The following is a 110050-nucleotide window of genomic DNA, read 5'->3' on the forward strand; positions in this document are numbered from 1 at the left end:
TCCTTGCCCACCACTGTGTACCCGTCTGGCTGAACCGGCCGCTTGCGGGACGTGCCAAGCACCCCTCAGCTTTCGGGGGTCTGTGTAAGGGTATGCGCCCTCACGGTGGTCCTCAGCACGGTCACACACAGGCGCACCGTTTCCCCTGCTTAATTCGGTTAATTTCTAGTTCCTCCTCCTCCAGGCCTCTGATGCCACTGCTGTTGGAAAGCCACCGCTGACCTCCGCAAGACGGCCTGGCCCGCTCCGTCCTCACAGCCCCCTGAGCTCCCCTGGCGTGTATGACACACCTGACATTGACCCCCGTCCTTTATGACTCCGCTCTCTGCTCCCAACTCTCATCACTTCGCCAGGGGAGGCCCTGTCTTGCTGGCTGGCATATGTCCTAGGCCCGTGGTCGGCAAACTCCTTAGTCAACAGAGCCAAATATCAACAGGACAACGATTGAAATGTCTTTTGAGAGACAAATTTTTTAAGCTTAAACTTCTTCTAACGCCACTTCTTCCAAATAGACTCGCCCAGGCCGTGGTATTTTGTGGAAGAGCCACACTCAAGGGGCCAAAGAGCCGCATGTGGCTCGCGAGCCGCAGTTTGCCGACCACGGGCCTAGCATATGCTTTCCGATCGGGAGCTGTAAGTATAGGCGAGGCCAAGGGGTTGTCTCGTGGGAGCAGAAGAAGCCGAAGGAAATGGTTGGTGCCTCCGCATTCAAAGGACACCAGTTTTTGTGCAATTGCATCTGAGGCCACTGAGCGGGGGTCGCTGGCTCCCTTCCCCCTCTCCCTCCCTCTCTCCCCTCCTCCTTCCCTCTCTCCCTATCTCCCTTCCTCCTTTTATAGATTCCACAAATGAGTGCTGTCACAGAACAAGCGTATTCAGATACACTCCCTGCCTCACAGAGTTCATGTTCCAAGGAAAACACATTTTCCTGAGTTTCCTTGTGGCAGTAACTGAAGTGTGCTAGTTCCCTGAGGGACACTTTGCGAATGCTGCGGGGTCCTCTCTGCATACCAAGAGGGCTGCCAGGCCCAGAGGTTGGAGGGAAATGAGACGTTCATTCTCACTGCGCCCCCCCCCCCCCCGTCTGCCAGCAAAGGCCCAGCCAGAGGGAGGCGCCTCCTCTGTCTGCATCACTCACACCGGGCTTGGGGAAGTCCTTGAAGTGCGTCTTCTGGATTTGCAGGGCCCTCATCACACCATGTTGTGAGCATTGTCATCCTTTTCCTGGCCCAGCCTGAGAGCTTCTAGGAAACAGAACGGAGCCCAGTCGTGTTCGTTCTTTTCCTCGCCCCGCCCAGGGCCCGGCACACGGTCTGACACATGCCCGCCAGGCGTGCTGCGTGGTCCCACACGGCTCTCTCTGACAAACGCAGCCCCGGCCGAGCGCCAGCTCCCGCGGAAGCTGCCCCAGTCAGTCCCTGAAACCAGACGGGATCTCTCACTGTGCGTGTTGTTTCCGCTCGCTCGTCTCCAGAAGCTCACAGCCCGGCAGGGGTTTACAAAAGCAAACAAGTGAGGACAGTCCACTGTGGCGCCAGAACAGAGAGGGAAAGACGCTAAGACGACGGGTGGAGGATGACTGGGCGTCCTTTCGGGGGGGGGAGTGCTGTGTCCGTCCCGGGCTCAGGGGACCGGATTCCGTATGGTCTGCACATTGGATGGCCTTTTGCTGGGTTATCTGATAACTGCAGAGATGGACCGTAACTTGTGGGGCCGCTGATGTGCGATGCAAATTGTTCCTGTTCATGGCAGGGCCAATGCATTTTGGCCAGTAGAGAATGCGTCTCCGAAAGTCAGCTTCTCACCTGAAATAGTTGTCAATCTTCCCGATTCCCTCCTTAACTAATGAGTTATATAAACATGTTGATCTTATCTATTTGAGTTATGATTTTACCATTTTGAAAGTTATTCTTTAATAGTATAAGAGCTATCCATGGCAGAGGTAGTGATAATACTGTACATTTATTCTGTGTCAGGTACTCTACTAGGGGTTTTATAGACTTTGCTTAATTTAATTCTCATGGCAATGCTATAAGATGTCCTTTTTTAAAAGGTTTCTTTTAAAAGTATGTTTTTATTGATTTTAGAGAGAGAGGAAGGGAAAGGGAGAGGGAAACATCAATGTGAGAGAGAAACATCCATCAGCTGCCTCCTGCATGTCCCCGACTGGGGATCAAACCTGAAACCTGGGCATGTGCCCTGACCAGGAACCAAACCAGAGACCTTTTGGTACATGGGACGATGCTCAACCAACTGAGCCACACCGGCCAGGGCAAGGTGTTCCATTACTAGCCCCGTCTTACCTGTGTGGAAACTGATGCCTGGAGGTGAAGGAACTTCCCTGACTCAGAGTTAGTCATTGATATGGAGTTTGTGCCCAGCGACCTGGATTTACCATTCAGTTGGGCTGGAGAGCAGGGTGTGGGCTGAGGACCGCCCAGATAAGACCGAAGGGCTGTACTTGAGCTGATCCAGAGGGTGCCGTGGGTCAAGCTAAGGAGTTCGGACTTTATCCTCACACTGTAGGATTTTAAGGAGAGGAGTGACATGATTAGGTGAGCTTTATTGTTTTTATTGCTTTCATTAAAGTTATAAAAGCAGCCGAGAGATTTGGCCTTTTGAGAAATCATTTTGGCAGCACTGTTGAGGTGAGATTGGAGGTGTGAGAACTGAGGTGGGGAGGCTGATACAAACAAAGCCCGTGGCAGGGAGAAGAACAGGAGCGGATGGAAAGGACAAACAGTCAGGCCGTTTCATCTACACATTTGGACAACTGATGAAGTTCATGGGGAAGGGCTGGGGCCAGGTGGACGTTCAGGAGCCCTCCAAAGTGCCTAGCTCAGGCCTGTTGTTGCTCATTCTTAGCATTTGAGAAACAAGACAGTACTTGGAATTTAAAAGGAAAAAAGTTATCAAAAAGCCTCTACAGCTCCCATTCTGAAGAGCATCTATCCTATATGATAAAAGGGTAATTCGTAAATCGACCAAACGGCGGAACAACCAGTCGCTATGATGTGCACTGACCACCAGGGGGCAGACGCTCAATGCAGGAGCTGCCCCCTCGTGGTCAGTGCGCTCCCACAGGGGGAGCGTGGCTCAGCTAGAAGTCAGGCTCACAGCTGGCGAGCGCAGCGGCGGTGGCAGGAGCCTCTCCCAACTCTGCGGCAGCACCACCGAGTGGTAGCAGCAGGTGCAGCGGGCTGCGAGCACAGCGGGGCGGCGCCTGCCCCTTGGTGCACTGCTACATCCCCGAGGGGTCCCGGACTGCGAGAGGGCGCAGGCCAGGCTGAAGGCCCCTCCCCCCGCCCTCCAGTGCACCAATGTTGTGCACCGGGCCTCTAGCATATAAATAGGGCCTGACACAGAAGCATCCGGACCCTTTTCTTTTGGCCTCAGGGGGAAAAAGCAACGTGGAGAAAGGAAAAAATAACCCACCGTGACAACCACCATTAAACCTTCTCTCGATCCTTGTGCCCGTACAGATTGCAAGCACACCAGGTGATTTTTAAATCCCAACCCAGTTCTCCTCCTGGCTTCTTAATGGCTGCTGGCCACTTCCTCTTGGGACCTGGCCAGAGTAAGCTCAGGGAATGCAAATTTTAATTCTAGAATCAGTAAAGCATAAATCAGTAAAGCATATTAGGAGAGGAAATCCACAAGTGAGGAAAGCACATTGTGAATTCCAGAGCCAAGGAAAAGGATTGTAAGGTTATGCGTTTGTTGGGGACAAGACCGTTTTACTCATTTTGGTGTGGGGCCCGCCCTGTGGATTAGTTTGGTCATTATTCACCCTTCAAGATCACCCAGGATTCGGTCTCTTCCATTCTTGTGTTTCCACCTTCCAACCACTACACCTTCAGCTCCACCACTGAGCTGACAGCAGTCTTGCTTTGCATTCTTCTGATAGCAGGGGAGATGGCCTGCTAGGATGCAGGCCCAGCTCGAGGGTCAGTACTTCTCATCATACCCACCCACCTGGGATTTTGCGTGAACACTTGAAAGGCTTTTGTAAACTCTGATGAGCTATCCAAATATTGCCATCTCTTCTTCTTTGTTGTTCTGGTTGATGATTTAACTGATACTTGCTTGACTGCATTGCAGAATATTCAAGCAGGTTCAGATTTTATTTTTAATACTACTGTGTGCTCAATATACTACTACTGTGCAGTGTATAGCATGCTGCGTACTTTCATGCTTAGTCCTCACAATAATTTTGTTTATTTTACCAAAGAGGCTCACAGAAATTAACTTGCTCAAGAATATATATTTTTGGTTCTTTTTAGGCCCTCCTGAAATTGGGTTAGAGCCCTAGCCAGTTTTGCTCAGTGGTTAGAGTGTCGGCCCGTGGACCAAAGGGTTGCAGGTTCGATTCCCGGCCTAGGGAACATGCCTTGGTTGCAGACTCCCCATCCCTGGTCTGGGTCAAGGTGCTTGCGGAAGGCAACCAATTGATGTCTCTCACATTGATGTTTCTCTTTCTTCCCCGTCCTCCCCTCCCTCTCTCCTACTCTCTAAAAAAATCAATGGAAAAATGTCTTCACATGAGGATTAGAAGTATCTATTATAAAGAAAAAAAGAAATTGTGTTAGAGACTTCCTCATGTACTGTCCATCACGACACCTACTATGCATACTGTTCCCCACTAGACTGGAAGCCTTGGGTGCTAGGAACTGGATTTTGTTCACTGCTATGTCCTCTGTCCAGCACGTAGTCTGGCACATCAAAGATGCTCCAAGAAATACTGTTTAGATGAATGAATGGAGGCTGCTCTTATAGTCAGTGCTTTAGCCTGAAAACTGTTTCCCTCGTAACTGACCGTTCTGTCTTCCCCTACCAGTGTGTGAGATGCATGGTGTTAAAACACAAAATTCAGTGAAGTAGATTTAAAGGTCTAATGGGCTTTACCTATTGATCCTATCTAACAACTGGAAGGGTGCTCAGATGAGCTGTACAAAATGGAAGGTTTCATTCGCAGAAAGCGGGTGGGACTGAGAAGTTAAAAGACTGGCTTTCAGGCAAGGACAACCTCTCAGGACAGGAGTGGGGAACCTTTTTTCTGCCAAGGGCCATTTGAATATTTATTACTACATCATTCTTGGGCCATACAGAATTATCAACTTCAAAATTAGCCTGCTCTATTTGGTCAAACATTTAATTAACTCACCCCTAATGCCTTGACAAGGCCAGACCCAATGATTTCCCAGGCCTTACAGGGCCTGACCCAGATGTTCCCCACACCTGGTTAGGGAAGGCCATGGGTCTTATCAGGCAGATCACCTCAAAAGCAGTGATCAGGAAATTCCAGATGGATTTGGATGAAACTCCACTCCTGGGCCCTATTCGGTTTGGCTCAGTGGATAGAGCGTCGGCCTGCTGACTCAAGGGTTCCAGGTTCGATTCCAGTCAAGGGCATGTACCTGGGTTGCGGGCACATCCCCAGTAGGAGGTGTGCAGGAGGCAGCTAGCTGATCAATGTTTCTATCTCTCTATCCCTCTCCCTTCTTCTTTGTAAAAAATCAATAGTTTTTTTTAAAAAAGTGACTACAATTTGGCTTTTTTTAACAATGGGGAGACATACTGTGTTTCTTTCATGGCTGGATTCTCAAAGCCAAGAACAATGCTTAGGACATAGTAAGGGTCCAATAAATGCTGGTTGGTAAATAAAGAAGTGATAGCTGGGGAGATAGCAAATCTGTCTCCTGCTTTTTGTGTGTGTGACATCAGTATATATTTTTCTGATGCTGATTTCAGTAAGATAATGTTTCAGACTACAACTCCGACTTGGGTAACTGCTGAATACTCTGGTTTCCTGAGTTAAACATTCACTTGCGGCTGAATGATGAAATCCTAACTTGAGACCATGTCACAATCACTTCCCTTTCATCAGAGGCAACTCTTAAGAAGCAGGAAAAAGTAACCTGCTTGTAACAATCCTCAGCTCCATTTTCTAGACCAAGTGTAGTGTTGTAGTGTCTCTTCCCTCTGTAAACCAGCAGTATGTGCCACATTAAGTGTTGTTTTTTAGCATAAAAGTAACCATCATATTAACACAAGTTAGAATATGGAGAAAATATAGAAAAAAACTATGCTATATTTGTCTGTCTTTTTTAGATCATGGTAATTTGTGTTCTCCATTTTTCTTCTGTTAACCCTCACCTAAGGATATATTTTTTTCTATTGATTTTTTACAGAGAATGGAAGGGAGGTGGGGGGAGAGAAACATCGATGTGAGACACATCCATTGATTGCCTTCTGCACGCGCCCCAACCAGGGTTGGGGATTGAGCTTACAACCCTCTAGTGCACAGTCTGACACTCTAACCACTGAACGACACTGGCCAGAGATCATTTTTCATTTAACATTGTGCCATGTTTACCTCATAGGGATCCATTTATGTAATCTATATCTGTATATATCTATATATATCTATAAGCCTAAGCGATCATCCGACCATTCGCTATGACATGCAATGACCACCAGGGGGAAGACGCTCCAACCGGTAGCTATGATGTGCACTGACCACCGGGGGGCAGACACTCAACATAGGAGCTGCCGAGCTGTGGTGACTTGGCAGCTGCGGTTCTCAGGTGACGCACCCGGAACCAGAAAGGAGGGAGCCTGATTCTGGGGTGCTTCACCTGAGAACCGCCTTCTCACAATCTGGGACCCCTCAGGGGATGTTAGAGAACTGGTTTCGGCCCGATCCTGCAGGCTAGGCCAAGGGACCCCACCAGTGCATGAGTCCGTGCACCAGGCCTCTAGTTTTATTATAAGGATCCATTTAAATAGTTATTGATACACATTTGAAGATTTTTCAAGTAAGTTGATAATTTCAAAGACATAATTTTTTTTTTTTTAAATCCTCACCCAAGATTTTTTCCCAATGGTTTCTAAAGAGCATGGAAGGGAGGGAGAAGTGGGGAGAAACATCAACATGAGATAAGCACATCAACTGTTTGCCTCCTGCATGTGCCCCTACTGGGCTGGGGAACCTGCAACCGAGATAAGTGCCCTCGACTAGGAATCGAACCATTCAGTCCCCAGGCTGATGCTCTAACCACTTTGCCAAACCAGCCAGGTGACATAATCTGCTTATATAAATTCCTAATCTGGAGTTCTTTTTGTTTTAATTTATTGATTTGAGAAAGAAACATCAATCAAACCTGAAACATAGTTATGTGCCCTGATCAGGAACCGAACCTGCAACCTTTTTGGTGTATAGGACGATGCTTCAACCAACTGAGCTGCAGGCGAGGCCCAAATCTGGAATTCTAAGGAAAAGATATGAGTTCGTGGTACTTGACACAGATTATGAAACTGCTTTGCCAATATGTTATACCAACTTATTCAACCACCAAACGATGATACTTTATCATTTAAATCATATTATCAATGTAGTAGGGAGAAGAAAAACCTCATAAGTCTTTCAATTTGCATTTAAGAACACTGCTAGGGGAAAAGGACTTGAATTAAGACCTGTTACTAGTTATGTGTCTTCTCTTTTAGAGTCATCACAAATATTGAGGGGGAAAGTTTACCTGCTAGTCGGGCACCTATCTCTTCCCTGTGGAGGCAGCGTACTATTAGAGTAGAAAGAACAAGGCCTTTGGGATGCGAATCCACCTTCCTAAAGAACTGGACATACATGCACCAGCCGTGTGAGTTAGTTTCATCCATTCATTTAGACGAAAGGGAGCATCTGATCTGATCAAAAGGGAGAATTTGACCCTTTAGCTAATACTCTTTTTTTTTTTTTAAAAAGAATAGTTTATTGGTTTTTAGAGAGGAAGGGAGAGGGAGAAACATCGATGTGAGAGTGAAAAAAATCAATCAGCTGCCTCCTGCATGCCCCCTACCAGGGATCGTGCCTCCAACTGGGCATGTGCCTGACTGGAAAATGGTAACCTTTCTGTGCCCAAGCTAACGCCTGACCAGCTGAGCCACACCAGGGCTATTCTTATAGTCACTCGCACACTATCCTCTGCAAGTAAGGATCCATTTTGGGAATTAGAAGAGCTCATTTTTTCTCAAGTATCAATTTTCTTTGATTTTTTAAAAAATAGTAAGATGCTTACACTTATTAAGCCCTTGCTTAACATGAGATGTCACATATCAACTAACCTTCATGACAATCCGAGGGAGGTTAATACTCATTATTACCAACACCTCACAGAAGAAAAATCGTGATGTGTAGGGAGACCAAGTAACTTGTTTGAACCTTGGTAGCCTATGTTGTTAAGCAGCCAATAGACTATCCCAGCCTCCTCTAGCAAGTCAGAGGCAAGTCAGCAAAAAGTAAGCAAACCACTGCTGTTGCACTAAGGAGAAAGATACTCTGCCAGTCACTCTCATATGAATGCCTTTGTCCCTAGAGCCCAGACTGAATGGAGGGAAGGGCGGCCGAATCTAAAACTCTAAAAGCTCAAACACATTTCAGGAGTGTGTACTTGCAACCCCTTTAGATGCTTCTAAACTCTGAAGCAGCTAGGCTCAACTGCTCACATTTGGGCAAGTGAGGTGGGCTGTGCCTTCCTGTCCGGTGTTGAAGGAATTTTCAGTGACACAGTCTATCCCGAACCTCTTTCTCCACGTCTTCTAGGCAGGTGCATGACCTGATTATTAAAACAAGCCATGTTGCAAAGGTGGAAATTTTCTGTTAACCTTTCCTCATCTTTCCACCCCAAAAGTGGGGGTGGGGGTGTGTGATACAGGGGAAGGGGACACAACTGACTGTTAAGTTTATTATACTGTGAACCATTTGTTAGGGAAGGTAAAACCCAGACATTTATATTTTTCAGACAAACCGATACAGGCAGTCCTCGGGTTACGTGGGACTCAACGTACGTTGTTCGTCGTTACGTCGCCATCTCCCATTTATTTATATATATAAAAAAAAGTTGTGTCATTTCGACATATGTACATATGTGCTTTATGTTTTTTATTATTTATTTACCACAAGTAAAGGTCAGGAATTGTTACCTTTCTTTTAAAATTTTTGTACTGTTTCACTTCATTACTGCTGTGTGTGCGCTCCATGTGAGTGATGTAGGTGGGTTCCAACTTACAGCGAAAATCGCGTTAAGTCGTGCCGTAGGAACGGATCTCCGAGGTAACCCAAGGACTGCCTGTACCCAGTTTATCCATCTGAAATTCAATACAATAATATCTATGGTACAAACACAACATTCTAAGTTCAGACAATCCAAGAATCCAGAGGCTTATTCACCAGTGTGATTAAATCAGGGATAAAATACCTCTCAGAATTTTCCATAATTTGTTTTACATCATCCTTTCTTGGATACTTTTTGTATAAATTATTCATTTGTCTTAGCTAGTTAAGATTATTCAAGTTCTCAGGGGATTTGAGTATAAGATGCTAATAGTCTTGTTTGGTACCAGATCATCTGCAACGATCTAACCATCAGTTTCAGTTTCTTAAATAATTTTTTAAGCTTTGACTTGGGAGCCTGCTTCAGCACGGACTTTTGCAGCTTTTTTGGGCACTACCACTGTGCAAGAGGTGCACATGTTCCCTCTGTGACTTTCGGAGAGTGTGGGGCAGAGAAAAGAAAGATAGGCAGGTACTCTATGTGTACGTCTATTTCCCCAAAGCAGCCGTTGAAACTGTGTGAACTGAAATAAACTTAGTTCCCACATAGGGCAATTGGCAACAGACTGGATCAGAAAGCCTAGCCGCCTCATTGTTTAAGGCAACATTGTAACAGAGGATTAGCTGCTTGTTAACAAGAATAGATGGCACAGAGTAGGCCCAGTTGGGTTTTAGTGTTGGCTCTGTTACCAAAGCCGATCTTAATCCCATCCCTTAAGCCTGTATCTTCAGTGGGAGAAAGGCAGCGTTGGACCGGGTTAAGAAAGCTTTAGGTCCAGCTTTGAGCCAGTGTTTAGCCCTTGCTTCTGAATACAGCAGCTTCAGAACCCGACCTGCTAATAAGTGCTGGTTAATCTGCATGGTAAACCCTTCCCTTCACTAACAAGATTCAGATAATGACCAGACCAACAGCAGGGGCTTATGTGAGGGTGTAGCTCAGCAATTGGGATGGGGAAATAATCCTGTACATCTGCTTCAGCCATCTTTCCTCCCCTCCCCTCCGCTCCCGACATTTCCTTTACCATCCCCTCACTGACAGCGGTCCTCGTTATTACCGAGGGAAGAGGCACACAGAAGTTATGGGAAATGGCAGAGTCCAAACGAGAGCCCAGCCTGCCAGCAGGCACAGGCTTCTCCCGTAAGCGCCACCTCCATCTGCCATGACACTCGGGAGGATTGGGGTTTTCATTATGTCCTTAAGGCTAACTCCTCTGGATGCTTTCAGAGAGGTTGTTTCAAAATCCCTCTCCTGCTAGCCTTTAAGTAAAGAGGAGGAAAGGAGAAAAATTAAAATACAATAAGCCATATGCACAAAGCTCAAAGCACATAAGCCAAATGATTTAATTTAATATTAGCAAGGGCCAAATGGTATCTTAATAATGAAAACAAAGACTAATGTTTTCCTCAAATAAAACATTTGGAGGAAGAAATATTTCTAAAAAAATGGGGGAAAAAGTTTATTTGGAAAAGCCAGCCTCTAATACAAGGCTTTTATCTATTCTTTCACTCTGTCAATTACAACAATATTTTAAAATACATTTAATACAATATATAAGTCACTGAATGTCTGTCATTGTTCTACCTCAATTTTAAGGATATTAGGTTAAAAATATTTCATTTTCATTCTGGTCCGTCTTCCCTTCTATCCTTATGCTAAATCCATTTCTTTACTTTTCAAATAAGTGAAATGAGTCACAAAATTTTTAGGTTTATGTGGAGAAAATGTGTCTTACGAATGTGTCCAATAATTCTAACCAAAACGTAATTTTCTTTAAGAAACTTCTCAGAAAAAAAGGAGTTATTTATTGAATTAAAAACACTCAGCAACATCCCTCCCAATCTTATCCTTATATGTTTGCCTGGGGCCAAATCTCTTTGGCTCTTTTTAACCAGCAAACATGAAAAAAAAAAACACAACCAACAAAAAACAACTAAGCACACGAAGAACGAGAATCGCCCACACAGCTTAAGCCAGACAGAGATATGAATGGAACCACTATGACTCAAAGGGGGGAAAACAATAACAAAAAGATTCTAAGTCTCATGGTTTAACTGAGGTTTTAGAAAAACCTAAGCTGAGATCAGCTGCTGTTTGAAATATCTGTCTACATTTCATTAGAGATGTTGGATTTACTTAGGAGGCACAAACATATAGTCTTGCATATTTTAATACTAACTTTTACAGTGAAAAAAATACTAAGTGATCTCAAAAGGGACAATGATCTATAAGTACTCAAAATATATCTTTGAAAAGGAATAATAAACATCCTAAGGAAAGAAACCAGATGGGGTGTTGATGAGTACAATGTGTCTAGAATAGACAAGGTATTTCCAAAATTTTATGCCTTAAGTTTCCTATATATATAGCAGGCAGGCACACATGCCAGGCAAATATTGATGCTAGGAAAATATTTCAGTCAGGATTTTAGAAAACCCCCAACTTTCAGCCAAGATTTCTACTCAGTCTTTCAGTGATAATGTATGATAATGTATGACAAATAACACTGAAGCAAGATTAGTTTTAAATTTTAGATTTGCTTCGATCAAGTTATTTTTCTTTTTAACGGAACACTTAAAATAGATGAATTCAGCAGAGTGGTTTGAAAAGTTAAGGCTCCTTAAAGATTCTAAAGACTAAAACTTAAGGCACATATTATAATCTTCATGACACTGTTAAAAGCTAAGATTTAAAAAAAAAACAAAAAACATACCCGACTTCTTCCCTTCATTCTTTGCCAACCACTCCCTCCCCAAAGGATGGCATTTTAAATTTGGACTAATGGTAAGGAGTGAAACAAAAATTCCATCAGGAACACCTGGTAGGGTTTCCACACAAATGTCCACTATTTGCGTTGAGCACCACTGGGAGATGACAGGCCAGGAGAACGTTTTCAGAGATCTTGGGTCACAAGCTGCTCCATTTACCCTTCAGCCCACAGGCTCAGACGGGACTCTCCTCCTCCGTGGGGCTTCCTTCGGTGCCTTTTTGCTCTGGCGATTCTGCTTTGCTGGTAACTGCTTTTGGCGTCTCACCCTCTATACTGGCCTCTTCCTCTTTACTCTCCTTTTTCTGCTGCCTCGCTTTCTTTTTTCTTTCAATAATTCGATAATTGATGCCCATGCCAATGAAGAGATAGATGCCTGCGAAAATGAGAACTATGCCACAGGCCCAGTACGTGTATTTGTAGTCTCCGTAAATGTCATGGAGACGACCTAAAGATGTCAAAAGAGAAAAACACACTGAAAACGCCAACCAGTAAACAGTTATGTGGATAAAAGTCATACCCTTTTCTAGATAAAATTCAAGGACCTACTCAGAAAGATGTCAACCCAATTCTCAAATAGCCCACAGGTGACAAATTAGTTTAAAAAGAAACTACTAAAAGTGGTCTGACCTTTTGTTATGGATGTCATACTTGATTTTGGCTGGCCCTGCATACTGTCATTTTTAACAACTTGAAAATAATTAAATCTTGGCACATTTGAGTTGGGAAGGAACTAGAGATCACCTGGAGTCAGTTTTCTCAATACATATTGGGAGGGGATTGTTGCAGTAGAGGTTTAAGAGCCTGGCCAGGTAGCTCTGCTGGTCTGAGTGTTGTCCCAATACGCCAAGGTTGCAGGTTTGGTCCCTGGTCAGGGCACACACAAGAGTCAACCAATGAATGTACAAATAAGTGGGACCACAAATTGATGTCTCTCACTCTCTAAAATCAAATAAACCTAAAAAAAAAAAAAAAAAAAAAGGAATCTTGCCCAAGGTCACAGAGCTAATTTCAGTCTCCCAGACTCCTGCTCTTTCTCTGACATCAGCACTTCCCAAAAAGCATTCCTGTGAAGACTTGTCCTATGCTAAAAAAATGACCAAATGCTAATAATACCTTTGCATCATTCTGAGTGCTTCTTCCTCGCAACAGGCAGATGCTACTATCACTCTCATTGTATAATGTAAAAACTGAAGCACAGAAACCTTAAGTAACTTGTCCAAGGTCACAAAGTTAGGAACAGTTGGCTTTAAACCCAGGAAGTGTGACTGAAGCTGCAACTGTAACCTCTGAGCTGCAGGATACCTCCTGGTGTCTCCAAAGTCAAATAGTTTTGGGAAATGGCCTATCGTATTCTCTCTTATTAAAGCCGCACAATGAAAGTTAGCATGGCAAAGGCTTTGCAAGGTCCTGTTGTAAAGAAATCTATTTAACTTGGTGTTTCCAAACTATTTTTTGGCCATGAAATCCTTGTTATAGTAAAATTCATTAGCATCTCATCTAATTGGCATCTCAAGGAATAAACTCTGGAAAACCCTTCTCCACACCTAGGAAGGACTTCATGTAACCAATTCATTTATAGGATTTGATATGGCAGGGGCGGGGAACGTCCAGCTGCAGGCGGGCCGTATAAGGCTGGTGCAATCATTGGGTCTGGCCTGCCATTAGGGGTGAGTTAATTAAATGTTTGACTAAATATAGCAGGCTAATTTTTAAGTTGATAATTTTGTATGGCCCACAAATGATGCTATAAATATCCAAATGGGTCTTGGCAGAAAGAAGGTTCCCCACCCCTGCCACATGGTTTTCTAACTCAGGGCATTATTCACTCAGAGTATTTACTGAGCCTTTCCATACACCAGTCACTGGGTCTCTTAGGCCCTGAGGAGAAAGGTGGGCAAAGGAAATAATATCTAGTTTAGTGGAGGAGAGAGATATTAATCAAGTAAACATATAAACTGACCAGTGCTACCAGGAGGGCTGAAAGCAGCAAATAGGGGGGAGGACCAGTAAGTAGGGTCAGGAAGGCTTCTCTTAAAGAGTAACTAATAAGCCTAGTCTGACAGGAAGAAGGGGCTATCTGGCAGAGAGGGGGTGGGGTAGGGATCCAGGCAAAGAGTTCAAAAGCAGTGGTGGGAGGAAGGACAGGGGCAAGAGGGGAAGGGAGAAGGGCCAGGCTGCTGGAGGAGAGCACAGGCCAGCAGGTGGGAAATGAGGCTGAAGAGAAAGGTGGGCGGGCCCTGTGGGCCATATAAGGGAATTTGATCTTCACCCTAAGGAGATGGAAGCAACTGGAGAGTTCTAATTAGCTGAAATATCCGATTTGCATTTGTCTGTCGAGTAGAAAACAGATTGAAGGCTAGCTAGAGTGGATATAGATAGACCAGTTAGGAGGCTACTGGAGCAGCTCAAATAGGAACTATGGATAAGAGATATCTAGAGACGGAGAAAGTATATTGATTAGAGATTTAGGAAGTGAAAACTGACAAGATTGGTCAACTCATTGGATATGGTGGAAGGAAGTAGGAGTTACATCTTTTCAGAAAGCCAAAATTTTTTTTTACTGTCTTATGTATTGACTTAAAAGTTGAAACATTTAATAACTTTAGGAAATAGTTTCCCAACTATATACTCAATTACTAGCTGTGTGATACAAGGCAAATTGTTTCACTTTTCAAAGCCCCTTTCTTCACTAACAAAGTGGGAACTCTAACAGTCTCTACCTCATAGGCTGGTGAGATATAAGATACAGGACGGTGCACTATGAGCTTACATGGTAGCTATTATCATTATTACTACTATTACTTTAATCATTACTATTAAAATAAACTCCCTTATTAAAATGAAATTACCACCAGTGCTTTAGAGGTGGCGTTGTATTTACATGTTTTCTTACAATAAGCATGGAAGTTTTACAAAGAGAAAACATTTTAAGAGACAGCATCATTTAAAAAATATTTCACGCCCCTTTCAGCTTGATGGTTCATTTTAACTCAAGTCTGTGTTTGAGCAATTACGCTGCTCGAAGCATTGTGCCAGCAACGAGGACACAGAAATGAGCAAGACCTGCTCTCCCCCAGCAAAAGGCTCAGTGATCTCTGCTTTCTATCCCCTTCTCAATTTCTGTGCCTGTTTTATGTTAACAGAACCGTGGAGGTAGGGAGACATACTGTACCTAAAAGTGGTGGCCCGAGGAGGACAGGACCGCATTCCACAATGGTCACCAACCCCACGGCGCTGGAGAACTTCTGGGGTCCAACGAGGTCCATCAGTGTTTCAAACAATACCGAGCTGAGCCACCCAAATGCAAACCCAAAAACTCCAGCATAAATACAGAGCCCGATATAGCTGTTAGTCAACGGTGCTACCATATGACACAGTCCATTTGCAATAATAGAAGCAGCAAAAAAATATTGAACTCGAGGTCTTATCCACCTTGTGTTGGCTAAAAGTCCCATAGATGGTCTGGCAAACATATCAACAAAAGCCAGAATGGAAAGGAGGAGGGCAGACTTCTCATTAGAGTAATGCTGACTCTTGCCATAATTACTAAGAAAGACCAAAGGAGCAAACAGTCCAAAAAACATGATCACGTTTCCGGAGAGGTATAGCAAAAAGCCTCTGTGAGTGAACAAGGAAAAGTCCAGGAACTGATTAATTGTTTGCAATACTGACTTTTTCTCCTTTTTGGGGTTTTCTCCAATGAGATCTGTATTTGCATCACCTGCCACTTTTGAACCAGACTTTCCAGCTTCCTGAATGGTTTCTGTAGGCTGATATTTCTCCGCTCTGGCTGGGGGGGGCCCTATTGGTCGCATCAGGGATCCAGCCACACAGCAGTTTAGTAGTAAGCCTCCAAGAATTAGGAAACTTCCTCTCCAGCCAAAGATACCGAAGAAAGCCTGATTGAGGGGGGCCAGAGTAGAGAGGAACACAGGACTGCCTGCCATGGCCAGTCCATTTGCCAACGGCCGCTTCTTGTAGAAATACTTGCCAATCATGGTCAGAGCTGGATTCAAGTTGAAGGCAAGCCCAAGACCTGAGAAAGAGGGGAAAAAGAATCACATACTATAATAAATGTCAGAGAGAGATTTGGAGTTACTTAACCAGACAAATAAATTAAAATAAAGGTATAAGTAATGGAAGGAGACAAAGATCCTCGTTATTGGAGGACATACTGTATTGTGGTTAAAGTGTGAGCTCTAAAACCAGACTATGTGCTTTCAAACCTCAGCAACATTACTTACTGTCTATGTAAGAGAGAGAGATATTGACGTGAGAAAGACACATTGATCGATTGCCTCCCATATGCACCCCTACTGGGGCTGGAGAACCTGCAACCAAGGTACCTGCCTTGACTGGGAATCGAACACTCAACCATTTGGTCTGAGGGGCTGATGCCCTAGCCACTTAGCAAACCAGCCAGGGCTCATGCATTATTCTTAAGTCAAAAGTGGTCAATACAAAAGTGGTCAATAAGCATTTTCTTTAAAAGAAAAACAAAACACACAGACACAAAGATATAAAAATACTTTTCTAGTAAAGAGATGAAAATTAAAGACCCATTTACTACTACTGACTATTCTTAGGACAAGGGATGCAATAATCTCTTTCAACTCATTTATTCATTCAACAATTAACACCTATTATCACAGGAATTTAAAAATGAATCAACAGCAACTCACCTCCAATGACTCCAATACAAAAGTAAAGCCCCTGTACACTGTTAGAGAACGAAGCTGCAATCAGGCCACTTCCTGACAAGCATCCACCAACAATCATGACTGGACGACTGCCATATTTATTCACGAGGATACTGCTGACAGGACCTAAGAAAGGACCAAACATTTAGTGGCAAGAGGAGAGGAACCTGCCCCCCACATCTACACAAGGCATTAATGACACTAAGTGACAAGTCCTCCAAAATGAACATACAACAAAAGGTAATGGTAAGAACATTGCTTTCTTTTATATCTGGATATTCTGGATGGAATTTTACTAAAATATAAACGACTAGATCCTTAATCTTTCCCTTATAAGGCAGAACAGGCTGGAAATAACTTGGTAATGGGTGTTCATAGGCTTCTTGATGTATCTAGGATACGACCAACATATATTTTGTAAGTTTACTTTGTTTTAAATTTTGGACAGACACACGGATATGATGATATGATTTCAGAGCATTATTTACATATTATAAATGTGGCTTATTTCATACTTTTTATAAAGAAAAAGACTAAATACATAATTATTTTTTCCAAGTTTAAAGTTTTGTAATTAGGACATCTAAAATGTAAAGCAAAATTAAAACTGTTCACAGTGACATCTAGATGTCTCAGGTATTGAACTGATTATGACTTTTAGAGAGATAACCTGGTTCCATGCCTATATTACTGTTTTGTGTTATTAGCCAATACTGTGAGGAAAAAAAAAATGCTTGTAGGAGAAAATTAACTCAGATAATGGTCAAAATATTCTTGGGTGTAATGCCTGAAAAAGATAGGAAATGGAGTGTTATCTGAAAAAACCCTGTTGATTCTGTGAAGTATAAGTTAATGCTATAAAGTTTCCAGTATTTTATTTAAAAAAAATTATTTTTATTCATTTCAGAGAGGAAGGGAGAGGGAGAGAGACAGAAACATCAATGAGAGAGAATCATATATCAGCCGCCTCCTGCATGCCCCCCACTGGGGATGGAGCCTGCAACCCGGGCATGTGCCCTTGACCGGAATTGAACCCGGGATCCTTCAGTCTGCAGGCCAACGCTCTATCCACTGAGCCAAACCGGCCAGTGCAGAGTCCAGTATTTTAGATGGAAAATGTTAACATGACATCACCAAAAAACTGAAAACATGTAAATTTACACTTTTCATTTTAGAAAAAAAGAAAAAGGAACTCAAGGAAATAAAACAATAGTAGGCAACTAAGATCTCCTCCCCTAAAAAACATACTCCAACAAGCATCATGAACCAAAGCATTAAAAAAAAGGAAGAAAAGCAAACTAAACCACTCACAGCTCAAAACATATTAGGGTGGGTGTGGCCCAAATGCACAAGTTAAAGGATTATGGCCCTTGTAAAAGTTATGATAATTCTTAGGGGATATACTACTTAGGAGCCAATCTAAACAAAATAACCCATTTAGTAAAAATTCTGCCACAAGACTCATGATAGGCAATTTGTCTTTCGAGCTATTTTAGGAAGGATGGCCCCAATTAGCTATAATTAGAAAAAGAGAGGGGTACAGTTCATAGGCCTATTATAACAAAATTCAGGGAAATGTGCTAGTTATCTCTGGATGAGGACAAAGAAGGAACTGTTTTCCCAAAAGAAAGTGTCATGTGCAATTAGGAGAACTGACATGACTTACTTTTGATGCAAAATGCAAGTGGCTTTCAAGCTCTTTGGCAGCTCAGAATTACAACAGCAAACCGCTGGTCTGTAGTCAGCTTAAAGATACACTGAGCAACTGGAGGACCTCTTGAGAATATTTATACCAATTTTTCAAGCCATCATAATCAAAACCTGATTAGAAATCCTGGCAGATAGAGTCCAAGGTTCCTTTTCATTTCTTTAAACTTATATTTTTAAAAAGTGGCTCAAGTGGTTGAGCATTGACCTATGAACCAGGAGGTCACGGTTCAATTCCCGAACTGGACACATGCCCGGGTTGCGGGCTTGATCCCCAGTGTGGGCTGTGCAGGAGGCAGCGGATCAATGATTCTCTCATCATTGGTGTTTCTATCTCTCCCTTCCTCTCTGAAATCAATAAAAACATATATAAAAAAGTACTACAATTTAGCATTTATGTTCTCTTAAAAAGTACTTTAATAGACAAAACAGGTTTAGGTTCAAAATTTAAAAGATATACAGCAGAAAAAAAATGTATTCCCACACCCATTCCCTGTCACTCAATTTATCTTTCTCTAAGGCAATCAGGTTACCTGTTTTCTCTGAGCACTGAAATTAGGCACTTAATCCAATTATGACTCTAACTTACTTCTGTTTCGTGAGTTTATGTTATTGTCTCAACAGGATTATAAACAGGATCACAACACCTAACCTAGTGTGTAATATGTAATACTCAACCAAGTACACATAATACTAGACGCCCGATGCACGAAGATTCGTGCAGAATGGGCCTTCCTTACCCTGGCTGCCAGCACAGCCTTTGCTCCGGCCCAGAGCCACCCTTCTACCTTCCCATGCTGCCCAGAGTCCCAGAGCGGCTGGGGCGGTGCAAAATGCCTGCATCATCGCCATGGCGACAACGCAAGTGTCCCGCCCGGGCCGCTGGGAGCCTGTGTATGCAAATTAACCCACCATGGTTGTTGGGTTGATTTGCATACTCACTCCTGATTGGCTGGTGGGCGTTGCAAAGGTACAGTCAATTTGCATCTTTCTCTTTTATTAGTGTAGATAGTATGTAATACCAAGCATAATGCTTAATAAAAATGGGTTGAAGCTGACACCAGGTTAGAAGCCTAAGGCTCAGGTTTAACAGTTAAAATGTAGAATATTTATATTGGCTATTATAGAGCTACAGATTCAAATGATAAAAAGAGAGAACCAAGATGGTGGCATAGGTAAATGCTGGTCGCAGCCTCCCACAACCACATCAAAAAATACAACTGAAATACAGAACGGTCATCATTTAGAATCGCCTGAAATCTGGATGAATAAAAGTCCTATAACTAGAGAAGTAAAGAAGGCCTGGGGTGGGGCAGGAACCATGATTTGCATATAATAAAAGGCTAATATGCAAATCGACCAAACGGTGGAATGACCAGTTGCTATGATGAACACTGACCTCCAGGGGGCACATGGTCAATGCAGAAGCTGCCCCCTGGTGGTCAGTGTGCTCCCACAGAGGGAGCACCTCTCAGCCAGAAGCTAGGCTCATGGCTGGTGAGTGCAGTGGCAGTGACCTCTCTCACCTCCACAACAATGCTAAGGATGTTTGCCTGCAGGGAGTGGGCCTAAGCCCTCAGTCGGGCATCCCCCCAGCGCTCCCCGACTGCAAGCGGGCACAGGCTGGGCTGAGGGACCCTCCCCCCCAGTGCACAAATTCCATGCACCAGGGCTCTAGTACTTTCAATAATTAAGATTAAAAATAAAATAAAAGAGCTACATATGAAAATAATCTGAGGTACTAAATAGCCACCAAAAATAAGATTATCAAAAGTGAAAACTTGCCTAAATAAGCAACTTGAGACACTGTCAATCCCAGTAAATAAGTATAGTTGGCTTTATAGAATCTGCTTACTAAGTAACTATATTTTCAGTACTATGGTAGGTTTTGACTTGTACATGTTAAATTGTGATTTGGTGTTCCAAAGTGAAACAAACAGTATTTTAAATGACGTTATTAAGTAAGCAATAATTTACTCTTCACATTTCCTTCACATGTCAAAGACAGAAGCGGGGGGGATAATAAAACTTAAGCTTAAGGTGCAGCTGAAAATGCTTTTAGGACTACTGTACTTTCCAGCATATAAGACGACTGGGCGTATAAGATTTTCCTGGGTTAAAAAGTCGTTTTATATGCCGGAAAATATGGTATATTGGACTCTATTGATGGGATTAGATATAATGGATTAGGTATATTGGACTACCGTATTTTCTGGTGTATAAAACAACTTTTTAACCCAGGAAAATCTTATATGCCCAGTCGTCTTATACGCCGGAAAATACGGTATATTATCACAAGGAACTGGAGGGAGTTTTTATTCATTTCTTTAATTCTAACACCATGAAAAGTGTTTTTTCAAAGACTTTGCATTAGCTATTCAAGTCAACTGGATTTATTTTAATTCTCCTGACATCAATTTAAAAAAATCTTTGTTTACATTTTAAGAGTCTAGCGGAGAACAACAAGAAAAATCAGTTATGCATGTGTCATTTTTCTGAGAGCTTTTTAAAGCTCAATGATACTGAGGAGGAGCAAATCACAGTCTCTCTTTTGTTTCATTCTACTATGGAACTAACAGAGCAAAAGTTGTCATTGCTAATAGGAATGAAAATGTGACTCTAAACATAAAACTTCAAGCAATAACATTTTAAAACACGTCACTGAATGAGACATAAAAAAGTGACCTAATATAGAGCCTCTGGCTGCTTTATGAATATTAAAACAGCAGGCCTTTGTGGGTACTTACCTCCACCATACATGACAGCCAGCATGATGGAGGATATCCATGACACTTCACTGCTGGTGGCATGGAATATTTCTTCAATTTCTTTGAAGAACACAGTAATAGACTTGGGAAATGCATAAGAGAAGCCGATGGAAATGAAAGCTCCAAATACCACTGCCCACCCCCAGCCTCCATCTGGGGGGGTGTATCCCACTGGACCTCCAACTGCTGGTGGCATTTTAAGGGTAGATGAATTCCGAAAGGCAGTTCAAATCTGAGTATCTGAAGGATATAAAATTAAAACAGTATGTCAGTTATGTCAGCAAGAAAGCACTCCAGCCCACCACTGCCAACAACAAACACTCCCACCCTTTACACCAAGCTTTCAGATAACCGTATTGCTTTTCAATGTTACTTGTCCAATGGACATTATCTTCTCAGGACATTATCACAAAAAGTCTCAGGGCCATTGTATTACAGGCTTGTGTGAGCTTATGCGTGGCAGGGCAATGTCTGTGGGAAACCTCTGTTCTTCCATAGATATATTATGTTTGATCTTGCTAGCAAAGATTTCCCATAGGCAAAGTCCTGCCAAATATAAAGTGACAATCTACAATTTCAAAACACATCAAGAATCAATTAACCGTAAGTGAAGCCAAGCCAATTCAACATAGATTAGATACTCAAGAACTACAGATATTGGATATGGATATTTAAATGGCTAAAAGCAGTTGATTTGAAACAGAACTTCCAGAAATGAAAAGTATACTCAATGAAATTAATAATAGGTTAACCAACATACTGAACACAGCTGGAAAGAGACAGTAAACCTGCAGGATAGGGTTGAAAAGGGAGAATTCAGCGGAGAGCTTTATTCTGAAGCTATGAGAGAAAGGTTTAGAAACACGGAGTTTAGAATGGGAGGACCAAGCACACATCTAATGGGACTTTGAAAAGATAAGAATGGGAAAGAGGCAACTTTAAAAGGTTAATAGCTAAGGATATAGACTTGATGAATACGAACCTACATGAGGAAACCCAACAAGATAGAGAAAAATCTTTAAAAAAAACTATTGAGAAAATACAGATTACATAGATAATCAGTGACAAAACAGAATTCTCATCAATTTTGAAAAACTAAGCCACTGTGTCTTTAAATATTGGTTTTCCCTATTCTCTCTTTCCTTTCTTTTGAGACTAACTGGATGTGGTCAGGGCCTTCCCATGGTATCCACTCCTTTTCTTCTGTGTTTTCCATCCTTTTGTTTCTCTGTACTAAGAATTTGAGGCCTAGGATATTATCTTTCTCCAGAGATATATTTCTAGGATCAAGATGTTTTAGGTTGCAGTTCATTTGAGGACTGCTTTGCCTCCAGTTCATCCTTCGTCCTACAGCACAGCCCTTTAGCATCCCAACCCAAAAGAACAGGATTTTGATACCAGAGCTCTCACTCTTGATGGGCCCTTGACTCCAAACATTTTTTCCTTTGGGCCCATGAAGCTTTCCAAAGCACTACTCAGGCCACTGGAAACTGATCCTCTTTCTATAACCTGAAAGCCTTTGACTCCATATCACTATTGCCACAAATAGAAAGCTAGTAAGATTAAGTTGCCAAAATCAGATAATCATCAAAATCAGGAAGTCACCAATCAGAGGCTGTCAACATCTGCTGTTAGCTCTAAATCCACATTTGCCTCCTATGACAGCACCATAAAAATGGATCCCACATATCCTGCTTGTCAAATCTCAAAGCCAGTATCTAGACTTAGAGATATCTGTTCTGATTCTGCCTTGCAAATGTCACAAAAATGCATCTGACTAGCAGAATTCAAATCAAATTCAGAAACATAGTTGCAAGGAAACCTGGGAAATGTAGTTTTTAGCTTTAAAGCCAGGACAATATAGCAAAGAACACTAGGAAAAAAGATGTAATGGATGCCAAACACTATTTCCACAGACACATGTAGTATGATACCATTTAATAAATTTTAATTATGCAAAACAATAATATATTGTTTACAGACATACATAGGTAATAACAGTCATGATTGCTTTGCTTAATGATGGGTATACATTCTGAGAAATGAAACCTTAGGTGATATTGTTGTATACACATCATAGAATGCACCAACACAAACATACATGGTATAGCCTACTACACTCCTAGGCTATATTGTATAGACTATTGCCTCTAGGCTATAAACCTATATAGCATGTTACTGAACTCAATACTGTAGGCAACTGTAACACAATGGTATTTGTGTACTAAAGCATATCTAAATAGAAAAGGTACAGTAAAAATGTTATGAAGATAGTGGTACACCTGTATGGGGCACTTACCATAAATGAAACTTGCAGAGCTAGAAGTTGCTCTTGGGTGAGTCAGTGAGTGAAAAGTGAGGAAATGCGAAGGCCCAGGAGTTCCACAAGGCTGTGGTTGAGATGGCAAACCACTTTAACCTTACATGACTGTAGACTTTATAAACACTGTACACTTAGGTTACACTAAATTTATTAAGTTTTTCTTTTCTCAATAAATTAACCTTAGCTTACTGTAACTTTTTTACTTTATAAACTTTGAAATTTTTTATTATTTTGTAACACTTCGTTTAAAACACATTATGCAGCTATACAAAAATATTTTCTTTCTTTATATCCTTATTCTATAAGATTTTTCCTGTTTTTAAATTGTTTAAATTTTTTTTGCTTTTTAAACTTTTTTTTCTCTTTTTTTTTGTAAAAAAGAAGACACATACATATTAGCCTAGATCTACACAGGTCAGGATCATAAATATCATTTACTGTCTTCCACCTCCACATCGTGTCCCGCTGGAAGATCTTACATGCATAGAATCGTCATCTATGATAATGCTTTCTTTTGAAATATTTCCTGGAAGACCTGCCTGAGGCTCTTCTTAAGCAGGTGTCACTCTTTTCAGAAATATGTCCATGGTGGTTTGCTTGTTTCTTTTTTTAAATCACAGATTTGCTTGTAAGCAGATAATGTACCATGAACATTCCTCTGTATTAACGAAAGCCTTTCAGTGTGGGTTTATGTCTTCAAACTTTTAAAAGAGCTTGCTGAGGTCTGCAAAAGTTTCTGCTAAACCCTTCACTGTGAATTTTCTTTCTTCTTTTTCTTCTGCAGCTTTCTTTTCTCTTGCTTCTTCTTTACCTATACATTCATGTCCCAGTTCTAATAATCCCTCAATCAATTCCCAGAACCACCGCTAGGTCATCCTCCTTCACACCAGGGTTAAAGGTGTTTGTCATCCCAACCACAGCCTTGTGGAATTTTTGCAACCTCTTCATCCTTGGCAATTCCTTTTAAGTTATGAATGAACCTCCTGAGTGTTTTCTTACATATGTCATTCATACATTCCTTGGCGACATCACCCCCCACCCTGAAGCAAGGTTCTTGATGCAGTTATAGATGTAATCCTTCCAGCATTGCTGTCTTCCTCAGTTGCAGCAATAGCCTGAGCAAATAGTCTTCAGGTAGTCGACTTTAAACACTGCTGTAACTCCTTGGTCCACTGGTTGGATCAAAGGGATGGTGTTCAGAGGAAGAAATATCACTTGATATTGGGGATGAAGATTACCAATAGAAGGAGGATGCGTGGGAGCATTCTCAACAATAAGCAAAATCTTGAAAAGTATTTTATTCTCCAAACAGTACTTCTTCATTTCCATGGTATAGCAATTCAAAAAAGGGCATCTTGGAAGAGAAGCTGTGTCTCCCATGATTTCTTACTGCTCCTGTAGTATGCTGGCAGTGTGCACTTACTGATATGCTTGAAGGCCTTGGGTTCTCAATGTGCCAGATGACAAAGGGTTTCAATGTGTAACCTGAAACATTGCCCCCAAGCAAGACTGCTATCCTACCCTTGAACGCCTTCAAATCTGGCACTGACTTGGGTTCCTTATGGATGAAAGCCCTTTTAGGCATCCGTTTCCAGAACAGGGAGGTTTCAGCCATATTGAATATTTGTTCTGGCAAGTAATTTTCCTCCACAATCAGCTTAACTCAAGTTTCCAAAGATTCCTCGGCTACTTTCACATCAACAGTCACTGTCACATTATGGAAGGAATAACGATTTGTGAATTGTCTAAACCACCCAGAGCTAGCAGTAAATTCAACACTGTAGTCCAGCCTTTTTTCCAACATCGCAAACAAAATTTTTGCTTTGGCCATAACTGTCATGGTACTGAGAGGAACACATTTCTGTGTCTGGTCTTCAATCCAGGTTATTAGAAGTTTCTCCTTTTCTGATATAGGTCCTTCTCGAATTTTCTTAGTCTTATTGCCTTTGATGAAGCAGATCCTTCAACTGTTTCTATCACTTTGTTGTCTTTCTTCAAGATTGTAGCTATGCTGAAATGGGACATGCCTGACTGGTGAGCAAAAACCATCACTGATTTCACACCTTCTAGTCCTTAATTACTTGACCTCTTACTGGCAACATTAGCAGTGGATTCCATACACTTAGGGGCCATGATGAACAAAATAACATGAGATTAAATAACACAAGATAAGATACAATTAAGAAATGCAGGAAACTAGATGTATCATGCTGCTGCAGACTAAACATGCATACTGGTTTACAGCAAACTTTATATATTTTTTTAAGTAGAAAGAGAATGCTCAAAAATAACATTATGAAGTAGTCTAGTATAGTAAATACAGTTGACCCTTGAACTGAGCAGGTCCACTTATAAACAGATATTTTTCAATTGACCCGTGTAGTTCAAACCCAAGTTGTTCAAGAATCAACTCCGCAGTTGAAAATCTGTATGTGCAGGGCTAACTGTAGTTATACGTAGATTTTTCGACTATGTGGGAGGTTGGTGCCTCTAATGCGTTGTTCAAGAGTAAACTGTACATAAATCATAACATAGCTGTTTATTATCAAGTACTATGCATAACTAACTTTATGTGGTATACTTTTATACGACTGGCAGAGCAGATTTGTTAACACCAGTTCACCAAACATATGCGCAATGTACTACAACCTTATGATGACTATGATGTTACTAGGTAATAGGAATTTTTCAGCTCCATTATAATCTTACTAGAGGCCCGGTGCACAAGGGAGGGGGGTCCCTCAGCCTGGCCTGTGCCCTCTTGCAGTCTGGGACCCCTCGGGGGATGTCCGACTGCTGGCTTAGGCCCGCTCCCTGCAGTCAGGAGAGGCTCCTGCCACCACCGCTGCGCTCACCAGCCATGAGCCCAACTTCTGGCTGAGTGGTGCTCCCCCTGTGGGAGCACAATGACCACCAGGGGGCAGCTCCTGCATTGAATGTCTACCCCCTGATGGTCAGTGCATGTCATAGTGACCAGTCATTCCACCATTCAGTCTATTTGCATATTAGGGTTTTATTATATAGGATGGGACCACTGTCATATCTGCAGTCTGTCGTTGACTGAAATGTCTTTATGCGGCACATGACCATATCCTACCTAATAAAGGGGTAATAAACAAATGGACCGTCACTCCAACACACAAGATGGCCGCCCCCATGTGGACACAAGATGGCCAGCAGGGGAGGGACATTTGAGAGGGACCAGGCCTGAAAGGGAGGGCAGTTGGGGGGGGGAACCCAGGCCTGCAGGGGAGGGCAGTTAGGGGCAATCGGGCCAGCAGGGGAGCAGTTAAGCATCGATCAGGCTGGCAGGGGAATGGTTAGGGGGTGATCAGGTTGGCAGGCAGAAATGGTTAGGGGCAATCAGGCAGGCAGGAGGCAAGCGATTGGGAGCCAGCAGTCCTGGATTGTGAGAGGGATGTCCCAGATTGGAGAGGATGCAGGCTGGGCTGAGGGACACCACCCCCCCGCCCCGGTGCAGGGATTTCATGCACCGGGCCTCTAATACAAACATAAGATGGCTGATGAAAAGCTGAAGTCCCTAGGGGAGCAGGGGATATAGAACAAATTTATTTACTCTTAGAAGAAGTTTAATCAGTATGAGTAGACATTTCCAAGTAATTGCTAACCTCACTAGAAATGCAGATCGATTGTCAAAAAAGTACTGTTTGCATAGTCAGAATTGCTGGCTTGTCCTGATTTCAGGCACTTCAGAGTATCCTTAAGCTTGTTCCCTATGTGACAACAATGTCACAACCTAAAATAATATTCTTTCCCTTGGAACTGTAGTCTTGATGAGTAAGCTTTACTCCTAGTATGTATATCAGTATATTATACATCATTACCAAGAGTTCATAATTTACCTTAGGTTTTCACTATTGGTATTGTACATTACAGGTTTGGATAAATTTATAATGGTATGGATCCACCCGTATAGTATCATAATGAGTGATTTAGAGAGAAAGGAAGGGAGAGGGAGAAAGAGAATCATCAATGTGAGAGAACATGGATCGGCTGCCTCTTGCAGGATGGAGCATGCAACCCAAGCTTGTGGCCTGACCAGAAGTGAACCAATGACCTTTTGGTGCACAGGTGAACACCCAACCAACTTATCCATACCAGCCAGCACATTTTTAAACCAATCAAACAAAATTTATTTCTGTCAAGGCCACATCTCATTTTCATTGAAATAAATGTGTTGATAAACATTCCTGTGATAACTATCTCACTTTCTAAACCTAATTCTAACGTAGAAAATAGATTCCTATTCAGGGCACATCCCGGGTTGCAGGCTTACTTCCCAGTGGGGGCCATGCAGGAAGTAGCTGATCGATAATTCTCTCTCATCATTGATGTTTCTCTCTCACAAATCAATAATAAAAATGTATATATAATAAAAAAAAGAGAAAAGGATAAGCAGAAAACCTCAGCCATTTATTTTTAGAAGAGATGATTTTTAGGTATGGGTACATCTAAATCTGAAAATCTGGAGAATATTCCCTTAAAAATATTACCCAGTTTAAAGATTAAAGATCTTTGTCCTTGGATTCAGGTGGGATAAAAATATTTATATGTTGAAACTTCCTAAAATTTCTCTTATAATAAAAAAGGTAACAGCTCAGTTCTGCTAAGGGAGATAGTCTGGATTCTAAAATTATATTAAATAGAACTATTCCAGGCATCAATTTTATGAGTTTTCCCTTCATCTAAGTATGAATAAAGAGAAAAGCACTTGAAATTTTTCAATCAAAGAGCCACTAAAAAGATTAATTCACTTCAGAATGTTTACACAGAGGGAGACACCCACACACAGACGGTAGAGCTATTTAACACGTCAAACTGACTCAATCAGCTAATACGTGCTGGACATGATTAAACCTTGAGCTTAGCTGCCAGCTATGATTTGTCCCAGTTAGTTAAAGCAGTAACAGTTTTTAGTCACTAAGACTTGCCTCATCAAGTTCATAATACCTTATTCCATAGTGTCAAAATTAGATTTAAAACTTCAAACAGCTTTAAAGATTCAGAAGCAAACAAGAAGAAATAAGAGCATCTGAATTTTGAAAAAAACAAAACACACACACACACACCAAAAAAAAAAACACCACTTCAAAAAACCAGACATGGATTCAACACAATTCTGCTACCATCTGACAAATGGCTGTCCTTAATAACTTCAAAATTCTGAGGGTATGTAATAGGAAAAAAAAAATGTGTAATATCATTATCTAAACATATTTTCTTTTAAAGTTGACCAAATCTCAGCTATAAACAAAAGGGTCATTCAAGAAGTAAATTATGACAGCAGGTCCCTTTGTACAGTATTCAAAGTCCAATGAGAAGAGGCAGTCCTCAAGTCCAGAGGCTAAGAGATTAAACTTTAAGATTTTAATCCTCACAATGTGCACAGTAGCCTTTCTATTAGATTAGCTATGTATTTTATGGGGACATTAAAAAAACAACAACTGATGACATAGTTCATCAATTTGCCTCATAAAAGTACAATGGGAAACAATAACCCTAACTTTCCTTGGCAATGATGGTGGTGACAAGAACCATCTTTAGAGAATCTAATTTTTCTCTATTTCTCATAACTCAGGAATTGTCCAAATAAACTAATCCAGAAAGTCAAAGTTGTGCTCCCTCCCCACCACCCCCATGCTCTGCCCATTCAGGGACAAGGCCCTGTGAACATGAGGACAGATCTGGGCGATGCTTCTACAAGCCAAGGAATGCCAAGACTGCCAGCAAACGACCAGAAACTAGGAAAGAGGCATGGGACAGATCTTTATCCAGCCTCAGAAGGAACAAACCCTGCTGAAACCTTATCTCAGGTTTCTAGCCTCCAGAACTGTGAGATAATAAATATCTGTGGTTTAGGCAGTGAAGAGGGGGGAGGCAAAAAGTATCTAAAATCAATAATCTTAAAAGAATTTGTTGCTAAGTATATACCAGTTTTTGGTTTGAAATTCACTTGGAAACATTTAAATCCAGAAAGACCCATTTACTAAAGCTATTTCTGCTAAAGTAGCAAGTCTACTGTGCTTTATAACTGGCAGCTTCATGGCTTACAGAACCACCGCCCCAAGGTAGATTCCTAGATTCAAGGTCCAAGGAACCTTACTTTCTTTCATTTTGAAACTGATTAGAGTGAATAAAAAAAAAATGTTTTTAAACCAAACAAACAAACAAACCAGAAAACACCAGTGAAAGAAATAGAACTACTGTAGCTGGCTAGCCAATCAGCAGTTATGAAATGTATAGTTTGATCAAACTGTATATAAACAACCTAAAAATATGTAAACCTGGCTCTACAAACTTCCAACTGTTTGTATCTCCCTTATCATTCTGATCAAATCCAACACACATAATAAGAATTCAAATATACTGTATTATCCTTGAACTTAACAGTTTGCTTACCAGAATGATTAAAACAGGATTTTGGGTCTATCTTTTAGACTATATGAAAATTGATTCTGGATCTTATTTTTATTTAGCTGATATTTATAATCCTTAAAGACATCATTATTTTAGTTACTAATAATTTCCAGATTTTTTTTTATTATTTACATGGGCAGACCATCCTACCAGTAAATTATAAAGTATATTTCTTTTTAAGACAACAGATCTCAAAGTTTTTGGTCTACAGTTACCTTAAGCAGATATGTAGTTGGAAAAGGACGTGTTTTAATAGTTTTTTTCAGATAATTGTGGATATTCTTCTTTGATACTGCACTAAAATTTGATAAGTAATTGTTTCTTAATGATTAGTTACAAGGACTCCAGTCCCAAAGTCTTCAGGTCCTGGAGTGGTCCATAACCACACTTTGAAAATGGCTGTTGTGCCCAGCCAGTGTGGCTCAGTGGTCGAGCATCGACCTATGAACCAGGAGGTCACAGTTCGATTCCCGGTCAGGGCACATGCCTGGGTTGCAAGCTAGACCCCACTGGGGGTCGTGCAGGAGGCAGCTGATCGATCGTGCAGGAGGCAGCTAATAGATGATTCTCTCTCATCACTGATGTTTCTCTCTCTCTCTCTCTCTCTCTCTCTCTCTCTCTCTCTCTCTTTCTTCCCGCCCCTCTCTTCCCCTTACTCTCTGAAATCAATAAAAATATATTTTTAAAAAATGCCTGTTGTTTTAAACCATTAACTCTATATGATCACAAAAGTGACTAAAAAGTGACGAGGATGTATTAATTACAGAAAAGGCTGATGCATATGAATGAATATGGGAAAGGGTGGTAAGAGATAGTAGAGAATGGATTAAGTCTTAAGTCTATTTAAACTACATACATGTGTATTTAATAGTTTGATAAAGATTGTAAAGATTTGTATAACTGCTATTATAAAACAAAATAATATTTCCTTTTCTTTAAGAGTTCCCTGTAGTACTCCTCACATTTTCTTTTTTAAAAAATATATATTTTATTGATTTTTTTACAGAGAGGAAGGGAGAAGGATAGTTAGAAACATCGATAAGAGAGAAACATCAATCAGCTGCCTCTTGCACACCCCCTACTGGGGATGTGCCCGAAACCAAGGTACATGCCCTTAACTGGAATCGAACCTGGGACCCTTGAGTCCACAGGCTGACGCTCTATCCACTGAGCCAAACCAGTTAGGGCTCTCCTCACATTTTCTTGTCGTCCTAAATACCATATGTATTGTTAAAGAGTATTTTCTACCCAAACCAGGAATTTGTTTAAAGTTTTTCCCAACCATAAAGCTCTTAATACATACTTATCAGGAGCTCCAAGCACCATGAAACAGATGAAAACTAACATTTGTAACCATCCTCATTTCTGCTGTGATCTAGAAAAGGACATTCTGTTTCAAGTAAATATATCTATCACGTGCCAAAGGACACGTGATGAAATGGAGGATGTTTGTTAGATCTCAGGGCCCTTTCACCACCTAAAATAAGACAGACAGGTTTCGGAGGTGGAGGTGGGAGGGTTTCTCCAACATAAGCTACTAATACCCCCCAATTTCTAGCTTTTCTACCATCTCTGACCACTGCAGTTTTCTGTAGAGATTGTTCAAGTATGACACTTTTCTTTTTTTCTACCTTGTGAACAGCTTTCTATGTAGGACCTTTGCTAAATATTAGTCAGCTACTTTTGCTTAGATGAACAAAGCCAATTTGCCAATAACATGGAGATATGTGGGTATAAAGACCCAACACTGAAAGATTATCAAAGGATGAAATTTAGTGCCACTGCCAAATGACATGTATCAGAAATACTCCTGGCTTGTTTGATGAAATGGGTTAAGTTTTCCTACAGGACATCACTTTTATATCAATCCTGGAGGCCTGGTGCATGAAATTCGTGCCTGGGGGGTGGGGGGTGTCATCTCAGCTCAGCCTGCACCCTCTCTAATCCGGGACATCCCTCACAATCTGGGATCGCTGGCTCCTAACTGCTCACCTGCCAGCCTGATCCCCCTAACAACCTCTGCCTGCTGGCCTGATTGCCCCTAACTGCCCCCCCCCGCCCACCGGCCTGGTCACCTGCTCTTCAGTCATTTGATCATCCCTCACTAACCCTCCTGCCAGCCTGGTCGCTTCACACAGACTGCTGGTCGTTAATGTTACTGTGACGGTGTCCTGGACAATTTGCATATTCCTCTATTATTAGTATAGACTAGTGGCCCAGTACATGGATTTGTGCACATTGAAAGGAAATTAATATATGCACATGTGTGTATATACTGTATATGCATGTATATATATTTATTTAATCTTCTTTTGTCAATCTCAGCCAGTCATGTTCAATAAGAATCTGTAACAAACACTATATATATAGATATATAGATAGATTTAGGAGAGGAAGAGAGAGATAGAAACACTGAGAAAGAAAGAGATATCAATGATGATAGAGAATCATTGATCAGCTGCTTTCTGCATGCCCCACACTGGGGATCTAGCCCATGTGTGGGCATATGCCCTGACCAGGAATTGAACCGTGACCTTCTGGTTCATTGGTCCATGCTCAAGTACTGAGCCATGCCAGCTAGACTGTAACAAAACACTCTTAATTCTTCTTGTAAAACAATGATTTTGGGCATCTATTCATTCAAATATGCATGATTTTATACAAAGGCATAGAAGGGAGAAGTATGGTCCCAGTAATATGCAGAAACTTTCATGAAAAATATAAATCTCCAGTCAGTTTAACTTTGCTCCTAGTGAATTAGGACTTAAAAAATAAAAAAAGGAAGTCCAAGAGCTATTAAACACAACACCCAAGATGAAAAGTAATATTCTTATAGTAACAGATTATCTATTTTTGTCTAGAAGTTGGAAGGTATGCGCGTCAATTCCAGGTTATATTCTGGAATACCTGTATCTGTTCTGTTTTTGACAAAAATATATTGCACAAATCAAGATCTAAGTGGGCCATTTCAAATGATGAATACATGACCTACCTTATTCCAGAATCTGAAGAAACGGAGTGGCTGGATTAAACTGACAAAAAGATGTGTTGTTAGGATTGTGCTCTTTATATTACTTTGAGTATAAATGAGTATATGAATATAACAGGTGGTATTTCTGCTAGAATCTACTTCTCTTCCAGTATTCTGAAGCCTAATGGGGAAAATAAGAAGATTACAATTCATTAAAAGATGAAACAACAAAGAAAGCCTTTTATTTTCTTGCAAAAATCTGAGTTAAACTATTCACTCATAGAAAAAAATTAACTCTATACTTAGTTTCACATAAAAAATATCTTGTTTTGAGGACTAGAGACAACATAGTAATATACATTTTATAAATTCACTAGAGGCCCAGTGCACGAATTTGTGCACAGGTGGGGGCCGGCCAGCCTGGCCCCAATCAGCAGATTGGGGCTGGGCCTGTCAGGAGGAGGAGATGGGATGATCAGGGCTGGGCCAGCTGGAGGGAGGGGCTGGGGCACGGACTGGCTGGCCCCGCTCCCTGATCCTGCTGGTTCACTGGCTGCAGTGGGCGTCATAGCGACTGGTTGTTCTGGCGTTCTGGTTGCTGGCTTTTTGTATATATAGATAATTACAAGTACAGTAGGTCATCGGGTTATGTGATTTTCACCGTAAGGAACCCACCACCTACATCACTCACATGGAGCACATACACAGCAGTAATAAAGTGAAACAGTAAAAAAAAAAAAAAAAAAAAAAAAAAAAAATTAAAAAGACAACAATTCCTGACCTTTACTTGTGGTAAATAAATAATAAAAACATAAAGCACATATGTACATATGTCAAAATGATGGAACTTTTTTAAAATAAATTAATGGGAGATGGTGACATAACCCCAAAACGACATACGTCGAGTCCGACATAACCCAAGGACTGCCTGTACTCTTTACAAACAAGTACTGACTGTTATGACAGAGGAAGGATAGGTTCCTATGGGAAAACATATTGTGTTGTGTAGGTGTGAGAAGACACCGATTTAGTATGTATAGAAGCGATCTGAGTAGGTCTTTTGGAGCAGATGCTATTTAGCCTGAGAATTGAAGGATAAACAAGAGCTAGGTAGGCCACAGAGTGACGGTGGAAAGAGCATTCCCAGACACAAGTACTGAGCTACAGAGTACAGGGTGCATTGCAAACCTGAAAGAATTTTACCAAAGCTAAAGAGGGAGCAGAGAGAATGGGGTGAGATGGGAAGTTGGATCAATAAACACTATCAGTTAGTAAAAAGCCTTAAAGTATTTTAAGAAGCCACTCTGGTCTTAAATCTAATCGAAAGCAGTTTATGGGGTTGTAAGTGGGGCTGGAGTCAGCATGCTCAGGTTTTGCATTTTCGGAACATCACTCTTTATACAATGTGGAGAATGGGTTGGAGGGAGGCTGTTGGAGTGTTGTAAGACCATAGTGATAGGTAAGATGGATGGTAGTGGAAGAATGGAAGAGAGAGGAAACAGACAGGATTCAGTGGTGGAGCGGAAGTGGGAGACTGGGGAAACCACGAGTTAAATCTCCCAGCCCTGGCTGGGTAGCTCAGTTGGTTAGAGCATCGTCCAGGTATGTCAAGATCAAGTGTTCAATCCCCAGTCAGGACACAAACAAGAATCAACCGATGAATGCATAAATAAGTGAAACAGCAAATTGATGTTTCTCTTTTTCCCTTCCTGGCTCTCAAATCAATAAAAATTAGAAAAGAAATCTCTCAGGTTTCTAGCTTGAACAAATAGGAGTTTATTAGGTGGTATTTGTCTCCATTTAACCAAAGGGACATTAAGAAGTTGTGTGACTAGCCCAGGGCTGCTCAGCTTCTAAGGCTTGGAAATAAAACTCAAATCCATTCCTGTCCTCTGTTTTTGTTGATGTTATTGATAGTGATGGTTTTTCTTATTTTTTCCTTCCAAACAATTTATAATGGCAAATTTCAAGCACAACTGAGAGCTACTATCTGTTTCATCCATACTCTTACCTACTCAACCCTCCCTCAACGCCTACTGGATTATTGTAAAGCAAATCCTATTTCATCTACAAATATTTCAGTATATCTCTAAAAGATATGACTATTTAAAAAATCATAACAACCATAATACCATTATCCCACCTTTAAAAATTATCATCACCAAATAAACAGGCGATGTTCAAATTTTCCTCAATTGTTTTAAAAAATTGGTTTGTTTTTATTTGGGATACAAATAAGGTCACACATTACATTTTTTTTTTTAAATATATTTTATTGATTTTTCACAGAGAGGAAGGGAGAGGGACAGAGAGCTAGAAACATCGATGAGAGAGAATCATCGACCAGCTGCCTCCTGCACACCCCCCACCAGGGATGTGCCCGCAGCCAATGCACATGCCCTTGACCGGAATCGAACCCGGGACCCCCCAGTCCGCAGACCGACGCTCCATCCATTGAGCCAAACCGGTCTCGGCCACACATTACATTTGGTTGGTATATCTTTTAATCTACTAGTAAAGGTTCCTCCTTTCTCTATTTTCCTCATAATTTATTTGTTGAAGGAACCAGGTTATTTTTCCTACAGTTTCCCTCATTCTGGATTTTGTTGAATGTGTCCTTCTGGTATAGTTTTAACATGTCCTCCTATCCTCTGTATTTCCTACAGATTGGTAGCTAAATTGAAGGCTTTGAGCATGCTTAGATAAGTTCAGCTTTGATTTCTTGAGAGAAGGGACAGTGTGGGGGAGAGGGCAAAGATGTTTGTATTAACATCATTCTGTTGTATAAACGCTCTAGTTCCATTATTTTATTAGTGGTTTGCAAATGGCAATAATTTAACTGTGCCTTTAATTTTTAAAAAATATATTGTATTGATTTTTTACAGAGAGGAAGGGAGAGGGATAGAGAGTTAGAAACATCGATGAGCTGCTTCCTGCACACCCCCCACTGGGGATATGCCCGCAACCAAGGTACATGCCCTGACCGGAATCGAACCTGGGACCCTCCAGTCCGCAGACCGACGCTCTATCCACCGAGCCAAACCGGTTTCGGCCCTCCTCTTCCTTTTTGATGGTAGGATTCATTTTATAATGGATCTGCATGGCAGGAAGACTAGCATAGGCCACAAGTTTGAGGCCTGGTATTGTGGATGAAAAAAAGATTTCTGTGGAAAATAACTTTGCAGGGTAATCTGATCATAAATTCCTAACTGGGCAGGTTATGGTCATGCCCCAAGTATATCACATTTTTAGTAAAAGGTTTTATCTTTGCCTTAAGCAAACCCTGTCCATTGTTTTGTGCTCAAACTCATAAAAATTCGACAGGTTTGGACATTTCTTACTTGACAGTATCATGCAGAGCAGTGATCAAAAGAGCAATAATGATCTTATGGAAATAGTGTTTCTCTTTGGGGGTCACAGTATACACACCATAACAGCAGGAGTTCACATCTACTGAAGAGTGCCACTGATCATTTATGCAGAAGTAGGAAACAGCTCTGTTGGTTGCCGCCATTACCCTATTGCTAATCACAACTCATAATTTTGTTGAATCTGACTTGATTACAATAACTTAGCCTTTATATAAAGAAGAAATTCCTCAAAATATATAGGCATTATAAGTTATATATTTGATTATTGATTGATACTCTATTGTGGGTGGAATTCAAGGAGTCTGTGAACTTGGGGTAAAAAATTACATTAAAAGATCTTTCAGTTAGCCTCTAAGTAAAGTTTAGAATTAATTTCAGCTGTGAATGTAGGCAACAAACCATAGCAGCATTAGCACTATCTGTGACTTTGTCACCTACAGAAAACACATTTTTATATCCTGATACAATGGCTACAGCTATCTTGAAATTGTTTAATATGATCACTACTTCAAAATTACTGTAGACCTACTACAAGATCGTATCTGTTATTTTTAAAAGCACTTAATATCCAATTAAAATCACTAGACAATTATACCTTTGTATTTTATTTTATGCATTTAAAAACATTATTCTGACAAGGACCCCATAGGTTTGAACAAACTGCAAAGGGATCCGCGGCAAAGAGCCACAGAAGGACTCCTGCCTCTAACTCTTGTACTGATGTGCGAGTGAAGTTAACTAGAACCTCTGATGCAACACACACGGTATCGTGTCACAGCCTTATGTAATCATGATGTCACAGGTTATGTAAATCTGGCCATTGACTTTTGTGTACTAAATCATAGATTCTGATCTCAAAAATGAGAGGGAACAAAATGCAAAGGAGAATATAAAAATTTTCACAAGTTCAGGCAGAATGATTTTCCTTTGTATTAAGGAACTATATGTTTATATAACTTAAAAACAATGAGCATCTTCACTGACTTGGGGGTCTTCTTGCCCTCTTTTGGGTACATCAGCAAATGTGCTTGAAATTTCTTCAAATCTTGTTTTCAACAGCTTGCTACATTAGATGCAGGCCTTTGTTTTGCTCAACTAGGGGAACCCTAAAGAGGTCGATGTACCTCAGGTTTGAAATACTTGCTCTGTAGATTAGAAATACACATCCCTATTATCAGTCTACCATGGTTGTGTGTAATGATGTTTGTATTTACTCTGTCACCTAGAAAACTACTTAATGGAGAAGATGGAAGAGGAGTGGTTTAACAATTACTGTAGTTTCCAAGAAAATAAAGCACTCATTTGAAAACTCACTTCTAATAAAGGAACTGATAATTATCTCAATGACAGCATAGTCTTAATATTTATATGTATTGTCAGCAATAAAAAAGACTAAGTTTAACTGTGGTGTATTTTGAGGTAATAATGCTGACTTCTTTTTGATACATCTTTAATGTCTATGAATATATTCTAAAAAAAATCTTTAAAAATAAAAAGTTGTAAATGATGGATAATGTTTTCATACTAGATCAGTGATTTTCAACCCTTTTCATCTCATGCCACACATAAACTGATCACTAAAATTCTGTGGCACACCAAAAAAAAATATTTTTGCTGATCTGACAAAAAATAGGTATAATTTTGATTTGTTCACACTAGATGGTTATTGTTGTGTTGGCTGTTGTCCTTTTTTTATTTGACAATCTAAGGGAAAAGAGGTCAGTGCCCCTGACTAAATAGTCAGGTATTGCATGTTTTCAAAAATTCTTGCAGCACACCAGTGTGCCTCTTGCGACACACTGGTTGAAAATTGCTGTACTAGACAAACAATACTCAATTTTAATACACTTTTGTGGTTTGTTACTAATCAAAGAAAACAACTTAGTTCTTTGTGATAATGAGGATCAAAGGTAGCATAATGACATTCAGATTCCTTCAAGGGATATTAGTTAATAAACAATTACTATGTGTATAAGAATTTACTAGAAAGGGATAGAAGAAATATTTATTTCAAAATATGGTTTGAAAACTTTTAGAATGAGAATAAAGCTTTGAAAGGAAATCTTCTATCCTAAGACTCTCACAGTGCCTAGTAGCCAATAACAAATTGCTGAATACATAAAAATTCACAACTTTCTCATCTGGTTTTCTCATACTCTTCATCTGCAACAAAAACAGAACGCCCATGTAGGCATTTACAGGGACTTAAATCTTGCATAGGAATGCAAATTATGAAGTGGATTGAAAACACAATGGAAAAGGACATAAGCTGGGAAAAGTTATTAACCAAAAATATCAATTTTTAGTGTGAAATAATTTATATCCACATTTGTAATTTTAGAGAAATCTCAGGAATTGCACATCTGATTCAATGGGAGTCAGAACACATAATTCCCACCAAACCATTAACAAGATTTCAGAACTAAGATTACACATCACAAACTCTCCAACCTCAGTTTCCTAATCCTATCCTATATAATAAAAGGCTAATATGCAAATTGACTGAACAGGGGAACAACCAGTCATTATGACTTGCACTGACCACCAGGGGGCAGACGCTCAATGCAGGAGCTGCCCTCTGGTGGTCAGGGCACTCCCACAGGGGGAGCACCGCTCAGCCAGAAGCCTCTCCCGCCTCCATGGCAGCGCTAAGGATGTCCAACTGCAGGCTTAGCCCCCGCCCCACAGTGCATGAATTTCCTACACTGGGCCTCTAGTCTGTAATATAAGGGCACCTCACTGTTCATTAAGATCTTTTCCAGTTTATATTATATGCGTTACAATTGAAATACTGATCTGTTGGTTTCATCCTATGGTGATGTGACCCCTCCACCCTTTTTAATCTGTTTAGGTATGTTATGGATAGCTAGCCTATTGTGTTAAGCTTACAGCGGAACCTTTAAAACTATCCAGCTACTAAAATCTCACAAAATGCTCTCCAGACCCTAACTTTGCACATTTAACAAAAGTCACTGCAATCCGATGAAAGAACAGCATCTTTACTGTTAATTACTGAAGTATGTTCTACTTCTAAGTAATAACCCACTACCTGTTTTAAGGGCTAGATGTCTTGAATTCTTTACCTATGTATGGCAATTTGAAGGCAAATTGTACCCCAGGGTGTGAGAGTTGGATTTATAGGTACCATTTAATGCTTAACCTAAAAGCTGGAGATACATAGACGCCCCGCTTCACCTCATGGGGCTGTGAGCTGACATCAAAATTATTAATGCCTAATTCCTGCTCACAGTCTTTCCAAACTCTCACACAATTCAGAGTTCACCCCATCACCACAGTCCAGTAGTTACTGATCCCACGTTCATTTTATCAGGGCATTGGCGCTGTACACATTTTTTTTTTTTTTTTGAAACCAGACAATTTGGAAAAAAAAAATTTCAAAACTGGTTGTGATCAAGTAGCCTGTAAACATGGTCCTGTTATCAGTAGACACTGCCTAGTTTATAAGCAGAAAACTCGGCTCAAGTAGGAAGACGTTTGTGAGGATGAATTAATTACAAACTAGTTTCAGCAACTGCTTGTCGCACCAAGTAAGTCGTGACAAAGAAACGAAACGTTCCCATGCACGTGGAAGGAAAGGATGCACTTGGAACAAAAAGCGTGCCCCTGGCCCCGCGTAACGCCATCCTCCAGGCTCCCCTCCACGGGGCCGCCCCGAGGGCCCCGAGGAGCGCGAGGGCGCCGGGCGGCCGTCCCGCAGCCACAGGTTGAATGACAAAGAGCCCCGTCAGCACCGTCCCCTCGGCAAAGTCCACGCGAGCCCCGCAGTCACGCCCTGGCTGCGGGCACCGCCGAGTCCCAAACCTCCACCGCAGGCCACCAGGTGGGACCAGGACTGGCGGGCCGCGGAGGCTGGGACGGGCATTCCCCGGGTCCGAAGTAACTCCCGCCCGCCGCGTCCCCTTCCTGGGAGCAGCACGGGGCCGAGAGGGTCTGCAGGCACCACGTGAACCAGCCCCACGTCGTCCCTTTTTCCAGATCCAAAGCATCTCTTACGGAGCCTCCTGCAGACGAGCGGGGCAGCCGCTTCCCCAAGGTCACCGGTACCACGACCCAACTTCTCGGCCAGGCCGGTGACCGGCACCTGACCGCGGAGCCGCAGCTCGGCTGGGAGGCGCTGTCCCCCAGCGCCTCAAGGTCTCCTTCCCCAACCGCTCCGGGGGCCACGCGGCTGCCCGCCGCCACGATGCCCCGCCGGGCCGCCTCCCTCCGCCGGAGACCAAATGCTCCGCTCCCCCGAGGCTGCCTCCGATCCGCAGAGGCAGGCAGGGCACCCCGGGGTCCGCGCCCAGCGCCCGGCCATGACCCCACTAACCGTTATGTGCGGCTCCGGCGGCGAGCGTGTGTGTGCGTGACGCGGCGGCGAAGGCTGGAGTTCCGCGAGGCCCAGGGCCCGGTCGCGTCCTTCGCCCGCTCCCTCGTTGGCTCCCTCGGGCACCCACGCGGCCGGCCGGTCACGTCGCCGCACGCCAGCACTTTGTGGGCTCGGCTGGCGAGGCGGCTTTATAACCTGCGGGGGGGCGAGCGGGGGGGGCCCGGAGCATGCGCACAGGGGGCGGAGCCGGCCCTCCCAGCCACCGCCCCCTCCCCCCGGTACATCCACTCCAACAGCCGCGGGCGCCTCCACACGCTGCCCGGCGCCGGCGCGCGCTCCCGTCCGCTCGCTCTCCCGCGCGCCGGCGCCCCCTCCTCGGCACGTGACCCGCAGCCCCGCGAGACCCGCGCGCCGCGGCCCGGTTCAGCGGCGCCGACACAGCCGCGCTGCCCCGCCGAGCGACAGGCGTCCCTCCGCCGTCGGAGGAGTTCGGGGTGACCCACACGCGGGCTGCGCACGGACGTCGGCCTCACCCCCCCCCCCCCCCCCGGTGTCTGACGAAGAAATGGGAAAAGCCGCCAAGGACGGAGGCGGCGCGCCCCGGGGGCCTGACTCCGGTGTGTGTGTGGGGGAGAGGCGCGGGGAGGCGGCTGGACGTGGAGGGCCGGGCCGGGCCCGGTTTGAATGGACGGGTGCACCCGGGTCCGGGGAGAGCCGAGGGCGGTTACCTGGCTGTGGCCTCGCTGGAGCTGAGTGACTCCGGGAAGCCATTCAAGCCCTCAGGGCCCGTTTCCTGTTCTCTGAAACGGCGGCCGGCACGGAACCGACCTCGTCGGGGCCCGGGGTGGTTGTGACGAGAGAATGTATGGCGCTTTCTTCCTACAGAGCCTGGCCTGTGGCGTTCGATGAATGGTGGGCGTGAAGCACACAAGTCCGGAGAGCGGGGCGGGTCTGAGGGCCACCACACCGGTCCCGAGAGGGGGGGTTGTGTGCGCGCCTGGAACACGGACGGAGGAGAAGGCAGAGGGGCCGAGTCTCGATGGACGCCGCGTGCTTGGGACAGAGTATAATCACAGCTGGCAGCTTCGAAGGGCAGATGGCAGCCTTAGCCATTCACCTGAATTGTCCTCACAACCCTGTGAGGCAGGCATCCCTGGACCAGAATGGGGGCCTGGCCCGGAGCAGCCCCCCTCCCCTCCCTCCAGCCTGCCGTGGGTGGGTGCTTGACTCGGTGCACGAAAGAGGTCACAGCATGAATCCAGGTGGTTTTGAGGGTCCATTGACTAAAGCTGGGGACAGCGAAGCGAGGGGGCGGGGGGTCTAGGATGGAGGAAGCCGCAGGGGGATGCTCACTGCGAAGTGGGAGGAGAGGGGGCCTTGGAGAAAGGCTCAGGGGTTCAGCCCCCTGGTGGCAAGTCTCTGTGGGGACCCTTAGAGTTGAGAGATGCACGCCTGTGGGGAAGGAGAGGGGGGCAAGGAAAGGCCACCGTGCGCCTGGTCCTTTGTTTTGAGGGCTTTCTCTCTCTTGTTGGCGGGGAATTTTAGGGGAGGTCCCCGGAGGGTTTCAGAATATTCACCAGTTTCCCAGGGGTGCTCTTTCCGGGTCCTGGTCTCTACTGACTGGTCAGCACCAGGGTCATTAATCATTGCAGCCGGTCCTGGTGTCGTGGGTTTTGCTGCTTTTCTGGGCCCGGAGTTGAACTATAACTGAGGCCTAGATGTCCTCTCTAGTGAGGCGACCTTCCGTATCTGACTGCAAACTCCTCGGTCAGTTTGTTCCGCTGTCTCAGTTTCCCCATTCTAGTTGCCGAGGGATTTTCCTAGCTTCTTACTTCTTGTCTCACGACTATTATTTTACAAATACGGAGCCTGAGGCTTAGAGAGGTTAAGTAACTTTCCAGAGGTCACACAGCTAGCAAGTGGCCAACTCCAGTCCAGGGTCTGATTCTGTCCTAAGAACCATTGTAGGTTCTTAAACAAGACCAGATACCAAAGTGTATAATTACGGAGCATCTGTGGTGTCCAGGACTTTTAAGAAATGTCAAAAATGTATGAGCCTAGGCCCCTGCCTTTCAAGAGCTTCCAAGTTGTTTGGGAGATTGGGTCAGGCAGAAATCAACCAGCATCTGATGAGCACTTGCTGTGTTTCTCAACCTTCCCTTCCCTGTAGGCAGACCCTCCCATTTAATTCTTACAACCCTCTGGGGTTGGCCTTACAAATGAAGAACCTGAGATTGTGGTGGAGTGGGGAAAAGGATCCAGTTCTGAGAGCTCCATGTGTGTTCTTCCCACCCACTGTATTGTGTCTCTTACATACAACAGAAAGTTCAACTTTGTAGTTGAAGATAGTTTACCATTTAAAAAATTATTTTTTTTAATTGATTTCAGAGAAAGAGGGAAAGATAGAAACATCAATGATGAGAGAGAATCATTGATTGGCTACCTCCTGCATGCCCCCTACTGGGCATTGAGCCCTGAAACCTGGGCATGTGCCCTGACTGGGAATTGAATAATGATCTCCTGGTTCATGGAGTGATGCTCAGCCACTGGGCCATACTGTCTGGGCTAATAGAAGATAGTTTAGAATATATAGCCAAGTACTGCTTATGAGCAATAATTGTTTTTTACCCTTGATAAATGCTGAGAAGGGGAAGGCACTTCAGGTCATTGTGGTGACTGGGACTTAGAACAGCAGGGCTTTAAGATTGTTAGGGTGGCAACAGCATTCAGGATAGATGATATGAGAGTTAAGAAGACAAACTAGGACTGGTTCAGACCTGAACCTATCAGGGCCTGAACTGTGGTTGTGTAATGGAAATAAGGTGATTCCCAGGAAACCTCAAAAGAAGACATAGGGGAGCATAGTGTGGTATGTTTGCAATATGGATCTGGAAGCCAGATCTTCTGAGTTTCAGCTTGGCACTTACTAGCTCTGTGTCCTTAAGGAACTCATTTTATCTCCCTGAGCTTCATTCTCTGCTGTCAAAACAAGCTAGTATCTATCTCATAGGGTTGTTATGATAATAAAATTAGTACCGTACTTTCCGGCGTATAAGACAACTTTTTAACCCAGGAAAATCTTCTCAAAAGTCGGGGGTCTTACACGCCGGAAAATACGGTAGGTTAGAAAAATCTCTGACAATGTATATCAGATTGCTTAAAACCCAAATACTGTCTTTTCTGGGTGTATAAGACCCCCGACTTTTGAGATTTTCCTGGGTTAAAAAGTCGTCTTATACGCCGGAAAATACGGTATCTACTTTAGTGTTTGGCATATAGTAAGCACTAAATAAACATATAACCATGGAAAACCATAAAACTAAATTCTAAAGATTAACCTTAAAGGCCCCTCACTTGATACTGCCCCAAGAAGGGTCCTAACAATCTGTTCACAGGATCTTACTTAGTGTACATTGTAATTTTGTATTCCTTTGCTTGAAGATGTCACTAAAATTATATATGCCCGAGGCCTCACAAAATCTGGATCTGCCCCTAGTAGGAACTGTGCTGTTGTGAAAAGAGTATAGGCTTTGGAATCAGAAGGCTTGTTCCCATAACTTACTAACTGTGCTACTTTAGACCATTCAGTGAACTATTCTGGGCCTCAGTTTCCTTACCAGGTAAATTGAAGATAATATCTACCAGCCTGAGCTGTTGTGATAATCAAAATAACACTTGCAAAAATGATTGGTAAAACTTGGAAAGCACTCTATAAGTGTTTACAAATTAATATTATTACGGTTTGTCCATAAAGCATATAAGAGGCAAAGATCAAGAGCAACACTAGGGTTTTTAGCTTAAAAAGTAGAAACTGGCAAAAATGATGTAATGATAACAGGTAACATCCTTGCTTTTCTGCCAGGTTTTCTTTCTGATTAATCCAGGAGACATTGAAGAAATAAACTAGTAAGCATAGGATCAGAAATGTAGAGCTGAGAGGAGATTCAGAATCATTTAGCATATCCTCCCACATATTACAGAAATGGAAATGAAGGCCAAGAGAGGCTAACATACTTTCCAAGGCCACCCATCTAATAAATGGCATGATCAGAGGAACCAGATCTCCAGGTTCTTACTGTAACAAGTGAAATCTTTAAATAAAAGTATTTCATTATGGAGTCTTTCAAAATCAAGCATGTGCTTGCTCTCTAGTGGCTTTTGGCTTTGTCACAAAATTCCCGAGATTCGTTTTTTTCTTTTAAAGGTTGATAGACTGGATGAGGTGTGGGTAATCTGCTGTTCACAAGCTGACTCAGTGAGCAAAACTTGTGAAGATTTCAAGGTAAGAGTTATAGCTTCAGAAATTAGTAATGGGATAAGCAGTGTAAATGTAAAATTTGAAAATCCATAACAACGAGTTATGATTCAAGCTGTGAAAGATAATCTCTTTATGTGGAAAGGAGAATAATAAAATTACCAAGTTTTTTTCTCTGGAACTCAACTACTTCACTTACATTCTCTCAATTATTCCATTATTTCTGTGAGATAGGAAATAGGAAGGTGCTATTATTCCCATTTCACCAAACAAAGTAGAAAGGGATTCTTTTAAAACACAATAATACTTAATCAATTAAGAGCACTCCTCCATTTATAATTAATCATTTAATAAGGAAAATGAAATTTTCTTTTGTACCATATATGAAAAAGAAGTCTGCAGGCAAATGCCTAGGATAAAGGAGATCATGCCGATTCTAAAAACATTGTTTCTTTAAAGTAGAGAATTCTCATTCAGAACATCTGTCTCTGGTTTCATGTTGTGTCAAGGGTAGTCCTGCTGCTTCCCAAGGGCTGGATCTGAGATGAACTTGCCACTCTTTAGAGGAAGCCCCTCCCTGTTTCTCCCAGGCTCTTCTTGCTCTGTTTTGACCTTTCACTTAATCTCACCAGCCTGCAGTTTGGCATCCTAATCAGTTGGCTTCCCTGGCTTTCTGTTAGCAGGAGATAATTTGGTCAACAGAATTTGGTAGAAAACAAATTGGTTGCAATAAAAATTCCTCAGTATGACAAATTAGTCAAAAATGTTTCTCCCCACTTACTGGCTTTTTGTGAGTTTGATAAATTTTGGTGGTCAAGGATTTGTTTTACTGCTTTGGTTTTTTGAGAATTTTTTAATGTACAAGTATATATTTTTCAAGGAAGCATACTGTATGTACTGTTTATCACATTTTTTAGTATTTGCCATGACTTTGATAATAAGGCACATTTACATGGTTTTTAAATAATTATCTAAAATGAATTTACATTCAAAAGCACAAAATTGGGGGGAGGCCCTAAAAAATTAGGATAAACTGACAGTAATGTTTAAAGTTTACGAAACAATCCATATGGGTAACAAGTAACTTGTTTTTAACACATTGCCTGAGGATCGCTTTACCTGTGGCCGATCAGTGCCCATGCCCCTAATCCATTCCTCAATGTGATGTGGCTTGGTTTCTGGTCCTTGTATGTTGGCACAGGGAGAGTTTTGGCCTAAGCTCTTTGTAACCTACATCACTGTGCAGGATCTTTCCTAGCAAGCATTTTTCTTGGCATGGTCTTAATGTATTTGCCAGACTCATCTACCTCCTTGACCTTGGCTAACCCTGAGTGCCTTCCTCCTTTTTATTTCTCCCTGCTTCCCTTTCTCCATCCCCTCTTTTCCTCCATTCTTCTTCTTCTTTTTTTTTCCCCTCCATTCTTCTTTCTTTTCCTCCCTTCTTTCTTTCCTGTCTTTAGTATTATGGGCAGATGAGGGTTGGTGAATACTACTAATTATAATAAGGATAAATTGATGATAGCTAGAATTTAGGAAGTAGTTATTATATGCCAGGCATTTATCTAAGCACTTTATACATATTAACTCATTTACTCATAAAATTCTATAAACCAGGTACTATATAAACCTCATTTTATAGACAGATACAGATACAGTGGTAACAGATACAGAGTTTAAGTAATTTGCCCAAAGTCAAATAATCAGTATTGTCTGGAATCATAAGAAAGTAGTCATCATTTCGTTCTCACCAAATATGCATGAAATTATCATTTATAACTTAATATTATAGGTGACTAATCCATAGACTTAGAAGGCCATCTTGATTTAGGAAGACTCTCTTTTGGGTTCCTTCTACCCCTGGTAGAGCTAAACATTCATTATGAAAACTTGGCCATGAAAGCTGCCTCTGAAACCAGAAGGTTTAAGATCGCCTACATTCCAGACGTTTTGGTGACCTGGCATCTATATTCCATGTTTCAGTGCGAGAATGTGGACCAACAGCAGCAGCAGGTGGTTGGAACTCCTGAACAGTGGCACCTTAAGCCTGGTGTGGCTCAGGAACAGTGAAGATGCTGCGTACTGACTTGAAAAACACCCCTGGAATGAGTGATTTGCTGGAAGTGATTAGTTTAAGGCCAGTAGGAGTGGTTGGATAAATTTAAGAAAAGTGGCATTCATAGTGTAGGGAACCATGGGGAGGCTGTCAGTTCTAACAAAGCAACTGCTGATAATTTCATGACAGAATTTCAAGAACACGTAGAGGCCGAGGGATTTGTTTCCCAACAAGTGTTCAATTGTGACAAGACAGGCCTCTTCTGGAAGAAAGTGCCAAAGAGGACCTACATCCCGCAGCAGGAGAAGTCGTTGCCAGGACACAAGACAGTGAAGGACAGGCTGATGTTATTGTGTGGGAATGCGAGTGGGGACTTTAAATTGAGGCCTCTACTTGTCTACCATTCTGAAAACACACAAGTTTTCAAGAAAAAATAATGTCATGAAAAATAAGTTGAATGTGATGAGGAGGGCTGATAGCAAAGCTTGGGTAACCAGCCAATTTTTTATTGAGTGGATTCAAGTGTTTGCTCCAAGTGTGAAGAAATACCTCTGGGAAAAACAGTTGCCACTCAAGGGCACTTCTTGTAATAGATAACTCTCCTGCCCACCCTCCATGCTTTCGGAGGGCGAGGTGGTGGAGGAGCACAGGTTCATCAGCCTAGGTTCTCGCCACCTGACACAACTCCTTACCCAGCCATGGACCAGCAAGTCATTTCTAATTTTAAGAAACTACACAGCTCTGACCGGTTTGGCTCAGTGAATAGAGCATCGGCCTGAGAACTAAAGGGTCCTGGGTTTGATTCCGGTCTGGGTTGCAGGCTCGATCCCAGCCCTGGTTGGGATGCGCCAATCAATGTGTCTTCATCAATGTTTCTTTCTCTCTGTTTCTCCCCTTCCCTTCCACTCTAGAAATCAATGGGAAAATACCCTCTGGTGAGGATTAACAAAAAAAAAGAATAAAGAAACTGCACAAAGGCACTGTTACAGAGGTGCTTTGAGGTGACCTCGGAAACTAATTTAACCCTCAGGGAGCTCTGGAAGGAGCATTTTAATATCCTCACTTGCTTGAGGCTCAGAGACAAAGCATGGGGGAAGTGTGTTCCAGGACCATGCAATCAGCCTGGAAGAAATTGTGGTCTGTGTTTGTTGTGGAGGATATTGTGTCTCTGGGCAGGTCCATGGCTTGGAGGTGGATGATGATGATGGGGAGGAATTGGTGGAGGACCACAACACTGACCTGACCACCGAGGAACTCCAGGACCTTCAGAAGGAGCAGCAACAGACAGCAGCTGAGGAGCTCTCTTCAGAGGAGGAGGGAAGGGAGGATTTTCCTACTTCACTAATCAAGGAAATGCTTGGGAAATGGGGAGAAATGCAAAGTTTTGTTGAGAAATATCACCCTAACAAAGAAGTAGCAAACTGTGCAATAAACTTGTTCAATGACAATGCAGTGTTTCACTTCAGGCCAAGTGTTAAAACAGAGGCAAAAACAATCATCACTGGATAGGTTTTTAGTGAGCCAGGCTCAGTGAGCCTGAAGCAACTTCTAGTGGAGCACAGAGACAAAAGACAAAGACCCCCAGAAGAACAGCTACCTGATGTTTTTATGGAAGGGGACTCCCCTTCCAAACAGTAACATCCCTCCTTTCCATATTCAGTCATCAATAGCTGTCAACATTAAAGTTAAGTTCTAGTGTTTATGTAAATTTTCATTTTTTTATTGTACATGTCATTTCCTTTTTGTTAGATTTACATTTCTTGTCCTTTTTGTTTTTAAAGTGTTTATAGATTAAACAGTACATTAGACATGTTCTGTGTATAAGAAAAGTTAAGCCTTAGCCAGTTTGGCTCAGTGGATAGAGCGTTGGCCTGCAGACTAAAGGGTCCTGGGTTAGATTCTGGTCAAGGGCACATGTCCAGGTTGCAGGCTCAATCCCCAGTAGGGGGCAGCCAATCAGTGATTCTCATCATTGATATTGCTGTCTCTCTCCCTCTCACTTCCTCTCTGAAATCAATAAAAAAATATTTTTAAAAAAAGTTAAAACAGGAAATCACTTGGGGGTCTGGAACAGATTAATTACATTTACATTACTTGTAATGGGAAAAAATGATTTCAGTTTTCAAACATTGTTTCTTTTGGTATCGTACATATTGCTTGGTAGATCTACATATATGGCTAATAAAAATGTGCTGGTTATTTCAAAATGGGGGTGTCAATATAAAATGATGATGATAAATAGCAGCTAACATTTACACAGCACAGCCTCTGTGCCAGGCACTGTCAAGCATTTTGCATAAAGTTGCTCAATGTAAAACCACTTTATCTGGTTGTCTTTATTTTTCTGGCAAAACTCTTTAAGAATCTGTGCTGCAGTAAATTCCACAGTTCAGCTTTCACCTCCCCAACAAGAATAATTAGAATTCCAATACCTTCCCTTTATCATTTTGACTTGAAGAAACCATTACTAGTTAGATCCATGTTTATCTCCAAGGCTTGACTGGTGTGGCTCAGTGACCAAATGGTCACTGGTTCCATTCCTGGTCAGGGCATATGCCTGGGTTGTGAGCTTGATCCCCTGCAGGAGGCAGCTGAGCGATAATGTTTCTCTCTTACTGATGTTTCTATTTCTCTCTTCCTCTCCCTCTAAAATAAAATAAATAAATAACCAAACAAACAAGTTTCCTGAAACATGCAGGGTACTTGTAAAATCTCCCATTAAGGAGTGAACAGGTGGGAAAATGGGCAAAAAGAATGGAATCAATATTTAACCAAAATAGTGCAAGTGACCAAAACAAAATACAGGAAAATGTTCAATAATATTCAGGTATGGATATCGAAAAGGGTTTCTCTAAATTATAAAGCCCAGGACCTCAAGAGTTCTTCATTTGGCACTTTGGCAAAAGTTTCTTTAAATTATAAAGCCAGTTTTATTACCCTCACGGTGTCTGGAAACCATCAGTCATACATTGCTGGTAAAAGTAATTCTGCTTATGAGAATTTATCCTTAGGAAATAATCAGTTATTCTTGTACAAGCTTGTTCACTACAGTATTATTTAAAATAAAGCCGAAACCGGTTTGGCTCAGTGGATAGAGCGTAGGCCTGCGGACTCCAGGGTCCCAGGTTCAATTCCGGTCAAGGGCATGTACCTTGGTTGCGGGCACATCCCCAGTAGGGAGTGTGCAGGAGGCAGCTGATTGATGTCTCTCTCTCATCGATGTTTCTAACTCTCTATCCCTCTCTCTTCCTCTCCGTAAAAAATCAATAAAATATATTTTAAATAAAATAAAATAAAGACTATAAAAAACTTAGATCTCTAATAATAGGTGAGTGGGTTTTTTTTTTTTTTTGGTGTTTCTAAATGATGGATTACAAATGCAGTCATGAAAAAAAAACGTACTTTAGAAAAATGTCAGGAAATGTTTATGATATATTATTAAAGAATGCATGTTTTGCCCCTGGCCTGTGTGGCTCGGTTATTTGGGCGTCATCCCGTGCACTGAAAGGTTGCAAAATCTGAGTTATTGATGGCTGATGTTGAAATGTCTGATACAGTTTTAATCTACAATTAAAATATGGTTGTCAAAGAATGTAGTACACACTTGTATTGGAAAGGTAACATCAGGTACATATTTCTTCATACAATTATACATTCAACCAATATTTATTAAGCTTCTACTGTGAGACAGACACCCTGAACATAAAATAGTAATCGAAAGTTTCAAACCCTGACTTTGGAGCTCACAGTCTAGTGTATAACAGTCTCTACTAAATTACATATTACAAGCCAGGAGTCTTGTCTTATTCGTGAATAAAATGAATATAGTAGTTTTTCTTTGAATACTGTAGATTAAATGAATGAATTTACCAGGGGGCTACTTTGCCTTAAACATAACTAAACATTTCCTAAATGTAACAGACATAAACTTGTGGGAGTTGAGAAATTAATGTGGACTAAGAGGCCCTGAAATAACCTCACTACTAATTTTAGCATGCTCCTTCCAAAGCCAGCCCATCAGTCAAATCACCCAGAATTGGGTCTTATACCTGGTTATGAAAAGATTTCCGACAAAACTCATTTAAATGTGGCCACCCAATGATAAAACAAGTAGCCTTGGTGCTCAGAGACTACTGTCATTTCAATTATAATAGATTTTTGTCATCATTATTGTAGTTTTGTTCTTTAAAAAGAAAAGCCTTTGACATGTATTTTAATGGTTTCCATAGTAACATGAGATAATTTGGGGAAGTAATCTAAGAGGTTATATGACCCAACATTTTTTTAGAAGCAAGTAACAGATTTTGGCGCCAATACTTAATGGAAATCTCTAAATTAATATATTTTTTAATGATTAGGACTACAGGAATTTTTAATTTTTTGGAGATTGTTCATTGTTATGCAATGGTAACTTTTCATTTGCTGATAAATCAAATCAGGATCTGTACTCTTGGATCAAAGAAGCAAAAAACTCATTGTGGCTTTCTTCTGTTATCTCTCCTGTAAATAATAGCTTTTTCTACCTTAATTACTACCGGGGGGAAGTAAATACAATATGAACAGGCAAAAACTTGGCCCTCCCTAGGTCTGGACTACCTAATGGATAAAGTGGTACTTACCTGGGACCTCTATGTGCTAGCCTCTACTGTGTCTTCCAAAGGAAAGAGGGTAGATTGTCCTCTGGGCTGGTCCAAATGCGGGGAGACAGCAGCAGTATGTGACCTTGTGTTCTGACATGGTTCTGGCATTTGGACAGAATTTGGTAGCCTGTGCTTTGTCGTCTCCTAGCAAGTATAGAGACTAGGTACCTGGGCCTAAGACAACCAATCCACCAGAGTCCATGCTTCCTTGGTACGAGAAAGTTGTCTCTGTATTCTCGGCATTTGGTTATCACTCTCAGCTGAGCTTTAAAGCTCTGCTAATGAGCAGGCGGCACGCCAGGAAGAGATACATGAGCTTGGATCTCAAAGGGTATGTACTCTGCAGCTGAAATCATAAACCAGAACATCTGATGTGTGTCATACACAGTGAGGGAGGAAGGACGACTGACAGAAATGTCACACGCAGCTGCTTTTAGCACTTGGCTTTCAGCGAAGAGCTTCCTCCTCTACCACTACACCCCACCCTCTTCCTGCATGAACGGCATTTAGGGCTCTGCACGTCTGCACTCTGAAAGAGACTGTGTGTATCTGTTACGTCAGTCTAGCTCATGGCTATTTGATGTGCCTGATGGGCCATGGGAGTGATGGACTAGGTTACTGTTTGGGGCAGGAAAGAGTCTCCCTTAGACAATTGTGTGTCCTGCCCTAAAAGGTAAAGAATATGGCTTATGGTCCTAATTAAACTACTTGTTAATGTCCTTTGAACACTTTCTTGTACCACTTCTCCAGCTATATAATTAACATAATCCTGTGTGACTCCATAGTAGGGGTTGTGAGGACAAACTATTCCCTCCATCTGGAATTCTCTTCCCCTCACTTTTCCACTGACAAATCCTCCTTATCCTTTGGATTTGAGTTGAAACATCAATTTCTTCCTGATTATACTACTCAGTTCCCCATGCCTGACTTCTACTTGCCTTTGCACATCACTGCAATCTAAATTCTTACCATCTTGGAAAATTGTTCTCAACTCCCTAAGCAACTATTTCTGTGAAGATTGCAGTCTGTTTTCATTTTTAAATGAAACCAAGAATCAAAACTGAGCCTGGCCGGTGTGGCTCAGTAATTGAGCATCAGCCCATGAACTAATAGGTCCCCGGTTTGATTCCTGGTCAGGGTATATGCCCAGGTTGCAGGGGGTGTGCAGGAGGCAGCTGATCATTCTCTCTTACCAGTGTTTCTCTCCCTTCCTCTCTGGAATCATTAAAAATACATGTTTTGCCGAAACCGGTTTGGCTCAGTGGATAGAGCGTCGGCCTGCGGACTCAAGGGTCCCGGGTTCGATTCCGGTCAAGGGCATGTACCTTGGTTGCGGGCACATCCCCAGTAGGGGGTGTGCAAGAGGCAGCTGATCGATGTTTCTCTCTCATCGATGTTTCTAACTCTCTATCCCTCTCTCTTCCTCTCTGTAAAAAATCAATAAAATATATATTTAAAAAATATATATACATGTTTTTAAAAAAATCAAAACTAGCTTTTGAGTTGAGTGTTTTGTGCCCTCATATTTTAGTCAATTTAAAAAATCACTAAGCCCTGGCCTGTGTAGCTCAGTTGGTTGAGTGCCATCTTGTGCACGGAGAAGTCACTGGTTCAATTTCTGGTCAGGGCACATGCCTGGGTTGTGGGCTTGATCCCCAGTAAGGGATGTACAGGAGTCAGCCCATGAAGGTTGCAACCATCAATGTTTCCTCAACCAAAACATTTAAAAAAAAAATTAAGCCCTGGCTGGTGTGGCTCACTTGGAGCATTGTCCATACACCAGAAGGTTGTGGGTTCAATTCCTGGTCAGGGCGCGTAAGACAGGCAACTGATCGGTGTTCTCTCTCATTGATATCTCTGTCTCTATCTCCCCCCTCTTTCCTCTCTCTAAAATCAATTTTAAAAATAAAAAATCATTAAGATCCTAAAGAAAATATTTCATGTAATCTAATTACTTTCGGGAACAAGTTTGGCAACTCCAAATAAATTCTTACAAAATACCTTCTTGTAAACTCTAGATGTTTCTGAAATACCTGACCTTGAGTAATCCAATCTAGAAACTTTTCAGGGTAGATTTCATAGTTGAAATGAGGAACATCAGCTTCACATGCCATTTATTCATTAATTTATTGATTCAATAATTAGTGAACACTAAAGGCCAGACACAATTCTAGATAATTGGGAATATCAGTAAATTCTTGCCCTCAAGGATATAATTACAGGACTGCTTTGGTATAGACAGTACTCAATCATTCCATTGCTCCTCTGCTTTTCCCAGCCTCCCTTCAGTTAGGCTGAGGTCATGTGATTACTTCTGGCTGAAGGAAGTGAAGGAAGTAACTTGCATCACTTTCAAGCTGAGGAAGTTAAAAGCTGATGTACCTCCCTTCTTTCCCCCTCACAGCAACCTTGAAGGTGACACGTTCCACAGGGTACATCTATGAGATGGTGGAGTCTGCGTCGTCTTGGCTACTGAGTGAAGGTGTGTAGTAGAGCATTACAGTCTTCAGCACCTGCCAACCTGTGCTAGACTTATGGCATGTTGAGACATACATTTTGTGGGTTAAGCCACTAAAATTCAGGGTTTGACTGCTGGGACAGCCAGTATTAACTACCCTGAGTAATATAACCCCGATCATTTAATACCTTTTATGTGCTAGGGTACAGTACTAGGCTGTTTGTGATAGTGATTTATTGTTAAAGTTCTCTGACCATTCTCCTTGCCAAAAGGGAGGCGTTTTCAGTATTCATCCCAAACTACTATATTCATTTTCACCAGATTATCTATCTATCATCTATCATCTATCATCTATCTATTATCTATCTATCTATCTATCTATCTATCTATCTCTCCAAACTACTATATTCCTTTTCACCAGATATCTCTCTCTCTCTTTCTCTCTCTCTCTCTCAGTAGCACTAGGATTGATACAAACCTTGAAATCTTAGAGGGAAAGGGGAATTTTAGGCTTATTCTGGAGGTGTAAGTCCTTATCCTGATTCTTCGGCTGTTTGAGTGGATTATTTAATCTGTCTTATTTTTCCCATAGATAACATTTGGGCTAATATTTTGCTCCTAATATTACGAGGTTATGATGAGGACCAAAATGAGTTAACTATATGAGCTGTGAATCATTTATACAAATACAATATGACCATTCTCACTGAATCTAAGATACCAACCATGGTAGGGCACACCTTTATTTTGTATGCCACGAAGAAAGAAAATAATGCTGCACGCTAATCTGTGGCACAGCGCGTTCTTACCGCTCAGCCCTTATTAAAGGGCGTATTTGGGTCTATTTAAACATTGATTTTTATCATATATCACACTTGTACATGAATAAAAGGGAAATAATGTAGTGAAGGTAGTCAAACATGTCTTCACAGTCAGAGTCTCTTTTGAATAACTTCAACTCTGAGTCATAGATGCCTATTTTCAATACAGTGTCAGCCTCCGTGTCCTCAAGAGTGCCCTGGGTGATGTACCATTCCTTAAGGAGGGTGCCACTGTTTTTTTCTAAGCTTGTGGCATTTATTCTGCAAGTTTTGATGCTGGTATTTTCTTGGTCTTACCAGGTGTCAATTGAAGGTTTTTAGGCATCAACTAAGATTCATATTTCTTGCATAAATGGTGCTTACGTAATTTTTTAAAAATATGTTTTATTGATTTTTTTAATTTTTTTTTTAGACAGAAAGGAAGGGAGAGGGAGAGAGAGATAAAACATCGGTGAGAGAAACATTGATTGGGGACCAAGCTCACAACCTGGGCGTGTACCCTGACTGGGAATAGAACTGTGACCTCCTGGTTCACGGTGACACTCAACCAAGTGAGCCACACCTGCTGGGCTTAAGGGATTTTTTTGACTGAAATGTCCATGGGTTTTATTTATTTATTTTTAAAAAATATATTTTATTGATTTTTTACAGAGAGGAAGGGAGAGGGATAGAGAGTTAGAAACATCGATGAGAGAGAAACATCAATCTGCACACCCCTACTGGGGATGGGCCCGCAACCAAGGCACATGCCCCTGACTGGAATCGAACCCGGGACCCTTCATTCCACAAGCCGACGCTCCATCCACTGAGCCAAACCGGTTTTGGCATGTCCATGGGTTTTAGTTGTTCAGTGATGCCACCAGGAATAACAACCAGACTTGCAGATGAGCAAACAATAGCAACCGTGTCAACAGCTGAGCAGTGGAAACAACTGAAAACACAATTGTCTCAATTTCTGATGTTAAAATGCGAAAATATATGTATCTTGGAATAAAGTATTGGTGGTGTGTGTTTGTGTTTATAAATAAGCATAGATGATGAGGCCCTAAGAAGCTCAGTCGCCCAGGATCTCCCTGTTCCTTCCTTGATCTCCATTTTATAGTTAGCACTCTAATCCAAGCCATCGCAGACTTAAATCTAAGACAGCCCAATAAGAAGGGCCTGCGGTTTGGGGGAAAGAGAACTGGCTGTGGTTTCTGAAGACTTGAGTCTGACTCTTAGCCCTGCAACTTTTCAGATGTGCTGCTTTAAGGGGCAAGTCACTGTTCTGGGGGAAATATGCAATTCAGGAAGTTTTAGGGAGGGTTTAAAGTTCACTCTGTGCACTGTAAAATCTAAATGTAAAAGGAAGAGAACTAATATGTGTTGATGGCTTGGTATTTTGCAGGCATTGCCCCATTTTATCTGGTATAAATTCTAAGACACATAGTGTCTTGATTGTTGTCACCTTGCTATACACATTGACTTCTTGTTTATACACATTGACTTCCTATTAATCCATTTTATGCTGTATTAAACCTTTTCCCCAAAATACCTCTTTCATTGGATCACAAACAAGTTGGTGAGTTCCTAACAGAGCTACCCCCTTAATTGCTCTTGACTTATAGCCAGAAACATTTGAAATAAGAGACCCACAGGTTATCAATGTCCTCTCTGTGACTCTGGTGTCAAACTATCCCCTGAGGCCCATGCAGGAAGTTTTAAGTCCAAAATGAATCCAAGATTCAGGGTGTTGATCTAAACAGACACTGGACAATTTAAACAGATGTAAGTTCATAGAAAGTTGGCATCCAAACAGCTGGCCATAGAAACCTGGGGCCCCAGTGACAAGGATATAGTGTTGTGACCTATAACTCTATTCATGGCAGGACAAGTTACCAGCAAGAAATCTAGTTCTGGGGGAATAGAAGTATAAGGCAGGAACCACCTAAAGCTAGATTGCTTTTGAGACGGACTCTTAGAAATAATGACCTAATCTCGTCTTTTTCTAGCAGGAAGAATTTGAATTTTTGAATAGGATTGAAGCTTAATATACAAGTTAGGGTTACTGATTCAGCTCAAAGGCTAGAGGAATATGAGGTTAAGAGCTAAGCACATTATTACAGTAGGTATATGAAATGCTATCTTGAAATACTAATGGTGGAAGGGGGTGCTATTAAAGCAGTAAACTGTATTATATTTCAGATGTCCACAGGAGAGAGGACTTTGTGAAGTTTTAGAGGAGCAAAGACCTACAAAAATTGGGAGACTCCCAAGACCTATCTGAAGGCCACCATCTTTAGGACACCTTCCCTAGCACCATTATTGTAGTATTTAATTTGTAAATGTAACACTCATATTGTTCTCTGATTAATTTTATATAAATACACATTGACTTCCTATTAAGATTTTAAGCTTAAGGGTAGTAATAGTATCTTACATTTAAAAATATTCTGTATGTACAATACCTAGCATAATGCTAATGTAATGCTAAGAAAACTTATTAATGTCAGTCCTTCCTGTTTAAATCTGGCTGAGATTATATCCTGCATGATTTATAAAGGTGAGAACACAGGTAACTTTTTACCACTCAAAACATGTTTTTCTGCTAACCCAACCACTCCAGAAAATCTATCTTATTTGCAGAACTATTGCAAAATCTGACACTCTTTACTTCACTGGAATGCCCTTGTAATTGCCAAATGTTGCCTTGCCTCATGGAAATTCTTGACCAGACCTATGGATTTGCCAGCCATTGTAGCTGTTGACTTTCAAGTCCAATGCATCTAAAGCATCAAAACAAGCAATATTTCTTAAGGCATTGGACTAGTTGCCAACAAAGGTACAGACATACCTTGTTTTATTGTGCTGTGCTTCATTGAGCTTCACAGACATTGTATTTTTTACAAACTGTAGGCAAGACCCTCCACCAGCAAAAAAAGAAAAAACTCAACCTAATTGTGATACTTGCTGTATTGTGGTGGTTGGGAACTGAACCTGCAGTATCTCCGAGGTATGCCTGTATAAGGATATGATCATTGCCCTCAAGTAGTTTATAGTTTATATAAAAGCAAGCATGAATATTTCAATAGTAGGTTAAGGCAAGTCACAGTTATAAGTAGTGGAAGGGCAATGATACAAAAAATGGCTCTAAGAATTCCCTGGAGGATGAAATGACATTTTTACCTAGAAAGCCGAGAGAGCCCAGTGTAGGAGCTTCTCATGTCCCATTTTCCTTCGTGTCATTATTTTGATAATGCACTTATGGAAAATGTGTGATGTCCTGTCCCATCAGATCTTTCACGTACCTTGGTCCATCTCCTGGGTTTTAGGTTCTCACCTCTTGACCTAAGATTACTCTGTGGCACCCAATGAGATTCCTGCCTTGGGTAGGTCCTCTTCCTCTCGTTACTACTCATTCTATACATTAGAGCCTATACTCTTATTGATTTATTTTTAAGTTTTCTAGTCCTGTGGTCCTTGGACTGGTACCAGGCCACAAATATGTATTTCTTCATGTTGTCACAAGACTTAATCTCATCCCCCAGGACATAATGTGATTTCTATGCATCCCCATCATTCTGGCTGGAAAATATAATCTTTCTTGAACAGCCTTTTCTTCTGGGATTAAGGACTTTGTCAAAAGCAGTGCAATAGCCACTGCCTCCTATTCCTTCACCTCATTTTCCCTGCTCCCTCCCTACCTTCTCTCCCTTGGCAACTTCATCTGTTTCCCTATGAGAATGAATGTTATCCCATTCCAGCTCTTCAGTGTTCTAAAAGAAGAGAGAGCCTGAGTATGAGTCAACTTTATTCCTGGTACTGAACCCTGTCTGTTCTCTGTTTAGTTGACCTAAGGAGCAGGGAAGGTATGTGTAATTTCTGTTTCTCTTGCTATGAAATGGAAATGAATGACAGTTAACCCACTGTATTATTTTAAAAGAGATCCATTTAAAAGAGAGTTATAACATACTAAGCTCCTGTTATTTGCACATAGGGCATTACAAAGTTCTTATGGTGCTTAATATGTTACCATTGTTTTGTATGTGTGTGGTTTTTTTAAAATCTTTATTGTTGAAAGTTTTACATATGCTCTGTGCATGTTTTTTAATTGATTTCGGAGAGAGAGGAAGGAGCGGGGGTGGGGGTGGGGGGTGGAGGAGAGAGAAAGATTGATGTGTGAGAGAAACATCAATCAGTTGCCTTCTGCACAGGGATCGAACCCGTCACCTTTTGGTGTATGGGACAACGCTCCAACTAACTGAACCACACTGGATAGGGTGTTTATAAGTGTTTTTTTTTTATATATATATTTTTATTTATTTCAGAGAGGAAGGGAGAGGGGGAGAGAGAGAGAGAAGCATTAATGATGAGAGAGAATCATTGATTGGCTGCCTCCTGTATGCCCCCTATTGAGGATCCAGCTCACAACCAAGGCATGTGCTCTTGACCAGAATCGAATCCAGGACCTTTCAGCCCATAGGTCGATGCTCTATCTATCCACTGAGCCAAACCAACTAAGACAGTGTTGATTTTTTTAAACCTTGGTGTTGACTTCTTAGGCAAAAACAGAATCAGAGTACCCTAGGAGCTAGATCTGCAGGTGTCTGCCTGGTGGCTGGGTAGATGAAAATGCTCTTCAACTTTTCTAGGTTTAGAGAGTGTAACTGCCACCTGCCCTTCAGTCCTCACCTTTAATTACAGTGATTTGTGTTTGCCCCTGTGTCTCCATTAGAAGGTGGCTTCCTGGAGGAGAGAACCTGTTTTCTTACTCATCTTCATTTCCCTCCACATCGTCAAGTGGCACACAGCATATGCCAGAGCTCAACAAACGTTTGGAATCAGTCAAGCAGGCCTGGCCAGCGTGGTAGCTGGCTTTGTGGAAGTCTTTCAACTCTGTGTGCCCGCTCTCACAACAATAACAACAACAACAGGAGTTCCCTGTGGCAACCATGAAAGGCAACTCCCCTGAGAGCCGATGACAACAAGAGAAAGGGCAAGATGTCCAGTGGTGCTAGGGAACAGCTCCGAGGAACTGTATCCAGAACAGACCACTGGAGAACACCCACATTCAACATCAGTGTCTCCGACTGTCAGCACTCAGCAGACAGCCTCCGAGAGACCTTGCCCCACCCCGTGTCTCCCAGTGAGTGAGCAAGGGGAGCCCCTGTCCCGGGCCCAAGCCTGTAAACCTGAGAGGCTCGCTGACATCGGGATTGCTGAGAGACTGAGCAGATGTACTAGGAATGCCTGCACTCTTCCCTGCTGCCTATTTTGGCCATCTCCCGGCTTTTAGACTCCGCAGTGGAGAGGTTAGAGGCTTGAGCCAAGCCAAAGATTACAGGAGAAAGATCTGGAATCTACCTCAATGGGTAGGGCCAATCAAAAGGGGAGTGCACAGAAAGGAATGTTCAGAAAACAAGCCTTTTGCAAGAATCTGGAGTCATAAAGGGGCCAAGGCTGAATACTTGGTTAACCCCTGAACACTGGAAGGAGCATCATTTAATGTATGAATGTTGGAGAGAGGAAGGATATGGTAAAAGTGATATTTTGAATGAGTGGACTTGACAATCTAGATCTCTGGTTGGCCTTCAGTGAAGAGAATCAGTAACTAAAGCTTGAGTCCCTGATCACCTCTACCCTTCTCTCCCAGCGTCATCCAGAGATCTTCCAGGGAGAGGCTGCGGGCATAATCAGCTCCATCCAGTGTTCCTGAGATTCTTACCATCCTGCATACCGGAACTAGGAAAGGTAAGCCTCGAAAGGGAGGGCTCAGTTCTTGTCCCTTCCCAGTGTGGCAGCTGGAAAAATTCTGCTCCCAGGACCCTCTTCCTTCTGCGTGTCCCCTGAAGATGTGTAAAGCCCTCCCCTGCAGGAGAGGAGAGGAGTTTTTCCACACTTTTCTCCCCCTGTGGTCTGCTGTGCGTGGCTGTCAGGTAGCACCCACAGGCAGTGAGGCATCCATTCCTGGACTTGAAGCTCTGCAGTGACCCTGGGCCCAAAGGTTCTGGGGGTAACTGCCCTCCTCTAAGTCTTGGCTGCTCTAACTGGTAGGGCTTCCAATCTTCTCTTTTACTAGTTCTGAGCGTTCCGTGCTGTTATCAGCAGGAGACTCCCAGGCATCTGGAAGCTCCGCATGAGAGAGGAACCACTGCTGTTACTGTGGCTCCTGGACCCACAGAAGAGAGCCAAGAAAAATCACTTCGCACCGTGTGCGCAGATTTCCCCCAGCCTGCCAGGGAGTCTGCAGAGCCACACAACGCTTCCTCCAAGCAGCGTGTCTCCGGTAGCCACAGCAGCAGTGTTACCTTTCATTTTCTGTAGATGGGCGAAAATCCATGGCAACAGTCTCTGTTTCCGAAGGTGGAGAGCCCATCAGCAGCACCTTCCGAAACGGGGAGGCAGTTCCACCAGAGGGGTTTTGTCTCCTTTTGCCACTGTCATTACTTCGGGGCCTCAGTGAGAGGGCTCCCCTCCAAGAACCTGAGATTAAAGTTGCCCTTTTATACTTAAACCTTAAAGCCAGTGCATAATGGATCAAAGTAAATTGTCAACATCTTCATGAAAAAGGAATATGCTGTAACCTGAAAAAAAAAATTATCCTAAGCTCAAGAAAGAACATATCTGAGTCACAGCTGGTCAGCCCTGAAAATTTAAGGAGAAAGAGGAGCTGAGAGACAAATCTGGTGTTTAACCAAGAGTTTGTAGGTCAGAGGTTGCACGGGCCTGTTCAGCGCTGGAGGCAGGTAAAATGCTGCTTTGGAGGTGGTTGAGTTTGCCTCTATCAAGCATTCAAAGCATAAAACAGACTCCCTTGTTTCTTATTCCATGCTCTGCAAGCAACCTACTCTTACCATCTGATTAATAAGTGCTGGTCACAGGACATGAATATGTTGGCCCTTGGCCATTATATTTCTTTCTATTTCTATTCATAAATTTTATTATGAGTCATAACTGGTAGCCTGGTTTTGAATACCAGTCTGTGGGAGCTTGAGTTCACTGTGGGAGCTGAATCCACCATCTGTGTGTTTATAGATTGGATTTCTGAGCCTATAGGACTGAGGACCAGAACCTCACCCTGGTGAATCACCAAGGTAAGACCATACCATGGAGGACCTCCCGGGGTCTCTGGAAATTCCCTGACTGGCTGGTGGTCAGTCTCCTTCCTACTCAGACTTGTAAAGTTATCAGACTTAGTGAGGGTTCCGTCTATATGCAAGGACTGGCAGGATAGAATTTTGTTTGAGATCCTGGGCTGAAGACAGACTTGGTGTATATGCTTTCTTTAATGGTTAACTTAAGCCAATTGCCTAATCTTTCTGTGATTTTTCTCATCTGTGATTTGGGGAAAATAAAAGTGTCTCCTTCATAGCATTGTTAGGAAGAAACGAGGCAGCATGTTAAGTCTTCATGTAGTGGGTAACATAAAATGATGCTTAATACACAGTAGTTGCTCTTATTTTTAGAGCTCTTACTAGATGCCAGGCACTGTGCATTGATATATTTGTACCAAGTCAAATAGCTGGCAAGCGGTGGAACCCGGAGTTGAGCCAGGCCAAAGCTAATGTATTTGACTACTAGGTTAAACTGTCTCTGATGGTTTAACAAACATGGCAAAACCCGCACTTCCCAAATGTCTCTTCCCCTTTAAAGGAATAAGTTTGGAAGACTGTATACTTATTCCTAAGTCTGTTTGGAATTCCACTTTTGGGCTTACCTGAGGAAGTGATATATTTTTTAAACATTCTTAACAAGGACAAATCTTTGCATAAAGAGAATATTTAATCTTTCTTAATAACCAAAACTTATTTTTGTGACAAACTCAATAAATAAAATGGAGAATTGTGTGGTATAGAAAGCAATTTCAGGTTTTTTTGGTTGTTGTTTTTTAAATATATTTTTATTGATTTCAGAGAGGAAGGGAGAGGGGGAGAGAGAGAAAGAAACATCAAATATAAGAATCATTGAGCCCTAACTTGTTTGGCTCAGTGGATAGAGCATCAGCCTGTGGACTGAAGGGTCCTGGGTTCGATTCCAGTCAAGGGCACGTGCCTTGGTTGCGGGCACATCCCCAGTAATGGGTGTGCAAGAGGCAGCTGATCGATGTTTCTCTCTCATCGATGTTTCTAACTCTCTATCCCTCTCTCTTCCTCTCTGTAAAAAATCAATAAAATATATTAAAAAAAAAAAAAAAAAAAAGAATCATTGAGCCCTAACTTGTTTGGCTCAATGGATAGAGCATCAGCCTGTGGACTGAAGGGTCCTGGGTTCGATTCCGGTCAAGGGCACGTGCCTTGGTTGCGGGCACATCCCCAGTAATGGGTGTGCAGGAGGCAGCTGATCGATGTTCCTAACTCTATCTCTCTCCCTTCCTCTCTGTAAAAAACCAATAAAATATATATATTTTTAAAAAGAATAATTGATTAGCTACCTCCTACACATCCTCCACAGGGGATTAAGCCTGCAACCTGGGCATGTGCCCTTACCGGGAATCGAACTGTGACCTCCTGGTTCATAGGTCAATGCTCAACCACTGAGCCATGCTGGCTGGGTGTACAATTTCAGTTTTGACAGAATTAGCAAATACTTTGTCACAAAGCATTTTCTGTTGTTTCTGACTTTCCTATCATGTTGGTCTTGTATGAGATAAAGTAAGGAAATATGTATTGTTATTAGTAAGTCAGGTTAACTATAAGTAGGTTAAATTATTGTAACTAATTAGTGGACTAAAACAAACTTAAAGATTGCCAATGAAGGTCTTGTCCTTTTAATAGTTCTTTTATTGACAGAAAGTATGCTTATCAAACTTTGGAATCAAAGTGGGAAATGGGTGATTTCTAAAAAAAGGGGGGGGGGACATTAAGTTTAATAGAATTAAATGTAAGATCCTGCTCTTCAAGCTAGAAAAAAATAACTGAATAAATGTATGTTTAGGATAAGCAATAAAGCTTAACAGAGCAATGAGAAAAATGCTTGGAAGTTTTAGTAGATAGAAACTTAATTTGAGTTAATGACTGCCAAGAAAATTACTAAGATATCAAGCTGAATTAAAGGAAGCACAGATCCACCCTAGCCATTTTGGCTCAGTGGATAGAGCATCGGCCTGCGGATTAAAGGGTCCTGGGTTCGATTCCGGTCAAGGGCACATGCCCCAGGTTGCGGGCTTGATCCACAGTGGGGGGCATGCAGGAGGCAGCCGATCAATGATTCTCTCTCATCATTGATGTTTCTATCTCTCTCTCCTCTTTCTTCCTCTCTGAAATCAATAAAAAATATATTTAAATTAAAAAAAAAACACGGCAGCACAGATTCTAGAACAAAGAAGGTGACACATCTACTCTACTCTGGTGATTATAATTCTAGAAACTGATTTAAGAGGGATGTGGTCAAACAACTGTATTCAGAAGAGAGTAGCCTAGCCAGCGTGGCTCAGTGGTTGAGTGTCTACCTGTGAACCAGGAGGTCACAGTTCAATTCCTGTCAGGGCACATGACCAAATTGCAGGCTCGATCCCCAGTAGGGAGCATGCAGGAGGCAGCGGATTGATGATTCTTTCTCATCATTGATGTTTCTATCTCTCCTCTCTGAAATCAATATATAGAGAGGAAAAAGAGAGTAATCATGATGGTAAAATAATATGAGAAATTAGATATGTTGTTTGAAGATGAAAGTTGGGGGACATGATTAATTTCTTTAAATAATGTACAGAAGCATGGGGAAATGATTCAGCTCATTCCATATAGCAGTAAGGGATAGCATAAGAAGCTTCATTGAGCCAAACCGGCTAGGGCTTTTAAGAAAGATTTTTAGTTCAGAGTGCAAAAGAGTTGTACAATAGTGACAAAGCTAACAATGAAATGAGGTTTTAGGAGCAAGAGTTTCCCCATGACCTGAGGTGCTCCTGTAGAAACAGGAACTGAACAACTTCTCCCCAAGAGAGGACTTGTGCTTCTCAGATGATATTTATAACCATCGCTGTCATCCAAAAACAACCTTAAAGCACATATATGCAGTGAAGCTAGAGTGACCGACTGTCCCAATTTCCCCAGGACTGAGGGGTGCCTTGGAGTGTGGGATTTATAGTTAAACCTGGGGAAAGTCACAAGCAAACGATGATGAGTTGATCACCCCAAAGGAGAGGAAGTTTGCAATAAAGTGGGTCCTGGAAGGCATGGTTGAGGGAAGCAAAAGATATGCAGGCAATCTGAACTTCATTGAACCAATATGTGAATAAATGAAGGTGTTGTCTTAAATATAGGGTTGGGCAAAAGTAGGTTTATAGTTGTTTGTATGGAGAATAACACAATAATCCTATATAATAAAAGGCTAATATACAAATTGATCAAATTACAGAACAACTGGTCACTATGATGTGCACTGATAACAGGGGGCAGATGCTCAATGCAGGAGCTGTCCCCTGGTGGTTAGTGCACTCCCACAGGGGGGGCGCCACTCAGCCAGAAGCCCTGAGCCGGGCTCATGGCTGGTAAGCGCAGCAGCGGTAGTGGGAGCCTCTCCCGCCCCCGCAGCAGTGCTAAAGATGTCTGACTGCCAGCTTAGGCCCACTCCCCCAAGGGCTCCTGGACTGTGAGAGGGTGCAGGCCAGGCTGAAGACTCCCCCTCTCCCCCGTGCACGAATTTTGTGCACTGGGCCTCTAGTTAATAAATAATAATACAAGAATAAACTACTACGTGTACTCACAACTATAAATTTACTTCCCCTCCCCCATATAAATGAAATTTCTAAATATTTGAAGTTTACTCTTTTAAAAAAAATTATTGATTGATTTTTTGAAAGAGAGGAAGGGGGCGGGAGAGAGATACATTAATTTGTTGTTCTACTTATGTATGCATTCATTGATTGATTCTTGTGTGTGCCAAGAATCAACCAGGGATTGAACCCACAACCTTGGTATATGGTGACGATGCTCTAACCCAGTAGTCGGCAAAGTCATTAGTCAACAGAGCCAAATATCAACAGTACAACGATTGAAATTTCTTTTGAGAGCCGAAAACCGACTTCTGCGTATGGGCCACGAAGTTTCAATCGCACTGTATGTGCATGCCCACACATGGTATTTTGTGGAAGAGCCACATTCAAGGGGCCAAAGAGCCGCATGTGGCTCATGAGCCGTGGTTTGCCGACCACTGCTCTAACCAACTAAGCTACTTGGCCAGGGCTTGAAGCTTACTTTTTAAATTTATACATAGTAGATTTAAAATGTCCTAAAACATATTACATAGTTCCCTGTTCTCTTTATCAGGCAATAAGAAGTACAGATTTGGCCCTTACCGGTTTGGCTCAGTGGATAGAGCATTGGCCTGCAGACTAAAGGGTCCCAGGTTCGATTCTGGTCAAGGGCATGTGCCTTGGTTGCGGGCACATCCCCAGTAGAGGGTGTGCAGGAGGCAGCTGATCGATGTTTCTAACTCTCTATCCCTCTCCCTGCCTCTCTGTAAAAAAATCAATTAAAAAAAAAAAAAAAGAAGTACAGATTTGTCTTTTTAAAAAAATCAGCAAAACATTAGAAATGGAATATAGGGCAATAAAGCAAAATAGTTAAGACGTAAGTGTTGATAGAGGTGGGTTTGAACTTGCTTCTGTCAATTAGAGCATGTAAGGTTACTTAATCTATATCTTAGTTTTCTCAACTGAAAATTGGGTATAATATTCATACCTACTACATAGAATAGAGCCCAGTAGACCATAATAAGTTCTCAATAAGTGGTATTTTATCATTGTTAATACCCAACAAAGTTACTGGTGGAGCTAAGTAGCTCCAGCCAAGTTGCATTGTTTTCTAGATCATCTGAATAGACTCTGCAGTCTGCTATCAGTATCTCTGCTCAGTACACTTAATCTCTTTGTTTTAAACACAATTGAATGTCTGTGTGAGGGCACTTAAACCTCCTAAGGAGCAAAGTGCATGTGCCTTTTGATGGCTATTGATTGATTTATATCTAGTCCCTGAACTGTTTTCCAAATACTCAGGTGTTCTGGAAACATTAGTGAACTATAAGTGTGGCATTACAAAAACCAATCTGCCAATTTTACCAACAGTTTGAAGTTAAAATAATCATTTTCAAACATAATTTTACAAAAGGCTCTTCTCTTAGTTCTACCACCCATTTTGTCTCCCTAAAAAGTCCTTATTCTTTTTTTTTTTTTTAAGGGTCCTCAAATACTGAAGAAGTACTTGAACAGAATGTGCGTCTGAACTGGATTAGTTTTATTGGGGAAGCACAGGAAAGGAACATTCCTAAATGTAAGAATGAGACTTTTTTTTTTTTTGCTGCAAAAAGCTTTTATTGTTTCATTTGGTCCAATGCATGGGAGAGGGCTTCAGGGTGGTTAAAAGAATGGCTAGTAATTTCGGGGAGAGGCTCAGGTAAAAGCTAGACACCAGGGGAATGCAGAGGGACCTGGGCTCCAAAGGCTCCTAGTCCTGCTTGAGGGTGAGCCTTTTAAAGAGACACTCACCCAGCCCAGCCTGGGGGCCAGCCAGCCTGTGGATGTTAGTCAGGTGGTCGGTCCCCCATCTTCTTGATGAGTTTCACCTCATCAGGAAATGGTTCTCCAGGAAGTCACAGAGATGAGGGTCTACTCGGGTAGAATCCAGGGCATGCAGCTCCAAAAGGGCCTGGTTCAGGTTCTTCTCCAAGAATGAGACTTTTAAGCTAGTAATTATTTTTCCTTGATAACTCCACCATTGACCCTATATTGAAAAAGCAGTGGATAAACGTGAGCGAGAATCACAAGAAGGCTCCAAATTAATATAGGAATATGAGGCACACTGAACATGGCACTATTTACTTTCCCTATTCTTTTTTTCTACCTGCAGATCTAACCATTGCAACCCAAATCTGTAGGTCACTACTCAGCCAGCTGCATTCCTCACTTCAGGTCTGGGCAAAGATTAGTCATTGTTCTCTTTAAGTACAGCCCTGAGGTGTCCTCTGGGAGATAGGAAATACTTCAGAAGAGCAGATAAAGCCATGTTTACTGGCATCATTCATGTGTCTGTTTGAAAGATGCGGAGTTTTAAAAAAACCTCTTCAGTCCAAAGTTAACCTATTTGAAGCCGCTGGGAGTTGGCCTTCTGTCTAAAGATTTAACTGTAAGTAAACAATCTAAAAAAAAATTTTAAAGACCTTGTTTTTGATCAGACTGTTCAAAGAAAGACTTTTGTGGGTAAAAGTTCACTAGGCTGAAACAATAGAAACATTTGTGAATGGAATATGGCCTTCATTCTTTTTCTTTTAGCTTTAATTTTATTTAATATGGGAAATTAAAGATCCCATACAAACCAAATTCATGTAATATTTTCTTTAGTGTTTCCAGATTTTCTAAGTAGCCATAGCATTTTAAAAAATTAAAGTATAGTTGACATACAATGGCCTTCACTCTTAGAGTAGAGGTCTCAGTTCCTCTTGGCTAGCCTCCTTCATGGGAGAACATGCACACTTTGGTTCACCTCTCAGAATGTTTTCCAAGTTGGTCAGTGATATTAGGAGAGTCATAGAAGATATTGTGCTGCTGGGCATTTATCTAGGTCTAGGAAAAGCTGGGGACAAATTTCAGAAGGGTTGGTCTTTACTTGGCAAACAACCTCCTGAATCATTTGGCCAAAGCTCATTTAATGATTAAAAGGCAAAAGGAAAAAAGTAGCAGGAACTTTTTCACTCCCATGGTTCTGTATCAATCCCATTGTAGATTACTATAAAAACCGCCCAGAACTGAAAAAAAAAAAAAAAAAAAAAGATAACCAGTCTGACCCTAATTCAAACCTTACTTTTTAATATTTAAGTGATCTGAATATTTTATTAATGAGCTCAATGAATTACTATTTCAAGAATGTGAAAGTAATTGCATGTCCGTGAGTTTGCCTATGTGAAGTGCAGACATTTTTCAGTTTGTGAAATATATGATTAATTTAGCTATAGTTCCATAAGCTCTGTTAATAGTAATGTACAAAGCTGTTTTATGTACACCCCTCTTCTGACATCTTACCAATGTACATCTTACAATGTAATAAGTTATATCCTCTATATGATTTGAATGTGCACCAAAAGAACAGGGCTTGTCACAATTAATGCTAGAATTATCCTGACCTCCTTACTTTAGTGTCAGTGGAGAAAATAGGTGAGGCATAATGGTTTATGTCCCTTCTGAGTGTCCCCTTCCTACTTGGAAATTACATGCTTTTCCCAGGTGCCTGTTGCATCACCTGCTCTTCACTGACCATTTGCTCCATCAGGGATCATACTCTCTTTACCGCTAGGTAAGCTGTCTTTCTAGAAGTCCCATCAATACTCCACTTGATTTCATTAAATAGAAACGTAGATTCATGACCAATAGAACTGCTGCTTCAAGAGCAAAGTCCATATTCCACTCTAAAATTTCTCTTGTCAGTGTGATTTCAGCCTGCTGAACCCACAAAAGTCTATAGAAGGGAGGCCAGCAAAATTAAATGCCCTACACACACCCTCAACCATAAGAGGAAGACAGGGGTTAGAGAACAAAATGAGATTGGTAATACTGATTGATCAAGTTATAATTTTTCTACATCCTAGTTTTAGTATTTCAATGGTAATCGTGCTAAATGGCCTTTCTGATAGTCCCAGGAAACCTAATAAGACACTATACCTTTCCAAGAAAATGGCCTTGTAGATAAACCAATGTATAGTCTTTTTACCCTACTTTCAGGTCTAAGAGCTCTGCCATGGGGCTGTCCTTCTGCCTTTGGGAAGTTCTAGTTGGTTTCATTTTAGGAACTGTTTCTCGATGCTTCCAGCAGTTCATTCTCTCAGTCTGACTTATCCAGTCAAGAAAACTCAAATGGGCCCTGGCCAGGTAACTCAGTTGGTTAGACCGTTGTCCCCATAAACCAAGGTTTCGAGTTCAATCCCCAGTCAGGTCACATACGAGAATCTACCAAGAACAAGTGGCACAGGTTACAGAAAAGGTATTCTAGTACAGCAATTATTTCTCAACTAGAAGCCGGATGCATGAAGATTCGTGCAAGAATGGGCCTTACTTCCCCTGGCTGCTGGCACCGCCTTTGCTCCGGCCCGGAGCCACCTTCCCACCTCCACACGCTGCCCAGAGTCCCAGAGCAGCTGGGGCTGTGCGGGAAACCTACAACAATGTAAGCGTTCTGCCCCCAGCTGCTCATCGCCTGTGTATGCAAATTAGTCCTCCATCTTTGTTGGGTTAATTTGCATACTCACTCCTGATTGGCTGGTGGGCATTGGGAAGGTATGGTCAATTTGCATATTTCTCTTTTATTAGTGTAGATTACTCCAGATTGATTTATTTGGTTGTGAGACTCTGCATATAACTTTTTCTCTCTTTGTCCTTCCTTACTACTCTTAATATGAAGTTCTAGTATTGGGACACCCAACCTATGAAGACAATGGAAACAGAAGAGTTATCAATTACAACCGAGCAGATCAATAGAACTGATCAACCTCTTAGCCTGGCAAGCATGGCTCAATGGTTGAGCGTCAACCTATGAACCAGGAGGTCACAGTTTGATTACTGGTCAGGGCACATGCCCGGGTTGCAGACTGGATCCCCAGGGCGGGATGTACTGGAGTCAGCTGATCAATGATTCTCTGTCATCACTGATGTTTCTATCTCTCTCTCCCTCTCACTTCCTCTCTGAAATCAATAAAAATATATTTAAAAACAAACAAAACAAAACAAAAAACCTCTTAAGTCTCTCTACCGAAGTAGAGTTTTGTCTCAAATCTCTCTAGTTAAACTTGACTACCATAAGCATGTTCAAAAATCTGTGACCAACATTAACTGATTCCATCAGAATTATACTATCGAATATTAATTTCTTATTTCCTCTCTCAGACCTTGCTCTCACTATTATTGTCATAGCAGCAGGCACTGGGCAATAACAGCTAGAGCATGGCAATGTGATATAGGCTTAAAGGGAGTTGGATCACAAGCAATCAAAAGTTGTCTCTCTTGTTTAGACATTATGACAATTATTGAGAAGCATATTTGTGTGTAAGAAATCATAAAGAAAATCAGCTTCGCCCATGCAAAAAACTTCACTGGATTGCGACTTTGGGGAGTTTGAACTAAGTTTCATCCAGTCTTTAGTTGTGTTAAAATCTCATTATACAAACCAAGAATATTTAATGACTTATAGCCATTTCCTTGCATTTGCTGATACTGTCAAATCTCAGATGAACTTTGTGATTTCCAGTTCCATCAGTGACTCGTTCACAGTACCTTGATATCTACTTATCCGACTGTACTAAAAGCCTTAGAATGGACTGACAGTGCGACTGTGGTCCTTACAACAGATGAGTTCTGAAGGGCTAAAATCAATTTTACCTTTCTATCAAGGATGTGTTACGGAAGTACATAATAAAGCATCGCTTTCCTCGAGCTTTAAAGAAGTAACAAGCAGTGCCATAAGCAAATTATCCCAGCAGTGTAAGCAGACTATTGAGACTCTCTCAACAACTATACCAACTGTGGCTGTGGAAATAAGCTCAGTAAATAAAGTATACATCTTTCCTGAGATTGACTTGACTTAGAATCTGGTGTTACTGAGCAGTTCATCAAGATGAGAGCTGAGAAAGAAAACATTCACTCCTTTCATATGGATCTCAGCTGCGCATTGTGTTTTTGCTGACTGTATTAGGGGCATCTACATAAGCACAGAGAACTCATGGCCTCTGTGCAAGATCTCGTCACCAAGACTTGCCCGCTACTGCTCTATTGCGACCTGGCCAATGGAGTTCAAGTACTATGACTTCCAAGATACTTACTTAGATGTATCATATATTCCCTTAGACCTAAATCCAGATATCAACAATCTAGTATCCCCCAAGTCCATAATAGAGTGAAGGGAACACTGGACATTTGACTTTAGCATTATAGCATACAGAGAAAAGCACAAGCAACCCATACAGCATCTAGCAAAACATGGCCTCAAATGTCTTGTCAAAGCTTTGGTTGATGGTCATTTGGATAATGTTCCCGCAATGTTGGTTCCATTTGCACAGTGAAATTGGACTCTGAAATGATATCACAGTCTGTTTCCTAAGGAGAAAGAACTCAAGAGAAAAGGGAAATAAATACTTTAGGGTTCAATCATTACACCACTAAGTTTATGGAGGTAGTGGAGATGAATATAAAAAAACACATCATGCTACTAATCATTGTTTAATGACAGTGACTTCTACCTGGTTAAATCATGCTCTTGAAAAACTACTTCATGTTGCCACAAGACAGGATAAGTTTGTTATCAATCTAGATTACTGATCATGGTGTAATTACTTTAGACCAGAGGTCTAGTATGCATTGTGTGCAGAAATGGATGTTCTTGGATGTGGTGAATTATTTAAGATGGGGAACCTTATGCTGAGGTATACCACATTCTATATAATAAAATCCTAATATGCTAAGTGTCCAGAAGTCTGTTCAACCAATCAAAGTGTAATATGCTAATGATATGCTAAGGCCTCTCAACCGCTTGCCATGATGTGCACTGACCACCAGGGGGCAGACACTCCAACCAATAGGTTAGCTTGCTGCTAGGGTCCAGCCAATCAGGATCAGGACTGAGCGAGACTGGCTGAACATGCCCTGGAGTCCTCCTGCAGTCCCTCCCCAGCTGGCCAACCTCCTGCATCCCTCCCTGGCCCTGATCATGCAACTGTGGGGTCCCTCAGCCTGGCCTGCACCCTCTCGCAATCCGGGACCCGTTGGGGGGATGTTAGAGAGCTGGTTTCAGCCCTATCCTGCAGGCCAGGCCAAAGGACCCCACTGGTGCACGAATTCGTGCACCGGGCCTCTAGTTTATTATACAAGACAAGTTCAACCCTCCCTGACAGTTACCTGATGGGTTGCCCATGGAGGACATGAGAACCTGTGTACATGGCTTTGCTGGAGAAGGGATGAGACAAAAGTTGTGGACTACAATGGCCTCTTGCTCAGAACTTGAGCTCTTGAGGATGTTGGGGTCAAGGGTGTTATTCTTGACCAGGGTGACAACAACAATTGTTACCTGTGTATGGAGTCCAAGTACTTGATACTTGAATTTGTTTCAGTAACTATGCCTTTACTTTTTCAACATTTTTATTTTTTAATTTAGAGAGAGAGAAACATCGGTTTGCTGCTCCACCCATGCATGCATTCATTGGTTACTTCCTATATGTGCCCTGACCAGGGATCAAACCCGCAACCTTGGCATATTGGAATGATGCTCCAACCAACTGAGCTACCCGACCAGGGCAGTAAGCTGTGCCTTTTTAGTATTTGTAGGATGGAGCTGTCTGTCCAGTACTTTCTTCACAATATCAAGAAATAGACATGTAACAACCATGAGGATATAGCAAACCAAACAACCACTTGATAGGAGCTGAAAAAATACAAAGTGCATATTCTGGGAACCCCCAAATGGCCAGAGAATCCCTTCATAAAACAAACAAAAACTACAAAATGGAATATAATAGATCCCCAAGTACAAGATGGTTGATCCATCAAAAATGAATTTCTAAAAGCCATCTTTACAGTGACTATAATAACCATGACTGTGAAGACCAAGGTGCCAATGTCCAGTTTCCAAACATCTGGCCATTTCCAAGCAGATATGTATCTTTCCCCATTAGAAAATAGGGTCCATGAAACCCAGAAGGGTCCAATAAGGAAAAGTTTTAATTCTTAACTGATGGTTTTTACTAATGTCTCAATATAGAGTGTGGGTTTGTTCTGTAACCTGTAATACATGCGGATCTATACGCTGTTCCAGTAGACTATCTATCAGAATAGGCAGGGAAGTAAATCAAATATTGTATAAAGTCATACAGTGTTTGTTGAGAAAGCAAACAATAGAACTGATATAAAAATTGGGGTGTGCCCCGGCCGGTTTGGCTCAGTGGATAGAACATTGGCCTGCGGACTCAAGGGTCCCAGGTTCGATTCTAGTCAAGGGCATGTTCCTTGGTTTCGGGCACATCCCCAGTGGGGGGTGTGCAGGGGACAGCTGATTGATATTTCTTTCTCATTGATGATTCTCTCTGTCCCTCTCCCTTCCTCTCTGTAAAAATTCAATAAAATATATTTTTTAAAAAATTGGGGTGTGATAAAGCACACATTCTTATTTTAAAAAATACTGTACAAGGGTAGCTAATCTAATATAATAAAAATGACCAGGAACAAAAAGCAACTTGGAGAGAAATTTAAATCGAGTTATTGCATAGTCACTGTTTCTTGCAGCTTGTCTTCCTTCTTTACCCATGATTCCTATCCAACATGTGTTTCATGATTACATCATTAGCACCATCCCCAACAGCCAATGTTATAGGTTTCTCAGTTGAGATTTTTATCAGTTTTATTACCCTGGCTTTCTTCCCATTCCTACAAGGCAGTCCTGGCTTCAAATAGACATCTATCTATTACCCCATACTCTTTAGATGCCAACTATAGGGGGCCATGCACAGAGTTCTTAGCCTTTTCAAAGCAAATTCATTTACATGAATTCTGGTATTTTTTTTCCTATTTGTCCTCCTATAAATTTAGGGGAGAATTGATGATTCACCTCCTTTAGCAAATAAAAACTTCCACCTAAAGGTGCCTGAACAATTACATGCATTCTCCGACTATCTGAATCAAATTCCAGTTTCCCAAGTGTTTTTGCACTGTTCCAGTTTTCCAATTGTTTTAACTTTTTTTTTTCTTTGGAACAAAATTCCACACAGTGTACTTAAAATGAAATGACCCAGTTACCTATAAATTTCTGAGGTGAGTAAAGGCCATTCTGAGGAAACCTGTTGGCTATGTAAATAGTTCTTGTCTCACTTTGTTGTGGGATCGAACCTGCAACCTTGGTGTCTTCTGACGATGCTCTAACCAACTGAGCTGCCTGGCCAGGGCTCATTTAATAATTTTTAATTTCCTTATATTATGCCACCAAACATTTTGATATGTTCAACATATATATATTTTTTTCAGGGGAGAGCGTGAAAAAATGATGCAGCCGCGTTTCCCACTTTTGGGGAAATCACCAGGGTCAGCACGTCTGGAGTGCAATGGATAAACCTTGCTCAGGGAAGACCACCTTTGTGACCATGGTATCTCCCCTGCCAGGTAAGTATTCAGCTAATCTTTTTTGAACACCTACTATGAGGCAGCCATATTCAAACAGGAGATGGAGCAATAAACAAAACAAAGCTCCAGCTCTCATGAAGCCTACAGTCTAGTAAAGGAAACAATTTCAGTAACCACAGTAGTCAGCCTGTTGTCAATGTCTGTCGTGCCGAAGATTTAATATACTCTGGCTTTAATTACCTGTCTTGCAATGTACACTTTTCATGTAATCAGGAGATTTTATCTCAACTGCATGTTATTAAAGCACCAACTTAGTAATAAGATGTTCAAATGTAACACGTCTGTGACTCGTTAGCCCAATAGGTAGGGAAGGGCATAATGACATCAAGGTCATTAACTCTTGGGCTTATTCTATGCACAAATTCGTTAATACCCTTCAGGCTCATACCCACAGACTAATTTGCTAACCTGGCCAGTCTTCCTTCAGAGGCATGCCATTGGAAACAAGAGAAGCCAGGCAATGATAGATTACCCGTCTATTAGCACTATTGGGAAAACAGTTTAACATCCACACCCAGATGCTGGTATTCTAAGAGGCTTGTGAGACAATAGTGTCATTGTGATCAAATGTGGCCCGGGCAGTCTTCACACTGAAAGCTCTCCAGGCTTCCTCTGCCTCCACTAGCCAGGAAAATCATGAGGGAGTTCTTTACCTTGGACGAGATCCTTGGGATGGGATTGTAGTCCTTTTATTTCTGTGCTGCTTCTGCGGTATAGTGTTCAAGAATTCCTGAATTCAACAGTTAATTCAGATAATTTAAGAGAATAACAAGCCCTAGTCGGTGTGGCTCAGTTGATTGAAGCATCGTCCTATGCATGGAAAGGTTGCAGGTTCGATTCCTGATTAGGGCACATACCCAGGTTGCAGGTTCAGTCCCTTGTCTGGATGCATAAGGGAGGCAACCGATTGATGTCTCTCTCTCATGTCGATGTTTCTGTCTGTCTCTCTCTTCTTTTCCCTGTCTCTAAAGTCGATAAAAATGTATCCTCAGGTGAGAATTAAGAGAATGACAAGTGTGATGGGACAATTTGAGCATCATAATAAATAGTGTCAACAACAAATTATGACCCATTGAATAAAAGTAGGAATCTCTGAGTCTATACTGGTATAAATAAATAGCCAAACAAATCCATGGAGAAGAGAAACATTTTCCTTACCGTAGAATGCCAACTAAAAAATATAGAAGGGACGATAGAATTATAAAAATCACCATTTTCAATCATCATAGTAATAATTGACTCAGGCAAGAATCATTAATGGGTACTAAAGCTAGTGGGTGAAGTTTGATGAGGAACAGAATGTTTACAGAGTCTCCCCACAAGCTACTTTTTAACAATAAAATGAAAAAATGATCATTTTATTTTATTTTTTTAAAATATATTTTTATTGATTTTTTACAGAGAGGAAGAGAGAGGGATAGAGAGTCAGAAACATCGATGAGAGAGAAACATCGATCAGCTGCCTCCTGCACACCTCCTACTGGGGATGTGCCCGCAACCAAGGTACATGCCCTTGACCAGAATCGAAACTGGGACCTTTCAGTCCACAGGCTGACGCTCTATCCACTGAGCTAAACCAGTTAGGGCTATTTTATTTTTTTAAGAGTTTATTTGAGCTGAAACCGGTTTGGCTTGGTGGATAGAGCATCAGCCTGCAGACTGAAAGGTCCCAGGTTCGATTCCAGTCAAGGGCATGTACCTTGGTTGTGGGCACATCCCCAATGGGAGGTGTGCAGGAGGCAGCTGATCAATGTTTCTAACTCTCTATCCCTCTCCCTTCCTCTCTGTAAAAAATCAATAAAATATATTTTTAAAAAAAGTTTATTTGAGCTAAACTGATTAGATATTCTGGGAAGCAAGATCTCAAATGCTCCTCCCCTCCCCCCCAAAGAGTAATTTAAAGTGCAGGAACCTGACAGGCACTATCTTAACCGAGTCATGAAAGGTAATTTCAACAGTAATGGAACAAATCACCTCCTGATAGTGTGTGCCGACACCACAGCGTCACTTCTGTGGTATTCCTGCTAAGAATGCATAACCTGAATCTAATCATGAGGAAATAACAGACAGCCCAAGTTGAGAAAGCTCTACAAAACACTGGCCTGTAACTCTTCAAATACACCAAGGTCAGGAGAGGTGACAAAGTGTGGAAAATCTATTCCAGGTTAATGGAAACTGAAACAATGTTGTTACTCGACAACTGAATGCATGACATGATCTGTAATTTTCTTTTATTATATTGGACACTTTTGGGGAAATTGCAAAATTTGAATGAGGTCTGTAGTTTAGGTAATATTATTGAATCAGTATTGACGTAATTTTTATAATTATACTGTGGTTATGAAAGAGAATTGTTCTTGTTTTTAGGAAATACACACTGAAGTAGGGAAAAGGGCATCATGTCTGCAGCTTATTCTCAAAGACAAAACATTTCAGAAAAAAATATAAATAAATAGATACATACACCGAGAGAGTCTTTAAAGAGAGGGAGTGTACAAGCACACACTAGGCATTGGCCTAAGTTGCTGGAAAAAAGAATTGAAAGTAACAAGCAGCTTATTCATGCCTAATGTCAGAAGTTCTGAGAACACACCTCCAAATGCTATTATTGGGTACCCAGTGAAAATGTATGCTGTGAGTTAAGATAAGCAGCCCACATGGCAGGAAGTCTTAAATACCAGTGAGTCATTCCCTGTGTTTGAGAACACTCCTCTAACCCTAAGTCAGTTCAGTCCATACCAACTTCAATTCCACAAACTCCTCTACCAAAAATTGTTCCCTCCTCCCTCCCTCACTTCCTTCCTTCCTTCCTTCCTTCCTTCCTTCCTTCCTTCCTTCCTTCCTTCCTTCCTTCCTTCGAGTACATTTATTAAAGCTGGAGACAGTGAAGCAAGAAAGGGTTTAGGATAGGAGAAATAACAGGAGGGAACCTAGGCGGGGCTGCTTTCACTCTCTAGAAATGCTATAGGAAAGAAATGAGTCTAGGTGGGGCTGCTCTGGCTCACTGAGAAGACAGAGAAAAGAGTACCTCGGAGACAGGTTCAGGCGGTTAGCCCGGGATGAGCTGTTGCTGCCCACTGCTCCCCTGGTTGTAAGTCTCATGGGGTCCCTTAGAGTTTAGGAGACATGCGCCTATAGGGGAAGAGAAGGGGAAAGGGAATGGCTGGAGCTTGCTCCCAGGAGGGAGAGGGCACCCAAAATTGTTTGTTTCTTTAACTTCACATTGAGTCATTGAGGTCACAAATTCCACCCAACTCTCCAGAATAGAATAATCCATTTTCTGATAAACAGGTTTAATCTAAATAAATCCAAATATTTTTCTAATGTGGGGATAAGATATTAGCTAATATAGGGACAAAAGTCAAAGCTGATTAAAACCCAGCATGATTGAACCACCACCACCCTCTCTTTGCTCTGTTACTTCTATATCACTGTGGGCAGGAAGCAGCCATATTGAATACATATTTTACTTGTTTCTTAAGAAAAACAAACCCAAAAAAACAGAAAAACAAATAGGTGGTTTATTTTAAGAATGTACAGGAACTTACACTCTAAATGTCCAAAAATACATATTCTAGGGACTCTTATCACCTCAGAACCCCACTACAGCTTCTCTTTAATCTTTTTAAACATCCTGTTACAGAGATTGTAGCTACATCTGTAGCAGGAAGCATAATATAATAATAATTGATCAAACATCAAAAGCACCTGGGTGGTCCTTACATAGACCTTTAGCCTCCTTTCCCACCAACACCATGTTCTTAGGTTTTTTTCCAACCACATTAATGTATCTTTTGTTTGTTTGTTTGTTCTTGCCCGTTTCCCCTGAGAAATTACTATGAATTTCTGCCAGATCAGGAATTTTTCCAGGGAGAGACCATGAGTATTAACAAAGCAGACAAACCGCCCCTGAAGGTAAAATGTAAACCTTTTTCAGGCCCATCCCTCTCTTTGATTTCATTCTCCACATTGAATTAGATTAACTGGTGGAATTGCAAGTCCTGTTTTGTATGAGGGAGAGGCCCTCTACCTGACCTATGCCAGGAATTTCCTCTTGATTTTCACGGGATGAATTTAGAACTGTCCTTCCTACCCAGTATTATAGCAAGAACCACATTGTTTGTCTTAAGAGGACGGTGAATCTAATGTATGTGTACACTCAGCAAGTGTTTCTTGATCATAAAATATTAGCATTAGGGAGAGTTTTAAACAGCTTAACTGCCAATACTGGCAGTTCTGACAAATGGTCACCAGCCAAGACTGTTATTTGTTATAACAAGGAGCTCCCCATGGAGTTGGGCAGCCCATCTCGGTGCTGGACAGCTCTCATTGTAACACTTGCTTCTTGAGGTTCTTTGGCGCCTCAGAGAATGTCTAGGCCTCTCCATGTCACAACCCTTCACACATTTGGTGGCTGGTAATGCATCCCAATAAGCTGTCACCAGGTCTTGTAATGATTTTTCAGATCATATCGAGTAATTAAATGCACGAACATTTGCGAGTTAACCACAGTTAACTCTGGAAGGTAAGATTATGGTTCTGTTTTTATTTTCCTCCTTATATGTAAATTCCAACCTTACAATGAATACTTAGTAATAAGGACAGCAGCAATTCTTTTTATTGAGTTTATTCTAGATGCCAGTCCTGGCCTGCATATATAACTTTCCTACCTTAACCCCGAGAGATAGGAACTATAATTATTTCCCTTGTACACATGAAAAGACAAGAGGGATTAAGGAAGTTGCCAAGGGCACCCAGCTAAGTCAGTGGCTGAAAAGAAATTGGAACCCAGTTTTCCTGATTCTTAACCATCCCTCTTATATAACAAGCAAAACAATTATTTACTTTTGTTTTAGTGTTGTGTCCCAAAATTGATACAGTATGTCCATTTGATCTGAACAGCGTAAAGTACACTGCAATGATTATATCCTTTGATCTGGACACAGTACATCTAATAATGCCCATTGGACTGTATTTGATTTTTCATCTGTGGTAGGAGATTACTGTCTCATATAGAGCTTTCAGAAAATCCTTTGGTTCTTATTTTCTTCTTCCCCTTGACTCACTTCCTCTTCTTCCCTCCTCCTCTGTCACCCCACCAGCTCTTACACCTCTAGCAATCATTTTAGCATCCTAGCTGTTAACATTTTTCTCCACGCTCATATAATCACATATAGACAAATCCCAAATGCATGAATATTCAATATAGATATTTTTGTCATTTGAAAAGTGACTACATTTTTGCCTCTTTTAATTAAAATAATTTCTTGTGTAAAATCTCTCTAAATCAGCTGGTAGAGTACTAATTCATTCCCTTTAATGGATCTTCCAAAATGTAGATGTACTATAATTTTTGCAGCTATTCCCCTATTGATGGGCATGCATAGTATTTAGTTTGTGTGTTGTTACTTACAACGCTGCACTAATAAATATCCTTGTACATGTTTTTCACTATGTTTATACTTCAATAGTTTTATTGAAACTAGTGGTTTTATTTCAATAGGATAGATTCTTAGAACTGAGATTGCTGGGTCAAAGGGTATAAATGTTTTAAAAATAATAGATGTTGCCTGATTGCTTTCCATTATATATTTCAGTCGCAACACATGAAAATACCCTTTTCCCCACATCCCTACAGTGTATTTAGCACCCATTCTAGTTAAATCCCCGTGTAACAAGAACTCCAAGGAATATACTTAAATATAATAAAGATTATTTACTACGAATCAACAGTAATTCTAATCCTAAATGACCAAATGGTAAAACTTTAATTCAAAATAAAAAACTACACCTGAGTTGTTAATTAAATACATCTCCCATGTCTTTTTTACTCTTAATTTTAAATTTATGTATAATACACATGTAAAAGTGTGCCCAAGTCATAAGTACACAGATCAATGAAATGCTGAAAATAAACACATCTATATCACCACCACCCAGGTCAAGAAATAGACATTACCAGTACCCCAAAAGCCTTCATGCCCCCTCCCAATCATTACCCCCTTTTTCCTTCCTCAAGAGGATAGTTTTGTCTGGTTTTGAAATACACAGAAATAGAATCATGTAGTATGTACTCTTTTGTGTGTGTGTGTCTGGTTTATCAAAGGGTGAAGTTTCTCCATATTGCACATAGCAATAGTTCCCTCACTTTTATTGCTGCACAATAGTTTGTTTTAGGAATAATGTAAAATGAAATTAATTATCCATTCTATTTAAAAAAAATATTTTTATTGACTTTAGAGAGGAAGGGAGAGGGAGAGAGAGATAGAAACATCAATGATGAGAGAGAATAATTGGCTGCCTCTTGCACTCCCCCCCGCCCCCTCCATTGGGGATAGAGCACGCAACTGGGCATGTGCCCTGACTGGGAATTGAACTGTGACCTTCTCGTTCATAGGTAGATGCTCAACCACTGGGCCACACCGTCTAGGTCATTCTATTTTTGATAGATTTTCATAAGTACACAAATCAATAAGTACACAGATTTCAACATGCTATTCACTTTGTAATTACTATGGGTTTTTTTTTTTCATGTCTATAGATTTATCTCCTTGTTTTCAAATGTTGCAAGATGAACATTTTACAAGATGAACTATTTGAATATTTATCTTTGGGGGAGTAGTGGGCATTGTGGGTGACTTTTTCTGCCTTTTATTTAGAACTGTATTAATGTTGCTATGCTGTTGTGTAATTAATCCTTTTTTAATTAAAAAAAGAAATAAATAAAAAGAACCATCCCTAAGGGTGTGGTTTGTAGTAACAAATTCAATAGTGTCCTCTGGGAGTCAGGAACGACTGAGAAGGGGCATTTGAATGTGCCTATTCAGGAGTAGATAATGGCCCCTAATTACAATTTCAATAGAGACCAAAAGCAAGTTAAGAAGTGAAGGTAACTGCCCGGGCAGATCTTGTTGGAGGCGTTTGCCAAAGACAAGTAGAAACAGGGCAGAATCTTTAAAAGAGCAATCAAGTTGGGCAAAGCCTCAGTTCGGCTTTGGAAAGGCACAGACAAAACAGGTGTCAACTCTTCCCCCTCGGCTATTTCAGTTGTAAATCTAAAGAGGACCAGGTTACCAGTGGAGAGTTGGTAGCATCCTAAGAGAGCTTCTCCACCTTTTTCTTTTCATTTCTTTCAAAAGGGAGCGAAGGCAGAGTCTTCATAAATTATGCTCGTGAGAGGTGAGAAACAGGGTTTTGGGGAAAGGAGAAAGCCATTCGATTGTAAGTTCCTCACATTTCACCCATCAGCAAAACCTGTTGGTGTCCAGCTGGCTCTTTTAGAAAATGTGGGGCCATGGGAAAATGAGGTACCCTTCAAATCCTGCCGTCAGATTTGCCTTAGAGCAAGCATGCCGGACTCGAGGCTTGCCTCGGAGCTTCCCCAGTAGGCTGTTTGTTTGAGGAGGAGAGTGGAGAGAACACAGCACAGGAAAAGATGGCAGTTAGGTTGTTGAACAGAAATGCCTTTAGGTAAAACTGTAGAGTTTGACAGTTACCCTTTTCCTATGTAGTCCTGGAAGTAATGTTCCCATCTTTGCTCACTGTAAGGATTATCCCTCACTGGGAGGAATTTCCTGTTAGGTCCAAGGGGAAGGTGGTGCCAGACCTGTGCAGATCTATTTTAGACAAAGCTCTGCATCTTTCCACACTTCTCAAATCAGACCATGTAAAGAGCACCCAGAAGCCTCACTGTTCAGGTTGAATCAAGGTCTTCTGGATCCTTCGTGGTGGTCAGGCTTGCTCAGGGTCAGAGGAGGGAGAGAAAGTGACTTTTCATATTATATCTTTTGAATTTTGTATTATGAACATTATTCAAAAAATTAAGTTGTTTTAAAGACTTGATTAAGGTCAAGAAGAGAAATTTGGGTTTGTTCTCTGATCAGCATAGTCTCCTGGATTTACTTCATTTCAGACCCTATTTGTTCATTTGAATTGTGATTTCATAGTGTGTTTGAAGTTTTAGTTTAGGGACCTCTTCCTGCAAATCACACCCCCATTCCAAGTTAACAAATCTCATCTAAATAAGTCTATTTATGTGTGTCATCTTTCTTTCTTCCACTGCACTTTTGTTTTTCATCAGCAAACAAAACACCTTGTTAAAAACACAAGCTTGAGATCTGAGTCACAGGCAGATGCCAGCCCTGCTGTTTAGTAGCTCTGCGACCTTGCTGATTGTGTAAAACATTTTGGCGGGTGGGGGTAGTAAAGGGGTGAGAAGATTTGACTTCGGGTGGTGGGCACATAATGCAATATATAGATGATGTATCATAGAATTGTACACTTGAAACCTATATAATCTTATTAATCAATGTTACCACAATATATTTAATTTAGGAAAAATACTCTGGGATTCAGTTTCCCCGTGTGGGGCTGTGGGTACACTCACAAGGTCAGGAATCAAAGGCTGTGGGTTCAACTGGTTCTACCACTTTGTTGCTGTCCGATCCTGGACATGCCTGGCCTGTGAGTGTCTGTTTCTAGAAAATGGAGATAAATCTTATTATCGGGGAGACTGGAAAAGAGAGAAGAGAGATATGAGATGTGTCCAGGACGTATCACCTGTCAAGTCATGCTAGCGTCTGTCTTTTCTTTCCTCTCCACCTTCTTCTTTCTGTTTTTGTTTTGTTTCCTTTTAACTTTGTAAAACCTGCCTGTTACTGAGATCCCCTACCTCTCACAGTGCTTTGTAAACTAGTTGGTTCAGCACCAGGCAGACACTGGGCCCCAGGCTGTGAATTTCTCTGGCCTCTCTAAATTGTGCTTAAATGCCACCGGGGAGCTCTGTTTTTCTAGAAGGAATTTAATTAAGCTTTTCCAGCAGCTCCACCCCGCAGCATGTTGGGGGAGGGGGAGGGGGGGACTTTCCTCCAAAAGTCCTTCCCCACCATCACAAAAGGTTCAGCATCAGGAGCCACCTGGGTGCTGGCTTACTCCCTCAGGGCAAGAGCAGCAGCTCAGGTTTTTAAGACACACTGTTAAGACCCAGTTCACAAATGGAAGCCAAATTGGTGATCATGATGATGTTAATAATAGTAATAATGCTAATCATCATCAGCAGCACAATAATAATAATAATAATAATAATAATAATAATAATAATAATAATAATAAACCACACCTGCTGTTCACTCTGTGTGCTGTGATCTGGAAGAATCAGAATGCATTCAGCCCAGTACTTAATTGGATTATTAAAGACTAGAGGCCCGGTGCACGAAAATTCATGCAGTGTGTGGGGGGGTCCCTCAGCCAGCCTTGCCCCCCATCACTCCCCCCGCATCGCCCCTCTGCTGCTGGTTGCCGCCGCCCCCCCCCCTTCCCGATCGCCATCCTTTCCCTCTGCACGCTGGCACGCACCTTGGCTGGCCTGGCGCCGCCTGCTCGTTGACCAGTCGTTCCACCGTTCAGTCGATTTGCATATTACACTTTTATACAGGATTTCATTGCATGTCTATCTCCTCTAAAGTTTTACTTCTACAGGCACATCTAGGTATAACATTAAAGTTCTGAAGGAAACACACTAAGAGATGGAAAAGAGAATACAGTTAACCTAAAGACTAGTCATTTTAATTAGTTTAGAGATGAATCAGGAGTTAGAAAAATGAGTCAGAGGTATAAGTGGAAGTTTAGAAGAATTCATTAGGATACTTACTTCAGCCACTCAGTGGATTTGTAACCTTTATTAAACAATCTACTCTCCCTGGGCCTCAGTTTTCCTGTCTTAAGATGAGAATTGGTAAAATAATATCTAACACTTCTTAGCTCCAACTTTCCTAGGCTAGATGCTTACAAATTGAAACTCTTCTGGGTCAGCCCTGTCCTCTTCTGTGGACAAGGGGGAGGAGATTAAGGGTCCTAGTTTTGATAGAGCAACTAGCATATGCCAGGCACGGTGTGAGAGATTTTATGTACATTAATGTACACATTAATTCCTAGCGCAAAATTGCTCTGTTAATTTGGCTAGTTGTCTTTAAACAGGTAGGCACACAAGCCAGGAGTACTATCACAAGAAAACAAAGTAATCAATAGACAAAAAAGTGTGTGTATAAATTTATATATATATACATATATATTAATATTTTTATTGATTTCAGAGAGGAAGAGAGAGGGAGAGAAAGAAACATCAATGATGAGAGAGAATCACTGATCATCTGCCTCCTGCATGCCCCTACTGGGGATCGAGCCCACAACCTGGGCATGTGCTCTTGACTGAAATCGAACCCAGAACCCTTCAGTCCGCAGGCTGATGCTCTATCCACTGAGTCAAATCAGCTAGGGCTATAAATTATACTTATAAATATGATTACTATAAATAATTTATACATATATAAATTATATATTTACTAGAGGCCCAGTGCACGAAATTCATGCATGGGGGGCCGCGGGGAGGGTGTCCCTCAGCTTGGCCTGCACCCTCTCCAATCTGGGACCCCTTGTGGGATAACCAGCAGTTGGACATCCCTCTCACAATTCAGAACTGCTGGCTCCTAACTGCTCACCTGCCTGCCTGATTGCCCCTAACTGCTTCTTCCTACCAGCCTGATTGTCCCTAACTGCTCCCCTGCTGGCTTGATTGCCCCTAACCACCTCTGCCTCGGCCTGCACCTGGTACCCAGGATTCCCTCCTCCAGTCGACCACAGGCACCCAGGATCTGGGCTTCCCTCCCTCTGGTCAGCCATAGGCGCCCAGGCTGGCTGCAGGGGATGGTGGGCAGGTGGCTTCACCTGTGCTGCAGCTGCAAGTGCTGGCGCCCAGGACCGCAGGGTGGGCGGCTTTTCTGTCTCCCAGGCCACAGCCAGCTACAGGTGCTGGTGCCCGGGACTGCAGGGTGGGCGGCTTCTCCATCTACCAGGCTGTAGCCAGCTGCAGGTGCTGGCGCCTGGACCGCAGGCGGGTGGCTTCTCCATCTTCCCTCGGATGCAGTGGGGGCGACTTCTCCTTCTGGCTGCGGCCTGGGATCAAAGCCAGGTGGCTTCTTCATGTCCCGGGCTGCAGCCAGCCTCAGGTACTGGGGTCCGGTTTCTCAGTCTCCCCCAGGACGTGGGGCAGGCGGACCTGAGGTTTCTGCTGCTGGCTGCGGCCTGGGATCACAGGGCAGGTGGCTTTTTCATCTCCCGGGCTGCAGCCAGCCTCAGGCACTGGCACCCAGTTTCTTGTCTCCCCCAGGACATGGGGTAAACGACTTCTCCAGCTGGCTTCAGCCTGGGATCACTGTGCAGGCGGCTTCTTCGTCTCCCAGGTCGCATCCACCCTCAGGCGCTGGGGCCCGGTTTCTCAGTCTCCCCCAGGACGTGGGGCGGGCAGACATGGGGCGGCCTGGGATCACGGGGTAGGCGGCTTCTTTGTCTCCTGGGCCGCACCCAGCCTCAGGCACTGGGGCCTGGTTTCTCCGTCTCCCTACGACATGGGGCAGGTGGACGTGAGGCTTCTGAGGCTGGCTGCAGCCTGGGATCACGGGGCTGGCGGCTTCTTGGTCTCCGTGGCTGCAGCCAGCCTCAGGCACTGATGCCTGATTCTCCGACTCCCACAGGCCCGGAAAGGCTGGGGGGTGGGGCTGCCACCATGGTTTTTGTTTAATTTGCATACTCACTCTGATTGGCTGGTGGGCGTGGCTTGTGAGTGTAGCGGAGTGATGATTTGCATATTACTCTTTTATTAGATAGGATGTGTGGTGCATAATTTAAATTTTACATCAGGGGTGTAAATTTTTTATTTTTTACTATTTTTTTAAAATATATTTTTGTTGATTTTTAGAAAGAGAGGAAGGGAGAGGGATAGAGAGCTAGAAACATCGATGAGAGAGAATCATCGACCAGCTGCCTCCTGCACACCCCCTACCAGGGATGTGCCCGCAGCCAATGTACATGCCCTTGACCGGAATCGAACCTGGGACCTTTCAGTCCGCAGACCGACGCTCTATCCATTGAGCCAAACCGGTTTTGGCGATTTTTTACTATTTTTTAAAATACATTTTTGTTGATTTTTAGAAAGAGAGGAAGGGAGAGGGAGAGAAACATTGATGTGAGAGAGAAACTTTGATCTGTTGCCTCCTGCATGTACCCTGATCTGCAACCTGGGTATGTGCCCTGACCAGGAATTGAACCAGCAACCTTTTGGTACATGGGACAATGCTCAACAAACTGAGCTACACTGGCCAGGAGGTGTAAAATTTTTAAAAGAGAGTTGAGACATTATCCTAGACCCTGGAAATAAGATAATCACAGTTAACCTGCCAAACATATTTTACTTGGGGGTAATTTAGAGTTCATAATATATCTAAATCAAGTTTCATGTATAAATTACAAGTGAGCAAAACAAACAAACAAAAAATAAATAAATAAAAATAAAAAATAAAAAAATATTACAGGTGAGCTGTTTCTCAATTCCTTACTCCCCCACCCCACCCCCCGCATGCCTTCCTTTTTTATTTCCTTCCCTACTTAAAACATTTACACATGTAATTCATGCTCATGGTGAAAGAGTCCAAGGATATAGAGCAAAGACTTCTGGGCTATTCTCTACCCTGCCCTTGTCCCAGCCCCCAACTCCTCACCTTACTCTCTCACCCACCCAAGTCCTCTTACCAGAGAGAACCACAGTTATCATCATTTTGATGTATTCTGAGCCATTTTCAAATTAAAGTTTCATTCTTGCTAACCTTAAGTTGTTGCCTTAAGAAAAAAGAGACTGGGCCCAGACAGCGTGGCTCAGTGGTTGAGTGTTGACCTATGAACCAGGAGGTTATAGTTCAATTTCTAGTCAGAGCACATGCCTGGGTTGCAGGCTCAATCCCCGGAGGGGGGGAGGGGAGGAGGGCGGCGGGGGAGGGCGGGGGAGGGCAAGGGACGTACAGGATGCAGCCGATCAATTATTCTCTCATGTCATTGATGTTTCTCTCTCTTCCTCTCTGAATTCAATAAAAAATATCCTATATAATAAAACCTTAATATGCAAATCGGCCAAATGGCAGAACGACCAATCACAATGACATGCACTGACCACCAGGGGGCAGGTGCTCAATGCAGGAGCTGCCCCCTGGTGGTCAGTGCGCTCCCACGGGGGAGCGCCGCTCAACCAAAAGTTGGGCTCACGGCTGGCAAGCGTAGCAGTGGTGGTGGGAGCCTCTCCCACCTCCGTTGCAGGAGGGCGATAAGGAGTGAGCGGTCCAGGACTGTGAGAGCCCCGGACTGTGAGAGGGATGTCTGACTGCCAGCTTAGGCCCTGGGGATCAGGCCTAAGCTGGCAGGCGGACATCCCCCAAGGGGTCCCAGACTGCGAGGGGGTGCAGGCTGGGCTGAGGGACCTCCCATCCCAAGTGTACGAATTTCGTGCACCAGGCCTCTAATATATATATATCCTATCTAATAAAAGAGTAATATGCAAACTGACCATCACTCCAACACACAAGATGGCTGCCCCCATGTGGTCAAAGATGGCTGTCCCCATGTGGACACAAGATGGCCGCCACAAGATGGCCAGCAGGGGAGGGCAGTTGTGAGCGATCAGGACAGCAGGGGAGGGCAGTTGGGAGGGAACAGGCCTGCAAGGGAGGGCAGTTGGAGGCGATCAAGCCTGCAGGGGAGGGCAGTTAGGGGTGACCAGGCCGGCAGAGGAGGAAAGTTGGGGGCGACCAGGCCTGCAGGGAAGGGCAGTTGGGGGGGCGACCCAGGCCTGCAGGGGAGGGCAGTTAGGGGAGACCAGGCCTGCAGGGGAGGGCAGTTAGGGGTAACCAGGCCTGCAGGGGAGGGCAGTTAGGGGCAATCAGGCTGGCAGGGGAGCAGTTAGACATCAATCAGGCTGGCAGGGGAATGGTTAGGGGTGATCATGCTGGCAGGCAGAAGCGGTTATGGGCAATCAGGAAGGCAGGCAGGCGAGCAGTTGGGAGCCAGCAGTTCTGAATTGTGAGAGGGACTAAACGGGCAGTTGGACATCCCTCGAGGGGTCCCAGATTGGAGAGGGTGCAGGCTGGGCTGAGGGACACACACCCGCGTGCACGAATTTCATGCACCGGGCCTCTAGTATATATATATATATATATATATATATATATATATATATATATATATATATATATATATATAAAAGAGACTAGAAAGAGTGAGGAGAAAGTCGGATTCAGTAACTACAAAGCATTTTAGGCAGGACACTTTTCAAAATGCAACAGGCAGAACTGGAAGTTGAACCACGTGTGGATTCCAGTGCAGGGCAGCAGGCCACCTCCACCTCGGTAAATACCGCTGACTGACTGGGTCTGGCTCTGACCTGCCTGCCAGGGACAGCCAGACACAGGAAACCTGACAAATTACTAGCATCTTTCACTTCTTTATTTTTAATTCTTTATTACTCACCAATTCCCCCTGTACCCTGGTAATGGCGGGGAACAGGAGTCTCTCCTTATACACAGTAGCAAGGACATACTTTCTCGCCTCTTTCCTTTTGAAGGGACAGTGTCAAGGACATGTTCAGACCTGGTCAGAGAATGTAACATCAGAGAAACTGCTGCTATATTTACCCCTACTTGCCTTTCAGGCAAAGCAATTAGTATGATGAGAAACAGCAGAGACAGACTGGCCAGGGTATCTCCAGAGAATAAAAAACATTGAATTTTAAAGGTCTGTATGATTTTTACATTGCAGTAATTTTCTCTGAGGCTAAATTTCGCTTTCCTCTTTTGGAGGAAATTCTTGGTGGAAAAAGAAAAAAAAAAAATCTTGGTGGAGAACCAAAGTTCCAGCCACGTTTGTGATTTTGTTTGCTTATTTGTTTAAGAATATAAATTGAAATCCACATTTATTTTAAAATATTCTCTCTTAGGAGAGAGTTAAAGGGACTCATTACTTCATCCCAGGCCTAGAGACCTGCAGTTGCTAATCAGTTCCAGGCTGTCACCATAGCCTTGAGGTGAGAGAGACTAAACTGGAGAAGGACGAGCAGAGGCGTCACTGTGTGCTGTGGTCTGGGTGTTTCTATATTGGCCTCTGCTGCACTCACACTCCTAACCCCTCTGGACCAATTATTTTTATTTTCCAGGCCTCAGTTTCCTGCTCAGTAAAATAGGAAGAGGCAATTCTGTTTCACTTGGAGAGGTATTGGTAGGAGAAGGAATATGAATAAGCCCTTGAGGGGGGAAGGAAGGGTTATTCAGCTATGGCGCAATTCAACTGTCACTTTCGGAGTATACTTTTTTAAAAAAAAATCCTCACCTGAGGGTATTTTTTTCATTGATTTTTAGAGAGAGGAAGAGAGAAATACAGCCACATGAGAGAGACACATCAATTGGTTGCCTCCTGTATGAACCTTGACCCGGGACCGGGGACTTAACCTGCAACGGAGGTACGTGCCCTGGACTGGGAATTGAACCCGAGACCCTTTGGTCTGAGGGTCAACGCTCTAACCATTGGGCAAAATTGGCCAGGGCTTGGAGTATATTTTATTATATTTATTTTATTTCATTTCATTTTTGGAGTATATTTTAAGTGCTGGTAGACCACAGAGTAAGACATCTACCTTTAAGGAGTTAACCATCTGGTAACTAGTTAACAAAACAAAACAAACAAAAATTTACAAAGAACCTTAACCCCCAGGCAGCAAATGATAAGAGAGCCCAGGTTTCAGCTGAAAGAATGTTGAAGGAGTTAGAGGACTGGGGGAAGATCCAAAGGAAGGAGCAGCATTTGAGATAGAGAATAAAGAAAGAAGAAGAAAGAAAGGTGTGGAGGAACCCCAGCTCAAGATGAGTGCAGGGGAGTAGTGAGCACTCTGGTGTAGGTCCGAGAGGAAGGGGTGGCAAGTGGGTTCACATTGGAGAGGCTATGTGAGGTCTGTGCTTAGGTCCATAGGTATCACAGATGTGCAGTTAGGAGCAAGCACCTGGATGGAAGTAGCTTTAAGGCCGTTTCTGTGCAGTTGCAGTGGTGGAGGGCACATACTGGAGAGATCAAAGGAACAGGTGCTTGAGTGAGGGTGATGGTGTTGCCGGTGGAAGTGGGGCCCCTGCAGTGTTGTGAGAAAAGCATTTTCGGGGACCCACAGGGGAGAATGAGGTCTGGTGCTAAGATATATTTGTGGCACAGGATGCAAAATCAAAGGAGTGCCCTGCGGTTCCAATGTCCCATCTCCGTCCACCCCGCATGGAAGAAGTCCAGTCTTGCCTTCGTCAGGCCCAGAAATAGGACCAGCATCCAGAGTTCTGTGCCATGTCAAGGCTAGTTCAGTTCAACCTTTCCCCCATCGGCCAGCTTAGTCTGTGTTCCCTGCGCAGCTGCACTTGGGCTGGCGCCGTGTCCAGGCCTGCACTTGGAGCCTGAGCAGTCTGCCCCAGGCCCCAGGGGACTGCCAGAGCCACATGGCCACTTCAGAGAGAACATGCAAACAAACAGGATGAGCGAGTATTGGCGGGGGGGGGGGGGGGGGGGGGGGGGGGGGGGCGGGGGGGCACGGGGTGGGGGAGGAGGACACTTTGTTAGCTGGGATTATATTATCTTGGGCTTGGGAAGGACCAGGAGGTTTTTCAAAATGACAAATCAACTTCCCAAGCTTTCATGGGCCCACCTCCTAACCAGCCTGTTCTTTTCCCAGGCTAGACTGACAGGCCTCTGTGGTGGCCACTGTGGCTCCTACTGTGCATGTGCTTACCGCCCCTTTATTGTTCTATCCTCCCCCAGTGATCTGCGGGGAAGGACCGGTAGTTCTTGGGGAGTGTGTGCAGCTCTAACTTCCTAGGGAAGCAAGCCTATGTCTCCTAGTAGATTATGCTAATGTTTTATTTCCTTTGCTCTCTCCCTTTATTAATATCTAGCTGCCTAACTAATATCTGCTAATAATGGCAGAGCATCACAAAGTCTTCTCTGTGTCAAATTCAGAACTTCCCTCCTAGCACGTACATATTCAATATTTATACTTACCCAAGTCTGATTTGGGTGGGTCTTTCTTTCCCAAGCATGATTCCTGGCTCCCCAATTAGAGGTTGAACTTCCTGAAAACAGGGCCTTTATTTCACCTTCCTCCTCTGTGCCAGCAGCCCAAATGCCTTCTAAACGATGATTCAGAGTGAAGAGATTGGCACATGCCCTCCAGACCCAGCCTACACTTTCCTTCTGCTTTTGTTTCAGGCATTTGCAACATCATCCAAAACATTCATAATTCTGAGGGTGAAAAAAGGGAAAATAATCAGTAGGCAGATGGGGGAGGAAGAGATGTGCCTGTGTCATAGTCAAACACCAACTTTGGGTAATGGTCCTTTAAAAAAAAATGTTAAGAGCATTGATTAAGCAGTTATTAGGTCAGGCATCTTGCACTTCAGATGCATTATCTCACTGTATCCAGTTAGCAATCCTATGAGATAGCAACTAATATTTCATAGATGAGAAAGCTGATGCACAGAAAAGTTCAGTAGTTTGGTCAATAACTGATGACAAGTGACAGACTCAGGATTTGAATTAGTTCTTCAATCTATACCTGTCTCCTCCAACACAGTAGCAGTTTACTGAAGGAGTTGATGCTTCAGATTAAGATTTTGTTACTGGTGATTAAGTTGCAAAGTCCTAACCTTTCACTGCTAAGTAGCTCTGAAGGGTGGATCTTACTTAAAAAAATATATTTTTTTATTTCAGAGAGGAAGGGAGGAGAGAGAGATAGAAACATCAATGATGAGAGAGAATCATTGATCGGCTGCCTCCTGCACGCCCTACACAGGGGATCAAGCCTGCAACCCTGGCCTGTGCCCTGACCAGGAATTGAACCATGACCTCCTGGTTCAAAGGTCCGATGCTCATGCCAGTCGGGCTCAAGGGTGGATCTTAATGTTTCAGAAGACTTTAGCCTACCAGACAAGTATCATTTATTAATTACTTCCATTTCCCAAAAGACAAGCAAGCCTACTGCACTGAGTTGATGGGACTCCAGATAAAAACAAAGGAATGGTAGCCCTAACCGTTTTGGCTCAGTGGATAGAGTCAAGGGCATGTACCTTCGTTGCGGGTACATCCCCAGAAGGAGGTGTGCAGGAGGCAGCTGATCAATGTTTCTCTCTCATTGATGTTTCTCTCTCATCGATGTTTCTATCTCTCTATCCCTCTCCCTTCCTCTCTGAAAAAAATCAATAAAATATATTTAAAAAATACACACAAAGGAACGGTAGTAGCCTAAAAAGACAGTTTTAATGCGGCTTCTTTGAAATGGAGAGAACAACTCTTAGTCCTTTTTGGAGGTTAGTGGAAGTCCTGGACCACCAATGGAAATCCCTGCTCCAACCTTGTGTGTTAGAATGCTTGAGTGTCTGGTATTTAGAGAGCTCCATGTGATGGCTAAGGGAGCTGAAACAGAAGAGAGGGGCACCTGAGGAGATGAGAGAGAGGAAGGGATGGTAGGAGAGAGATATGAGGGAGAGAGAGCCATTCTGGGTATTCTCTGCCTTGACGATGATGCCTGTAGCTTTTAGCCAGTTGCTGGAATTAGAGCCTGTTTCAGTTCAGTCGTGAAGGCAGTGTGGGAGGGAGGATTCAGAAGAGGGTCACATTCAGATTTCAATTCCTGCCTTTTCTCACTACCTGCATAGCTTCTGCATCTCATGGAGTTAAATAGTTATTTCTCAGGATTGTTCCATATGAGATAGAATATGTTAAAAAGAATTTCTGGCTTAATAGGTGTTGAATAAAGGCCACTTATTAAAAGTCTTGAGAACTACCATTTTGTATTGATGTAAGAACCTCAGAATTAGACAACTTGCATCATTCACACTTTCTATTGAATTTCAAGTCTGTATCTCTAAGGAGTAATCATTGAAATAAGCTAGAAAGACCTCAGATATTTTTAGTAGACAATAGTGTTCAGCCAAACAAGGGGAAAGATGGACTGGCAAGAATTAAAGAGAGATCAATTATAATAGCACAAAACAGTAAGCTAACTACAGAAAAGGGGGAAGGAACAGAAGAACACCAGAAAGGTACAAAATAGAGATCCTTGAAAGAACCCTTCCCCACCTTCCTGGCCTTAAATCTCTGATCTGTCTGTTGCCTTTATTTCTCCAAGTTGGGAAGAACACTGACATTTTTGGAGCTGTTCCCTCCAGCCCCACCCCTGCTCTTCTCCTTTGGTTATATATCACTCCTCTTCCTGCCCCTTTACAACTCCTCCCTACCCCCATCCTGGTGCACCTACATATCTACGCAGGCACTGGGCCTAAATACTGCTGGGTGTCTGGCTCACACCTCTTTCTACCCATCTTTGGTGGTCTGCACATGTAGCCCTCCCACCCTTGGAGCCAAGAAGTGTGTGTTGGAATGGGGTCTGGGGCGGGTTGAATAAAAGGGTGGATTGATTGTCTGCAGGAGCCCAAATCTTCCCACAGAGGCAAATCAGTATAAATTGAAAACATATATTTTAATCCTAAACATTGTTTCAACTCATGATAAAGGAAGGTATAAGAGTTCATTCTTTCTTTCTCTCTTTCTTTTATATATTTTTATTGATTTCAGAGAGGAAGGGAGAAGGAGACAGAGATAGAAACATCAGTGATGAGAGAGAATCATCAATCGGCTGCCTCCTACACACCCCTACTAGGGATCAAGCCTGCAACCTGGGCATGTGTCCTGACTGGGAATTGAACCTTGACCTCCTGGTTCATAGGTCGACACTCAACCACTGAGCCACACTGGCTGGGCAAGAGTTTATATTATTTAGAATTAAAGGGGATCATGAGCTTTAAAGTTTGAGAATCACTGGTCAATAGAGTCAGAAGTGCCTCCCATTACCCACTAATTCCAATCACCACCGGTACCCAGGTATCTGTGTACAGGAGTGAGTCAGCAACCACTGGAGGCTGTATGACTCCAACTTGAGTAACTGGTGTTCCTTGCTGGGAGCAAGGGTGGAAGAGGGAGAAGAGGAAGCTGAAGACCGATCTGGCCCTTTCCTGGAAGAATCTGGTTCTGAGTCACAGCCCCTGTAGATTTCCGCCTCTGCTGCTGACAGAAATGACGTTAGCCAGAACTGTTTTTCTCCGGCTTCTTTCTAAAAGAGTTTTAAGAACCATGTACTCACTTACACGTTTTAAAGTTGACATCTAACATTTTTCATCGTATTTCAGCATTACCCCAAATGTCTTCAGACCCCAAGACTCACATGGCCCCTTCTCTTGACCTTGCCCCTTTGTCTCCTGGTGAACTCATATGTCCCCCTTCAAATCTCAGTGCAGTCCCCCCTTTCAGGATGCCTTCCCCGCCCTCTGATGGCCTTGATCCACAGTCTGTTCAGTGCATTTGATGGATAGCCGTGCTGCTGAAAATGGGGTCCACTGCTGACCACGTGAGAATACTTTGGGTGTGTTAAGAATGCAAATCAGAATTCCTGGGTGAGGCCCAGGAAGCTGTATTTTAACAAGTGTCCAGGTGATTATTTTCTATAGGAAAGTTTGGCGAACACTGCTATACTGGATACACATACTTCTCTCTCTCTCTCTCTCTCTCTCTCTCTCTCTCTCTCTCTCTCTCTCTCTCTCACACACACACACACACACACACACACACACACCCACACACCTGCCTTCAGCTCCCGTGGCTGCTAATGCCACTTGGTCCTTTCCCTGCAGTTTCCCTCAGCAGGGCCGTGGGGTTTGTTTTTCTCCACTGTGGACCTTGTTCATTTCCTGCTGCTTCTAAGAGGCTGGGAGAGGGTAGAGAGCAAGCATGAAGGCTGGAGGGCGGGGGAAGGGCTAGCCAAGGCAGTGGAGCTTTCAAGAATGAAAAGGAACATGCTTAGTGACAATGCTCCTTTGTGAAGAGTTAGCTTTATGTTGATGGAGCTGCAAGTCATTAGCAACCCAGCCGCAGGGCAGTGAGCTGACCTGTCATTCTCCAGGGCCAGATCGCCCTCTGCTGCTGACAGATAAATAACACTAGGGACTTGGGGAACTGTCCAGGAAAGAGGAAGAGTCCCTGGGGCTGGGGTGGGAGAGAAGACGTGACTAAGGCCAAGAGGTCACAGAGTCACCACTTCAGGCAGTAGAAGACTCTTCTTAGGATCTGGTTTGCAGGGAAGGAAGAAATAGCCAGTTCAGTGGGTGTTTCCAGAACCCAGCCAAACCCCAACAGTGGGTTCAGCCAACATCTCCACCAGCTCCACTGAGTCCAAGCTCCCATTTGATTAGGCTCTGCAGCCATGGTTTCCCCCTTCTTACTCTTACCTCACCTTGAAAAGAAGGGGTGTTTAAAATAGGAAGAGGGATTAAAAAAAAAAGGGGGGGGGGATTTTGGTGTGGAGGCATCCAGGGGCAATTGGTCAAATCTCAGACTTTAAAAAAAAATCTCATTTTCAGAGTCTGTTTCTTTTGTCCCAGGAAAGCACTGGGTCTTTCCTCTTCTCTTGCCAGGGAATTCTTACCCCACAGATGTGAGTCAGCCCTTCTTTATTGCTCCCTTTTATTGCTCTTGGGAGTGATGGTTCATGTGGGTCACGAAGAGAGCAAAGATTTGAGAAGAAAAGCTCAAGCACAGCAGTTGCTGCTGCCAGCCTGGGGCAGTGACCCATTTCCTTCTAGTCCTTGCTTCTACCCCTTCCCAGCTCTGATTGGAGCTGGCCACGAGCGGGCCACACCCCTGCACCCTGCACCTTTGGATTCTTGCAGAGCATAGGACTCCTGGGGAGATACCATCAGGGTCAGATCTGGAAAATTGCTGAACGTGACCCAAAGGAGCTAGGGTGGAGTGGAGAAAGGAAGGAGGAGGAGAGGGTGGGAGATGGGGAGATGAGGAATGGGGTGAAGATGGGAGTGTAGTGAAACCCTCTGGCTCTTCCCAAACACCCTCATGCACAGAGTAAGTCAATCCATGTGATGCCAAGCCACACAACCGAAAGAGATAACCTTTGGGTAAAAATTGGGTTGTTTGGTTGGTTTTGGGTCTACATGAGACCAAATATCTATATCTTCAGATAACCACATTTGGATAATTTTATCTGTAAGCCCCCAGATGTATGCTCATTATCTATTTCTATTAAAATCAAAGTACTTTAACTCAGCCAGCGTGGCTCAGTATTTGAGCATTGACCTATGAACCAGGAGGTCATGGTTCGATTCCCGGTCAGGGCACATGCCTGGGTTGCAAGCTCTATCCTCAGTAAGGGGGGAGGAAGAGGTAGCAGGCAGCCGATCAATGATTCTCTCTCATCATTGATGTGTCTATTTTTCTCTCCCTTCCTCTCTGAAATTAATAAAAATATATTAAAAAATTTCTTGAGAAGTTATGGTAAAAATATAAGGGTATCAGATGGAAACATGAAAACATTATAAATGTCATAAATGGGAAAATGACAGATTCTAGAACCTCATACCAGGAAGTAGGATATTGATTACGGGGGGAGGGGGAGAGTGGTTTTGGGGGAAATCCCAGCGATTTAAATAATTGTTTTGTGGACACTTCAAAAAGAACGATGTTGACACTTAAAATTAGTTTTCTAGAACTATTTCATGTCAAGTTATCTATATTTTATTTTATGATAAAGTTACTAGGAGTGTGAATTAGAGCAATGCCATAGTTACACTCTGTCTTGATTTTAGCAAGACATTTACAGAGTAAGTTCATATCATTAAGGAAATGATGAAAGATGTGACAAGGTTCTAATATTGTTTGCTGGGCTGTATGGGTTGAATAGCTTGTGTCAGTGTGAACTGATTCAGGGCCTTTGACCCTATCCTACTTGGTGTTTTTATCAAGGACTTAAGAAAGCATTTAATTAAATTTGTAGATGACAAATTTGGGAGCAAAATTTAATGAATTACATAATAGGGTTAAGATTTTAAGAAGTCTTGTTATTTTGGAATAATTACTCCAAACCAATAAGAATATTATTGTATCCTGGAATTAAATCTAGAAACAAATTGAACAGGTAGGAGCTTTTGGATGATGGTTCAAAAGAAAACCCTGTGGCTGAAACCAGTTTGGCTCAGTGGATAGAGCGTCGGCTTGCGGACTGAAGGGTCCCAGGTTAGATTCCGGTCAAGGGCATGTACCTTGGTTGCGGGCACATCCCCATTGGGGGTTGTGCAGGAGGCAGCTGGTCGGTGTTTCTCTCTCATCGACGTTTCTAGCTCTCTATCCCTCTCCCTTCCTCCCTGTAAAAATCAATAAAATATATTAAAAAAAAAAAAAAAAGAAAACCCTGTGACAATCCCTGAGGTGGGACTTCATTATTTCCAGTATACCTGCTAAAAACAAGCAAACAAAAACAAAAAAGGAAATAACTCTCCCCTGGGTGGCCACTCTGGAGCTCTGTATATGGTTTGCTGTGCCATTCTTTAGGAAGATCCTTAAAAAATTGTGGGATTTTCAATGATGATAACACTGTGCAAGGGGCTTTAGAATACATTTTCTCATATAATTCTTCTTTTAAAAAATGTTTATTTTTTATTTTTAGAGAGAGGAAGGGAGAAGGGATAGAGAGATAGAAACATCATCTATCAGCTGCCTCCCGTACTTCCCCTACTGGGGATCGAGCCCACAACCCCGGCATGTGCCTTGACCGGGAATCGAACCAGTGACCTCTTGGTTCATGGATTGACACTCAATCACTTAGCCACACCGGCCTGGCTCTCATATAAGTCTTACAATAATCTTGTGTGCTAGCTATTCCTATCATTTCACAAGCAAAGGAACTGGGGCATAAGATTAAGCATTTGTCCTAAATCATACAACTGTAATTAAGATTTATACACAGATCTGGCAGATGTTTCCACTCACATGTTAGAAGAATGACCAGGTCAGTGTGGCTCAGTATGGTCCTGGAGCAGGTCCTCTATCTAAATTCTTTTAGGCATTTAGGGGAGAGTTCAAAGGCTTTTCTGAGTCTTGTTTCTTAAAAATAGCCAGTTTAAAATAATCGGATCCCAAAGAGGCATCTTTTGGGGTGGCAAACTCTCTTCCTCCTTAGTCCTAAATTAAACTGTGCCTTAACACAAATGGTTAAGAGTCAGGATATGCATTTTAAAGTATTTTTAGTGTCATGTGGAAAATATGGCTCTAGGGGGTATAATTAGGACAAAAATGTTGATCAGTATCAGCAAAGACTTGATACATAGTAGAACTGTCCCAAAATGGAATGAGCTGCTTAGGAAAAAAGTGTGTGCATGCTGGGATGTGGCCGTGACCAAAGTCGCCGCCCTCAGGGACAGTGTTTCAGAGTTTCTTACAAAGCATATTTAAGAGAGCTGGTGACTCACTCTGGATTCCTCCCAGGAGTGATGACATTTGAGTTGGGTCTGTACTAGGTGGAAACTTGAACTGGTGAATTCTATGATTCTTCTTTGTAAATATTTAGATAATTTGATGTTTTAAGATTTTATGCAAATGTTAGCTCACATGTTACCACTATCACTCTACGCACATTCCCTCTTCAGTCACTCACAGTTGTTGTTGTTTTTGTTTTAACACTTATTCAAGTAAGATTGGCCTATATGTCTACATTATCTTTTTGAAAAATTATTTATTTATGTATTTATTTATTATCCTTTTTGTTGAATTTATTGGGGTGACACTGGTCAACAAAATTATAAAGGTTTAGGTGCACAATTCCACAACACATCATCTGTACACGGTGTTGTGTGTTCACCACCCTAAGTCAAGTCTTCTTCCATCACCTTTATCCCCACTATGCATATCTCCTCCACCTCCCCCACCTCCCCTACATAGTCTTGTACACAAACATTCAGAGCAGTTTCATTTGTAATAGACAAAAACTGGAAATGGCTCAAATATCCATCAATAATAAATAAACATATTGAGGTACATCCATACCATGGAATATTACTCAGCAATAAAAATGAATGAAATATTGATGCACACAATAGCATGATGTACTGCAAAATAATTATATCACATAAGAGAAGCCAGACCAAAAAAAAAGTACATGTTGTGCTATTTAATTTACATAAAACTCTAGACTATGTAAACTAATCTATAGTGACAGAAGACAGACCAGAGGTTGCCTGTGGACAGGGTTGGTGGGTGTTGGGAATGGATTACAGAGGAGCACAGGGACACTTTGGGGAGTAAGGGAAGGCACATTATCTTTTAAAAAATATATTTTTTTATTGATTTTAGAGAGAGGAAGAGATGAAACATTGATGAGAGAAACATTGATTGGCTGCCTCCTGCACGCGTCCTGCTGGGGATTGAGTCCTGACCTCCTGGTTCATGGGCCAATGCTCAACCACAGAGCCACACTGGCTGAGCGGTACATTATCTTGATCATGGTTATGGTTTCACAGGTGTATATGCAGGTGTCAAAACTCACCCAGTTGTAAACTTTAAATATCTAGGCAGTTAATGATATGTCAATTCCATCTCAATAAAGCTGAAATTTAAAAAGGAAAATGTGGAAAGGACCAGTATGGGACACTGTAAGCTCTGAAGTTAGGACTGGGGAAAGAATGACTTAATTTTCCCTTTTTGTGCTGTTTAAATTTTTATGGGGAAAAATAAGTAGAAAATGAAAAGTTTTAAAAATAAAATTATTTACACAAGCCAAAAAAAAAAAAAAAAAAAAATCAGGCGGTTTGGAGCCCAGAAGTTAATGGATTTGGAAAAACTTCAAAATGGTTGCATGTAGAACAGAAACGCTGCTATAACATCTGTTCAGAGATGAGCTAGTTACCGAGACTGCAAAGGCTGAGCTGGAAACTCTTTCAAAGGTCTCCTCTGGTCCTCTTCCCTTGGAGCGAAGTCTTTGGGACTCAGCTGTAATGAGAGAATAGCCTCCTGCCTCTCTGGGATTGAATTAGAGGTTTGGGGGTTAAGAAACCTGGTCATTGTTCAAGTTTAACAATGAGTAATTAGCACTTAGAACATGCAAGGTACTAATTGTCTTTGTTGTCATTGTAATGGTCATAGCAGAGGACTTTAGATACGGTATCTTCTTCAATTCTAACAGTTATCTATGATATGGGTATTATTATTTTCAAAAATATTTTTATTGATTTCAGAGAGGAAGAGAGAGGGAGAGAGAGATAGAAACATCAATGATGAGAGAGAATCATTGATCGGCTGCCTTCTGCACACCCCACACTGGGGACAGAGCCTGAAACCTGGGTATGTGCCCTTGACTGGAATCGAACCCAGGGCCCTTTAGTCCGCTCTAGCCACTGAGCCAAACCAACTAGGGCTTAATATATTTTTATTGATTTCAGAGAGGAAGGGAGAGGGAGAGAGAGAAACATCAATGATGAGAGAGAGCCATTGATCGGCTGCCTCCTGCACACCCCACACTAGGGATCAAGCCCGCAACCTGGGCATGTGCCCTGACTGGGAATCGAAATGTGACCTCCTAGTTCATAGGATGATGCTGAACCATTGAGCCACGCCAGCTGGGCCTTCACCATCACTTTATACTGAAATGAAAAAGATAGAGTCCCTGCTCTTGAGGCACCATGGTCTGGTGGGGGAGACTGGCATAGAAACACATTGACCCTAACATTGATGAGCCTTATAAGTGTGTACAAAGTACCACAAAAGGACTAAGGAAGCCACCCCCACCCTGCCTCGGGAAAATGGGGAAAGTGGCCTTTGACCTGGACCTTGAAGGATAGGGGGGTTTGCCATGTAGAAAAGGGGAAAGAGTGTGGCAGGCAAGGCACTGAGGAATCAGACGTGAAAGCATATCAGACTGGGGGGAAAGCCGATAATGCTGAGAGTAGAGTGGTGCAGCGGGAGATGAGAATGGAGGCAGCTTGTGAGAGGCCTTCATGGGCATTGAGGAGCCACAGGGAGCGTGTCAGAGAGTAGCAGGGTCAGAGCTGCCGTGTGGATACTGGGGTAACTCCACCTCTACAACGTTACAAGGAGAACCTGAGATTCTGCCACAATTTGAGAGACCCTGCGCTCAAACCAGTTACGATGTTGGGAGAAGAGGAGCTACCACTCTGGTTATTTATTTGCTTCTGCTTAGGGGAGTCAGCCTTGCGCTGTGGGTCCTACAAGGGGCGGGAAGGGGCTCCAGCACAATACTTGCTCGCCTTTCCTGTGAAATAGAAACACCAGGCATGCTTCTTTGTCCATTGTGATTGCTGCCTAGAGAGGAAAATACTTGATTGGGATGCTATCCAGTGCAACTAACAGAAAAACAGACTTGAGTATGGAATTTATCAACTCATGATGTTAGAAAGTCCTGAGGTAGCTAGCTTTAAATAAGGCTCGATCTTTCTTCTCAGCTGTGTTTGTGCTACAGCTGACTCCCTTTGGGGTCCTAAGCTGGCTAAAAGCACCCCCAGGGCCACCTGCTTTCTCATTCACACTCAGCAGGAGAGACAGCATTGTCCTCCCTGTATTCCCACCAACAGCCTCTTTAGTAGCATGCATCATGGTGGCTGAGGATAAAATGCAGTGATTACCTTAGCCTTCAGGGGCCTCTTGCTTGATCTCTGGAGTGAGGGAAGGAGTCATCTTCCTTAGGACTAAATAGATCTCCAATTTTAAAACAGGACTGCTGGGAAAGTAGCAACAGGTCAACCAACAACCATCCTCCACAGTTAGGTATCAGAGATGCAGAGGACTTGCTCAGTTAACCCGATGATTTCCATATAACCTTATTCATTGGTTCTTTTTTAAAAATATTTTATTGATTTCAAAGAGGAAGGGAGAGGGAGAGAGAGATAGAAACATCAAAGATGAGAGAAAATCATTGATTGGCTTCCTCCTGCTCTCCCTCCACTGGGGATCGAGCCTGCAACCCCTGGCATGTGCCCTGACCGGGAATCGAACTGTGACCTCCTGGTTCATAGGCCGATGCTCAATCTCTGAATCACACCGGCCGGACTCATTGGTTCTTAGTAGCCCCCAAAACTTCACACTCATGGCAGCCTCTATTTAATCCTGTGATTCTCAGCTCCCTCAGAGATTATGATTTCAGTGGCCTAGACTTCAGTGTTCTGATTTCAGCTCACCAGATGATTCCAGTGGGCAGCCAGGGCTGAAGACCATTGCTTTACTCTTTCATTATTGCCACTTCTTCAGTCATAGTTGTGAGTTTGTGTAGCTGAACTCTGTTGAATGTAAACGTATCAGAAGAATTCGGCCAACATATTGAAGGGACCTAAGTCCTGCCACCTAAAGCTGCTTTGGGGGACGTTGATTTAAGCTGTTGATTAAGAAATGAGACTCAGAAAGAACCTTTGACCCTCTCCCCTTTCCTGCCCAGGAGATCTGGAAAGAGAAACTGCTTCAGGAAGGAGATCTTAGGATGTCAACTCAGCTTAATTGGAATTGAGTTTGGTAAATAGAGGGCTTCAGAAGGGGCCTATTAGCGAGACCCCCCTTGTGTCCCATTGTTTCTGAGTCACCCAGCAGGGATTTTCCTGCCTGTGTGCTCTTCCTCAGCTTCCTGCAAATCGCACATTCTCACTTCTGAAATCCAATACCCCATCCCCTCCCCCTTTCTCCTGTGTCCAAAACTGTCTTATATACCCAGTGTTATCTCACTGTCTTCGGAATTTTCATTCCCGTGTGAATTCCCCATTCACATGTATTAAAACTTTGAGTTTCTCCTGTTAATCTATTAATTTGATTATCAGTCCAGCCAGAACTTAGAAGGTGGGAGGGAAAATATTAATATTTTTTATCCCCCACAACATAATTAAAATTAACAATAACTAACACTTATGGAGACATATATATTCCAGGCACATTGCAAGGTGTTTTACATGCATTATCTCATTTCATCCACTCAGCAATCTTATGACATAGAGAATATTATCTTTTTCACAGGAAAGAAAACTGAGGCCCAAAGAACTTAATTGTCCAAGGTCATGGATCTAGTGTGTGCCTAAGATAGGATCCCTTGCATTTAACTCATTTTACACAGTGTTTGTCTCAGAACCATAAATATAAGAGATTAATTTATAGTTCATTTCCCAATCCTTTCTGGTTCCTGACACTTTTGTAAGGGATCTGTCAGGGCCTGCAAGGTGACATTCACTGAGGTTTTGTTTTTAAACCACCTCTTAGAGTCTCCTGCACAATCTACCACCTTTTATATACACTGTATTGTACCCAAGGAAATTACTCCTAGTATTTATCTATAGGTAGAAAATGGGGTGTGATCCAAATACGTGTTCACAAATTACACTTAGCGTTTATATCTGTACACACACCCCTGTATTTAAACACATATAAAAGTTATGGATGTAGTACAAGGGACAGAACGTTGATTTAGAGTTTCGCTTTTGACTAGCACTGTGACCTTAGACAAACACCCATATTTGTTAGTTTGCTTTTTATAATCTCTAAAGTGGGGAGACAGTGCTTGCTTTTTCTAACTGTGACTATCTGAGGTTTGAATGAGATCCCAAACCTAACAAGGAGTCTCGACCATACATTTTTTGCCGGCTAATGAGCTGTCCATATGAACTCTAGTAAACGTGTATGACGTGTCTTCATCACCTTTTATAGGTAACGTTGCATCTCTGTGTATCCCAGTTGATGAGCCATAGATTTCCCTCCCCTTGTTTATGGACGAACCTCTGGAGTTCTGTTTAATGTGCATGGGTCAGGCGTTGCGAATTTAAATAGAAAGCAGGGGAGAGAACAGAAGGAAAGAGTGGGAGAGCCATTTTTACAACTTACATACTAACATTTTTATTTTTAATTTTTATTTTTTTACTACAAAACAAGTCACTGTTGTCTGGGATGGGAGAAATGGGCCCTTTTATACACTGTTGGTGAGAGTGTTCATTGGTCTACAATTTTGGAGAGCTAGTTATCCAATTAAAGACCAACATAAATAAAAAATTAACAAGTGTAAACTCATATTTATACCAAGATTTAGTAGAAAAAAAGGAATGAGAAGATAGACAACTGATAGTTAACGGTGGCTATCCCTGGGAGAAGTTCCACTTTTTACTTTAGATTCTTCTGCACAGTTTGAACTTACAGACAAGCATTTATTATTATTATATTTTGCAAAAAAAACAAAAACAAAAGAAGCCCAGAGCAGAGGCTCAGTGGATGTGCGCAGATCAGCTGTGCTCCGGTGTCCTCACTCCCTGGCCCACAGGCCCAGGAGGGCGCTGACCCCTGCCTGGCAGGCCCTCCGCGTGCTGTTTTGCTGTCCATTACCAGCTGCTTAAGCAGCAGGTTCCCGGTGGCTGGTCAGCTGGAACCTGCTTCTGGAAGACAAACAGGAAGGACGCAGCTGTCAGTGGCCACACTGACAGGAAAATAATTTAAATCTTAAAACACTGAGGAAAACTTCCTGCCTCTGCCTGGAGAGGGGAGCGAGCCAGACAGAGGGGGCCCTGAAGGAAGCCTTGCATTTGCGTGAATGACCAGCTTCCAGCCTCGGGTCCTCCACGCTTAGTGAGGGCTGCGGGCCCACCGGCTACTTCTCACTGAGTCCGGATCCCTTAGGTTTAACTGGAGCTCCCTTCTCGTATGCAAGGTGCCTGCAGGACCTCAGGGCAGAGAGAGATTAGGGGAGGCAATACTATAGGGTAGGACTCAGGTAGATGGACAGCAGATCCTTGCTCTGACGCTTTCTAGTTGTGTGGCCTTAGGTCAGTGGTCGGCAAACCGCGGCTCTCGAGCCACATGCGGCTCTTTGGCCCCTTGAGTGTGGCTCGGCGTTAGAACCACTTCTTCAAAATAGACTCGCCCAGACCGAAAACCGACTTCTGCGCGTGGGCCACAAAGTTTCAATCGCACTGTATGTGCGTGCCCGCACGTGGTATTTTGTGGAAGAGCCACACTCAAGGGACCAAAGAGCCGCTTGTGGCTCGCGAGCTGCGGTTTGCCGACCACTGCCTTAGGCAAATTATTTCACCTCTCTGAACCTACATTTCCTTACCTGTAAGCTAGGGAAAACCAACCTACTTGTATTATAGGGTTGGAGGTGCTGCTACCTGTAAAGGCTTAACTCTCTGCCTGATATAGAAGAATGCTCAATCAATGCCACCTTTATGTTTGCTGGGAGCCTCGTTTCCTACCACTCCCCGCAGTGGCCGTGGCTAAGAATCTGGGCTCTGTTATTTATTACAAGTGTGACTTTGGACAGACCTCTTTGGGCCTCAGTTTTCTCATGGGCAATATGAGCGTAAGGATTCCCATCTCCTGGCCCTTGTAAACATTAACTGAGATAGATACATACAACCATGAAATGCCTGGAACATAGGCATGCAGGAATCAGGCTGTTACAATTTGCTGATGAAATATTAGCATGTTTCCTATAAAAAAATACAAGTTCCATAAAACCATCTTCCACACCCCTGCCTGCCCTGGCCTCAGACTCTCAGAAAACGAGCTGCTGGTTCCAGTCTGAGGGTGTCTTGAGCTCCTGTGTTTCAAGATGTTCCTGTCTCAACCGCTTCCTTCTCCTCCGGCTTCTCTTTCCCTCCCTGCCAGGAGGCCTCTCATTAGTCCAATTAATAAACCGCTACTGTCATCTCAGTTTAGTCCCAAGAGCAGGGTCCCTTGGGGATGTGCATTATGCTGAGGAAGTGAGGTGGGGGAGCTGCAGGGACACCCTCATTTCCACTGGGGAGTGGAACAAGGAACCAGGGTTGGCAGCAGATGGGCCTCCCTGGGCGGGGTCTCCTGGGACATCATCAGGATAATCAGTGAGAGCTTCATTATACAGAATGAGTCTGGCTGTTTGGCAGAGCACCAGGGTCCCTTTCAGGGACTGGAAGGTTCTGCCCTGGAGATAATGACAACCCTGAGGCCTCTGGCCTTCTGTGCACTGGCCTTCAGCTCTCTCCTGGGCATGCACATACACACACGTGCACGTGCAGGCACGCACGCCAGTTCCCTGAGCTTTCACTCAGCTGAAGAGTTTGTGGGTACATTCCAGGCCTGGAAGGCGGTAAACAGGGTGAGCTTGGAGGGCCCAGAAACGCACGACTGCTCCTGTTGATTGCTGAGAAAAATCAAACCCTGAGGTTCCCAAGAGCTTATTAAACCGTCACAATGCCTCATCCAGAGTGACAGCAGGTTCTCTCCCAGTCTTAGAAGGATAAAGGATAATGGGACTAACAAGTTAGCTCAGAAGCTCAGGCAGCCCAGGGACAGGCTGATTGGTTGGGTGCACAATGGAGTCAGCATTTTCAACCCCAAAACGAGATTATGCTGAGGCTGGGGAGGAAGCCAGATGTGTGTGTGTGTGTGTGTGTGTGTGTGTGTGTGTGAGTGTGAGAGAGAGAGAGAGAGAGAGAGAGAGAGAGAGAGAGAGAGAGAGAGGTGTGTCATGCAGTCATGGTTTGTTGGGAAATCAGCCCAGTTATTCCCTCAATCAGTTACATTGTACATACCTGTTCAGGCTTATATTTAGGCAAAAGTTTATATTCACATCAAACTCCTTCTGCTGACACCTGGCTCCTCCCTGCTGCACTGTCAGCACTCCTGTTCACCACCTAGAATTATGAGCTCTATGCTGGCCTCAGTCCCAGGTGAATGTGGGTTGTTTCCCTTTATCTCATTGATTTGTAGGCGGGTTTTTTTGTGTGTGCAAATTCTGGATAATTTGTTGGTTATGTATGTTGCAAATATCTTTTTGTGGTGTCTTTTGTGAGTGAAATTTTATTTTAATGTGTTCAAATTTATCCTTTTCTTTTATGGTTAATGATTTTCTTCCCTTTTCAGATATCCTTTGCTACTCCAAAGTGAAAAAGATGGTCTTTCCTATTCTCTTCTGAAAGCTGCATGGTTTTGCCTCTCATTTTTAGGTCTTGAATTGATTTTTGAATGTGATGTGAGAAAGGATCCAGTTCCATTTCTTTCCATATGATTATCTGATGATCTCAGCCCATTTATTGAAAAGCCCGTCCTTTCTCCCCTGTTCTGAAGTTACACCTACGCCATAAATCAAATGTCCCATGAAGTCTCTGATATGCACCAAAAGTCTATTAAACTTACACTCTGGAGACACTACACTTTTTAATTACTATAGCTTTCAAAACCTATCTTGATATTTGATAAAACAAGTTCTTCTACATTTCACACCTTCCCCCCGCCCCCAACAACCGAAGAGTATCTTGGTTACTATTTTGTTCTTGCACTGCCATGCCCATTGGGAATTTTTATTGGAATTGTATAAATCTACAAATCAACATGAAATAATTGATACCTTTATAATAACAATTCTTTCAGTCTAAAAGCATAGTATAACTCTCCATCTACTTAGGTCTTTTTAAAATACTTTCTAAAAATATGTTTTTATTTTTTAAAATATATTTTTATTGATTTAGAGAGGAAGGGAGAGGGAGAGAGAGATAGAAACATCAATGATGAGAGAATCATTAATTGGCTTCCTCCTGCACATCCCACACTGGGGATCGATCCTGCAACTGAGGCATGTGCCCTGAATGGGAATCAAACCGTGACCTCTTGGTTCATAGGTAGATGTTCAACCACTGAGCCACATTGGTCGGGCTAAAATACTTTTAAATAACATTTTGTAGTGTTCTCCATATACTTTTTCTCTTGCTCTAGGTATGTTAGCTTTGAAAAAATACACATTATAGTTGATGATTTATTAGAATAATATCGATGTATGTTGATCTTGTAGTCATAATCTTGTTGAACCTTTTTACTGATTCCAATCATTTACCTGAAGATTCTTTTGGCTTTTTTTCCCTCCAGATAAGAAAACAGAAAAAGAGTTTTAAAAGTATAATTGTGACTCCAAACCTACCATGGAAAGATTGACTTCAGTTACTTTCTAGGACAATACTGTGACCTAGGCACTGCCAGTCTCTTGAACCTGCAGGTTTTTAATTTGGAAGAGTCAGGAAACCCACAGTCATGTCAGCCAGCCTGTCCCTGGTGACTTGGTTAGCTCTCTGGGCTTGTTTCCTCATCAGCAATAACTGTCTTGCCAATTTCACAATCGTTGAGGGAATAAACAAAGTAACAGATGCAAAGTCTCGTTGAAACGTATAAAAGCTAAAGTCTTATTCATGTTCTTGGCTATAATACATAGCTGAGTGAGCATAAAGTGATTGATCATCACTGTTCCTAGTAGGTTTTCCATAGTCTCTGCTTCAGGATAAATAAAAAATGTCCTCACACCCAGCCTCCACTTTGTTGACTGTTCAACACTCTCCTTATCTACATGTTCTATTTGCTTTTCTGTGAGTGTGTATATAAGACAGCATTCTCCAAAACAGAGGAAAGAAGAGTATTTTCCTTAGAGACATGCCTTGCAGGTGCTGTCCCATCATTTATTGAACTCGAAGCTAGAATAGAAACTGGAGGTACACAGATGAGTGAATGAACCGGGCCTCTGCCTTCAGGATGGTGCGTGGTCCATCTCCCATAGTGACGACATGATTCCTGTTAGGAGAGTGGAGTTGACACCCACCTGCAGGACTACAGCAGCTGAAGACAAGTAGGAGGGTGCAGAGGAGGCCCCAGCTGGGCTCTGGAGGCTTAGGGGCCAGATGGAGGCCCCAGAATCCTTTTTATGTTTGTGACTTGGAAGGTAGTCCAGTCCCTCTGCCATTCCCCTTTCTTAGAACCCAGAGAAGATAAACGACTATTTTCTATAACTATATAGTATAGCAATTTTCTTTCTTTTCTAAGGAAATATTTTTATTGATTTCAGAGAGGAAGGGAGAGGGAGAAAGAGATAGAAACATCAATGATGAGAGAGAATTTTGATCGGCTACCTCCTGCACGCCCCCTACTGGGGATCGAGCCGCAACTCAGGCATATGCCCTTGACCAGAAATGAACCCGGGATCCTTTAGTCCGCAGGCACGGAAGCTCTATCCACTGAGCCAAATCGGCTAGGCTAGTATAGCAATTTTCAACATTTTACAGCTCATGGCACACATCAACTAATTACTAAAATTATGCGGTGGCACACTCAAAAATATATATATATAGGACAATCTGACAAAAAATAGGTATAATTTTGATTGATATACAACAAATAATTATAATCGTAATTACCTACCCATTTTGCTCCAAAGTGCCTTAAAAAAAAATCAAGTGCCTATACTTATCTATAAGGATTTCTGGTACCAAAGAATTAACCAATCAGACGCAACCTTATGCGTGGTGACCGATAAGATGCGACTCTATAATATGACCTATGTATTTAAGGTTCAAGACTGGGCATTCACACTGGAGCGCTGTTGTTGTGTTGGTTGTTGTCACTTGGCAGTCTAAGGGAAAAGAGGTCCGTGCCCCTGGCTAAATAGGTATTCCATGTTTTAAAAATTCTTGTGGCACACGGGTTGA

The 110050-nt window shown here is 42.5% G+C and overlaps 2 protein-coding genes and 1 pseudogene across 3 annotated transcripts; 1 reads left to right on the forward strand and 2 right to left on the reverse strand.

Moving 5' to 3' along the window:
- Positions 1–11259: 11259 nt before the first annotated feature.
- On the reverse strand, positions 11260–40669 carry SLC16A1 (solute carrier family 16 member 1). Of its 2 annotated transcripts, XM_028154084.2 has the most exons (6): positions 40489–40669; positions 32806–32965; positions 21032–21292; positions 16560–16703; positions 15050–15913; positions 11260–12322 (listed from the first exon to the last, which is right to left on the reverse strand). In XM_028154084.2, the coding sequence occupies exons 3-6, from the start codon at positions 21246–21248 to the stop codon at positions 12051–12053; spliced, it is 1497 nt and encodes a 498-aa protein (XP_028009885.1). In that variant the 5' UTR covers positions 21249–21292; positions 32806–32965; positions 40489–40669; the 3' UTR covers positions 11260–12050. The 2 variants fall into 2 exon arrangements, with proteins under 2 accessions (XP_028009885.1, XP_008145395.1); XM_008147173.3 differs by lacking the exon at positions 32806–32965.
- Positions 40670–40803: 134 nt separating this feature from the next.
- On the forward strand, positions 40804–48305 carry LOC114233609 (uncharacterized). Its single transcript, XM_054712245.1, has 4 exons — positions 40804–41105; positions 41374–41703; positions 44693–44770; positions 47973–48305. Exons 2-4 carry the CDS (start codon positions 41398–41400, stop codon positions 48303–48305), a joined length of 717 nt encoding a protein of 238 aa, XP_054568220.1. The 5' UTR covers positions 40804–41105; positions 41374–41397.
- A 26379-nt stretch (positions 48306–74684) lies between these two features.
- Positions 74685–74821, reverse strand: LOC114233665 (U1 spliceosomal RNA; annotated as a pseudogene).
- Positions 74822–110050: the final 35229 nt, after the last annotated feature.

The sequence above is a fragment of the Eptesicus fuscus genome, chromosome 22 (genome assembly GCF_027574615.1).
Source record: "Eptesicus fuscus isolate TK198812 chromosome 22, DD_ASM_mEF_20220401, whole genome shotgun sequence".
Lineage (NCBI taxonomy): Eukaryota > Metazoa > Chordata > Mammalia > Chiroptera > Vespertilionidae > Eptesicus > Eptesicus fuscus.

Excerpts from the sequence above, each read along its gene's own strand:
- SLC16A1 (XM_008147173.3), bottom strand. The coding sequence starts at position 21,248 with ATGCCACCAGCAGTTGGAGGTCCAGTGGGATACACCCCCCCAGATGGA. Across the intron at positions 16,704-21,031 it reads GGCTGTCATGTATGGTGGAG|GTCCTGTCAGCAGTATCCTC; the intron begins GTAAGTACCCAC and ends GTCCTTTCTTAG. Across the intron at positions 12,323-15,049 it reads CCTCGGGCCACCACTTTTAG|GTCGTCTCCATGACATTTAC; the intron begins GTACAGTATGTC and ends TGACATCTTTAG.
- LOC114233609 (XM_054712245.1), top strand. The coding sequence starts at position 41,398 with ATGGTGGGCGTGAAGCACACAAGTCCGGAGAGCGGGGCGGGTCTGAGG. Across the intron at positions 41,704-44,692 it reads CTCCCTCCAGCCTGCCGTGG|GTTGATAGACTGGATGAGGT; the intron begins GTGGGTGCTTGA and ends TTTCTTTTAAAG. Across the intron at positions 44,771-47,972 it reads AAACTTGTGAAGATTTCAAG|GTCCATGGCTTGGAGGTGGA; the intron begins GTAAGAGTTATA and ends GTCTCTGGGCAG.